Genomic DNA, 102,537 nt, shown 5'->3' on the forward strand with positions numbered 1-102,537 from the left:
AGGGTTTCCCAACTATCAACCTCAAAATTGTCCTCTCAGTCATATATAAATTAAATATTGGCAAACAGGACACTTGGGTCATCTTTGCTGTAAGTAATTTTCCTCTGAGAGGCTGCTTTTTCAGGGTTTTAGACAGAGCTGTCCATAATCTTATCTCTTTTTAATCAATAAAACTGTCCTAATTAGGAAGAGGCACCACTGTACATTCATACATCCCATTCAACTGATTTCTATCTTTTAGCCAAAATCAAATAGTTGTGATGATTACTGCTTTAAAATATAATTTGAATCCTGGAAGCATTATTCTTCTCTTCCCTCTTTCATTCCTATTTTGTTTCCCTATTTCCCTTGAAACTAAATACATTTTGTTAATGGATTATGTTCTCTAGTTCTACAAAGCACTTCTTCATTAGTTTGCATAGCACTAAATCTGAAAATTATTTATGTAGTAGTGTCATTTTCATTACATTGGTAGGGCACAAAAAATACTGCAATCAATATTTGTGTATACAGTGTTACTTTGACCTCTTTGGATTATATGCTGAGCAATGGTAGGTTAAATACATGGACATGTCCTGATTTGAAAAGAATATGATGGCTGGCATAGGTGCTTCTTCAAATGGATGTTCAGAGAAGATCTAAGCAATCAGAAAATGAGGCCATGAAATGGAGACACTGCCAGCATGAGAAGGTCACTGGGTTAGAGGTGGAGAGGCGGTCTGGGGAGTTACAGATTGGCTTAATAAGTCAGATGGCTGGCTAACATATTGCCATTTTCCTAACACTCTACAGTTGTCGTGATCTATATCTTGCCATGGACCTAGATGGCTCCGGAGGAGAGAAAGAGGCTGGTGACTCTGCACAGCCCCGCCTCACTTAAACCCAATTCACTTGCATGTCATGGCATCGCCTTCCTGATGACATAGTCCTCTTCAAGAATGAAGGACAAATAGCAGCAGCAACTGGTTCTTAAAGATACAATAACAGTATCTGCAGTCCCTGTTGGAGAGCCAAATGAAACAGGGACTGTAACCTAGGACTCAAGGCCATTTGCGTGACTCTCCTCATTCATAAACAATTACTCCGTACTTTATACCTGAATTAGGGGCAGAGTTGCAGAAAGCTTACCAGAGATGTCTTTGTTTCTTCTAGCTCCCAGTTTGAACTTGTTTTCCAGAACGATTGGATCATTTTACCCTCCACTAGCAGTGCACTAATATGCACCATTCAATTGTCAATATCCTGGTTTATTTTTTTATTTATTTTAGGGGTGGCTCATCTTTGCTGATCTGAATAGGTATAAGGCACAAAGCCAGTTGCTGTAATTGACATTTCTCTTACTATTAGTGACTCGGAACATTTTTTCCATGGTTATTGATAGCTTGCCTTTATTATTTTGAGAGCCACCTGTTCAAATCCTTTGACCAATCTATTAGGAAATGGAATTTTTAAAAATACATTTGCATTAGTTATATGCCTTACAGATCATATCTTTAACAGAGAAATTTGCTTTAATGATTTTTTCCGAGTTAACTGTTTTCCTTCTAATTCTAACTGCACTTATGTTTGTACAAAAGCGTTTCAATTTTATGTAACTGAAATTGTCCACATGATCTCCTATGATCCTACCATAGTTGTGACAACCATCTCCTTTCCTGCTACTCTAATTTGTGCATAATATCACCTTTTTAAAATCAAGGCCATTTGTTCATTTTGTGATTATGGTATATGGTGTGAGATGCTGGTGTGAACCTAATATCTGTCACACTGCTTTCTAGCTTTCCCAGTAGTTATTTTCAAGTAGTTTTATTACCACAGCATTCAAAGCCTTTGGGTTTACCAAACACTATGTTATTATGTTGGATTGTTTCAGGGTCTTATTATCTGATCTGTTTCATAAAACAATTTCTCTATTCTTTAAACCAGTACCAAATCATTCTAAATTATTACTGATTTGTAGTACAGCTTGAGAGCTGGTAGAGTGATGTTCACTTCCTTTTCACTTCTTTGTATTATTCCCCTTCAAACTCTTGAATTTTTGTTCCTCCAAGTGAATTTTTAAAATTATTTTGTCTAGTTTTATAAAGTAACTCTTTGGTAATTTGGTATGGTGTTGAATCTATACATTAATTAAGGTAGCATTGTCATTATTATTAGATTGTCATGGCTCAACTATGAGCCATTAATATCTGTCCAATTATTTAAGTATATCTTTATTTTTTCTATAAAGAGTGTTTTGTAGGTAGAGTCATACAATATATAGAAAGGTGAAGGGCTTTACATGTGAATGAAGCATTTTATATTTGATCCTGAAGGTAACAGGGAGCCAATTAAATAAGGGTATGACACATTCAGACTTTATTTGTTTCTAGTTAGGAGTATATACTAAGATGACATAGTTAGAACACTTGATACAAAAGATTTCCCCCAAACCAGAAGTATATTCTCCCACAAGTACATGAAGACTCCCAGGAAAAGTGGGCCCAAGCTTAGAAAACAGATATAGCCAAGGGGTAACTCATAGCTCTTGGCTGACAGAAGTCCTTTTCTCTCTTTCATGAAGTTCCCCTTAGGTATGCTGTAGATTTCTGTTGGGTTCCTTATAAGGTCCTGAGCTGCTTTTCTTCAGTGTATCTTGTTTGTAGCCACTGTTGCTCTAGAGACCCTTCTAGGATGCCAAGGGGAAGTGCTACATCTTTCCACCTTTATAAGTTTGTAAGGTCTTTCTTTGGTCTATGGTAAGAGAGGGGAGGAGCCAAAGGTTCTCTCTCCTCTCCTCACAACTATTCCTTCTCAGAGGAAGCAGCCTTGGAATATGTTCACATATCAAAGGGGTTTATCAAAGGAAATTTCCCAAATCCACTTGATGAGCTCATGGGGCAATGAACCTTTGTTTGGAATCTTGGATTGCTTATGCCTGACTCTAAAGATTATGGATATGTCCACCTGTGCCTTGTTAAAAGAGAAAAGATGATTCCTAATTAAGTCTCAGTGACTGTGGTTGCCTCAAGATAAACTGGTCTGGAGCTGTTCCGTGGCATTTCCTAGGACAGCGGTCTCCTAACTCTTTTGTTCTCATACTCCTGTCAGCAAACATTTTTGAGAATTTACTCAGTATATATACATGTACTAACACACAATATATCATGTACATTATAAGATATGCACAACAGAAAATGTTTAAGGATGTGATAAAGATGAAAAGTGACTTTTTATCTTTGTATATCCAGTGCATAGTAAGTACACTACATAGTAAGCACTTCATAAACACTTGTTTTTTACTTGAAATAAACAACATTTAAAAGCATCTTATTTATTAGTAGTACAAAAATGTTTTGCTTTCAGTTTGAAACATTAATAACAACAACAGTGGGTAGAATATTTGTCTATCGATCGACAAGCATTAAGTGCCTACTGTGTGCCAGGTAGTGTACTAAGTGCTGGTGATACAAAGAATAAAATATTTCCTACTCGCAAGGAGCATACATTCTAATTCATTAATAATAACAGGAAGATCTAGGCAGAGATCTTCTATTTCATTGGTATAGGGAACACCATGTGAGGAAACTCTCCAGCAATGCAGGCCTGCACCCACACAACTGAGAGCTTGCATTTATGTAGTGCTTTTAGGTTTGCAAAGTGCTTTACTCATATTACCACATCTTATTCATATAACCCTAACAGGAGGGAGCTATTATTATCCCCATTTTAAAGATGAGAAAACTGAAGCTTACAGAGGGTGACTTACCTGTGATCCTAAAGCCAGAAAGTGTCTGAGGCAGGATTTGAATTCAGGTCTTCCTGATTCCAAATAAAACAGTCTATCCACTAAGCCTCTTAGCTGCCTGCCTTAAACACTTGAATAGGGCAGTAGCCGGGAAAATGACTCGCCCAAAGTCACTCAGCCACTCTGTGTCAGAAGCAGTATGTGAAACAAGTTCTTCCTGACTCTGAGGCCGGCTCTCCGTATCACACTGCCTCTCTGACGACAAATATCAGTGATAAGGTTTTTGTAAGAGGAACACGATTCAATATACTTTGTTATTTTTTGAGAATCTTAGTTTAACACTGTGAAACAGCAATTCAAAAGTCTGGCTCTAAATTATTTATTTTGGTACTTGGTCTGAATGGCTGCCATAGATGAAAGTTACAGAATATGTAGCTCCTAATGGAAGAAACTGACTACACTTAACTCAATCACGGTCCTCTTTTTCAGTGCCAGCCACCGATAACATAAAGGTTTTTGTTGAAGTTGAGGTATTAAATTTCGATTTTCCCTGGAAAATGATGCCCTTGCAAACTAGTTGGAAGATGTTACATTTTTATATACTTTATATGCTTTTTAACAAATCAGCAACAACATCTCTGAAATGCTTCATTTGGAAAATTTTAAAAGAAGTTAGAAAAATTTTCCAAGTTTTTCAAAGTACGTATATACGCATGTTCTTATAGGTGACACACTGTTCTGGTAACAAAAGCAGAGTTTTTCAATGTCTCAATTATGGTTTCCTATTATCATTAGCTAATGTTCAGGGAACAACAGACACTCAGGAACTTGGAGGCTAGGTCTGACTCGGGCCACTTCAATGGTTCAGGACTGATTTCTTAGTTCTTGCCATCAAACAAAAGGAAATCTACTTAGCCCCAGAAAGGGAAGGATATTCAGCAAGGGGGGAGGGAGAAGAGACAGAGATACAGACAGAAGCACAGAGACAGAGAGTCAAAAAACAAGAAAGAGAACATTTACTCTATTAGATTGAGAGCTCCTTGAGGGCAGGGACTGTCTTTTGCCTCTTTTTGTATCCCCAGCACTTAGCCTAGTGCCTGGCACATAGTAGGTGCTTAATAAATGCTTACTGGTTGACCCACTGTGCTAAGTACTTCGACAAATATCTCATTTGATCTTCACAACAACCCTAGGAGGTAAGTGCTATTATTATCCTCATTTTAAAGATGAGGAAACTGAGGCAGAGTTAACTGACTTGCCCAAGGTCACGTGACTATCCACTAATGCTAGAACTTGAACTAAGGTCTTCCTGACTCCAGGCCCAGCCTTCTGGGCCACCTAGCTGGCACTGATTCAGTTGGGTGAACCTCACTCGTCTCTCTACTGGCCATGCTAGTCAAAGCTCTGGAGAAGCTCCCGCTTCCTCGTGCACTGGCTTTTAGGCTACCACAAAGCTATGGCAATGTTTTGAGCCTTGGTCAATGGGCCAACTGAATCTTGAGTACAGCTTCAATACCTTCAAATGAAAAATTAGCCTCTTCTGAGTGGGACAGAGTCCTAGAAGAAGCTAGTCTCACCAATGTGGCAGAACTTTAGGAGGTAATGAAGGCTCCTGTCACATAGGGCAAGGTTCATCATTAGCTAAAGGGGATGTAAATCCATATTTCAAATAATTTGGAAACGTTTTTGCCCAATGTGTCACATCTGATTAGCTCATCATTACTTTTAACTTGTAACATGGCAGAAAGAGATATACTAGGAGTAGGCGGTGTTGGCTCTTCCATTTTCTTTAGTTTATTATTTTCTCACAGTATTAGTGTTATATTCAATCTGAGGATTTTTTGCAGGAATCCTTTGAAGCTGTTTGTTAATTTGTGTATGTTAGTTTAATTAGGACTATATAACTTGATCTAGAAATCCGCTTACCCAGGAACACACAAATCATAACAATAATATGTTGAAAGCAAATGAATGGTTGAAGGTGACACTGTGAAATGTCCCTGGAATCTGGTACTCTCATTCTTCATTCAGAAAACCATAGTAACAGGTAATAATCTGCCATACAGACTGAAAAAGGGCACCAGAGTTCATCCAAAAGTGAAATATTAGTAAAGTTTAACTTCTGTGTTTAAATGAATAGAAACAGAAACTCTCATATTTTCTTCACCTGGGAGATGACTATCCTAGGGGATATTTTAGTGACTGGGTTGTCTCTAAGATAAATGAGTTGCCTCTTAAGTCTTGAGAGGTGGAAGGAAGGACTCTGTGCAGAGGAGATGCCCTTTTGCGAGGGCCTAAAAGGGAACGGACGAACCCGCTTGGCCTCCTTGGCCTTCTGCCTTTTCCTTTCCACTTTTCTCCAACTGAAATGGAAATAACCATGAGCTATTTGATACAGTGCAAGTCTGAAGTGTGTATTTCCTCCTGATGGGAGTCCAAAGCACAATTTGGCACTGCTAGTCTTACAGAGAATGGTGTGGGGTCGAGGAATTCCATAGAATGTTAAGAGTGGCAACCAGAGGTTCAGTTGCCTTCCAGGAGGAATGCAAACAAACCATGCACAGATGCGCTGTGTCACCTGGGTAGAAAAGTAGAGCTGAGCAGTGAGAGAGGAAAGCTGTGGATTGCTTCTCGGCAATTTTGAGTTCCTTTATGCATCTTCTACATTTGCTTATCATCTCTTGTAAGTCTTTTGGGTTTCGGCATTGTCTCTTTTTTGGGGGCTGGGCAATAGGGTTAAGTGACTTGCCCAGGGTCACACAGCTAGTAAGTGTTATGTGTCCGAGGCCAGATTTGAACTCAAGTCCTTCTGAATCCAGGGCTGGTGCTCTATCCACTGCACCACCTAGCTGCCCCTTCTGCATTGTCTCTTGAGTGAAATAACAGCTTTCCCAAATCCTGTGTGAATTGTAAGACTGAGTGCTTGTACAGGAGCTATGGACCCTGTTATGCCCATGTGTGGTATCCCAGACACAAGCTCCATGCAGGCCAGGTCCAGAGATTTGCCATAGTAAATACCAGAGGCCTTTTGGGAGAAACTTCTTAGTACAGGCCCTCTCCAAAGTGATCTAATAAACCTGCGCTGGCCTATTTTGCTTCTTTCCACTGTCTCTTGTACCCTTCTTCCCTTGAAATTCTGAGAATTCTCTGGGGTGGCAGTAACTGGGGAGAAGCTATCCCCCCTGCCCCAGGCTCATTAATGGCCACTTTGTACCAGAAGTATTTGGGGTCAAAGTGGGGAGTTCAGGGAGAATGCTCCTAAACCTCAGCCTCCTGCAGAGAGGTGGGAAGATCTGGGGTGACTCAAACTCTGGATTCTTACAAACTGTTTCTGATCTCAGGAGTCAACATAAAAGATCAGTCTCAGCCTGTAGGTCATTAAACCAAAGCCCAGAGTTCACTCTGGGAAATCTCTGAAAATGGTCTGTATCAAAGTGCCTCAGTTCATATTAAAGCACTCGAGGTAACAGAAAGTACTGAGTACAGGACAGCTTTTGTTGCAACAAACAGACTTGCTGAAAATGCAGAAGATGCAACTGATGAACAGCAGCCCATAAGCAAATGAAGAAAATACCTGAGGGAACTCTTACGTGCCAAAACAGTTTGCACAGGATTACACGCAATAGCAAAAATATGGGAGGAGGAGAGGAGTCCAATAATTGGGAAATGATTGAACAAACAGGGCTATAAGAATGTAATGATCAGTATGAATTCAGAGACACACAGTGATTTGTATTAAGTAACACAGTGAAGTGCGCAGAGCTAAAAGAATAGCACACAGCATAATTTCAATGGTGTGAACGAAACAATACTAAAAGGTGACAAGACTTAGGCGGAGCACAGTGGGCAAGCACGCCAGGAGGCTCAGAAAGCCAGCCAAAGCCCAGGTACCTGGATGGCACAAATAACTGGCCCAAGAACACGTTCACTTAGAATAAGGACACAGTTACTGACTACAGAGGACACATGTGGGTAGTCCTGGTGACGCCTCTGATTCACGCTGACCCAAATCTCATTCAGCCGAAGGCAAAGTTCTCTTTTTGTCTCCCTTTCCCTCCTGGACTTGACGCTCACAAAACGACTACTTCGGATGCCTCACATCTGCTGGTCTGAGGCGACATGACCCATGTGGGAGGTTTAATGTGATGTTGGGGGAGGGGGAGCCTACCAGACATATTACCTGGGCAAAACCTTCAGGTGAGCATGAAACAAAGAAGCCCTTGTGCTCTGGCTACCTGTGTGGAAGAGGAACTACTGCCTAGCATCCTCTACCTACCAGCAGCTTGACAGGGACTTGCCCTGGGAAAGCCTAACCCTACTGCAGCACTGGTACTATCCTCAGGAAATCCCAACTGCTCCCTTAAACCTGCTTCCTTCCTCATCATATATATAGGCCTGGCCACAGTTAGGATAGTTCCAAATCGCTATGATAAAAGGACACAGCCTTCCTTTCCATGAACATGAGACATACATTTACTACTACTACTGTATAGCGGGTTGAGGGCTGGCCCTAGGGACAGAAAGACCTGGGCACAAGTCATGATACATTCTAGCTTTATAAGGGCTGGTCATTTGAGCCCTCCCTAAGACTATACATTACATCACTGCTCGGCGGATAATAGGTTTGTACATGCAGAACTGAAAGTAACCTTAGAGTTAACATAGTCCAGGACCCTAATTTTATTGAAGAAGATACTGAGGTTCAGAAAAGCTAAGTGACCTCACTAGTAAGAATCAGACCCAGGATTTGAACCAGAAGCCATCTAATTCCAAATCCAGTGCTCTTTCAGTTCAATGTATCATGCTGAGAGAGGCTCCCTGCTGCATAATACTCAAACCATGAAATCACAGACTTGTCCCAAAAAAATCCTTAAAACAAAAATTCTGATGCCCTCATTAGCATTTGTCATCATTAGATGCTCTTATTTAACCGCCCCCGTGGGGGCAGGGTGGTGTTTTTAATGTATCAGAACAAAAGAGGTCTTCAGTGGCTCCCAAAGTCCTCTCACTTATGACCCAAACTCTCCTTAGCCTGGCATTTAAAGCCTTCTACACATTGGCTCCCACCTTTGCTTTCCAGTCTTATTTCCTATTACTCCTCCTTATGTACTCTACACTCCAACCTATTAGCTGTTTCCTGAACTTTCAAAACACTGTTTCTTAACTTTTTCTCAATGTTAAGGTACGTTTGGAGTATTGGTCCAACTGGTTGTGCCATGTGATATCACTGCACAGTGGGTACTTTCAGATCCCTACCATAGACAACAAGGAAGAGAGGGCAGGATTATACAACCTCATGGCACAACCCAAAGAATTTCAGGGAGTGGAGGGTCGCCATTTTTCAGCAGCACATTCAAAAAGGGAATAGAGTCATAAACTACTTGTAGGTTTTTCGTTTGTTTTTTTGTTTGTTTGTTTGAAACCTGGATGACCTCATTGTGATTAGAAAAAACCTAAGACAAGATGGCTCATGGTATCAGATTAGTTAGTCATTGGTCTATGCTGTCTAGTTGTGAATGTGAAAATTCCAGTAGTAGGTGGGTTCTACAGAACCTCAGCATTATGAATCCTGAAAGGAGAAAATAACTCACCACCTGGTTATGTGTGGTCTTCTAGTGCAGACCACCATACTCCAGTCACCTCTTATGTACAACCTATGATCTGGCCAAATCAGACTCTTGACTAGCCCTGTCCACACTACCTTTGTTCAAAGTGCTTACTAAATTTGTAAGGACCTTCCCATTGCTATTTCTATCTGTTGAAATTCTCCCTATCCTTTATCTCAGCACATGTAGTCTCTGTGAATCTTTCTCTGATTCCCTCACTATGTAAGGGACAGCTAGGTGGTCAAATGGCTAGAGCCCTGGATTTTGAGTTAGGAAGAGCTGAGTTCAAATGTGACCTCATTTACTTGCTGTGTGACCCTAGGCAAGTCACTAATCCTTTGTCTGCCTCAATGTCTTCATTTTTAAAATAGGGATAATAATTGCACCTACCTCCTGGGGGTGGTTGTGAAGATAAAATGAAATAATATTATAAAGTGCTTAGCACAGTGCCTGGCACATATTAGGCGCTTAATAAATGCTTGTTAAAAGACAAAAACAAAAACAAACCCATCAATTAAGTAATGATTCTTCCCTACTTGGGACAACACAAACTCCACATTGTATTATGTGTCATGTTCTTCACCCTTACCCTTAGACGCTGACTGCAAGCTTCATGCAATCAGGGGCCATGTTTTACTTACTTTCCCATAGCACCTAGAATGGTGTCAGCTGGGTATCACCAGAAAGAGGGATATAATGCTTGTCCATTTTTCTCCCTAAAAGCAACATATAATTATAGCTGATGGGAAAAATCTGACACCCTGAATCTCCAGTGTTGAATTATGATTCAATTTTATGTTAGCAGTTCAATATTAGCATAGAAGGAGATCTCCAATGGAACATCCCAGGGATCAGTGCTGGGACCTGTGCCATTTAACATTACTATTAATAGCTTGGATCAAGTCATAGAGGGAATACCTATCAAATTTTCAGATGACACAAACCTGGGAGGGAGAGCTCACACAATGGAACAAAGAATTAGAATTCAAAATCTCTTAGCTGTGAGATCACTGGGACAAAATAAATAAGATAAAATGTAAGGGGATAAATGTGAGGTCTCATACTTGGGTTCAAAACATTAACTGAACAAGTACAAAGTAGAGGCAGCGAAGTTATACAGCCATCCATCTGGGAGAAAAAAAAGATCCTAAGACTAGCTCACAAGGAGTCAACAGTGCTAAAGAGCAGCCCCAAATGCCCGTTTGACCCTGGGCTGCATTAGGAGAGGCATAGGACCCAGAGTGACAGAGGCCAGAGTCTTGCTGCATTTATTACTTCCAGGCACTCCATTTTAGGAATGACATGGAGGGCAACCAGCATGGTAAAAGGCAGCTAGCTCATGTCATGTGAAGATGAGCTGAAGGAAATGGGTATATAACCATGGAAGAGAAGACCTAGTGAGGACATACAAGTTTACGTCAAGCATTTTAGGCTTTCAAAGGAAATGAGATTATGGTTGTTCAGCTTGGCTATAGTTGGTAAAACTATGAGAAATGGGGTGGAAATTAATGAGGCAAATAAATATAGGATTGACAAGGAAGGACAAATTTCCTAATGATTAACATCACCCAAAACAGAGCTGCCTGCCTCAGAAGACAGTAGCTTCTCCTTCAATAGAGGTCTTCAAACAAAGGCTGGATAGTGACTTATTTGACTGTATACATAGGATTCTTTTACAGATTAAGGTTGGACTAGATAATCTCGGTGGCTTCTTCCAACTCTGGAATTCTGTGACTGCAAAATTTTCTGAAACTTTTCCCACATAATTACATCTGCACAGGTAATATGAAATCTCTCATGAGCTTTTAACTCCATTCATGGAGATTCTCATGAGCACTAATTATCTGAAAGATGTTCCTACTAGCTGAAACTTTCCCACATACATTATATATTTAAAGTTCTATACAGTAATAATTCCCTTATTTGTAGCAAACAATTGACCCAGCCTGAATACTTCCACACATTCATTGCATTAAAAAGATCTCTCCCTCCAGTATTGTTTCTTATGGTCCTCAAGGTCCTACTCTAAAAGTCTTCCCTCATTCATTACCCTGAATGTCTTTGTAATCAGGATGAAAGCTCTAATGTGCAGCAAGAGTGGCTTCCTCATGAAACTTCTCACATTCCTTACATTCAACAGGTTTCTAGCTCCTATTGTCTATGTCTAGGTAGGAGGACTATGTTTCCACACCATTTGAAAGCTTTTTGACACTCATTACACTAAAAAAGGTTTTTCCTTAGTATTAGTATTAGTTTCATATTAGTTTTTTTTAAGGTTTCCTTTCTGATTAAAGGTTTTCCCACATTCATTAGATTCAAAGGGGGGGTGGGGATGGGGAATATCACCTGTATGAATTCTCAAGTGTATTAAAGTTTCCCTTCTGGCTGAAATTCATCCCACATTCATTATTATTATAAGGTTTGTCTCCAATATGACTACTCTTATGTTTCATAAGGCTTGAGCTGAATCTGAAGCCTTCCCCACATTCATTACATTCAAAGGGTCTCTCTCCAGTATGAATTCTTTGATGTCTTGTTAGGTTTTGACTATTATTGAAGGCTTTCCCACATTCACTGCATTTGTAAGGTTTCTCTCCAGTATGAATTCTATGATGCTGCATAAGAGATGAGCTTTGCCTGAAGCTTTTCCCACATTCATTACACTTGTAGGGTCTTTCTCCCGTATGGATTCTTTGATGTCGTGTTAGGCTTTCATTATTGCTAAAGGCTTTCCCACATTCATTACATAAATATGGTTTTTCCCCAGTATGAATTCTCTTATGTGTATTAAGATTTCCTTTCCAGCTGAAAGCTTTCCCACATTCATTACATTCATAGGGTTTCTCTCCAGTATGACTTCTCAGATGTTTCATAAAGGCAGACCTAAACCTAAAGCCTTTCCCACATTCATTACATTCAAAGAGTCTCTCTCCAGGGTGAATTACCTTATGTACATCAAGACGAGAAGTGGTACAGAAGGCTTTCCACATTCATTACATTTATAGGGCTTCTCTCCACTATGTATTCTTTGATGTCGTGATAGGTTTCGATTATTGATGAAGACCTTCCCACATTCATTACATTTATAGGGCTTCTCTCCAGTATGGGTTCTTTGATGTTGTGATAGGTTTTGATTATCAATGAAAGCTTTCCCACATTCATTACATTTATAGGGCTTTTCTTCAGTATGGATTCTTTGATGCTGAATAAGATAGTTATTACTGCTAAAGATTTTTCCACATTGATTACATGTATAGGGTTTCCCTTCAGTGTAAATTGTTTGATGTTGCATAAGGGATGAGCTTTGCATGAAAATTTTCTCACACTCATTATAATTATGATACTTTTCTTCAATATGGATTCTTTGATGGGGAGACAACTTTTGATTGTTGCTGAAGACTTTTCCATACCCATTATATTTATAGGGTTTTTCTCCACTGTGAATTCTCTTATGTGAAAAGAGGTTTCCCTTTGGACTGAAGGCTTTCTCACATTCATTATATTCGAATGGTTTCAATGGAGTATGAATTCTTTGATGAACCAGAAGGCATGAATTGATGCTGAAGGCTTCACCAAATTCATCACATTTAGGGTGCTTTTCTTGATTAAATATTCCATTGTAATGAACGCCATTTGAATGATAAATGAAGGGCTTCTTGCATTTATTATAAGTACAAAGATTTTCCCCTATAGAAATTCTATTATGTTCAATGAGATCTGAAAAATGTTTGAAGCTCTTTCCAAGCGTGTCGTAGTTATGGAGATATTTTCCTATAGGTATTCTCTGCCATGGGATGAGGATCGTTCCCAGACTATATTTTCGTCCAAATATATTATATTCATGAAGAAAATCTGGGGAAAAAAAGGTGTCAATATTCAATGCTGTTATGAAAGAGAATTGCTTTACACTAAGTTCTTGATTGTGGCCTTCATTAAAGAAAATGAAGAACAGTCAGGAATAGGTAGAACAAATATTCCTAAAGAAGGAACTGAAATCCCAGGTAAATGAAGAGAAAGTAAAAGAACACCTAATAACAAAGGATTGAATGAATGGCTGAATTATCAGAAAAAAGTAACAGATTAATTCTGGAAAACCTAGATCACTAAACCTGAAGCCGGTCTCTGGCAAAATTCCATTTTCTATTTTTGAGTGTTTAGAAAAGGAAAATATCGATCCCTAAGACTCATAATCATTAATGAGTTTTGTGAACAAGTGTATGAGGGATTTAGGTAACTGATATCTAATTTCAAGTAATTCACTTGACAAAAAATTTTCATGATATCTTTATGGACATGGCTAAGATATATGCACATCAGCATATAATACAGTCTACTGAGTTTGTAGCCAATTAGAAATATTACTAAAAACAGTCTTGAATAATTTAAAGATGACAAAGAGGATACCTGATAGACTGCATGACTGAATTAAGAATTTTTTCATAATCTAAATGGGCTAGATGAATGAGCTAAGACAAACAATCTGAAATTTAACAAGAATAAATATAAAGTCCTGCACACTGGTTTAAAATATCAACTGACCAAACAGAGTACAGTGGATACTTGGTTAAGCAGCAGATCATGTTCAAAAGTCTTGGGGATTCAAGTTGATCATAAATGGCCACAACAATATCAGTAAGATTGGTCCGGGAATAAAGACCTACATCTTTAAAGATCATAAGATCTTACTCTGATTAAGATAAAAAAAAAAAACACAAGTCTTTCCCCCTTCCAAGTTACCTTCCTCTCAGATGCTTTCTAAAATGGAAATTCCAGGAAAGAACTCCCCAAAGGAGGAGGCTACAGGGCTGGAAATGTTTCAAACATGAAAAAAGAATCTTATTAGTAAAGGACTCAAGAAATCTTCTAGTACAATCCATATTGGTTTGAGAATCTCTAACCTTCCTTCCCTGAAAAAATACCTAACAAATAATGATCAAACCTTGACTCAGAGAACTCTAGTGAGGGAGAAACCATTACCTCCAGAGACAGACCATCACCTTTTTAGATAGCTGATTGGTAGGAAGTTTTTTCTCACACCAACCATACACCTTGTACATAAACAATACTCCCATCTATGGTATTGTTGACAAATGGTCATCGAGCTTCTGCCTGAAGACTTCTACTTAAGGAGAAACTATTCTCTCTTGAAGTAGTCCTTTCCCCTCTGGACAGAACCAACTAACAGAGAGTTTTTGCTTCTATCAAGTTTAAACCTGCCTCTACAATTTCTACTCAGTGTTACTAGTTCTTCCCTGGAGAAACAAGAAGAATGAGTTGAGTCCATCTTCCAAATGTTGGCTCCTAAAATACTAAGAGAAAGCTATCTTGCATAATTGGAGAGAGATTATTTGCTCATGGTTGGGCTGTACCAACAGAATAAAAATGACAGTCCTACCTAAATTAATGTACTGTTTCAGTGTAATACCATCAAAGTATCAATGGGTTACTTTATAAAACTAGACCAAATAATAATAAAATTCATTTGGAGGAAGAGAAGTTCAGTAATCTAAAGGGAAATAATGAAAAAAGTAAGAAGGAAATTTTGCTGTATCAGATATCAAACTATTCTGCAAAGCCATAATCACTAAAATTATGTGGTACTAGTTAAAAAATACAAAAGTTGTTCAATGGAACAGAACATGAACACAAGATCCAGAAGCAATCGATATGACAACATTATGTTTGAAAAACCTAAGGAAAGCAACTATTTGGGTAATACCAGAAAAACTAGAAAGAGCATGGCAGAATTTTTTTAGACCAACATCTCACACTAAAAACCACAATAAACTCCAAATCACATGACCTAGATATAAAAGGTCATATCATAATTTAGATAAGCAGGGAAGGCGATACCTAACACAGTTACGGGGAGAGCAGAAGGAAGTTTAAAGGGGATGCCAGCAAGGCAGTGTTGATACTAAGATGTATGTGACAGGAGTTGCCAAAAAAATGAAATTAGGAGTATTTCATGTACACAAAAATGTAGGAAAATGTTTGTTAATTTGTAATAAAAGCAGAAAATCTATAATATAAACAATACAATAAAAAACTTAGAGATAACTATTACCTCCCTCTTACTCTTCAGGCCAAACACACCCAGCTCCTCCGATCTAGTTCCTCCAACCAATTCTATAATGACATGATCTCCAACCTTCTCACCATTCTGGTCACCTTCCAGATAATGCCCCAACTTGTCTCATTCCTCCCTAAACTATGAAACACAAAACTGCCCACAGCTGACCAGATGTGGTCTAACCAGGGCAGAGTATAGGAGGCTATCATAAGACCTCAGAGCTGGAAAGGAAACCAAAGTACATCTAGTCCAATTTGTACCCAACAAAGAATCGCCTTCACGATATCAACATGAAATCTCATGAATAGTCAGCAAAATTACGAACAGCTGCAAAGAGGTCAAAGTGATAAAGATTTGAAAAATACATTTCAATTTAGGTAAAGGAAAGAGAATCAGTATGGTAGAGGAGGATAAGCAGTCGAGTTAGGGACTGAGAACTTTGAGTTAAGTCTCTGTTACTGCTAGCCAAGTGACCACAGACAAGCCAAGCCTCATGGAGTCTTTCCATGATCCTCTTCAATAAAATGGCGGTAGTATTATTTTCACTTCCCACCTTCCAGGACAGAAAATAACTTTATAAACCATAAAGTGCTATAGGAATGTAAACCCCTGGTAGTATCACAGAAGTCCATCACAAGGTGAAATGTTATTTTCCATCGAGAGATGTGAATAGAAGGCAGAATGGGATCAGAGGATATAAAGACAGAGGAACAAGAGACAAAGTTACAAAGTAACTCATATTTGTGGGGTTTGGCAATAAATGGAGGGAGAAGAATGAGAAAGGAGATAAAACAGGCAACAGGAGCAAGCAAAGGCTGAATTTTCTTAAACTGAGGTCAGACTTAGCTAGACCTGAAGCAAGAGAATCTTTGAAGAAGGAAGGACTGAGGGCACAAGATGATAAGAAAATAATCATGGGAAAGGGCAAGAAAGAATAGGCTCCCACGTACAGGTAGAGGGATCTTAAGACTGCTGTCGTAGCGCTGAAGACACATCTGAGACTATCAAGTGCAAACTTCTTGTTTTACAGATGTGGAAACTGAGGCTCAGAGAGGTTAAGTAACTTGTTAGGGTGAGTATCTAAGGCCGAATTCAGACCCAGGTCTTACCGAATACAACTCTAGTGCTCTATCCACTACACCATGCTGCTTTTCCTTAGCATCAAGAAAAAAGAAAAGAAAAAAAAATCTTTCTCCAATAATGTAGGGGAAAATGAAGAAAAAGAGATCAGGAGACTCATTTGCTAAACTGAAAGATGAAGTTATACGTCATGTCCCTCAAGAGGGACAGTCACAACCCTTCTCAAAAGGTTTAAAGGACCTTAAGGAAAGCTCCTAGCCCAACATGTCAAAGGTAATGTCCCCTCTACTGATCCACAGTCACACACACTGGCCTGCTTTTTATTCACTCACCTAGGTAAGTGCCTCTTGGGACTTCTCCCTCTGGCAGTCTGAATGTTTCCCTTCTCTCCAGGTGACAGGTCACATCTGGTTTAGAAACTGGAAGCCCTGAACACGGGGTAATAATGAGAAAAATGCTATAAACAGATTGATATCTCAGAATTCCATCTTAGTCTCTTTAGCATTAGGGAGCAGGGCATGCTATGAAGGACCTCCACAGTAAGTTCTGTTTTATGTACTGATTAAAGTATGCGGAATAAGTGATAGGGTTTGATTTGGGTTCAGGGAAAATGAGTTCATTTTAACACACTCTGTGCTAAAAGGATAGAAATGTTTTTGTTTTCAGGTATCTACACTGAAACTTTGACCTGCAGGAGCAGATGGTAGAGAAGTTGTAGCCTCAGGAAGACAACACAGTAAAACTGCAGATTTCTAATTGGACAGAACAAAGACCTTCTATCTGGAAAGAAGGAGCAGAAACACTGTGACTGTTTACACCAAAAGATTTAGAAATCTTTCCACGTCATATGCATTTACAATTGTGTCCTCATCCTGTATACCGGTCAAAACTTGGCTAAGCATTTCTGGTTCCCAACAGCCTTTAGGAAGTAAGATTACAAAGTCACCTCTCTGGCCAGATGATTCATGAGAAAGAAGCCATCCTTACCAAGGGAGACAAAATTCTCATAGTTTTCCAGCATCACTTCCCTGAACAGGTCCTTCTGAGCTGGCTCCAACAGCCCCCACTCCTCCTGGGTGAACTCCACAGCAACATCCTGGAATGTCAGTGATTTCTGAAATATCCAAACACATTCATGGTCACTGGAGAGCATTAAGGGGGAAGTGAAGTTGGTACAACACACAAGGAATGGTTTTTACAGCATTCGGAGTTTGGAATACATCATGTTAAGAGTTTCTCATCTATATACATGCTTTGTACTTCACTTTATACCAGACTCTACATAACAAATAATTTTACTTCCAAATCCAAGGTGAACCTTATGAATCATTTCCCATACTGGGTCCCAAGTGTTCAGTGAGTGTGTGCCTTATTCTTCAAAAATTACATTATTTCCTGATTAGATGCAACACATCAATCATTCTCTAGTCTTAGCAACCAGCATTACTCAGAAACCAGGCCACAAATGGACGAGAAAATACAAATGCTTTGTTCTCTACCTAAGATGACCCCGCTATTCTCCCAAAACTATTACTTATTTTACTTCCAGAAATCCACAGATCCCATTATCATACGGTGATCTGGAAGGGTATGGTAATGGTAGGCCAGGGGCAGGTGGTAATGATCATCATAGACTGGGGATAAAATTAGAATCAGGGAATCCTATCATTTCTAACCCAGAAATCAGTTCCTCCCTATCAGATAAAGAACAGAATTTCTTCTTGGCGAAATTTAATACTTTACCTTATAAAGAATTAAGTTGTGATTAAGTCAAGAAATTGACTACTGTTTTTAGCAGAGACAGAGCTTGAATAAATGAACAGATCATTAAAGCACCCCATCTCTGTCATCATGCCTCTATTCCAGGAGAATTTCACGGTTGGTATGGATAGTCTGTAAAATATTTCAGCAGCAACACTGTTTCAGTGTCTACTTCTGTTTACCTTTACCCAGCGTTCTTTGCCATGTTACTACCCTCCATGCTCAGGACTAGAATTGACTCAGGCCAGTACTCTGATAAGTCTTGGTTTGATACTGGAACAAAATCCAAGAGGCAATAATAGGAGAGGAAATGCCATTCCAAACAACTACAAAATGCATAAAATATCTAGAAATCAACCTCTCAAAGCACACAAAAGACTTGCACAAATAAAGTACCACCTAACTAGCCACTTGTAGGTCATTCAGCATTTAACAAAAAAGATATGTTTAGCCAAAGCAGAAGAAGTATATTCAACATGGACAGGCACTGAGCACATCTTGAGTTGATTATGCTAAAGGAAGCTTGAGCTGCCTACTATGACTCACCAACCAAGCATCAGCTCCCTCAAAGGTCTTCCTGGCTGTCTGTAACTCAGGTGACTAGGAAGTATTTTCAAAAGTCTAAGCCTTTAGTCCCCTGAGCTAACCAAGACTCAAGAACGATCTCAACACCTTTCAAGGAAAAATAAGTGTAAGTTGCACGGGAGGCAAGGTTAGGATATTGCTCCTACCAAGCCCCTCTGGTTCCTACATTTCTTCATGTGATGATCTCTTCTTAACACACAAGCTGCCACATCACCCCCCTCCCTTTACCTTTCTTATATCTTTTGAACAGATTACATCTTTCCCTAGTAATAATCGAGTCATGGGTCTCATCACACAAAGGTTTAGTGATACCTTTAAGATGAAATTTGCCTCTTTCTATTAGGATTCTTGTTTTATCTTGCTTATTCCTAAATGACTTGTCATGGATTACATACAGTTAATATATGTCAGAGGTGAGATTCAAAAACCAGGTACTTCTAAAAACATTTTTCTAATTAAATTTTATTTTCAGATCCACATTCTCTCTTTCCTCCCCTGTTACAAACACGTATAATCAAGTAAAAACAAATTCTAGCAGCAGCCCCATCCAAATGTCTCTATCACCTCTCCATCAGGCGGTGGGAAGCATGTTTCATCACGAGTCCTCTGGAATTGTTGTTGGTCATGTGTTGATCAGAGTTTCTAAGTCTTTCAAAGTTGTTTGTCTTCACAATATTGTTATTATTGTATAAATTGTTCTCCTGAAAACCAAGTGCTTCATAAACCCATGTCCAGTATGGTCTATCCCACACTGTTTCCAGAGGTGAAGAAACATAAAGCACAGTGTATTATGGCTGTAAAGCAATTTTTTTGGTGCTTATCATGCTGGGTGAGAAACAAAACAAGCCAAGGGATGCCCTGTGTTACTCCTATTCCAATCCATAAAAAGCCATCAGTGGCCCATTGGATGTACCAATCTTTTATGGAGCACACTCAAGCATATCACCCCTTCCTTAGTATAAATGAATTTTCCTGAAATGTAGAAAGTTACCCATTGACAATTTTTTTTTTTGCCTGAAGCACTGCTACATAAATAGAAATCATTACAAATACAAGTCTGGTTTTATTTTCTATTTCCTCCTATAGCACATTAGGGATTGCTGTGTTAGAATCTACACTTGGTGGCACCACTGCCACTGAAAATGGTATTTTATAGGAATGATGTAAATTGGTTCCCTTTTTCTTAAGTTTGCTGTCCTTCTTCTAGCTTGACTGGTAAATACTCCTGGGATGGTCAGACTTAATTAGGTCTCACGATAAGCTTTCTGGACTCCTGTGGTCCTTCCACCATTTTTAGTTGTTTTGTGATGTAATATTAATTTTATTTGATACTTTCAAATATTATCATCCTTAAAATCTTTGTCTTTCTAAAGCTTGGCAGGAAATAAAAATCAAGAGGTTGCTGACTATGGATGGTGGAATATCATCAGCAATGTCCTCTAATATGAGCAGTATCACCTTATAAATCAAGGACAAGAGGAGTAAAAACATTTCACAGAAAGCATGGTGAGACCTGAAATCCTGAGGGCTTTTTAAGGATAAAACCTGAAGGTCAACAAAAGTATGAAAAATGGAAAAGAGCTATGAAGACTACTACAGTAAACCCCTTTCTCCAATAATGATTCTATTTGGACTATAACATCAGAGCCATCCTTTTACTGTGAAGCTGTGAATTGGTTCAACCATTCTGGAAAGCAATTTCTGGAAAGCAATTCTGGAAAGCAACTATACCAGGGGTGGGGAACCTGCAGCCTCAAGGCCACATGTGGTTCTCCACCTCGGAACTACACCCACCCCCCAAATCATTAAATTGTGCACACTTTTGATTTGGCTATGCCACTGCTAGGCATATAGTCTAGAGAGATCAAAGACAGAGGAAAAGGATATATATGTACAAAAATTTTTATATCAGTACTTTCTAAAGAACTGGACACAAAGTGGGTGTCCACTTACTGGAGAATGGCTCAACAAACTATGTCATATGAACATAAGGGATATGCAACATTATTACAAGAAATGATTTAAAAGATAGATTCAGAGAAACCTGGGAAGACTTGTATGAATGGCTGCAGACTGAAACGAACAGACCCAGGAGAACCACTTATATAATTACTGTAACAATATAAATGAAAACAACTTTGACAGATTCAAGAGCTATGATCAATGAAATAACTAATTATTGAGTGCTTTCTATGCGCCAAGTCCCGTGCAAGGCACTAGGGAGGGAAAAAGTGAGACAATCCCTGCCTTCAAGGTGCTCACACTCTAATGGGGGGACATAACACATTTATGAGGGTCCGGCTGACAGACACATGGAAAGACCCAGTTGTTCTAAGGGTACAATGGTGAGGAGGGTGGCAAGGCCCAAGGACCCTTAGGGAGACAGGGCAGGTCAGTTGAGAGTGACTGGGCATCTGAAGGGCATAACAGTACAGTCCAAAAGACTTTAAGACATAGGAGAATGGCAGATAGTAAGTAACACTAGGCGGTCCTCCAATCACCAGAATTATAGTTGGTGATTCCTAGCTCATTTGACATGTGTTAGCAGCCATGTCCACTCTATAGGTGGGGAGCCTGAAGGGGACTGGTCCAGCACCACTGGGAAACCGAGAAGGAGCTTAAGAGTCCAAGTGGAATGGGAGTTTGGGTTCCTTCCTACACAGATAGTGATGGGGGGCAGAGGTAAGGTGGGCGGGTGGGGGAATAATGTCCAGCTAAAAGCAAGAAAGAGGAAGGTGACACTGGCAGAAAGAATGGGGGAGAAGAGGCCCCATCATTTATTTTCCCCAGATTATTCTATGGGGTCTGGGAAGAAGGGAGCAGAAGGAGGAATTGACTCTTACATCTTTTTAAATTTTGACTCTTACATCTCCTTTTTCAATAAGCATTTATCTCCCTGTTTTATGTATTGCCTAATGGTCAAGATCAGAGGGTTGTTAAACCTAGTTATTTCTGTTTAAGCTGTGAGGAAGTGTTTTGTTCTGTAGAACCAGATACTTTTTCATAATCAATAAGCAACAGGTAGTGTGGAAACGTATATTCTCTTATGTGTTTTTGTCAGTTGTAAAATGGTAAAGATGTGTCCACTTTGCACATATACTCACATGTACACGTATTATCTCCCCCACCGGAACATGAGCTCCCTGAGAGAAGGAAATCTTCCCCTTTTGTCTCTGAATCCCTAGCACTTTGCAGATGGCAAGGACTTAACTAAACATCTGCTGATTGACTGACATGGTCTATTCTTGGATATTACTGGGAAAGCCTGCTTATCCTCAAACACCTGCACTGAGTAGGCCCTTGATTTGGGCATAGATAAATTATTCTGCACACGTGGAACACGAGACATAGAGGTCACTAGTTATAGATGTTTTCTCAGATCCCTTTTCTAGGTATTAATAATGTAAGAGATTTTTCTACACATTACCGGTATCCTCCTCTCCTTCAGGTTGCTGGTCTATTGATTCCTCAATGTCCTCACAATTCTATCACTCCTGCAGGAATCTAATTCCTCTGGATGCATGAGGCCAAATCCAATCTGGCTGCTTTTCCCATCTTTGTTTTCTGTACTAGTATTTCTGGCTTCCCTCAGAGCACATCCAAGACTCTGTCAATAGTGATCAAGTATGGGAGTTTTGATGTCCTTGATGGAGTAAACTCTGATGAGGATGTTTGTAAGTCTTTCCCATTATTCTTCTATTTGTTTTCATATTCAAATGCCTCTGGGATGACTTTGCTGTCTTGCCACTCCCCCCCCACCTCCAGCCTCTCTGTTTTATGAGATATTACTGCTCAGAAATGTCCATTGTCCTTGTTTAATTTTTTTTTATTTTACAAATGAGTTTACGATCTAAACCTGGACGTTTCCTGACCATCTCTGTCCTTCTAACAAGTCCGATATTTGAAAACTAAGGTGCTCTCTGGGATCTCTTGTCTTCTCATTGTGACGTTGTCCATTTCTGTTGTCCATTTATCTTGTTCACTGTTTAAATAGTTTGGAAATAAGCTGTTTCAGTTGTAAGTCATGTCTTATCTTTTTTACTCTCCTCTCCTCTTGCTTTTTACTCATTCTGACCTTAACTGTGACAAGTCCATGTTCTGACTGAACATTCACACAGTGGAATCAGAGATAGTAACTCTCATATCAAACACAAATCTTTTCATAGGATCCTGCATTGAGAGCTGGAAGGGATTTCAGGGGCCACTTAATCCAACCTCCTCATTTTTTAGCTGAGGAAAATGAGGCCAAGGAGAAGTGACTTGCCCAAGATGCTGCAGGTCATCCTCGAGGTGGGATTTGAACCTGGTGCTCTGGCTCTGGAGCCACTGCCTCTTCCATTGCACCGATGCTGCCTGTCTTATAAAGAATAATCTATTTTTTTTTTTGGTTTTTCAAAGTTATTTGGTGCTTGCTATGTCCAGGGCCCACTGATCTTTTTTCACAAAGGAAGGTTTCATGACAAAGATGTGTTTTTTCTTAAATCTGTAAGTCCTTGGCTTCTCTCATCCCTTCCTAACAAGCTTTCCCACATAGTTCTCCCCATCCTCACCTTGGCACAGAGTCACCATGGAGCTGGGCAGACACTGCTTTAATTTAAAGCATCTGATCAAGTTCTTTGTTGAATTCCACTCATCACTCCCTGGCTGTCTTCTCAAGAGCTGCCTTGCCACCCTGACCAGAAGCCAAGCCCTGAAGGACTTCACCACTGCAGCCCTGGAACTGTCATGCTGGATTCCTGGGGTCCTGATTGGTGGACCTCAGCAATGCTTCACTGCATTCCCTGGCCACCTCATCAGCCACCTGCCACCACCCATGTGCCCTTCCCCCTTTCCTAGATCTGGATGCATAATTAAATCAACTCTATCATTACTCCTAGAAAGCCTGTCCTCCACTCAACATTCAAGTAACTCTGTAAATTAAAATACTCTCTCCTGCCAGCATTCCCTTACTTAGGATGTATCCTCCCATTACACTGCAAACTCCTGGAGGGCAGCAACTGTCTTTTCTTTCTTTTTTCTATCCTTCCATTCACTTTTTTCCCCTTCTCGTTTCATTTATAGCAAGAATGTCAATTCTACAGCAAGATGTGCCCCCAGTCACTGCACAGACCTCACATTTAGAGTAGCAATATTCAAATTAAAGTTTATGGATGGTTTAAAAACAGTGATTCTTAGCCTCTTCTGCCCCTTTTTTGCTTCCATGCCCCATCACCACACAAGGAGAAGGAATGGAAGGTGAAGAGAATCAAGGGCCATTTTGTACTTCTCTTTGTTTCAGGGCCCAAGCCCCACCCCTCATCCTCAGGCCGCTGGCCTCCTGGGAGTGTACCTCTCTGTGCTTAGCTATGACGAACCCCAGAAAACGGCTTCAGTCTGCTGCTGGGTTTATACATGAAGACTTCTAGCATGGCAGAAGCTGAAAGAGCTTGCTGCATAGCCTTGGAGAACTCAAGGTCACTTAAATGCCTTGATAGGGTACTGGACTAGAACATTTTAAAACTGTATATATTTCCCATTTACACTTACATACATACACATTGACTCTCCCAACAGAATGTCGGCTCCTTGAGGAGAGGAACTATTTGTCTGCTGACACTCACGGCCTGTGGGTGACTGCATTATATGAATACCAGAAATCCTACATCGTCCATAAGGACGGACAGAGACATCTGGGAAAGAACAACAGATGTTTAGGAGCCTGGATTCATCCTGGAAGAGGAGAGAAGCTGGAGAAAAGGGGAAGAAAGGTGCCCCTACTTTTAGGAGTAAGACAGCACTTCAGGCAAGAGAGGAACAATGACTCACCTGAGACCAGGCTGCCAGGAACCCAGACATCATCTTCTCCTTCACTTCAGTTCTTCCTTCGTGGGAAAGGCTAGAATCCTGAGGAGCCAGAACAGACAAGTAGGAAAAAAGTTATGAAGAATCCCAGTCCTCCCTTCCTTGCCACCTTCTACAGTCACCAGGATGGAAAAACCCACCAGGCCCCATGACCCCCAATCTAAGTGTAAGTTTACAAAGGACTCTTCTAGAGGGAGAAGTCAACCCCACCCAGAATCCATCTTTTCCTAGAACCAGGAGGAAGAGCTGTGGATATCAGTGCTAGACACTCTAAGGTGGATATTAGTGCTAGACACTCTAAGGTGATAGAGAAGACAGGGGATGAATTCATAGGACTTGCCCCTAAGAACTGCATGATACTGAGTATGTAAAGCAAGTTCTCTATGGTTCAGTAATTTCTTCACTGAATTAAGAAAAATATTTCCAGCCTCCTCCATGCCCAGCAGGATCTGTGCAGAATCAATTTGATAAAACTTTTAGGAAAGACTGGACAGGGGGAAAAAGTGGCTAACAGGGAGTTCAAAGCCCACAGAAATATGAAAATAATTCCTAGTTACCTTTGATCAGTTCAAATCACAAAGCCCAGAGGAACTACCTCCCAGAGTTCAGAAGAATTTGCAGTTGTGATAGTTGAGCTTCTGCCCATGATCTTTAAAAGACTGTGGAATATCACAATAAATGTCTTATTTCTAAAATATACAGAGACCTGAAACAAATACATAATATCTACAGTCATTCCTCAAAAGATGAAAAGTCAAAGGAGATCAAAGAACTGCAAACTACTAATGGTCAAAACACTAATAATGAAAGAAAAACAAACAAATCAAAACAATCTGAGATTTCAGATCATATCATACAACAAACTGGTGTGAGGACAAAAGATGAGAACAGTCCGTGTTGGAGAGGCTGTGGGAAATGGTCTAACTATTTTGGATTTCAATCTGAAATTCTGCAAGTAAGTAAATTGATCTTATCCTCTGACTCAGCTACCCTACTACCAGGCATATACCCCAGTACACGACCCAGGAGATCAAAGACAGAAAGGTCCGATATGTGGGAAAATATTCCCAGCAATACTCCGGCAACAAAGAACTAGAAATTAAGGGGGCACTGGGAAATGTTGTTTTTGTTGGGTTTTTTTAATGGTGAATGAAAGTATCAGAATATTATTTTGTAGTACAGAATGACAACTATGAGGAATTCAAAGAAACATGAAGATTTATATGAACCGACGGAGGAGAAAAACAGAACCAGGAAAATAGATATAATAACTTCAACAATGTGAATGAAAATAACAGTAAAAGACATTATTTAAGTGCAGATTAAATGTGATGACCATTCTTGGCTCCATAGGGATGGAGAGATGAAGAAATGTTCTTCTGTCTTCTAACGAAAGGAGAGTCTGTAGGTCAGAAGTTTCATATACCTCAGCTGTCCAATTAATTTCATCCGTTTTTCTTTTTTACATAGGAGGGTTTGATACTGGTGGGGGAGGGAAAGTGTAGTTCCTCTCATCCAGAAATAACTGACATAAAAAGAAAAGGCTTTGAGTTTTCAAGGTCTTACGAGACTAACCTCATTTCCTTTTCGGTAGGAATGGTAGGTCAAAGAAATGCAGCAGATATAGCTTGCCTTATGCCATTCTTGCGGACAAAATGAAGAGGGTTTGGCTATATAGGAATACATACAGTTAGGTGGACTGGAAATTGCCTGAACGGCTGAGCTCCACAAGAAGTCATTATTGACCAAGTGGAAGGCTGACACTGGAGAGTTTCCAGGAGTCTGTCCCTGGCCATGCTCATCCCCACTGACAACATGTGTACCGGGTGATACCAAGCTGGGAAGGACCACTAACATACTGGAAAACAGTCAAGACTAGACTGAATCTAAATGATGAAATCTAACAACAGGATAAATGTTAAGTTCAACACCTGGGTTCAGAGTATGAGCTGCACAAGTACAAGGACGGGAAGCGTAGCCAGCCTGCGGGCCATGTAAGAAAGTGTAAGGAGCTACTACTCTAGTGACTCACCAGCTCAACACGAGCATGCAATGCGGCAGCCCAAACACCTAGTTCAATCTCAGGCTGCGCAGAACGAGGGAGGTGAGGCCGTGGTGGCCTCGGTCAAAGGACGCCTGGATGCTGCTACGCTCGGTTCTGGACTCCACGTTCTAGTAAGAACTTCGATAAAACGCAGACTACCCACAGGAGCTAGGGGTCCTGTTCATGTGCAGGCTGCACAAAATGGTCTCTTACACAACTTCACTTTTACATAGCGAAGCTTCAGTTCAAAAACTGGGGTGTTTATTCTAATAAAAGAAGACTCAAGGCTGCCGCGATAGCTGCAATGTGAAGACTGTGATGTGGAACAGAGATTAGACAGGCTCTTTTTGTCTCCAAGGGCGGAAGTGGCAATGTAGATCTAAATTGTGCACAGTAGATGAGATCAGCATTAAAAAACAAACACCAGCCTTAGCAGCCTAAAATTAGATGAAATTAAAGAGATAAATGAAAGACACTACATCTGGGTTCAAACAACTGCAGAAGTTGGGAAGAGAACAAGACTTAATGAAAAAAAGATCTGCTAGTCTCAGCAGACCGCTAGCTAAACACTTGTAAGACCATTAGGAAAAAAGTTGCCCCATCCATTTCTGTGTTTAGGAGTATGAAGGTTTTGATTCTGGTGTCCCTCTAAATTTCTCTGCAATTTTTTTCTGACAAAAACATTATTTTGGACTGACTGAAGGACTATTTCCCTCCCTCAGGCGATGACCCTACACTCTAGTGCAGTGGCACCCAGGAGACTGTGCCAGCTCAGAACCTGGGAAGTACAGGTGGAGATGGGCCAGATAAATGTGTGTATGGGGGGTGAGGATGGGTTTGGGGGAGGGAAGAGTCAGGATCAGCTCCAATGTTGATCACTTCACTCTGGACCATTCCCTCCCAAACTCTTCTACACTGGCCAGGTTCCTCTCCAACCTCACCCCTCTAGAATTCTGTACTCCTTACTTCCTCCTTCAAATATTAAGACCAAGGCCTCTGGAATCATCCCTGTCTTTTCCCAAGTCTTGTCTCCCCAGCCCACATTGGCAAATTATAATGCCAGCACCAACTTCTCACCAATGTTTACACAGACAATGCTGAAAAGTGTCAGGGCAGTTATGATTCTCTCTGGGATAAATTCTTCCTCTGCGGATTTGCCTTCCAACACTGTCACCTTCTGGGAGAATTAGGGACCCAGACTGGACCCCTGCAGACCCTATCAGGATTCTGGGGCCACAGACAAGATGGTGTCACCAGGAGGATTCTAGTACTCTTGGTCACTTTTCAGTGAGAAACTAGTGATGACCTCTATCCCCTAAACTACAAAAAAAAGTATCACGTAGCCCACAGGTACCAGGAAAGAAGGTCCCTCCAGTAAAGTGAGAAGCAGTGTGATCAAAGATAGAACGTGTACAGTCTACAAAGCTCTGTATCTGAAGGCAATAAGCATAAAGAGCTTCCCCCAGGAAGGCCATGGGTGTCAGAAGGCCCCAAGCAGAGATCACTCCTGTGCTGATGAGAGTGGGCACTGCAGTGAACTGGGAGAGCCCAGGCCCAGGGACTCGAAGGCTCCTCAGACCCTGTCCCACGATGCCAGAGAGGGCTCTGAAGATCCATTGGCTAGATCTCTTTTTCTCATCCCCACTACGACCAGGGAAGGATTTTGCCAGCTTTGAAAAGACTAAAAGGTGTCAGACTCCCCATCTTCCCACAGTTGTCCCCAGATCATTTCACAGCAGTGTCCACATCCTCAGGGTCCAAAGACAGATTGGACTCATGACTCTACAAAGAGCCTACATGATGCTTAAGGGGACTGTTTCTTGTCCCTCTTCCCTGGGCTTCCTTTTCAGGGGGCTCAGCTAGAACTCCATACTTGCTCTTCAAATTTCTGGAATTCTCTCCTTCTCAACTTGAATAATAATTGATAGATGATCCTCTCTCTGAACATGATTCTTGCATGACTCCATTCCAGTTTGAACATCTTTTTAAAGTCTAAGGACTGGCTGACTGAGATGTTCTCGCCTTGTTAAGGTATCAGAGCTAAAGGGGTGGTTTCAACTCCACACACATATATGTATACATATGTTATATACATGTGTACATTATACACATGTCACATAGAGAAGAGATCCTCCCACAAATGAGGACACTGAAGCTAAAGAGGTTGAATCATTTACTGGGGGTCACACAGTCCACATCAGAGGCTGAATTCATGTGAACCCCACTCTTCTGGATGTCAGCACTCCATCTGGTACATGGGAAAGAGAGCCAAAGAGAAAGAGACCACGAGGATAGAGCTGGAAAGAAGGCTAGAAATCATCTCATCCAATCTTTCCTTTAGACATGAGGAAATATGGGTCAGAAAGGTGGTGAGGCCTGGGTGGGGCTACAGGATTATTCAAACATTAAGAGCATCAGACCCAAGGCTTTTGATTCCAAACATGATCCTCTTGGCATGGGACCATGCTAAGGACGGGCATCTGTAAAATGGGTGTCGAAGGCAGAAGGGTGTGAAGCAGAGAAGGTCAGAAGCACAGCTGACTCACATAAGGTGTTTTAAAGTTTCCATAGCACTTAGTACACATTACCTCCTGTGACTCTCACAGCCCAAGGAGGTAGGTGGTGCTGGTGTCATTATTCTTTTCATTTTGATTCTCAATTTGATAATGAGGAAAATGAAATCCAGAGAGGAGAGACTTTATAATGGTCACAAAGCTAGTTAAGGGTCAGTTTAGGTCTGCCTGACTCAAAGGACCTCAGTGTTTTCAGTTCATGAAGCTGGGTGAGTAGATCCCAAGAAGCAAAATGGGGGTTGGGAATTCAGTAGCTGAACTGTGACCTGACTTGGATAAGTGGAGCTGTACTTCAGCACTTGCATGGTGCAAAGTGCAAAAACTGCAGAGACTCAACAGAAAAGTGGTTTTTCCATTAGGACTACAAGAATAGCTAGAAGAAGAAAAGCAAGAGATTTTTAAAATGTGATGAAAATTCTGAAGGAAAGAATGAGAATATACAGCTTAGAAGAGAAACTGGTAAATCTTACACAAGTAACAGACTCTCTGAAAACTAGAATGTAACAAAGAGAAATCAATGACCCTGTGAGATAGCAAGAAATACTAGAACAAAATCAAAAGATTGAAAAAATGGAAGAATATTTAAGACATCTGATACCAAAAAGCTGACCTGGAAAACAGGTGAAGGAGAGATACTTTAAAAATCATTAGAGTCCTTGAAAACCATTACTTAAAAAAAAAAAGCTTAGATTTCAAGAAATCATAAATGTAAACTGCTCAGATCTATCAGAATCAGAGAGCAAAGGGAAGACAGAAGAATACACCAAGTATCTCCTAAAAGAAACCACAAAAGTAAAAGTCCCAGCAATGTCAACCAATATGCTGAGCGCCCACATTAAATGAAAAAATACTGAAAAGATCCAGAAGCAGTTCAAGGTCTAGTAAATCACAGTCAGGATCATACAAGACCTAACAGCTTCTATTAAAAACCATAATATTCCAAAAAGCAAAAGAGCCTATAGACTTACAACCAAGAATATCTTACTCTGCAAAACTGACTAGAATCCTGAAAAAGGGGGGGGGGAAGTATCTCTAATGAAATAGAGGACTTTCAAATATTTTTGGTGACAGGACCAGACTTGACGAGGCACTTTGAAATACAAACCCATAAGATGAGAGAAACCTAGAAAGGTAAATTTATTTGAGGAACTGAGAGTGGCTATATGATGGTATAATGCTAACCTTCTAACAGCGGAGGAGAAACCAACCTCAGAACTCTAACGTCTTCAAAGGGCACTGAGGTAGTCAAATAAGAGAAGCAGAGATCCTGCGGGGTGGCCTGGTTCTGTTCTGAGGGTTTTAAGAAAAAAGAGAGAACAGGCTAACAGAAATACGCTGCTATAGAAAGGCAGAACAAGGGCGCGGGATTTACTATTTCTTATAACTGAAGTGCAAGAGGAAAAAAAGCACGGGGGAAGTATGTAGAAGACAAGGTAAGGAGAGGGAGTATCAGATGAACCTTAATCTTCTCTGAAATGGATAAAGAGAGTTGAAAACACACACACAGAATTTGGTGTAGAAATACATCAAACTCAACAGGGAAACAAATGGGGAGGAATGGGTAAATGGGAAATAATAACATGGGGAAAGAATATTCAAAAGCAATACAAAGTTAAATGTTTACAAAGGGAAGATGGGAAACACAGGGCAGGGGAGGGGAGAAGAAAAAAGGAAGAAGTGAAGGAGGGGAGGGAAACACTAGAAACCAAGGGGTACATCAGTTAAGCAACAAGTGAAAACCAGTGTATATTAACGTAATGGCATATGACTGCAGCTTAAGAGATGACAAAAGGGACAGTTTTAGAGAATTTTGTAAAGTAGGAAATGTTGAAGAATGAAGTAAACAGAATTGGGGGCACAATTTATACAATGAAAATAATATTATAGAAAAAGTAACTTTGAAAGACTTAAAAATTCTTATGTAACAACCAACTACATTTTCAAAGGACTTATGATGAAGCATGTTATCCATCTCCAAACAGATAGGCAATGTACCTAGGACGTAGAAGATGACACATCTTTGGACAGTCATTGCACACATTTGTTTTGATTGATTATGCTTATTTGTTACAAGGGTTTGGTTTTGTTTTCCAGTGGGGTTAAGGTATCGATAATGATGCTTAAAAAAAAGAAAAGAGAGGAGGGCCACTGAAATAGGGCTAACAAGATCAAAATCAAATTTTAGGAAAATCAATGTGCAGTTGTGTGAAGAATGGATTGGAAAGGGGCAAGATGCAGAGGTACCAAAAGGGGGGCTACTGCTGTACTCCAAGAGAGAGGTGTTGAGGGCGGGAGCGTAGCAGCTGACTGCACATGTGGGGTAAAGGAGAATGAGGGGCTAAGAACGGCACCGAGGTCGCAAACCTGGGTGCCTAGAAGGCCTAGGGTGTTCTTGACAGTAATAGGGAGGTTTGGAAGAGGGGTGAGTTCTGATTTGGCTATGCTGAGTTTCAGATGTACTCAGACATTCAGCCTGACATGGGATACAGTCAATTGGTGATGCGCTGATAGGGCTCAGAAGAGAGATTAGGGTTGCCTATATCTACCTGTCAGTCATCTGCATGGGGAGGCCACCAAGTCAGACGGTATACAGAGAGAAGAGGGCGCAGTTAGTGTCCATGGTGTGGATGCTGCATCAGCAAAGATGCCCAAGAAGCTAGGGTGCAGGTAGGAAGGGAACCAGGAGAGAGGAAAGGGGACAAAGGCAGCAGAAGTCCAAGAGGGACAGGACCGCGAAGGAGTCAATGTTTTCCTCCCCCCCCCTACTCTTGAGCTTCCCATCTCTAACCTTGAGCACCATCCCCATCCCCAGACCCTGCCTTCCTCCACCTCTCTGGAGAACCTGGGGTCCCAGGACCCTTCCTCTCTCGGTGCCCTCCCTAGAACCCTTGAGCTTCCCCCATCACCAGACCCTGTCCCGAGGGGGGTGAATTCCTGCTCTTCCTCCCTTTTGCCCCCATCCCCAGATCCTGCCCCGCGGGGGAGGGGGAGGTTCCTGCTCTTGCACCCCTCCAGGGCCCCTTCTCCCTCCACCTCGATCGGCTCCTCTCGGACCCCGCTCCGCCCCTGCAGGCCCCGCCCCCACCCGGAGCCCTCCCCTGGGGGGGGCGCCGAGGCTTTGGAGGTCCTCTGGGCCTTGTCTGACACAGGAGGAAACCGAGGCCTAGAGGGGCCAAGGCCGGGCTCCTCCTCCGCCCGGGGGCTCGGCCGGACACGTGGGCAATGGGTCTTTGTCCTCTGGGATGCAAGGCCTGAGGGGGTGGGGGGGAGGTCAGATCCGAAGGCGGGGAGGGGGAGGGGCGGAGGCACGCCCCCTCTGCTCACACTCAAGTTCACACTCGCGCTCACGCTCACACTCGTTCGCACTCACCTTCTGTCCGGCAGTCACAGCACAAAAAAAGAAAAGAAACAAGAAAAAGATGGGCTGAACGCCCCAAGCCCCTGGTACTGCGCCGGCGCAGGGGGAGCCCCGAACTACGACTCCCAGAATCCAGCGGAAAACGGGCGGCCCGAAGGACTCTGGGAAGTGGCGTCCAGAGGCCCCCTGCGCCGGCTCTTCCTCGTACGCCCCGCCCCCGCCCCCGCCCCGCCCCAGCTCTGGGCCCGACTCCCCGAGGTCCGGCTCCCCGCAGGCCTGCCCCTCCCCCGCCGACGTGCAGCGCGACTGGGGAGGTGGGGGCGGGGCGCAGGGGGGTGGAGCGAGCTGTCCAGGTCTGGGCGGGACCTCCGGTCCTCCCCGGCAGTGTCCGTGGCGCTGAGATGCCCAGAGTGGCGGGCTCCCGCCGAGGTGGCCCCTCCCTGGCCGGAGGCGACACCGCCGCTGGGCCCCGGGCTCATTCCCTCCACTTCCCGAGCCAGAGGTTCCCCACGGTGTCCTCTGCCCCTAATGGCGACTCTCTTCGCCCGTGGCACCTTGCTCCGTGGGAAACCTGCCCAACTCTCCTCTGCGCTTTTGAGCCCTTTGACCTCTGACCCCATGGCGTTCTTGCCCGGCCGGTTCTCAGCCTCTCCTGCAGCCCGGGGGTCCCTAACTTACTGCTGGAAAAAATCACCCACCGCTGACTGGACCCCACTCCCACTCACCACGGCGCCTTCCTAACCTGCGCTTCCCCCAGCCTGCCCTTCCCCTAGCCATTCACAGAGAGCTCCCTCTTCTCCCCTCCCGTCTTCCAGGGGGGATCCCGATCCGTTCCAGATTACCCCTCTATCTCCCGTCCTCTCACTTTTCTTCTACGTCCCCACTTCTAGCAGCTGCTTTCCCGTTGCCGACACAAACTCCCCCATCCTCAAAAAATCCTCGCTTGATGTGCCATCTCCACTGGTCATACTGTATCTGTCCCCCCTTCTGTGGATAAACCCCATATAGATACTTCACTGCTTTTCTTGTCACTCTCATAACTCTCTCCAACTGACAAGTCCTCATTCAACTAAAACTGCTCTCAGAAGTTATCAGTGGTCTTTCTAAGGCTCAGATCTAACCATATCTCTTCTCTCTCTCTCTCTCTCTCTCTCTCTCTCTCTCTCTCTCTCTCTCTCTCTCTCTCTCTCTCTCTCCCTCCCTCCCTCCCTCCCTCCCTCCCTCTCTCCCTAGTAAACTCCCTATCACCTTCTGGATCAAATATAAGATTTGAAATAGCCAAATATAAAATTGCAATTCAAAACCTTTCATAACCCGCTCCCTTTTCTACTCTAGTTATACTTTGCACTCTGCCCCTAAATGTACTCTGATCCAACGACACTGGCCTTCTTGCTGTTCTTCAAATAAGACACTCTGTCCAAACTCCAGGCATTTTAGCTGGCTATCCCTCTTGCTGGGAATGCCCTCTCCTCATCTCTGCGGCCCAGTGTCCTTGGGAGAGAGAGGGAAAGCAGAAACAAGCGTTTATATAGCACTTACTATGGGCTAAGCAAATATTATCTCATGGGACGTGTGGTTCATCTTTCATTTTTCCAAGAGGACCAATGACATCATGGGGTGATGTCTTGACTTTTGAGTGAATTGGATTTAAGGAAGGCAGAATTGCACAAAGTTGTCAGCCTCTCTCTTCCTGAGTCATCCAGTAGCAGGAGAAAAATCAGGATGACTGGTGATAGCCCAGGATGCATTGGATGACCTTGGCATCTTTGATGCCTGACCAAGCTCCAAGTGCTCCACAGTGCTTACTTTAGCTGCCTTCGTGGCCATTGGAACAAGTAGCCCTCATTTGCTCATTCCACCAGATAAAGTCTTCAGATGCTTGGGGTAGACGTTCTCCTAACTCACCAACAGGCTTGAGGCTTGTTGGGTACCCTCAAGCTGGCTTACCTGGGTGTGGCTGCTGTCTCTGTTACCACTTCTTGGAGCCACAGGTAAGAGCTGGGTGAAGGTGGACAACAGAGGTGGATGTGCAGCCCTGAAAAGGGCTCAGCAGTCCTCATACCATAGGTGCTGGTCCTTCTTGAACATCACATATTGAACACTCACCTGGGTTCTTTGAAAGAGTATTTTAAGATGCTCTAGTACTTTTATCACAGTATTCTCCTAATACCCGTTTTATTTTGTTGCTGCTTAGGCCTTTATGTTATACTTGAGACATATAGGAATAATCATTTATTAGCCAGAACAAAAAACCCACTTATATATATGCAGGTATGTATATGTATATGTATATGTATATGTATATGTATATGTATATGTATATGTATATATATGTATATATTATACACACATATATATATAAAATCAAAGGATGGAAATACTAAATAATGTAAAAGACATATATGACTAGAAAAGGAGGTGGTCAGAATAGAGGAGGAAGGAGAGAGAAGAGATAGGTGAAGAATTATACTGGTGCCCATGAGATAGAGAATACACTGACAGTGCTATCTGGAAGCCAAAAATAAAAAGGAATGCGATCTACAGGCTACGTGCACCATGGACGTAGCAGTAACAGAAGACAGGGCCCTAGTTCTGTCTCTGCCACTACCTATCTCATGAATTTGAGCAAGTGACTTTATAGTCTTGGCCTCAGTTTCCCCATAAATGAGGTTCTCCAAAGTCTCTTCCAGTTCCAAAATCCTATAATTCTATGATTTTGTATAATTGCTCCTAGCGCATACCTTGGATTTAAGGTGACTCATGGTTTCAGAGGGGGCCACTTCTTAGTATAAGTAGATCAAGTTAAAACCGTTGCTTTGCTGCTTCTGCCGTTAGCACCTGTACCCTCCCTCTAGCCCTGTGCAGAAGCAATCAAACTCCTCTTCTGCATGGTGTATCCATGTAGAAGACATGTATATGTCAAATACATTCAGACAGCTGTGATAAGCCATATGTCTTCTTCAGGCCCAATGTCCCCATTTCCTTCAAGTGATTTTGACAGGGTGCAATCTTTAGACCAGAGCATAGCAGGACTGTCACCTTCCCAGTCTTGGACACTGTGGCTCTCAGTGTAGTCTGCTAATCCTACGGGGCAGGTGTCTGAGGCCAGATCTGAACTCAGGACTTCCTTGACTCCGCATTCACTGCTCTATCTACAATGCCACCAGCTATCTCCTTGAAGTCCCGCCTAAAGTCTCACTTTCTACATGAAGTCCTTCTTGATCTCCCTTAATGCTATGCCTGCCCTCTGAGATTATCTCCAACTTATCCTGTATATATCTTGTTTGTACCTAGTTCTTTGCATGTTGTCTCTGAAATTAGACCGTGCTCCTTCGCGGTCACTGGGTGGCACAGTGGATAGAGAACTGGGCCTACAGTCAGGAAAACACCCTAATTCAAATCCAGTCTCAGACACTAAGCTGTGGGATCCTGGACAAGTCACTTAACCTCTGTCTACCTCAGTTTCCTCAACTGTAGGAAATAATAATAGCACCTGCTGTCTAGGGTTCTTGTGAGGATTAAATGAGATATCTGTAGAAGTGCTTAGCACAGCACCTGAAGCATAGCAGGCACTTAATAAATGCTTGTTTCCTTCCTTTATTCCTCCTTGATGAGAGCAGGAATTGCCTTTAGACTGTCTTTGTATCCCCTTTGCATAGTGTTGGGCATGTAGTAGGTGCTTAGTAAATGCCTGCTGAGAGACTGTCTGGGCAAGACGAGCTCTTCTCTGAGGTGCGTTTCCCAGGCAGAATCACCAAATGTGGGAGCTGGAGGGGACTACCATTGCCATCTAGTGCAGCCTTTTTACAGAAGGATCCCTACTGTAATATACCTGAAAAATGGCTATCCAACTTCTTTAACAACTCCATGGAATGGGAAGACTTCTGAATTTAAGCACCGAATGAAATTGGCATTTCTTTATAAATAATGTAAGGGAAAGGATGGCATATGAAACTGAAGGTCTCAATTATGTACCGTTTGCTGTCTTGTTTGAGATTCTGACCTTTCTTTGGAGGGTGTGTGTGTGTGTGTGTGTGCGCGTGTGTGTAAAGTACTTCAGTTACCTTCTCTTTTTTTTGTGACATCTTGTCTTTCCCTTTTTCCCTCCTACTGGAAAAAAGGCAAAGCATTTTCTTATATTGGCCGTGTCTGAAAAATGTTATCTCATGCTGTATCTTGGTTGCATCCTTTTTTTTTTTTTGTCAGGATGGGTGGTGTGCTTGATCAGGTTCTCTGGAATTGTGATTCATTATGCGTTGCTCAGAATCCTTGTCTTTCAAAGCTGTTTTTTTTTAAATGTTATTGTAAAAATTGTCTTGTTCTGCTCACTTCACTTTGCATCACTTCATATGAGTTTTCTTAGGTTCCTCTGACACTATCCATTTAGTCACTCTTTATGTGCAGGAATAATCCATTCCATTCATATACAATAATTTATTAAATCATTCCCCAACTAAGGGCATCCCTTTATAAACTCTTTGTTAAGGTAGGGGTCTGCTTCCAGTGTGATGAATGTACTGTCCCCAGCTTTGGGGGTTTTGAGCAGCTGTCTTCAGAGATACTTCTAGGGACCTCTAAATTATCTTCCAAGGTAGTATGATCAATGGCGAAGTGTTTACTCCTTTCCTGGACTTTGAGTATGGGCATCCCTTTAGTTTCCAGTCTGCTGATACAACAAAGAGTGTTGCCATATTTGAGTACACATGAGTCTTTTTCCTTTTTAAATCTCTTTGAGCTGTAGGCCTATTAGTAATGTTGCTGGGTCAAAGTATATACACTTTTGGGGCATAGTTCCCAAACTGGTTTCCAGAATGGCTAGACTAATTCACAGCTTCACCAACAGTGCATTGCTGTACTTGTTTTCCCATAGCCCCTTCAACATTTTCCATTTTTATCTTCTTTGCCAATCTAAAGGGGAGATGAAACCTCAGTTACTTTAATTAACATTTCTCTAATTATTAGTGATTTGGAACATTTTTTTCACCTGGATGCTGATAGCTTAGATTTCTTCCTTTGAAAACTGTTCATATCTTTTGACTGTTTATCTTTTGGGAAATAAATCTTGTTATAAATTTGAATTGTACATTATACATGTTGGATTTGAGACCTTTATTAGAGAAACTTGTTGCAAAGTTCCCCCACACACACACACTTATCTGTTTCTCTTCTAATTTTTTCCAGTTTGGCTATTTGTACAAAACTTTTAAATTTTATTTCATCAAAATTGTTCTTTTTATGACAAACATCAGAGTGGATATGGGAAAAGTGGGACACTAATGCACTGTTGATGGAGTTGTGAACTGATCCAGCCATTCTGGAGAGCAATTTGGAACTGTGTGTGAAGAGCTGTAAAACAGTGTGTATCCTTTGACCCAGTAATACCATTATTTTTTGTGTCCCAAAGAGATTTTTCAAAAAAGGAATAGGATGCACAGAAATATTTATAGTAGCTCTTTTTGTGGTAGCAAAGAATTGAAGATTTAGGAGATGCCTATCAATTGGGAAATGGCTGAACAAGTTGTAGAATATGATTGTGATGGAATACAAGTGTGCTATAAAAAATGACAAGCAGGATGCTCTCAGAAAAACCTGGAAAGATTTACATGAACTGATGCAAAATGAAATGAGCAGAACCAGAATATTGTATACAGTAACAGGAATATTGTACAATGATCAACTGTGAATGACTTATTTTCAGCTTTAATAAAAAGATCTAAGACAATTCTGGAGACCTGATGATGAAAAATGCTATCCACCTGAAGAGAAAGATCTGATGGAGTCTGAATGTAGATTAAAGCATCCTAATTTTTGCTTTATTTTTTTCATCTTTTTTTGGGGATATCTATGTTTTCTTCCCACTATATGGAAATGTTTTGCATGAATGTATATGTATAACCTATATCAAACTGCCTTCTCATTAAAGGGAGAGGGGAGGGAGGGAGAGAATTTAGAACTCAAAATTTTAAAAATTGAATGTTAAAAATTGTTTCTACATGTAATTGAAAGAAACAGAATATTAATTGAATTGGGGGAAAATTGTCCATTTTACCTTCTATGACCTTTTCTAAACATAATTTGGTTATGAAATTTTTATCCATAGTTGGGTTAAGCTAATTTCTTCCTTACTCTTCTAATCCATTTGTGATGTCGCCTTTCCTAAGTAGATACTCATTTCTAGTTCTTCTTGGTGTAAGATGTTAGACTATACCTAATTTCTGCCAGCCTGCTTTCCCTGTTGGAATTCTTACCCTGATAGTTGGGATCTTGAAGCTACCACTCCCTGAGGCAGGGCATTCCACTTCAAGACAGGTAAAATTGTTAAAAAAAATTTTTCTGACATCAGATTTAAATTGCCTTCTTTGTGGAATCCCTATGTATCTTAGAAACGAGATATTTATCAGAGAAACTTGCTGCAAAGATCCCTCCCACTCCAGTTTCCTGTTTTTCTTTTCATTTTAGCTGTATTGGTTTTGTTTGTGCAAAAACTTTAAAAACTTTCCTTAATCAAAATTTTTCATTTTACCTCCTGCACATCTCTATACATACTCATTTTGAGCCTATCTTGACATGTAGTGTTAGATATTGGTCTTTATGTAGTTTCTGCCACACCGCTTACAAATTTTCCCAAGTTTTTATTGAATAATGAGTTCTTGCCCTAGTAGTTGGGATCTTTGGGTTTATCAAAAACTAGGTTACTGTTCCCATTTGCTTCGGTATATTGGATAACTAATCTGTTCCACTGATTAACCTGTTTCTCATTCTGTACCAAATTGTTGTGATGATTACAACTTTGTAGTATAGTTTGAAATCTGGTTGTGCTAGGCCCCTTCCTTACCATTCTTTTTTCAATGATTCCCTTGATATTCTTGATCTTTGGTTCCTCCAGATTAATTTCATAATCATTTTTTCTAGTTCTATAAAATAGCCCTTTGGTAGTTTAATTGGTATATCACTGAATAAGTCAATTAATTTAGATAGTATAATTTTTTATTAAATTAGCTAAGCTTACCCATGAGCAATTAATATTTCTTCAGTTGTTTAGATGTCTGTATTTGTATGAAGTGTTTTGTAATTGTGTTCATATAGTTCCTATGTATATATTCACAGATAGACTTTCAAGTATTTTATACCATCTGTAGTGATTTTAAATGCAACTTCTCTTTCTGTCTCTTCCTGTTGGGTTTTGTTGGTAATGTACAGAGATATTGATGATTTGTGTGGATTTAGTTCATATTCTCTAGGGATCTCTAAGTAAATCATTACATCATATGTAAAAACTGAGTTTTGTTTCCTTTTTACCTGTATTTATTCCTTAAATTTCTTTTTCTTGTCTCATTGCTATAGCTACCATTTTTAGTACAATATTTCTAGCACAATAATCATGATGATAGACATTATTGCTTTATCCCTGATCTTACTGGAAAGGCTTTTATGTTACCCATACACATGCTGGGTCTTGGTTTTGGATAGCTACTGCTTATCATTTGAGGTAAACTTCCCTTTATTTCTATGCTTTCTGGTGTTTAAAAAGGAATGAGTGTTGTATTTTGTCAAAAGCCTTTTCTGCAAATAGTAAAATAATTATGTTATATTTGTTGATTTTATTATTAATATAGTCAATTGGGTTTATAATTTTCCTAATATTGAACTATTCTTGCATTCCTATTATAAATCTAGCCTGGTCACAGTGTATGATCCTTGTGATATAGTGTGTATAGTGTCCTTGCTAATGTTTTATTTATATTTTTGCATCAACTTTAATAAGGAAATTGGTCTATAGTTTTCATTATTTTAACTCTCCCTGTTTAGGTGTCAAGACTATATTGGTATCAAAGAAGGAAATTTGTAAGATTTCTTCTTTACCTATTTTTAAAATTTGGTAGAATTTACTTGTAAATCTGGCCCTGGGGTTTTTCCTTTGGGAGTTCATCTATGGCTTATTCAACTTACTTTTCTAATATAAGATTATTTGAGTATTCTATTTCCTGTCTTGTTAATCTGAATATTTTTGAAAATATTGTCAGTTTTATTGGCACATAGTTGGGTTTAAATAAATCCTAATAATTGCTTTTATTTTTCACTGATGATGTATTCATCTTTCATTTTTGATACTAGCAATGTAGCTTTTTAAAAAAACCAAATTGGCTAATGGTTTAACTGTTTTATTGTTGTTATTGTTTTAGAGAAATGGGCCCTAGTTTTAATGATTAATTCAATGGTTATTTTACTTTCAATTTTGTTCATCTCTTCTTTGATTTTGAGAATTTCCATTTTGGTGGGTTTAATTGGGGTGTTTTAATTTGTTGGTTTTCTAATTTATTTAGGTTTTTTTTTTTTAGTTGGATGCTCAATTCACTCATCTGCTCTTTCTCTCTTTTATTGATGAAAGTTTAGAGACATAAATTTTTCTTTAGGTACTGCTTTGGCTGCATTCCCACAAATTTGGGTATGTGGTCTCATTATCTTTAATGAATTGCTTGTTGCTACAATTTGTTCTTTGACATAAGATTATTTAGTTTTCCATTAAAGCTTACTGTTCACTTCAAAGGCCCTTTATTGAATGTAATTTTTATTGCATTATAGTTAGTAAAAGATGCATTTCATCTTCCTGTATTTGTGAAGTTTTTATGACTTAATACATGGTCAATTTCTGTGCCATTCACAGATGAGAATAAATATACTGCTTTCTATTCTTATTTAATAGTCTGTAGAGTTCTAGCATATCTAACTTCTCTAAAATTCTATTTATCTCCTTAAGCTCTTTCTAGTTTATTTTATGGTTATATTTATCTATATCTGAGAAGGATAAATTGAGGTTCCCCTACCATAATAGTTTCATTGTCTATTTCCTCCTATAATTCATGTAACTATTACTTTAAGAATTTAGATACTATACCATTTAGTGCATATGTTTAGTATTGATGTTACTTCATTGTACCTTTTAGCAAAATTTAATTTCCCATTTATACCTCTTAATTAGTTCTGTTTTTGCTTCTTTGTTGTCCGATATCATAATTTCAACCTCTGCCTTTTTTACTTCAGCTGAAGCATAAAAAGTCCTGCTGTAGTCCCTTATTTTAACTTCTATATGCATCTTTCTGTATCAAGTGTATTTCTTGTAAGCAACATATTGTTGGATTCTGGTTTCTAATCCATTCTGTCATCCTGTTCTATGGGTAAGTTCATCCTATTTACATTCACCATTATGATAGCTATGTTTTCCCCTCCATCCTGTTCCTTAATATTTATCCTTCTATTTTCTTCCCTGCCCCCTCTTTATGTCTGTTTTGCTTCCAACTAATACTTCCCTTCATCTACCCTCCCTCACGTTTCCCCTCCCCCTTTTCCTTTCTATTTCTTTGTTGGGTAAGATATATTTTGTTACCCAGCTGTGTGTGTGTATGTGCGTGCACACATGCATATCCTTCCTTTCTTAAACCAGGTTAGATGAGAGTGAGGTCCAAATTTGGTTTGCTCTTGGGGGCAGCTAGGTAGCGCAGTGGATAGAGCACTGGCCTTGAAGTCAGGAGGACCTGAGTTCAAATCCAGGCTCAGACCAAACACTTGACACTCACTAGCTGTGTGATCCTGGGTAAGTCACTTAACCCCAATTGCCTAAAAAAAAAAGAAAAAAGAAAAAAAATTTGGTTTGCTCTCCAACTCCCCATCTCTTTTTTGTTGTATAAGCTTCTTTTTGTGCACCCCAATTATGTCAGGTAATTTTCCCCATTCTTCCTCTCCCTTCCTCCATCTCCTTTCCATTCCCCTTCCTCATTCATACCATTTTCCTTTTGAGATCATCCAAACAAAACAACATCACCCCAAGGCCCTCCAATTAGTCTCCCTCTATGACTTTTGGTGATGATAAAGTTCTGGGGGGCTACATGTATCATCTCCCCATATAAGAATGTAAACAGTTTAACCTTGTTTAGTACCTTCTGATTTTCACTCATTTACCTTTCTATGCTTCCTTGACTCCTATTTTTGTATGTCATATTTTAATCTGGGATGTTTAAAAATATTCTACTTCATTAAAGATCCATTTTTTTCTGTTGTAGGATTATATTCAGTTTTGTTGGGTAGGTTATTCTTGGTTGTGATCCTTTGCCTTCTGGAATATCATATCCCAAGGTCTCTGCTTTTTCATAGTGTTGGCTGCTAAATATTGTGTGCTCCTGACTATGGCTTGTTGGTACATGAATTCTTTCCAGCCACTTGCAATATTTTTCCCTTGACTCTGGATTTTGGCTAAAATATTCCTGGGAGATTTTGTTTTGAGGTTTATTTCAGGTGACTGGTAGATTCTTTCAATTTCTACTTTGCCCTCTGATCTAAGATATCTGGGTAGTTTTATGATTTCCTGAAAGATGACTTGTAGGGTTTTTTGTTCATAGCTTTCAGGTAGTTCAATGATTCTTAAATTATGTCTCCTCTGTTCTCCAGGTCAATTGTTTTTCCTGTGTGATAATTAATATTTTCTTATGTTTTTTACCAGTCTTTTGACTTAATTATTTCTGATATCTAATGGGAGCCATTCACTTTGTCAAGATATTTGGAGACACCCTGTTTCCTAGAGCGAAGGCCCAGAAAGCAGGCTGAGCTTGGCATAACAACAATCCTTTGTACTCTGGATGATCTCACTCCCTGACAAAGTATAGCATCAGATGTTCACTGAGGGATTTATGTTCACTATTTCCCAGGGACCTGAGAGCCAATGTGCTTCAGCCTAAAGCCATCCATTACATCTCTTGATATGCTCACAGTCCCTGTTTCTTATAACAGCCAAGTGAACCAAACCAGGTACTGCACTCCTGTTCCTGCCACACTAACTCTGGTTCTATACTCTACTGAGTAATCACAAGGCTCAAAGACCTTTAAGACTTAAGACAATCAACTTAAAAACTGTTCCCACAGGACCCAGGAATGTCTGCATTGTTGGCCCATGAACCTGCCGTGGGAACTGCTAAGAATGATTGTGTTATGGTCCAGCCCACTTGTGATTTTTTTATGTATATATGACCTGCTTTTTTACCCCAGAAGCCCTCCTTCTCAGGGTCGGGGGTAGGAGTGGCTTCCACTTGCATTTTCCTCACTCTGAAATTAAACTTTTGTTTAATCCCTGATACATCTGCCTCTGACCTGCTCTGTTCAGCTCTGGCCATTCCTGGATTAGAGGCCAGTTCCAGTCTGGTTGACAACTTCTATTTGGCCAATTCTAATTTTCAAGGAGTTATTTTCTTCTGTAAGATTTTTGTACTTCTTTTTTTCCAAGTTGTTAATTATTTTTTCCTGTCTTTCTTCTCTAGATCTTGCCTTTTTTTCTATTCTTTACTGCTCTCATTTGGTTAAAATTTTAGCCTCCTTCATTAACTCTTCAAGGAGTTTCTGTTGGACTAGTGTTCAAACTACATTTTTTCCTTTGAGGCTTTGCTTGCAAATATATACATATACATATATACACATGTGTATATATGTATGTATGTATACATATATACACATGTGTATATGTGTATGTATGTATACATATATATTTATACATTTTAGTCATTTTCTTCTTTTCATCTTGGGTTTCCTTCACAATAGGTCTTTATGGTAAGATTTTTTTGTTTGTTTGCTCATTCTTCTGGCCTACTTAACTCTGGACTTTGTTAGTACTGGGCTCTACTGACTTTTGGGGGGGGATATCTGGCCTTAGCTTATGCCCTTATATCCTTTTATTGCTTTCACAGCTCAGCCTGGGGGTTCCACAAGTGTGGGGTAATCTGGGGGGAGCACTCTTCACTCCCTTGCTGGCCTGAGTTCTACAAGTTCCTGACCCAAGTTTGGGTCTATTGGCTTGGTTTTGGTTGAGTTTTAGTAGACTGTTGCTTTATTAAGCCACTTAGTGGCCCCACAGACTCAGAGCAAGTGGACTGCCAGCTCCCTATGGTCTGAGATGCTGCACTCTACACCTGGGGTCAGAGTTACACAGCTACCTTTTGCTTCCTTGACCTGGTTCCTTGCTCAGTACACAGCTAAAGCCCATGACTCAATACTGCTTCTTTCTCCCATGGATCTATAACCTGAAACTGGATGACATGCATTTATGTACCCAGTACTTGCTCAGGGATCTTCTGGGATCACTTTCTGCCCTGGTGCCTCCTATCCTGGTGCACTTTTTCATTCCTCTCAGTCCTTGGGTGCTGGAATGCTTCCCACTGGTACATGTGCTCTTGGCCAGAATCTTTCCCCAGTAACTACAGATCTCTCTCCTAATCTCCCTAAACTACCCTGCCCTGGAAAAAATGACAAACTCGATTCTTGATTAGAATTCAGTCAGGTACACTTCCTAGATCTTTGTCAAAAGACAGCGGGGTAAGCTAGGGTCTAATGTTTTCTCTCACTCTACCATCTTGGCTCTGCCTTTCCCATGTGGAATTTTAGTCCATTGTGTCCTATCATTTCTCATCCATTTGAAATCAGTTTTCCCAAAATTTAAGAGTATATATCAGATTCCCTGGATTTCCTCTCCTCTACCACAAAATCTAAGATAAAGTGGTTGTTTCTGCTTTGAGTTCCCATCATTTCCACCCTGAACAACTAGTTCCTCCTTGTTAGTCAGAATCAGATTAAAAAAAGAAAAACAACCCACTACGTTTCCCCCCCCCCTTTATCAGTTCTTTCACATTTAGATAACTAAATGATCAAGCTAGTAAGGCAAAATTTATTAGGTACTCTGTTTTTGGCAGAGCTACTCAGATGTCTGGATTAATGAAATCATTACTACCCCAGTATCTAAATCATGTTTTTTCTTCCGTTTATCTTCACCCAAACACTGTCATCCTTTGTCCTTTTTATTCTTGGATTTCCTCACAAGAATATCTTAATATATAATGTTATGCCACCCCATCACTTTTATCCATGCATTTTGAATAAGGTATACCATGAATAGTCTACTCATGGATTTCATCCCACTGAGTCTTGGTGATACACAGGTCAAACTTGCCCCCAGTTACTTTTGTTTGTTGTTTAAATCCTGGGCATTACTGCATAGATATTTAATTCAATGGGTTTTACTATGGGACTTTTTTTCTCCTAGTCTCCAGCTTTTTGTGTAAGAAGTCATAATCACTAGCAATATTTTTAATGTTCCTTCTGGCACTATCATTCATCCCTACATGAATCACCAGGAGCATGTAGGTGTCATCTGTTTCAAAAAGTCTTGGGAGGTTCCCTTATGTCTTAGATACATGCTCTGGAAAGAAAACTGTCCTACATTGTTAATAAGTGAACAAATAGCTGTCAGTACCCCCTGAACACAAAGTCAATTACTACTCTTCTCTTCTGATTTTTACCAAATGATCTCTCGCCTGCTATCTCCTGTGGCTCCATATATCATTCCTAGAGGGGCAGCTAGATGGTGCAGTGGTTAGAGCACCAGCCCTGGAGTCAGAAGGACCTGAGTTCAAATCTCACCTCAGACATTTACTAGCTGTATGACTCTGGGCAAGCCACTGAACCCCAATTGCCTTTAAAAAAAACCACCTCATATATCATTCCTAGGAGGACCAGCTTCTGCCTCTTCAGATGATCAAGCTCCCTACACTTTAGTAAGTCTTAAATAGTTTTTTAAGCTCTAATTTTATAGCTGTCCATTCCCTTCTCTTTCTCTTCAACTCGAATATCCTGAAAAGAGTTGCCTCTCTTCCTTCCCAGTTCATTTGTTCCCCCTACTCGCTATACTGGTTAAGGTTACCTGCTATTGTTTTGGGTTTTTCAAAATTGCTTGTTTAAATTTCAATCCTAAGCACCTGGTTAAAAGCAGGTGGTTATCACCTCTTACCTTGACAACCTCATTCATCTTCCTTTCCTTAGTCTTATGAATTCTGGGGCCACACCAACCTTCTACCTTCTACCAACCTGTTTCAACAATTTGTCCCACCCACCAATGTACTCTATATTTGTACCTTCCATTTGTTCAGTTTACCTTTTTAAAGTTTACCTTGCCTTACCTATCTTGCCAAGTACTTTTCCCCTCATGTTTTCCTCGTTTGATTCTACTTGTTAACTTCTTTAATCCTTTCATAGCCTCTTTAATTGTCCTTGACCCTGTTCCTTTTTAAATTTAGAAGTAGAACTTGGGCTAGAATCTGCACCTGGTGATTTTTCTTTAAATTTTCAATTTCATCAAACTTGTCCTAAAATTTGACCCCTAACTTCCTTCATAATCCTCCAAACCACTTGCTTGATTTCTACTTTCTTGTTTGACCCCAAATCCTTTTTCCCTAGCCTTCCACAGAAGGCAGAATTTGAGATATCTTTATCATAGAATCACAGAGAGAGCTGCAAGGAAAGCACCACAGTGGTCCATCATCCAATTCATACTTGCCAGATGGGATGGTCAAAGTACTCTGTGTATAGCACAGGAGGGACTCGCTATTAAGTGAAAGGGAAATAAATAGTTGAAAGCAAATTTGTTCACTAAAAAGCCATAAGAAGAAAGGTAGCAACAAATAATCTTACCCCCAAAACTAAGGTGTATCCTCCCACAGACATATCCAGTAACAGGGAGGGTGGACATACTTAAGAGGTCAGAAATAGAAAGACAGACAGATAAGGAACATATGTAGCCAGGGCACACGCACAGAGGTAGGGCCGAGGCATACATGAGGAAAAGCAAATCATGCCTTGAATGTTTCAGGGCCACTAATACCTTCACTGGTTATTTCTGGAAACTAATTGGCTCCTCTAGCTGCTGGTTCAGTTGAAATCATCAGTGGTTATATATCTTAATTACAGTGCAACAAAGGAAGCACTTTGATTATTTTTATTCCCTTTCCCAAGGGCAGGAAGCATCAATAAATCTTTCTGTAGAAGACACAGTGCTTGTAACCAAAACTCAAGAACACTTAAAATTGGAGTTGCCCATAGGGCAACACTCAAATTTGGTGTCGCCCCAGAAATCTCCCTTCACTGCTAGAAGGCTAGATTATAGAATTATGCTCTCTAGGGAATTAAAAGAAAAGACAACAAAACAACCTACCATTTCTACACAAAAGGTTCTTAATCTGGGGTCTATGAATTAAAATTTTTTAAAATAACTATTTCAATGTAATTGGTTTCCTACGAAATCCTATATACTTTATTTTATGAGTTTAAGATCATTTTGAGAAGGAGTCCATAATCTTCACCAGAATGCCAATGGGATTCATGACACAGAAAACATTAGGAACTTCTATTCTACCTGGAAGGTTAGAGGTTCGGGAAGCAGTTATATGAATTCCCATATTAGACTACATATAAGCTATGCTAGTTTATATTATAGTTATTTCAAAATGTGTCATACCCTTCAAGATACATTGTCAGGGACCATGTTTTACATAATCTCTCCAGAACCTGGAATAATATCACTAAACAGCAACTTTATATGATCAAAAAGAGAGACATGAGAACTTTAGTCACATTTCCCTCTCAAAACAACCACTTGTAGCTGGTGAAAATCTAATACTTTGATTCTGTAGTGTTGAATAAATCATAATTTCAGTTCATGTCAATGGCTCAATATGAACTTAGAAGGAAAAAAAAAGTCCTAGGGATCTATGCTGATTCCACTGCTGTTTAGCACACCAAGTACCTCTGAAAAATATCTGGAGATTTTGATGGTTGATAGGCTTAAAAGGAGTCAAATAGTGTAAAAGGTCAGTAAAAAGGTTACTTCAATCTTAAGCTATATTAGAAGAGACATACTACCCAGTGTGATGGAGATGATAGTATAGGTCTACTATTACCCAGAACACAATTAGAATACTGTCAGTTGGAGAATGAACATTGCTAAACTGAAGAATGTGGAAAGGAGGGTGAACAGAAAGCTAAAGGGCTTCTATTCATGTCACACATGAGGATGAGTTAATAGAACTGAGGACATTTCACCTGAAGAAAAAAAAAGCTGTATTGGGTATGTGAGGTGACCAAATATTTGAAGGGCTATGAAAATAAGGAGGGATTAGGCATTTCTGTTTGGACGGACTATAACTAAGAGAATGGGTATAAGTTGCAAAAAGGCTAATTTAGGCTTGAAGTAAGAAAAAACTTCTTAATAATTAAAATTACCCAAAAGAGAAGCCAAATGTTTAAGAGGAAGTGTGCTCATTAGAAGTCTTACAACAAAAGTTGCTTGACAACTTGTTCTATTTTGCAGAAAGGACTGTTTTTTCGGTCAGATAAAGGTGGGTCTAGAAGATCTCCGAGTCTTCTAACTCTGAAATTCCATGATTCTGTGAAATTTTCTGGACCTCTCCCTCCATTACTACATCTCAACAGTTTATTTCCAATATGAAATCTCTCATGAACTTTGAACTACATTCATTAGTTTCATTTTGTGCATCAAGGAAAGAATTGGTGTAGAAGGGTGCCTCAAATTCAAAGAGTTTTTCTCCAGTATGGATTCTTTGATGTCATAATAGATTTCGATTACTGATGAAGGTTTTCCTACATTCATTACATTTATAGGGCTTCTCTCCAGTATGGATTCTTTGATGCTGAATTAGGCACAATTTTGTGCTAAGGCCTTTTCCACATTCTTGACATATAAAGGGCTTCTCTTTAGTATGGATTCTGTGATGTTGTAATAGCTTTCGATTAGTGATGAAAGCTTTCCCACATTCACTACATTTATAGGGCTTCTCTCCAGTATGGATTCTTTGATGTTCAATTATATAGCTATTACTAATGAAGGCTTTCCCACATTCATTGCATTTGTAGGGCTTCTCTCCAGTATGGATTTTTTTATGTTGAAGTAGATAGCTATTACTGCTGAAGGATTTCCCACATTCATAACATTTATTGGGCCCCTGTAAATTATGGATCTTTTGATGTTGAATAAGGTAGCTATTACTCCTGAAAGCTTTCCCACATTCATTACATTTATAGGGCTTCTCTCTAGTATGGATTATTAGATGTCGTGATAGGTCTTGATTACTAATAAAGGCTTTCCCACATTCATTACATTTTTTAGGCTTCTCATCAGCATGAATTCTCTGATGTTGAATTAGGTAGCTCTTACTGATGAAAGCTTTCCCACATTCATTACATTTATAGGTCTTCTCTCCAGAATGTATAATTTGATGTCGTGATAGATTTCGATTACTGATGAAGGTTTTTCCACATTCATTACATTCATAGGAATTCTCCCCACTGTGAATTCTGTTATGTTCATAGAGTCGCCCCTTTCGGCTGAAGGCTTTCCCACATTCCTTACATTCAAAGGGCTTCTCTCCAGTGTGAATTCTTTGATGTTCAATTAGGTAGTTATTACTGCTGAAAGCTTTCCCACAGTCAGAACATTTGCAAGGTTTCTCTCCAGAATGAATTTTTTGATGTTTTTCTAAGTAAGGTTTTTTACTAAAGACTTTCCCACATACATTACATTCACAGGGCTTTTTTCCAGAATGAATGATCTTATCTATTTTGAGATGTCGCCTGTACTTGAAGGTTTTGCCACATTCATTACACACATACGGCTTCCCACTACTGTGAATCTTCTTATGTTTACAAAGAGTCCCCTTTTGGCCAAAGGCTTTGCCACATTCATTACATATATAGGGCTTCTCTCCACTTTGAATAATCTGATGTTTATAGAGGTTCCCCTTTCTGCTGAAAGCTTTCTTATATTCTTTACATTCAAACAACTTCTCTCTACTATGAATCTTTTGATGTTGAGATAGGCTTTGAATTTTGTTGAAGGTCTGTCCAAAATCATTACATTTAAATAGATTTTCTTCAGAATCATCTGAATGATGATTTTGTTTACTGCTAAAGGTTTTTCCATATATCTCATGTTTAGGGTGTTTTCTTTGAGTATCTGTTCCATGTTGAGAAATATGGTTTGAACAGTAAATGAAGAGCTTGTTGCATTTATTACATTCATAAAGTTTTTCACTGACTGAGATTCTACCATGGTCAGTTACATCCAAATATTGTTTTACATTCACTTCAGGAACTCTCTGTTGGGTATCAGGAATTGACTCCTGACTGCACTTTTGTCCAACTGTATTACATTCATGAAGAAAATCTGGGGAGAAAAAAAAAAGGTGTCAATATTCAATGCCTTCTGTGAGGAAAGGAAATTGCTTTATGTTAAGTTCTAGATTTTATCTCCTTCATTAAGAATGATTACTCTAGAATAGATAGAACAGATTTTTATAAGCAAGAACTAAAGCTTAAAGTAAATGACAACCTAATGAAAAGGATGGAGTATCATTATGGGTAAACAAGTAATTCTGGAAAATATAGACTGCTAAACCTGAAGTCAATTTATGTAACAAAACTTGTTTACCTATTACAGATAGATGGTTGTGAACATTTAAAAGAGAATGTGTAAACTCCTAAGATCTAGCATTGATTTAATAGGAGCAAATCATATAAAACAAAGCTCATTTCCCTTATTAAGACTTATAAAAAATAGGTGGGTAAGGCATGTAAATAGCAGATACCTAACTTTCAGCAGTGCATTTGACAGAATTTTTCAAGATATCTTTCTGGATACAATAAAGAAATGTGAATTGGATTATAACATAGCCCACTGCATCGGTATGAAATTTAAAAACCTTACTGAAAAAGATAACTCAGTAAAGAGTTTTGTCCATCTCGATTGTTTTTTAGTTGTGTACAAGTATATATATATATATATATATATATATATATACACACATATGTATATATGTATATATGTATATATATATATATATATATACACACATATGTATATATGTATATATGTATATATATATATGTGGAGAAAAATTCTACTTTCTATTCAACAATTTTAATAATACCCTAGATGACATCATAGCAGATACTCATCTGTCTTGATAACGCAAATTTATAAAAGATACCTGAGAGAATACAAGACTAAATAAAGGGTTTTTAACATATCACAACAGGTTAGAATAATGGACCAAGACAAACAATATTAAATTTAACAAGGATGCATGTGAAGGTCTGTGCTTGGGATTAAAATATCAATTTTCAAAGTTTAGAAGGTCTGATTTAGCAGCAGATCACATAAAAAAAATCTAGGGGATTGAAGCAGACCACAATTTCAATATTAGCTAGTGGTATCCTGTAGCCACTAAAAAAGTTAATTAAATTTTAAGGTGTGTTAAAAAATGTATAATGTCTACATCAGAGAAAATAATAATCTTATTACACTCTGTCGTAGTCAGACCACATTTAGTAGACTTTCTGTCCAGTTCTGCATACAGTTTAAAGGAGATGCTAACAGATAAGAACACTAGGCAGTGGTAAATGGCAGGAAGCTGTTAATTGGCTTTCAAAGGTAAAAGATTATTTAGCTTCATTTCATGTGGCAAGTCAAAATATGAATATATAATATATGATATATTAAATATAAACATATGATATAAATAAAGTTTCATTCACCAAGGCAAGAAGACTAGCATAGACAAATGCAATGAGTAGAGAAATAGCCAACAGGTAATCTGCCACAGTATTTTGATACAGAAGTTAGCCAGGAGAATCTCAATAAGATTGACAGGGAAGATCAAACTTAGGCTCTTACTCCAGTAAAGAAGGAAAGCAATACAAATTTTGCAGTGATCTGCAGATATATGTTTATCTTTCTGCCATAGTCAGTTAACTGCCATTTATGCTCAAAGTGAAGGAATACCTTCCTACTAGAAAAGAGGTAAAAAAGACTCAAGAAAGACCTTTCCATTTGACATGTTAACAGAGGGAATGAAATATTCCTTTTGAAAAAGGAGGAAGGTCTTTTAAGGTAAAAACAAAAAAGAAAAAGGAGCAAAAAAGGAAGAGTCAAATTCTGTCCAATGTCAAGAGACATCGAAGGGAAAATATCAGCATAAAGGAGAAAGGGAAGAAGGAGTCCTAAGCATTTGGAAATTAATAACATAGATAAGGTCATTTCAACATCATGAGGAGTTGTAACTTATGAAGAAAGAGCTCTTTATATTCCAAGAAACCATGATTTGGATTCAAATGTATTAAAGCTTTTGGGTAAAGATCAGCAGGAGAAACAAAAGTGATACTGTTCTGGGAAGATACTATAGAACACCTGGACAGAAAAAAGAAATAGATGATAGTTTCAGGAAAGATATCACAGACCTTGTACAGAGGAATGATATAATAAGGATAAGGGATTTCAGTTACCTCATTCAGGTTCCTCGTCTCTAAGATGGGAATAATGATAATATTTTTATGAATCACCTGATAGGTTAGAAAAGCACTTTGTAAATCAAGTGCTATAGATCTGTAAACTACAGTAATGTACTGTAATGCAAGAAGACTAAGAAAATAATAATCATAGGAAAGGCAGAAGAATTAAAATCAGAAAAAACCATACACCTCTTCCTCTAAGGCTAGAGGGAAATGTAAGGTCAGGAGGTTTAAGACAGTGACCTTTCACAGGAAAGGTGAAGAACTAACCTCTGAGGGACAGCAATCAGAAACGTCTTCCCATGGCTTGTGGCCTTTAAGAACTGCCATTCTAATTCCATTTCAGGGTAATGCACCCTTACTGATCAGCCGAGTTGCTGCTTGCAGTCCTACCTGTCTGCCTAGCTTCTGTTACTCACCGAGGTAAAGGCTTCTGGGAGCTTCTTCAGCTGGCAACCCTGGTACTTCTCTTTTTTCCACCTGGGAGATGACGTCTGGCTTGAAAACTGGAAACCCTGCACATGGGGAAAGAATAGGAAATTGCTGAGAATGGAAAGACATCTCAGAATTCAATCTTAGCTATTCAGTCAGTAAACATTTATTAGGTGCCTACTATGTGCCAGGCACTATACTAAATCCTGGGGATACAAAAAGAGGCAAAAGATAGTCCCTGCCCTCAAGGAGCTCACTTTTTCTTTAAGGAACACTAGAAAGGACTTCTGAAGGATGCTCTGTATTGAGTTTGTGTTACCATCAAGTAGCAGAACTGGAAACAGGATCTGAACTAGGCTGAGAGAAAATTACTCCATTTAAACACAGTCCCCTGAGAAGATGGAAATTTTCATGTCTGCCAGTAGCTACACTGGGACTTTAGTGGAGAAGCATACAATAGGAAAACTATTCTCCTCAGGAGAATCATAATAATGCTTCTGAATACCAGTTATACAAAGCAAAGACTTTTCATCTAGATTCTGAGAAAGCAGAAACACTGTGCTTCTTTACACCAAAAGATTTAGGAATGTTTCCATATTATATATAATCCCAAGAATAGCTTCATACAAAAAGTTCAACCTCAGTGAAGCGCTTCTTTAGACATTCCATAACCTATAGGAAGAAAGAATGCCAAGAAATCCCAATGGCCAGATGATTCATGGGAAAGAAGCCATCCTTACCAAGGGAGACAAACTTCTTATAGTTCTCCAGCATCACATCCCTGAACAAGTCCTTCTGAGCTGATTCCAACAGCCCCCATTCCTCCCAGGTGAAATTGACAGCCACATCTTGGAATGTTAGTAATTTCTGCAATATCAAAAAACATTACTTTTTCACATGGAGTGTCCCTTACATGGAACAAAAATGAATGAAGAAGCATTTATTAAGGCTTACTATATGCCAGGAACTATGTGAAGTGCTGGAGGAAAAACAAAGCAAAGACAGTCTCTCCCCTTAAGAAGCTCACATTCTAAAAGAGGAAGACAACATGTGCAGGGGAATGGTTGTCATGGAGGATTATTTTGTTTGGAGAGTTACAGGAACAGTGATTGGAACAATAGGGGAGTATATTGATATATCCTTTCCAAGAACAATGACAATGGATTTGAATATGGTTCAAGAACTGGAAAGCAGGAGAGGATAGAGTGGTGGGCCCATATGGGTAGACAAGGCTACTAATGAGAAGATGGCCAGAGTGAAAGTAGGCAGCAGTTGAACTAAGATGTAGTGGGACATTGAAGCAACCACTGACCAAGACGTCTGGGTCCTGGGGTTTAGCATAAGCAATGAGGCGAAAGGGCTGAATCCCAGGGCATGGTTTCTGGTTTAGGCACAAGGTTGCTCACAAGATGGTCAGGAAATGAGACATGAAGTTGGCTCCACAAAGACAGAATGATTCTCCAGGGTTTAGAGCACTCCATGTTAAGGGTTCTTGAGGCTCTACTTACATTTCCCCTCTTTTATGACAGACTTTCTATATTGTAGATAATTTTACCATATTACTCAAGGTCAGTCTTACACATCCCCTGCCTCAAGTCTTTTCCTCTTCTACTCCATCCTCATCAACAGTGGTGTCAAACTCATATAGTAATAGATCCCTATGGGTGAATATAACTTAGAAAACTGCAAATTAATGTCTGCTTGCAACAGTGGGCTATAAGTTTGACACATCTGCTCTACATAACCACTAAAGTAATTTTCCTAAAGCACAGATCTGACTATGTTTCACTCCCCTACTCAAACTCCCATGGCATCTTATTAATTCTGGAATCAAACTTAAGCTCCTCTGTTTGATGTTTAAAATCCATCACAACTTGATCAACCTACACTTCTAGGTTTATATATTACCCTTTATAATTTACATTCTATCAGTGGAGACAGTATGTATACCTATGTTATACAATATAACTTTGGAGGGAAGCATTAGCAGCTGGAGGGATCAAGGATGTCATCATTATCACTACCATTTCTAGAGTGCTTTGAGATTTGCAAAGTGCAGTTTTCAGATGAAGAAATTAAAGCTATTTATAGTCATATGAAAAAATGCTCTAAATAATTTTTAATTAGAGAAATGGAAATCAAAACGACTCTGAGGTACCACATCACACTTATCAGATTGGCCAACATGACAAAACAAGATAAATGTTGGAGATGTGGCAAAACTGGAACACTAATGCCTTGTTGGTGGAGTTGTGAATTGATCCAACCATTTTGGAGAGCAAATGGAACTATGCCCAAAGGGCGATAAAAATATGCATATCCTTTGACCCAGAAATACCACTTCTAGGGCTGTATCCCAAAGAGATCATAAAAATGGGAAAAGGACCCATATGTACAAAAATATTTATAGCAGCTCTTTCTGTGGTGGCAAAGAATTGGAAATTGAGGAGATGCCTATCTATTGGGGAATGGCTAAACAAGTTGTGGTATGTGAATGTAATGGAACACTATTGTGCTATAAGAAATGATGAGCAAGTGGACTTCAGAAAAACCTGGAAAGACTTGTATGGTCTGATGCTGAGTAAGGTGAGCAGACCAGGAGAACATTGTACCTGGTAACAGCCACGTTGCACGATGACTAACTTTGACAGATTTAGCTCTTCTCAGCAATGCAAGGATCTAAGACATCTCCAAAGGTCTCATGATGGAAAATGCTATCCACATCCAGAGAAAGAACTATGGAGTCTGAATGCAGATTATGGCACGCTATTTGCTCTTTTTTTCTTCTGTTTTGTTTTGTTTCTTCTTTCTTGTGGTTGCTTCTATCGGTTCTAATTCTTCTTTAGAACATGACTAATTTGAAAATATGTTTAATAGGAATGTATATGTACAGCCTATATCAGATTGCGTGCTGTCTTGGGAAGGGAGAAGGAGAAAATTTAAAACTCAAAAGCTCATGGAAGTAAATGTTGAAAACTAAAAATTAATTAAAAAAAAGATTTGCCAAAGTGCTGTACAAGTATTTTCTCATTTGATCCTTATAACAACCCTGGGAGGTAGGTGCTATTATCCTCATTTTGTGGATAAGCACACAGAGTTAAGTAACTTGCTTGGGGTCATACTGTCATTGAGTATCTGAGGCTTGATTTGAGCTTAGGTCTCCCTAACTCCAAGTCAGCACTCTATCTGCCACGTGACCTAGCTATGACTTATGTAGGAAGTAGCACTTAATCAGGGCTCCACAGGACACTAAGGATTCCAAGAAGTATAGGTGATGAGACTGTACATTCCAGGCATGGGAGACAGGCTTGTGCAAAAGTACCAAGTTGAAAGATGGACTCATTAAAAGTGGCATGCAATTTTCAATATGTAATCAGTTACTCTTTTATTCCTATTCAGTTCTAGGCTCAGCTCACTGTCCATTTAAAATGCCCGTCAGGGGCAGCTGGGTCACACAGTAGATAGAGAACCGGCCCCGGAGTCAGGAGGACCTGAGTTGAAATCTGGCTTCAGCCACATGATACTCACTAGCTGTGTGATCCTGGGCAAGTCACTTAACCCCGACTGTTGCCTTGCAAAAATAAAATAAAATAAAATAAAGTACTCGTCTTAGGTATTTGTACAGATGGACTGAAAACCCAATGACAGACATTTCTTAATAGATAAGTGGTCAAAGGATATAAACAAGCAGCTTTCAAAAGAATTACCAAGTATTCCCAACCACATTTTAGAAAATGCTCCAAAACACGAATAACAAGAGAAATGCCGATCAAAACAACCCTGAGGTTTCACTTCATATCCTGAACATTGGCAAAGGGGAGAAAGCGCAGCAAGGCTCGGTGCTGAAGGGCTTGAAGGATGATTGGGACAGGAAATCCATCGTCGGTGGAGCTGTGAAATGGTACAACCATCTTGGAAAGCAATTTGGAATCGCGCAAATAAAGCAACTAAGACGTCCACACCCTCTGAACCACAGACTCCATCACTGGGCTCACCCTCCAAGGAAGCCACTGAGAAGTGGCTTCCAAAAAGTTTATAACGGCACTTTCTGTCATAGCAAAGAACTGGAAACAAAGCAGATGCCTATCAATTGGGGAATGGCTAAACAAACTGTGGCACATGGATGTAACGGAGTATCAGTTTGCTATGAAGAATGATGTATGTGACAAATAATGAGAAGAAGAACGGAAAGGTTTATATGAACTGAGGAAGAGTGAAATAAGCAGAGCCAAAGAAACAATATACTTGACTCCAGGAATATAAATGGAAAGAATAACCACATACACAAACCAAAATTGAATGCTGAAAACTTACAAAGATCAAGCAAGACTTGAGCAAAGAGATATGAAAGGATGTTCTCAGTCCACCTCCTTCATGGAGAGAAGAGGTGCATAGGTATTACATATTGCTTATATTTACAGACTTATTCAATGTACTAATCAGTTGTGCTCACTTTTCCTCTTTTTTTTTTCCTATGAAAACCCAATAATAGGTAGTCGTCCTCCATTTGATTTTCCATATGTGGTTCACTGGGCCATCTCTTCTGAATGGCTGTGTAGTTCATCAAAAATAATATATGGTATTATGGGCCCTGATGCATTCGACCTGGTATCAGCTGTACACAAATGGAGGACCTTACCATTCGTACAGAATTCTCCTTCCATTTGGACCCTCATCTCTCAGGAACACGATGAATAATGTTGGCAAACATGTGGCTCTCTTTACTTGCAGCTTGACATTGATACTCAGAGGACTAATAAAATTTTCTTTTTCATTGTGTCTATTTTAAATCACCATATGTTTCTTGTTTTCTAGGCCCAAGTCTGTTACACTGACCTTTTCTTTTTAGAGCTCACTCTTACATTAGTATAAATTAAGGACAAGCTACTCACAATTTCTTTTTTGCCCGGATCACTCCTACTTCCATAGAAGTACCCTTGAGTACACAACTGGTTTGACTATCTCCTTGCCTTCATCATCAATGCCATCTTCATTTCTTCCTACAGTATAGCAGGAATTGATTTGCTGTTGTTCATGTGTGGTGGTTCCACTATCATCAAGAACTGAAGTTTTTCTATAGGAAAACTGACAGTTTTGGGGTTCACTGGCCTCCTTTCAGTTTGTTTAATACTTTGGGGATGACCAGGCTTTGTTGGGTTTTACAACTTTCTTCAGACTCATATCCCTTCCATCATTCGGACCTGTCAATTATGGAATTTTGGTTTTACAATCTAAAACAGAAGCTCTGTGTGGTCGGAGGATCCCTGGAGGGCCCCACAACCCTTTCAAGGGATCCTGGAAATTACTATTTTCATAGTAATACTAAGATATTATCTGCCTATTAACATATTCCTTTCCTTTCCTACACATCTGTGCGAAGTTAGATTTTTTTTCATATATTACAATCAAAACACACCACAATGGACTGAATACAGAAGCAGATAGAGAGAATTTGGCATCTTCTATTAAGACAGACATTAGAGATTTGCAAAAACATGTACAAAAATGCCACTCTTCTCACTAAGTTTTGTTTTGGAAACTAGTTATTTTTCATAAAGATATATTAATGTTAACATGTAATAGGTTTAATATTTTTTAAAATTATTGTTAGTTTTCTACATTCATTTCCATAAGCTTTTGAGTTTAAAATGTTCTCCCCCTACCTCCCTTCCTCACTCCCTCAGATGGTATGCAATCTGATACAGGCTCTACATATTTTAATATTATTTTAAATAAATATTTCAGTGTATCCTTTTCAATTTCTAAAATAGGAGAGATGGTGTGTTGGTTATGTTTCACAACCAGCTTGGGTGGGGGGAGATATGGAGGGATGTATCAAGAGACACTTCTAAGTGTAATCTACATTAAGATTTTCTCCATCACTTTAAGCATAGACAATTTAAAAAATAATAAATTAAGGTCTGATTTGTAAACCCTTTGCTTATTTCCATGGTTTAAATGCTTACACTGAAAATTTAACAATTGGCTGAGTCAGTACAAGCCTTAGTAGCCTCCAGCACACCTCTGGATATAACCCACATAAACAAAAAACTCTTTTGAGCCTTCAACAATTTTTAAGTGTGAAAAGGAGTCCTGAAAAAAAGAAGCCTGAGAACTTCTAGTCAAAAATGTTACTGCTTCTGGCAGCTTTGCCAATCTGTTTGACAAGTAAACTTAAATGACTGCTAGCTAAGGCGGTTCCGAGCTATTTTTACCTTTTCTTTGCAGCAATGACTGACTGATGCTATTTACAGAAATTGGTTAGGGTTCATGTTGATGTCTTTCCCTTTACTCACTGCCCATTTTTTAGCATCAACATCTTCATAAATGTCAGAATTATAATTGCATACAATATCTTTCTAACATTACTAGATAATTTCATAGATGACATATATGATGTACGTATTTATAATGACAGTACACCCAGAGAATCAAACTTTCTCAACCAAAAGTTGAAAAAAATATATGTTAGCAAGGTAGGAAGAAACTAGATAAACCCACAAAAATCATTTGCATTCCTATACACTCAAATTCAATTTACAAGCTTTTACCAAGCACCAGGCATTGTGCTTGGGATACAAAGAATAAAACAATCCCTCCACATCCTTAAACAAGAAATTTAACTAACCAAAAAAAATTAAGCATATTAAAAGGTGTGTGCACTTCTAGACTTTCAAAATTATTACAAAGAAATTTTAAGCAAAAGTAACTGGTACTGTGCAAAACAAAAAACAAATAAAGAGAAACATGACATGAAACTAAATATATATATAAAAGATGAGTTAGTAAAACACCTAAGAAAAATAAAAAAAGGGATAAAGTATTTTTTATTTAAAATTTAGATCCAAACCTCACAATATATACCATATTAAATTCAGGATGAAATATAGACAGAAAAAGCCATAGTTGTACACAGAGAATGACAGAATAATATATTTCTCTAAAATATACAGAGGAGATACACATTTAGTTATTAAACAAATAGAAGTAATTATAGGTAGATGTACTAGTTTGCTTAAAAATGAAAAAACTACACAGAAAAACAATAAAATAGAAATAAAAATCAATTGAGGAAAACATGGCAAATATACAGGTAAAAGTAGAACATCTAAGAATTTTTAAAAATTTTATTTATCCTTTTTGTTTTTACATAACAGTCATTTCTGGATATTTCTCTGCTCTGCTTCCTTCAACCTGAGAATTAAACTTTCTTCTTGAAATAAACATAGGAAGTTAAGAAACATATGACAACACAGTTACAGCGTCTAGAAACGTCTACAAACTTCTAAATCCACAGTCAGCTCCCTCTCTGATGCTTCATTGTCTTTTCTGAGACCAAGATTTGTTTTAATAACTACTTAGAATTTAGTTGTCTCTTAGTGTTCTATTTACGTTGTTGGGTTCAATCTGTTCTCTTGGTAATATTGTTGTGATCAATCTGTATGTTGTTCTCTTGGCACTTTTCCTTCTGCAGGAGTTCATACAGATCTTTCTATGATTCTCTGGATACATTTGTCATTTCTTATTGCACAGTAACATTCCATTATGTTAATAAACCAGAGTTCAGCCAGTCCCCAACTGATGGGTACCAACTTTGTTCCCAGTTCTTTGCTATCACTAAAAGTGCTGTTATCAATGGGGTTTTTTTGTACATATGAAGCCTTTCTTCTGTCTTTGACCTCCACTGGTATATGTTCAGCAGAAAGATTGCTGTAATAAAGGGAATAAACAGTTTAGTCACTTTTTCCCCGAACAATTTCAACATTTTTTTTTCTGAAACAGTGATACCAATTTACAGCTTCCCCAAGAGAATACTGTTGTGACTATCTTCTAGAAGCCCCTCAATGAATGACTATTTTGCCAGTTTGAGGAGTTTGAAGAGAAATCTCAATTCTTTTAATTTACATATTTCCTTTTTTTAGTGATTTGGAATATAATTTCAATGGTAATTAGTAGTTTGCAATTTTTCCTTTGAAAAATTTTCGACTGTATTCTTGAACACTTGTCAACTGAGAAATGGCTCTTGATTTTATGTATTTTTGTTAATTCACTAAAAATAGCTATGAGCTAGCATTTATATAATATTTAATATATTACCTCATTTAGCCAAATGAAACAACATACATAAAACACTTTGCAAATCTTAAAGCACTATAAAATGGTATTTGATAATAACATTATTATTTAGTCCCCACAACAAATCTGATATAGGTGCTATTTTTATTCCTTTTTATATATGAGGAAACTGAAGCTTGGAAAGGTTAGCTGACTTGCCCAGGGTCACATAGCTAGTAAATGTCAGAAGCAAGAGTCAAACTTAGATCTTCTTAATGCCAGGTTCAATGCTCTATTCACTGCACTTCCTAGCTACTTAAATGGCCTATAAATCTTGGATATCAGACTATTATCAGTGATATTAATTAGAAATAGTTTTCCTACTAGCTTCTCTTTTTACTTTGTCTGCATTCATTTCATTTCTACAAAAATTTTATGTAACTGATATTTTGTCCTTTCTCATGATGAAAAATGCTATCCACCTCCAGAGAAAGAAATGATCAAGTCTGAATACAGATTGGAGCATACTATTTTTCACATTCTGTATTTATGAGGTTTTTTGTTTTACTTGTATCAAATTTTTAACCTGTATCAAATTGCTTACCTTCTCAGAGAGGGGGGAGGTGAGGGAGGAAGAAAATTTGGAACTCAAAATTTTTTAAAAATTAATGTTAAAAACGATCTTTACATGTAATTGGGGGAAAATATTTTTTAAAAATTCTTCCTTTCATAGTTCCACGGTTAATTCATTCCATTTTCTTCTAGTTCTTTCATGATTTTTTCTGATTAGGCTGATCATGCATTTGGAACTTACTGTGAAATATAGTGTAAGATACTATCTAAACCTAATTCTATCAAATTGCCTTTCAGATTTCCCAACAGTTCTTGTCAAAAGGGGGGTCATATTCCCCACTAATTTATGTTTTTGGCCTTATCAAAACTGGACTTTTTCATTTGCTACTTATTCTTTTTTTAAAATCTAGTCTATTCCACTGATTTACTTTTCCTTCTTATAGTGGGTACCAGATTGTTTTATTATGTCTTCCCTTATAGGTGACAGACAGCTTTAAGTCTGGTCATGTTATGATGCCTTCATTCCTTCTTTTATGTCCCCTTTTTAATATTTTGCTTCTCCAAATACTTTTAAGTGATTTTGTCTAGTTCTATTTAGAATCACCTTAGTAGCTTTATTAGTATAGCATTAAATCTAAAAATTAATTTATGCAGTATCACTTTTATGTTTGCGTGGTGCAAACATGAGCACCAAACATTTCTTATTAGTCTTCCTCTAGTTCAGTAAAGGCTGTTTTGTATTAGTATTTAAATAATTTCTCCATGTGTCTTTGAAGGTTAATCTCCAGTAGTTTGTGCATTTCATAGTTAATCTGAATGGAATTTCTACTATCATCATTTCCTCTTGATTCTCTTGTACAGTATAGAAACGTTAAGGATTCTTGTGGATACCTTTTGTATCCTATTATTTTACTGAAGCTATAAGTCATCTCTGTTCATTGATTCTTTGGATTTTTCTAAGTAAAGCATTATGTCACTTGCAAATATGGATCATTTTATCTCCTCTGCCAATTTGTAAACCTTTCATTTCTTTCTTGTCTAATGGCTAAATCTAGCTTTCCTAAATCCTTATCAATACTAGTAGGAAGAACAAACATTCTTGCTTTAATCCTGTCTGTACAAGGAAAGCCTCCAGTTTTTCTCCATTGTATGTTATACTAGCTCTTGGATTTGCACATATACTTTTAAAAATTAATTTTATTGATATCTTTTGCTTTTACATCACACAAATTTTTCCCATACCTTTCTACCTTTCTGTCCCAGAGAGCCATCTATTATAACAAAGAATTAAAAAAAAAACAAAAAGAAAAAGAGGACAAGAAACCTCCCCCAGAAAAACTGATTAATGCATCATAAAATCAGACAATATACACTATGTTTCATACCCCATCTAGTTCTGCAAAGTAAGGAGAGGTATCTCTTCTGGAGGACTAAAATTTAAAAGTATAAAAATATTAAAGGGCAAAACCCAACTCCTAATAGATAGGTGGTCAGTGGATGTCAATGAAATTCACAAAAGAGGAAACACTATAAATCATCACCTCACCAAAAATGCTCAAAGAGAAACTTTCAGGTACTATTTAACACCAATAAAAAATGGCAAGAATAGCTTAAAATGATAAAAACTCAATGGTGGCAGGGATATGGAAGAACAAATATACAAACTGCAGGATGAATTTTGAAGTGGTAGAATCTTTTAAAAAGATCAATCTGCAAGACGTACAAAAGCAATCATACTCTTATTCCACTAGTCCCATCATTAAAAATATACCCAGATATATTACAGGTGAGAAAAAACTGTGTATTCAATGAGCTGTTACTGGAGGAAAAAAAAAAGGGCACTTGAAATGCCCAGCTCTTGGAGAATGACAGGATAATCAGTAGCAATGTTACGGAATTTTGATTTGCTTATGTTATGTTATGGAATATGGGTTGTTGTTTGTCCTTCATTCTGGAAGAGGACCATGACATCAGGAAAGTGATGCCATGATTTGCACTTGAATTGGTTTTAAGTGAGGGAGGGCTGTGCAAAGTCAGCAGCCTCACTTTCTCCTCTGGTGCCATCTGGGTCCAGTGGCAAGATATAGATCAAGATGACTAGAGATGGCCTCCTCGAATCACTGGGGATATAAAGAAACGCAAAACCAAAAGTCAACTAGGTGACACAGTGGATAGAACGCTGGGCCTGGAGTCAGGAAGACCTGAGTTCAAATCCAGCCTCAGACACTTACTAGCTGTGTGACCCTGAGCAAGTCACTTTCCTGCTCAGTCAACTGAGCTAGAGAAGGAAATGGCAAACCACTGCAGTATCTTTGCCAAGAAAACCCCAAATGGGGTCGCAAAGAGTCAGACACAACTGAAAGGACTGAGCAACAACAAAAACAACAAAGAAGCAAACATATTAATGTGGGAGACAACAAATAATTACGTTCGTGTAAGATACATGTGTATGTCTATATATGTACACACATACATACATATACATACTTAGATACACACACACACACACACACACACACACACATATGGAGAGAGAGTAGATGGAAGGTAGTTGTTGGTGCTCTTGTTCCTTTGTTACTGAAGAGGACCATGACATCAGGAAGGTGACGTCGTGACTTGCAGTGGATTGGATTTAAGTGAGGGAGGACTGTGCAAGGTCACCCGCCTCACTTTCTCCTCTGGAGCCATCTGGGTCCAGTGGCAAGATGGCCCCACTATGGAATTCCCAGTTAAAATTAAAAAAAAAAATTAGGACTAGAAAGAAACTTGAAAAGACCTGAAACATATGAAGCAAAGAATGCAAAGTCAGAAAGATAACTGACCATGAACACAATTACACAAATTCCAAAGTGTAAATATATAAGAATGAATGGGGGAAATGTCAAAGGTGATATGGAAAAAATAAAGGATTTGTTATAACACTTTTACATAACAAAATTCTTGTATTCAAATACCAATAATTGTAAGTTGTATTTTTTAAAGTTACAGTTATGTTTGCAAGGAATTAAAAATTAATTAAAAATAAGATATATTAGAAACTTGATGAAATATTTTGTTACAGTTATGTTCACAAATAAGATTAAGATTATAAACTTGATGAAACATTTCATTAAGGTTTACATAACTAGTTATTTAAAAATAAGACTATAACATAAGCCTGAAGAAAATGAAACATTTTATGTTTAGTAATAGTCGTGAGAAATTGTCTAAAAGTTCGATGAAATTGAAATGATCAGTGCCTAATCAATGTTGCTGGAAGAAGAGCTTATATACTTCATCTCATATAACACAGCAAATGCAAGACCAAGTAATTTTATATGCATACGTACACACACACATCCATGTAACAAAACGATAAGTGCAGCTTCTAGACCAGTATCTGTCTCTACAGAACTGAGAAATTTCATATTAAATCATACATACTTAAATACACAGTAACCAGTACAAAAGTGGCCATTAGAAAGTATAACAATAGCTAATATTTATATAACACTTAACTATGTACCAGGTGCTGTGTACTTTATAAATTGATCTCATTTGATCCTCATAACAGCCCTGGGAGGTAGGTGCTATTATTATCCCCATTTTACAGATGAAGAAACTGAGGCAGATAGAGGTTAAGTGACTTGCCCAGGGTCACAAAGGCAGTCTACATAGTAAGTATCTGCAGCCAAATTTTAATTGGGTCTTCCTGACTCCAAACCCAGCACTCTGTGCACTAAACCGCCTGGGATGGTAAAAAATGTTGGAAAATATAGTTCAGGAGCAGTAATAAACAACAACAATAACAACAACAATAACAGTAATATAGAGCAACGGAGAGCCTTTCAGAGGCTAGAGGGGAGGATCTGTCAAAGCCCCCTTTGTGTGTCAGACAGGCAACGCCTGGAGGGGGGTTGGGGAGGAGGATGGAGATGATCACGCCTTCTGGGGAGGGGAGAGGGGGACAAAGCATCGCTCACGTGGGGCCCCCCAAGTCTCGGGACTCAGTGGGGGTGGGTGGTGAGGGGGTACCACCCTCTGGAGAGGGGACAAAGCGTCACTCTCGTGCCCCCCCTCAGGTCTCGAGGCCCAGTGGGGGGTGGCCCCGCCCCTGGGGAGGGACAAGGCATCACTCACGTGACCCCCGGTCTCAGGGCCCAGTGGAGGGTGGCCCCGCCCCTAGGGAGCAGGGGGAGTGGACCATGCATCACTCACGTGCCCCCTCTTAGGTCTCGAGGCCCAGCGGGGGGAGGGGGGTGGCCCTGCCCTGGGGAGCAGGGGGAATGGACCATGCGTCACTCATGCGCCCCCTCTTAAGTCTCGGGGCCCAGTGGGGGGTGGTCCCGCCCCTGGGGAGCAGACCATGCGTCACTCACGTGCCCCCCCTCAGGTCTCGGGGCCCAGTGGGGGTGGCCCCGCCCCTGGGGGAAGGGACAATGTGTCACTCACGTGCCCCCCCTCCAGTCTCAGGGCCCAGTGGGGGTGGCCCCGCCCTGGGGAGCAGGGGAGCGGACCATGCGTCACTCACGTGGGGAGGGCCCTGGGTCCAGCCGCCGCCGCTCACGCCCTCCTGCCCCTCGGCTCTCCCCGCTGTGGCGAGGCCGGAGTCCCCACCAGCCAGACCTGGGGAGGAGATGCGGGTTACGCGGGAGGCCGGTGCTGTCCTTGGGTCAGGGGACCAGCCCAACCCCCCCGGCCCCTTCCCACCTTGTCCCCCAGACGGAGGAGGGTCCCTCTGGAGACACTGACTCTGCACCAGCTGCAGCTCCAGCTCCAGACCCGCCCCGGGCCCGGCTCCCTCCATCGGGGGGTCATCGAGGCGGGCCGGGAAGGGGCTGCGGAGGCCATCGGGCGCCCCTTCTCATCGTGCAGAGGAGGCAGCTGAGGCCCAGAGAGGGTATTGGCCGACTCGGGGTCACACAGCATCAGGGCCGGGGTCAACCCGCCGCCTCCGCCCCTCGGCGGCCTGGCCCCTCCCCAGCGCGTGACGCCGCCCTTCAGTCCTCGGGGAGCTGATGCCTCCGTCGCCGGCCGAACAGGGGGGGCTGCGGTCACATCCACAGGCTTGGAGGGCCCGCCCCCACGCGCGGCCGCACTGCGCATGCTCCCTTCCCCCGCCCAAAGGGAGGCCCAGGACTCATCCCTGCGGGGCCGGGGGGCGGGGCTAAAGCTCCTGAGGGATTCTGGGAAATGAAGTCCCTGGTGTACGTTTACCGTTAAGCTCATCTAGGTTTATTAAGCTCTTACTATATTCGCTGTTAAGCACCGGGAATACAAGGAAGGGGAAGAACACGGTCCTTGGACTCAAGGACCTCCCTAGTGGGAGACAGTGTTCAAATTACTGGGTCGGTTTCCTCATCAGTAAAATGAGGAACATAATAATAGCGCCTACTTCCCAGGGTTGTTCTGAGGATCTAATGAGAAATGTAAAGTACTTCGCAAAACTTGAAGCGCTATGTAAATATATGCCACTACTACTTCTCAACTACTGTGTGACTTCCAGAACCCATTTGAGGTCTTCTTGGCAAAGATACTGGAGTGGTTTGCCATTTCTTTCTCCAGCTCCTTTTACAGATGAGGAAGCTGAGGCAAGCAGAGTTAAGTGACTTGCTATACAGCTAGTAAGTATCTGAGGCAGGATTTGAACTGGGAAAGATGAGTGTTCCTGACCAGAGCTCTATGCACTAAGGCGCCTCCTAGCAGCCCTAAATTTTAGTGGCTTCGGCTAGCCTGCAGGATCAAATATAATCCCGTTTGGTGTTCCAAGCCCTTCCTAAGCTGCTCCCCCCCCCCTTTCCAGTCTGCTCACATGTTACCACGTTCTCCGTGATCCAGTGACGGTGGCCTCCTGGCTATTCCTGTATTTTATCTCGTAACTGGAGATTTTTGCTGGCTCTCCCCCATGGACCGAATGCTCACCCTCCTTATCTTGGCTCCTGGCTTTCCTAGTGTCCTTCAAGTCCCTACTAAAATCCGGCCTTCTACACGAGGCCATTCCCGATTCTTCTTAATGCTAGTGCCTTCTCTGTTGATTATTTCCGGTTTATCAAGGACATGGTTTGTTTGTGCATAGTTATGTGTGTTTTGTCTTTTTCATCAAGATGTGAGCTCTTCCAGGACGAGGATGATCTTTTACCCATCTTCATATCCCCAGCACTTAGCACAGAGGGGGTGCTTAATTATTTAGTATTAATTATTAACTATTTTAACTTGTTCACTGTTTGATTTATTTACTCACTGATATAGCAGTTTTCTTTGTTTTCTCTAGGAGAACACTTGAGAGGAGTGGTCTAGGAAGGAGCTGAGTATTGACTGCTGTTTTGGAACATTCACCACCAACCATGTTTTAACATAGTAGGATCTATTTCTTATTCAAGATTCCTACAAATGTCACCTCCGTTGTCTTTGGGTAGAGGTACATGTTGGAGGGCATAGGGGAACTATGCCAAATTTGGACATGTCTCTCTTAAGGCAAGAAATGCTTAAATATTAGAATAATGTTAAATAAAATAGTTTCTGGCAGACTTGTGCCTAAAATGCAGAGTACAGCATTGCTCTTTCTTTCCCTGAAGGCATGAAAATTCAGATGTAGCTTAGAATGTTTACCCATAAAGGTGATTATCTAAACCAGGGGTGGGGGACCTTCGGCCTTGAGGACACATGTGGCCCTCTAGGTCCTCAAGAATCCAAATTCAGTCAAAGGGCTGCACTTGAGGACCTAGAGGGCCACAGGTTCCCCACCCCTGATCTAAACCTTGTGGGAGGTGATTAAGGGTCTAAAACATTACAATAGTCTAGCTGCATAGATTCAGAATTAGTTGAGCGACCTAACTCCAAGAGTGATAACTAGTTGACGTCAACTTTGAGTGAGGGGCATCTGGTGGAATCCCAGGTGCTGTCTCTGGTCATCTTCTATTCAACAATTTCATCCATGTCTTAGATGTATGTAAGAATGGTGTGATGTAATAGGCCAGACCCGGCTAGGCACCCCAGGTTGAAAATTCAGAGAGGAAGTGCTGACAAAGCATCTTAATTTAGAACAGAGCCTTGATTCACTCAGACTAATGTGGTCCTCCTGTGCTACTGTTCATCACGTGGTATGTGGTCAGAAACCTCAGGGAGGTTCTCCAACTTCTCATATCCTGTCATGTCTTTGTACTCAGACAACCAGGAAGCAAGGTCAAGGTCCAAGATTTAAATCTCCAATTAAATCAGCCAATTAAATCTCAAGGGCAGTTTCAACACCTCTGAGAAAAAAACTAGCCTAATCTTGGAGGGCTAGAGTGATCTGAAATTGAGGAGAGGTCAGTTGATTACTCTTATTAGGGGGAAGGGAATGTGCATTTATTAAGCACCTACTATGTGCTTAGCTCGTTACAAATGTCCCATTTGATCTCATTAAGCTCTTCCCCCCATATACTTACTGTCCATAGCAAAATAATTGTAGTCTATTTGGCATATTTGTCCTGTCCTCCTGTTCTAAAGAGTTCATTGGGGTTCTGGGAAACTAAAGCACTGTTCTTTCCATTGTCTCCTCCTGTTCCTTGGGGTACAGATTTTCAGTAAAGTCCACATGGTACAGTTCTTAACAATTTTCTGAAAGCCACATAGAGTCCCAAGCACTTCACTCAAAACAGTTCTTGGATCATATAATTAAATCCCTAAATAAAAGGTTATATCATTTCAACCAATAATATTTTACAATATTTAGCAGAGGTCATCACCTGTTTAGTATTTATAATGGCCTGATTCAACCCAAACAACTGAAAATAAAAATTGACTGTGTCCATAAGTTAACCCTTTGCATTAAGGATATGGTTCTTAAAGACCCAGAAAACATTTAGTTGGTAAATAAAGGCAGATAGTTAGATTTTCTTTGTGTTGGTGATTCAACTTTGCTAAGGTAATGAGAAAGAATCACAGGGTACTAATCCTTGAAGTATCTTTATTCTCCATGTTGACACTCTTAAACATCTACTGAGCTAATCCCCCTAAGATGGTGGAAGCCCTAACTCCATTCTATTAAAAGGCCTTGTGGTATGCAGCCAGAAGTACAACAACATTGTTGGGATGAGGGGTGTGGAGCTGCTATATAAGGGTAGCAGGGTCCCTTCCTCTTCTTCATTGCCCTTCTCCAACTTCAGATATGAGGTTATTCCAAGTCAGTTCTCATTATGTTATATGTTCTGAGCCAGGCCTTACTCAGGCAGGTCCAGTGGCTTAAGCTTGGGATCGGAATGAAAGATGCACTGAAGAACCATCATGTTTTACAAAAGGGAATTTAATGAATAATATCATGGAACAGCATTTAAGGAAGGTTCAGCATTGTTCAGTTTCCTTCCTCTCCAGGAGGAGATCTGCCTGACCACTACAGACTCCTTCAAGCCTGGAGAAACCAACTCCTTTGTGCACAGGGCTTTTTTTGCCTTACATCAGAGGTGTCAAATAAAAATGGAGACTACTAACCCATACATGAGGATCCCAAAGGTTGCATACTGACCTAGAAAATGACAGATTAATAGGATCTATGTTTAACTGTATTTTGATGTATTTTGTTAAATATTTCCCAATTGCATTTTAATCTGGTTCACTTGGGAGTGTCCCAGATGGACAGCATGATTGACACCTCTGCCTTAGGTGACCAGTAAACTGTCATAACAGTTTGAGAGGTTGTCCCCTGGAGCAATCAAGTCTCTGAGAACAGTTTCTTTGCTTTTTTAGAAGAAAAGATAGTTACTCCTGTCTTGGGCTCCTTATGCCCCCACCCAAAGTTGACCCACATCTTGGAAATGGTGTACGTCTATGTTTCTCCAAGCTTGGATACATTCACAGAAATTCTTACTAGTACCTTATGTGCTTCAAAGAGAGAATTGGTGCAGAAGGTTTTCCCACATTCATCACATTTATATGGCTTCTCTGTGGCAAGAATTTTTTGATGTCTAGATAGCTGTTTATTACTTATGAAAGCTTTCCCACATTCATTACATTTAAAAGGCTTCTCTCCAGTATGAATTCTTTGATGTTGAATTAGGTACATTTTAGTGCTGAGGCCTTTCCCACATTCATTACATTTATAGGGCTTCTCTCCTGTATGGATTCTTTGATGTCGTGATAACTTTTGATTACTGATGAAAGCTTTCCCACATTCATTACATTTAAAAGGCTTCTCTCCAGTATGTATTCTTTGATGTTCAAGTATGTAACTATTACTACTGAAGGCTTTCCCACATTCATTACATTTATAAAGCTCCTCTCCAGTATGAATTCTTTGATGTTGAATTAAGTACCTATTACTACGGAAGACTTTCCCACATTCATTGCATTTATATGGCTTCTCTCCAGCATGGATTCTTTGATGTTGAATTAAGTACCTATTACTGCTGAAGGCTTTACCACATTCATTACATTTATATGGCTCTTGTGCAGTATGGATTCTTTGATGCTCAATTATGTAGCTATTACTGCTGAAAGCTTTCCCACATTCATTACATTTGTAGGGTTTCTCTCCTGTATGGGTTTTTTGATGTTGAAGTAGATACCTATTACTGCTGAAGGCTTTTCCACATTTACTACATTCAAAGGGCTTCTCACCTGTATGAATCATCATATGTTTTTCAAGGCTGCCTTTCTCCCTGAAGACCCTTCCACATTCATTACATTTACAAGGTTTTTCTCCAGTATGAATTTTTTTATGTTTTCCTAAGTAGTGTTTATTGCGGAAGGCTTTGCCACATACATTGCATTCACAGGGCTTCTTTCCAGAATGAATTATCTTATGTACTTCAAGATGTTGCTTAGAGTTGAAGCCTTTCCCACAGTCATTACAAACATATGACTTTTTTCTATTGTGAATTTTTTTACATTTCTCACCACTGTGAATTCTCTGATGTTTAAAGAGGTTTCCCTTTTGGCTGAATGATTTTCCACATTCATTACATTCAAATGGTTTCTCTCCTGCATGAGTTCTCTTATGTTTGTAGAAGTTCCCCTTTTGGCTGAAGGATTTTTCACATTCATTACATTCAGATGGTTTCTCTCTAGTATGAATTCTTTGATGTTGAGATAAGATTTGATTACTGTTAAAAGTTTTTCCACATTTATTACATGGAAATGGCTTCTTCCCAGTATGACTTAATTGATGTGCAGTTAGGTTTTGTTTACTGCTCAAGTGTTTTCCACATTCATTACATTCAAATAGTTTCTCTTCAGTATGAATTCTTTGATGTACAGGATGGCATGAATTGATACTGAAGGTTCTGCCAAATTCATTATGTTTAGGGTGTTTTCCTTGAGTATATATTCCATGGTAAAGAATAAAGTTTGAGTCGTCAGTAAAGGGTTTCTTGCCTTTCTTATAAAGTTTCTCACCTATATCAATTCCGTTATATTCACTTAAGTCTGAAAAGTGTTTGAAGTTGGCTTTGGAAGCTCCATGTTGTGCAGCAAGGACTGACTTCTGACTGCCTTTTTGTCCAACTGCATTACATTTCTGCAGAAACTCTGGAGAGGGAAAAAAATTGATATTTAATACTAACATCTAGATTCTATCTCCTTTATCAAGGAGAATGACCATCAATCTGAAACAGGTAGAAAAAATCCCGACATTTTAAAAGTAGAAACTGAAGCCCAAGTTAAATGGGGAGAGAGGAACAGGACACTTAACAGCCCAGGACTTCACAAACAGCTGAATTATCAGAATGAACCAACATATTAATTCTGAAAAATAGATACTGTTAAATCTGAACTCAAGTCTTGGCAAAAACTTAGTTGCTTGCTATCAAACAGATGGCTAGAGCATTAGAAAAGAAAGTGATTATCCCTAAGATCTAGTAGTGATTTAAAAGAAACATATCATACAAAACAAAGCTTATTATTTATAAGATTTATGAACAGGAATACAAAGGATGGGAAGAGTCGAGATTAGCTTCCAAAAATGCATATGACAAAACTGCCTTTGCCGACAAGATGAAGAAATGTACGCTGAGTTCATGGCCAGTTAAAAAACCTTATGAAAAATACTCTGGAATAAAGAATTTTGTCCATCTGGATTATATTCTCTAATTTCATGCCTTAGGGATTCTCCTCAACCTTATTCCATTCAACAATTTTGGTAATATCCTGGATGAAATCACAGAAGGCACTCTTTCATCTTTTGATGACACAAAGGTACATAAGGATACCTGTTAGGTACAAACTGAATAAAGACATTTTTTAAATATCTCAGTAGGCTGGAGGAGTGGGCCAAGACAAACTTTGAAATTTAACATAGATAAATGTGAAGTCCTGCAGACAGGGTTAAAATACTAATTACTCAGGTACAGAAGATTTGGTTCGGCAACAGATCATGTGAGACAGCTGGGTGGTTTGTTATGAAAATCAAATGAGATAAAGCGCTTTTCAAGTCTTAAAGCACCACATAAATATGACGTGTTATTATTTCACAGAGGCATAATACAGTAGGGATAAGAATTCCAACTATCTGACCTTCTGCTGGTGTTCTCACTGTGCCAAAAGCAGAGCAACTAGGCTGTTTTTGGCAGAGCAACTAGGCTGGTGGTTAGCGGATAGGGGTGGAGAGTGCTAGACTGGTGTGCAAAGTCACTTGACTTGTGCAGAGTCAGTCTGAGTGACCCCAAGTTTAAAAACCTTGTGTAGACTTTGGGTAATGCACAACCAGCCTGCAGGGGAAGGTGGTCCAGAAAGTACCCTTGGGCATGCACACTAATCCCATCTTCCTATGGTACAGTAAGGGGGAGGAGCTGAAGCAGCTTTAATCCCTTCTCCTCACAGAAAAAGTGCTTAATCCTGTCTATAAAAAGCAGTATGCAGGCAGTTGGAATCCAGCAGCTGCACTCAACTGCAAGCTGTCTTGGTGTGCCAATAAACTCCTTTGTCTTATTTTCTGAGTTCGCCTTACTGACCAGGGCAAGGCCCGAACTGAGATTTGGTTTAACACTGAGATGCAGAAAGCCTAGCTTAGAGTCCCTGATATTACTGGCCACGGGATCGTAGATAAGTCAAAATCTCACCGAGTCTCACTCAGGCTCTTCACCTATAAAGTAGGGATGATATTATTTTCACTATATAGTGAATATAGGTATACAGTGTTATAGGTATATAAGCTACTGGTAGTAATATATATGTATATATATATATATATATATAAATATGGGGTATATGCATATGTATATATAAATCTATAAATATGGGAAGCCATCAACTATAGAACAACAGGAATAGAAGGTAGACTGTAGAATTTCAAGAAAAGAAAGGAGAAAATGGAGAAAGAGGATGTAGATCGCATGTTTATGAGGTTTAGAAGTGAATGAAGATGAGATGGAAGGCAGATAAAACAAGCAAGAGGGACAAGGAAAAGTTTGTTCTTTGAGATATGAGTCAGACTATCTGAAATCAGAAGGAAAAAAGCCTTAGAAAAGGGAGAGACTACAGCTGCAAGAAGACTGAAAAATAAGAAAGGATATAGTATAGGTAGAAGAATTAGCATCAGAAAAAAAACCAAACACCTATTTCTCTGAAGCTGGAGGGAAATGTGAGGTCAGGACATTGAGGACAGTGATTTTTCAGGGGAAAGATGAGAAAGTAGCTTTGGAGGGGTCAACAGTGTCTCCCTGTGGCTCAGGATCCTTTAAGAAGGAGGACTACCCCAACAATTCAAGGTGAGGCTTCTTACTGGCTTGATGGGCTGGGGTGATACTTTCAATCATCTAACAGAATGCTGCCTCAAGGTGCACTCACCTAGGTAAGGGCTTCTTGGAATTTCTCTCTCGGGAAGTCTCAGTGCTTCTCTTTTCTCCAACTGGGAGAGGACATCTGTCTTGGAAACTGGAAGCCCTGCTCATGAGAAAAATAACTGAAAAATTGCTGAGAATGGAGACACCTCAGAGCTCAATCTTGGCTATTTTCTCTTTGGGGCATAGAAGGCTGCTAGAAAGGACCTCTGAAGGGAGACTCTGTATTGTGTTCTGTGGACAAGTGTCAGGTTTTGAATTAGAAAGAAAATTGTTTCATTTTAACACACTTTCTACTATGAAAATGGAAACTTCATGTCTTCAAGCAGTTATACTAGGACTTTAGCACAGAACTGAATATGCAGTAGGAAAGAGGAAGCAGAAATAACACCAAAGGATTTAGGAATCTTTCTGCATTACAGGCATTGATGGGAATATGCCTTCACATGAAGTTAAAACTCTTGTGAAACATTTCAGCTATGCCATAACCTGCAAAAAGTGAGAATGCCAAGAAATCCCCATGGCCAGATGGTTCAGGAGAGAAAAGCCGTCCTTACCCAGGGAGACAAAATTCTCATAGTTCTCCAGCATCACATCCCTGAACAAGTCCTTCTGAGCTGGTTCCAACAAACCCCATTCCTCCTGGGTAAAATCCACAGCCACATCTTGAAATGTCAGTATTGTCTGAAATATCAAAAAACATTCCTTCTCACACAGGAACATTCCTCTTATGGTACATTAACTCTTATGAGTTAATGAAAAAGCATTTGTTAAGAGCTTATTATGTGCCAAGCATTATGCTAAAAGCAAAGACAGTCCCTCCCCTCAAGAAGCTGACATTCTAATAGCAGAAGACAACACATGCAGAGGAGAGATGGTCACAGAGGGTTGGAGAATTACAGGAACGGTGAGTGGAGACACAGGGGAATAGGTGGCTGCATCCATTCCATGAGCAGTGATGGAAAGGATCTGATTATAGTCCAAGAAGCTGCAAGCAGGCAGGGAGGGAAGCAGGCAGGGAGGGAAGCAGGCCTGTGCGCAGCAGCAAAGCCATTAGCAAGAAGATGACCAGGGAATGAAGGGAGATACTGGCTGAGATGCAGGAGGCTGAAGCATACCCTAAGGTGAGAGCAGAAGTCTCTCCTCCAGGGCAGTTTCTGGTCAAGTTCGCTCTCAAGTTGTCCAGGAAGTTAGGAGACATGAAATTGGTATTACGAAGAGAGAATGATTTTCAAGGGGTTTGGAGCACCCCATGTCAAGGATTTCTTGAGGAGCTACTTACCATCTTCCTCCCTTTATGCTCGCTATATTGTAAACAACTTTATGACTCAAGGTCAGTTGTACAAATCAATTCCAGCACTTAGACTCAAGTTAAATGTGCCCTCCACATTTCAAAATCACACTTCTTTCTAGAGACATCAATTACTCTTCATTACTGAGCACCCACTCTGGGGCAGAAGTGGGCCACAAGTGGAAGATTAAAATACAAATCTTCCCTGATGCCATCTCTGCTTAATATGAAACTACTCTCTTGAAGCTGCTGCTTCCTTTATTCCAAATACATCCCGTTCTGGAGGAAGACAGTTTGGACATGCTCCCCTTTCTCCAAGTGATCTCATCAGTTCACAGTTTCATTATCATCACAAAGCCGAAGATTCCCATAATCTGTAGACCCAGGCCAGGTTCTCTTCTCCTCAGCTCCAGTCTTGCAACATCAGCTGCTTACTGGACATTTCAAACAGGATGCCCTATGTGCATCTCAAATTCACCACATCCAAAACAGAATTCATTCTTATTTTCCCCAAACTCAACCCTCTTCTATACTTGCCAGTTTCTATTTAATGTGCCACTTAAAGGCAGCTAGGAGTCTCAGGCAATAGAGCACTGGGTCTAGAGTCAGGAAGACCTGAATTCAAATATGGCCTCAAACACTTACTATCTGTGGACAAGTCACTTCATCTCTGCCTGCCTCAGTTTCCTTAACTGAAAAATGGGACTAATAGAACCTACTTCCCAGGGTTGTTGTGTGATAATATTTGTAAGGTGTTTAGCACCATGCCTGGTGAGTAGTAGGCACTTAATAAATCCTTGTTTCCTCCCCATTCCCCCAGTCATTCTGGCCTGTAACTTCAGTGTTATCCTAGACTCCTAGACTCACTCTCACTCACTCTACGTAGCCAAATAATTGCCAAATCTTGTTACTTCGACCTCTGTAGCATCTCTCCCTTGTACTAACACACAACTACCCTGAGGCCTTCATTGCCTCTAGCCTGCACAATTACTATATCCTCTTAACTGTTCTTCTGTTTGACATCTGAAGTGCTTCTCAACTTTTTTAAGCTCATATATCCCCTCTTCCCCCCCGTACCCCACAGTCTGACTGTTCCTCAAATGTGACACTCTATCTTCTGTTTCTTTGTCTTTGCACTGGCTATCCCTCATACCTGGGAGGCCTTTCCTGATCTCCCCAGCTGCAAATGCCTTCCTCTGATGTTATTACTTGTATCCACTTTGTCCATACCATACATATACCATGCATATTGTCTTTACCTTGAAGGTACAGAATGGTTTCCTTCTGTGCTTGCATTCCCAGTACATAGCATAGTCTCTGGCACACAGAAAGGCTTCGTAACTTACATAACCACAGAATTTGACAGTTGGAAGAGTCTCCAACCTACACATGAATGACATCTCCACTACAACCTTTTATGACAAATGATGATCCATACCCACTCCTGTTGACTGAGTGATGCCTAGCCGCCTTCTTTTCTAGTCACTCTTTCTTAAAAAATGACATCTTTTTTGCCATTTCTTGCAAATGAGCACAAGTCAAGATATCACTTGTAATGTCATTTATCCTGTTTGAAAATGAAGGATGATGCAATGGAGAGAGCTCTGGCCTTGGAGTCAGGAGGACCTGAGTTCAAATCCAGTCTCAGACACATGATACTTACTAGCTGTGTGACCCTGGCCAAGTCACTGAACCCCAAGTGCCTCACCAAAAAAAAAAAGAAAAGAAAAAAAGGAAAAAAAGAAGATGAAGGATGAACAACTCAATAACTCAAATAAGGCTTCTTTGACTTTATGTTTCAGATCACCATATGCCTGACCACTATCTTTTGGGCACCTACAGTTTGATTCTTTGGGGAGCCTAGTATCAGCAATAATAAAAATATGTGTTATTCCATCAGAAACAGCTTAGGCTCCATTATTAAGCATTTATAAGCTCCTACTTATTCTGTGCTGGATACTGTACCAGGTGCTAGGGATACAAAAACAAAAACATAATAGCGTCTGTCCTCAATGGGTTTATATTCTATCAGAAGAAATAGTACATATATCTATAGGAACATACAACATATATACAAGGTAATTTCAAGGGGGGAAACCCTAGTAGTTAAAGGATAAAGAACGTCCGTATGTAGAAGATGGCATTTAAGTTGGGCTCTGAAGAAAAATAGATTCAAATAAGCAGGACAATGCATTCCAGACAGAGAGGACAGCCAGCCTGTGCTAAAGTATCAAGATAAAAGATGGATTCACAGCAAGGGTTCTGTAGTTTCTAAAAGGCAATCATGCACACCCTCTTCTTCCTATTCAATTCTGGGTCTGGCTCATTGGCTATTTACAGAATAGAATCCGTCTTAGATGTGTGTACTGGTAGACCACCTAACCAAATATATGTCATACTCTCAACAGTGGCATCCATCATGCATTTGATTTTCCGCAGCGGATCACTGAGAAGGATGGTGCAGTGTTATCAACTATACCAACATGAACCATCTGGAGAAAGCCCCTCTTCCATTCAACCCTACAGAGGCCATCTCCCATGACCATAGGGAATACCCCTGGATCTCTGTTTTATGGCTACATTGATCCAGTGATCAGGTAGAGGGATAGAGACTAGATGTATGATTTCAGTGTAATAGGGAAATGCCCTCTGCCAATATAGGGCAGTGTTTTTCTCTACACTTATATTTTAGAGCTGCCTAGAGCACTGAGGAATTGAATGACATGCCAGGGTCACACAGCCAGGATCTGTCAGATATGGGACTTGAATCTAGATCTGTCTAGTTGCAGGGCTGGCTCTCTATGCATGAGGACTGGTGAAATTTGTTTTCTCTTTTCTTATGCCTATCCAGGATTTGTATATGATCATGGCATGTGTGTGATCACATGCTTGTGGAGAGACAGCCTGCTGGAAGAAAACTTTTAAAGATGCATTTAGTTCTACCAAAATTGTACTGTCATTATTGCTACTGTTTCAAAGTCAACAAAACATAAGCAAAGCACTTTTGCAGTCTCTACTTTCAATAACTGTACAACTGTAGAGACATAGACTGAGGTCATAAATCAATCCCTTGGGCTTTCAGATCAGCATTGTCTCCACTAAGGAGTTATTTGTGTTTTGTTTGTACTTTGTATGCAGTCTGATATCATGCTATTATTTTGATTACATCTCAGGGCTGTAATGGAAGATGTAAAAGATACAACTCTACATCTGACATCTGGAGATTTGATTTTATGTGAATATTAGCGTCTGCTATAGGCACACCGAAGGACATATGGGAGTTGGGTATCTACATGCCCCAATGATTTCAGTGGGTGAGAAACCAAATAAGCCTAAAGAGTTTCATGCGTTGCTCCTGGTCCACTCCATAAATATGTGTGTGTATGTTGTGTGAATGCGTGAGTGTGAATTTGTGAAAGTATGAGTATGAATATGTGTGTGTCTCTTTTTTGACTTATAGGCCTTTAGAGGCCTATTACATGCACCTAGATTTGTAGGGCTCACAGGGAAGGTGCTGATTAAATGTCAATGGACTGATTTTATACCTTCTCCCTTCCATTAATATAGATTAATTTCCTGTTAGGTAAAACCAAACCACAGATCTTTTTGGCCTGGATCACTATTCCTCAAATACGTGTCTATTCTAAGTACTCCTCTTGTTTCCATTTATAGCACCATTTTAATCTCTTCTGTAGCATACTGGGGATGGATGTACAGCCACCAAAAGTGAAGTTTTTTTATGGAAACAATGACACATCTGTTCCACTGTTCTCCCATTTGTTGTTCTCCTTCCAACTTAACTTATGACTTGTGGTGTTCTCATTAAGATGGCAGTGTGAATAGGTGAAGGGAAATCCAGCTGTCCCATGTAAATGCCAACAATGACCTAAAAAGGACATGAAACTAAAAATATATCAAGAAATCCACACAGAGAAACATCAGTCAGGTCCTTCATCTAGCCAAGCACAGCATAGCACAGCACAGTGCAGCACAAAGAGGCATCTAAAAAGCTATAGGTCTGGAAGAAAGGTCCTGCCAGAGGAAAGCAAGCATGGGCTCAGTTGAAGAGGCCAGAAGGTAATGGCAGATCATTACTAAAAGAGTCCCAAGATGGCAATACCTTAATTAAATGAGGGCAGCTAGGTGGCATAGTGGATGGCGCACTGGCCCTGGATTCAGGAGGACCTGAGTTCAAATCCAGCCTCAGACATATAACACTTACTAGCTGTGTGACCCTGGGCAAGTCACTTAACCCCACTGCCTAGCCAAAAAAAAAAAAAGATGGCAGTGCCTTAACTGATGATACCAAACCCAGCTTTCTTATTGAAGAAGTGAAGCCTTCTAGCACTCCGAACACTAGGAGAGGTGAAAGCTGGCAGCAAGTACTTAAGTAATTGAGGTACCAAAGACCAAACAAGGCTTGACTACTTCATACACAAATGTGGGAAAAAACACATCCTGACCCTGGCACAGAGTACTAAATCAAAAACTAAAGCTAGAGACATAAGAAAACAGAAAAAGGCACTGAAAACTATGAAGAAGTATTACGGATCAAGAGATGACCAAAAGAAAAATCCAGAAAAGGAAAGTAACTCTAGGACAAGGTCAAGCAAAGCCTGGGGGTGGGGGGTGGGGGAGAAGGACTTGGTCACAAGGAATGAAAAAAAGGGATCAATCTCATTTTTTAAAAATTGGAAGGAAAATAAACAGCTTAGAATGGAAGGAGCAAAACTTTATCCATGTAGCAGACTCCTCAAAAACAGAATAGAACAAACAGAACTCAGTGATTTCATGAGTCAGTAAGAAATGTGAAAACACAATCATAGTATTAAAATAATGAAAAAAAAATAAAGGACTGGCAGTAACTATTGTAAAAGAGGGAAAATCTTAGAATATAATATACTAAAAGGCAAAAGTTTTAATTTTTGCCTTATAAACTTTTGCTTACAACCAAGAATAACTTGCCCTATAAGACTTAATCTGATATTATAGAGGAAAATGAATGTTTATTGAATAGAAGGATTTCACATACTGAAACATGAAAAGGTCAAAGCTGAGTGAAAACTCTGAATTACCAACACAGGAGTCAGGAGACACATAGAAAGGTAACAACATTTCACCACTAGAAGGAGTTCAATGACGATAAGTACTTACATTCTATTTTAACATGAGGAGAAGAAAGAAGTAACTTAGAGACTGGCTAAGGGTCACAGGGAGTTCAGTAAGACAAAAGAGGATCGGGATGGTTTGTTCTGTGTTGATGGTCTGAGAAGAGGGGAGAAATTAAGAGAGTGAAAAAATACACCAGGGAAGAAATGAGAGACAAAATGTGATCCCTCCTGCACGTCTCATCATGAGGGTGTATGAGGAGAAGAGGGAGGAGGAACAGGTGTTACCTGGACTTCACTGTTTCACAGAGTTTGGATTAGTAATAAATTAAATTCAAAAGCAAAATAGGAAACCAAGGGGTTATTGGTTTGAGTATTTTCTGACTCTCTTTCCCTCCTTATTTTGGCAAGCGCTTTACATCTGTTAAACTTCTATAGGAAATGGTGATGGTCCGTGTTGCCATCCTTTCCTTTATGCATGAGCCATTTTTAGCATTTATAGGGTAAAACATATTCAATGATTCAAAAACTTAGTGAATGAATAATTTAATAAACGAACTGTCTCCAAGATATCATTGAAACTTCTCACGCTAATGTTAATATCAGCTTCAGTAACTTCTTCTACTGTGACTAAGAAATGCTACTGTCTCTTTAAGAGGATTTTGAGGTTTCTGGTTAAGGTGAGAGGTCATAGAGAAGCCCAGCTCTTTCACAAAATGTTCAAAGTGCAAAAAAAAAAATGCACCAGACAGAACAATGACAAAGAAAACCAGACAAGTAAATGTCAATAGGTTCCTGGATCTTGTCCAGGCCTGCACAAAAGACTGCCAGAAGCCTGACATTCTAAGCAGAGAAAAACAAAGGGAAACAGAAGCCACAGTGTCATCCAGGCAGCAGGAGCAGAGCCCAGGCAGAGAGTCTTCTGGGAGGGAAGACATGACAGAAAGGCCTCTGGATACAACTTGGCAGAGTGGAGTAGGTGAAGACAAGAGAAAGGAAACTGTTGACACTTCTAGGAAGGAGGTGGCATTTCAGCAGAAAGAGGAGGTTAGGGTTAGGGTTACTCACCTGGTAATTAGCTAGCAGGTGCCCAGCAGCCATGTTCTCCCCCACCTTGATTCTCCCTTCTTGGCCAAGTCCAAAGTCTTCACAAGCTAGAACTGGAGGAGAAGACAGAAGGTAAATGGAAGGCTGGTCATTCCTCAGAGAACCTTAATTCACCAGGCTGGCATTACTGGTGCACAATCGAGTTCGTTGTTTCATTACAGAAGACATCAAACCACATAAGAAGTCTCATCTTCTTGAAGAAACATAGTGAAGGGCTGTGAATTTTTGTTCCTGAGAGACTGACTCTTTCCTGCTTCTAAGGGGATTTAGGAAACACGGGCTGAAATAAAATAATGTTTCCCTATATTCTTCATAATACTAAATAATCAACTCAAATTGTTGATGACTTGATCATATTTCCATTTCTTCTCTCTCCTTACCTGACAGGACATAGGATGAATCAATTTACTTAAGTCTTTGGAGAAAGCTTTTTTAAAAATTAATATATTTTGTTTTAACATTATCCATATTTCCCAATGTAATTCTCCCTTCTCCCTTTCTGAGTTATCCTTTATAACAAAAAAAGGGGGGTGAGGGAGAATTGAATAAAACTAACTACTCAAAAAGTCTGACATGATAATGAGGCATTCTCTGAGGACAGATTGAGCGCAGACACTCACCAGCATATATCTCACTGTCACGTGGGAAGCTGATCACCTTCCTACACCCTCAGCTTAAGGTGACCTCATTACTCTGTACAGAGAAGTAACAGCACCTTGATAGAAATAAAAAAGGGTAAGATGCCCAAGCTCATTGGAAAGAACTAGAACCAACAGAGTTTTGCTAAGAAATCTTGGTGCTCACAGGACACACAAGTCAGCCGATTGATGGAAATTGACTCCTCATGAGCTGTAATGACTGGGCTACTTGTCCATTTGCAGAATATTGCCAGACTCTGGGAAGTTCCCTGTGAAGGCCACTTAATGCCTCCAGTGATGAGCAGGAGGAGAATGACGGGCACCTACCTCAGTGGGAGACTGCCTACCAGTTTTTCAGACTGTCTGAACCACAAAAATGGTCCAGGAACAGTGAGAAGACTCAGAGAACTCTAATCCAGTAATCAATCCACATAGAGGGAGCAGATTGAACCCAGAGTCAGTATCTTCCCTGTCTAGGACGTCAGCTATAGAGGCTGTATCTATCTAAGGTAAGGTACACAGATACCCTCACAGAGCACAGTAACACTGCTAGCCAGACTGGACCCTCCATAAGTTCTGGTTTAGGAATGTAAGATGATGGCTCTGATGAGGACTGTCATCAGCTCACACCATCAGCTGATTTAGGTATAGGAGAGCAAATAAGTCATCAGGTCAAAGAAAGGAAGGAAAGAGAGAGGGAAGGAAGTAAACAAATAAGCATTTATTAAGAACTTACTACATGCACTTTGCTAAGTGCTTTACAAAGATCTTCATCTGATCCTCACCATAACCCTGGAAGATAATTATTATTATCATCCCCATTTTACAACTGAGGAAACTGAGGCAGAGGTTAAGTGACTTGCCCAGAGTCACACAGCTAGTATGGGTATGACGTCAGATTTGAACCAGGTCTCCCTGAGCTCAAGCCCCACCTTTAACACGAAGCTAGCGCCCTCCCGCCCAAACTAGCTTACTAAATACGTATTGATTGAAGATACTTTGTACACACATGCACACTTGCCTCCCTCTTTAGCAGGTAGACTCCTTCTAAGAGTAGGGGTTATTTTATTCTTTGTGTTTGTATACCCGGTGCCCAGGACAATGCCTGGCACACGTAGGCACTTAATTAAATGCTTTCATGACTATCCTCCAAAGCCAAAGTCATATGCCTGCCATAACGAAGCATTAGAGTAGGATTACCCTGGGAAAGGCAGAAGAGGAAAACGAGGCTCAGAAAGAGATTTAACAAGCTACTGCAGGTGTCTAGGTGGGATTCGAACCCAAATCTCTCCTGACTCCTGTTATCTAAGGAGGTTGAGTGATTAGGACACAATAGAAAGGGCGTGGTCCGACGTTCGGCCAATTATCTCAAAGGGGTAAGGTGCAGCCACCTTCCCCCCGTCCCCAGCTCCAGCTCCTCGGCCCCGCCCCCTGGATATTCCCTGGCCCCGCCCCTCCAAGACCCCGCCCCACTCTACACCCTCCCCCAGGCAGGGCTCCTGTTCTCTCACCCGGTGCCCTTAAACTGTCAGCTCCTCCTAGCCCCGCCCCCTCAAACCCCGCCCCTCCGGGTGGGGGGGAGTGGCATCGAGGCCTCCAAGGACCTTCCCCTGCCCCTGCTGGGGCCGCATCTGACGGAGGAGGAAACTGAGGCCCGGAGAGGCCAAAGCCCAGTTCAGGGTCCCGCGGCCAGAAAGAGGTCAGACTGTCCGAACACCCGCGCTCCCGCCTTGCTCACTCACCTGTTTCCTGCAAATTAAAAAAAAAAAAAGTCTGGCTCAAACCCTAATCCAGGACCGTAACAGGGTCTGCTCACAGTGAGCACCGAACTACGACTCCCAGAATTCATCGGGAACGTGAATGGGGCGGAGCCGGAAGAGTTGGGGGTGGGGCCAAGGCCCTGAGAACGTTCCTCTGGGGAGGTGGATTCTGGGAAATGGAGTCTAGCCCGGTTTAAAATCAAAACAATAACAACAACTCTCATTCCGAAGGATTCTGGGAAATGGAGTCCAGCAGCAACCAGGTCATTTTAAGTGTTCCAGAATTGAAAGTGTGGATCGGAGAAAAAGTCATGGAAAATGCAGAGCAAATCATAAGGGGAATCAAAAGTTATCATGGAAAAAGCGACATTTGATTTGGACACAAATTGTGTAGATAGTTAACAGGAAGCTAGCGATGTCATAGTGCACAGAGCCCCGGGGGCCTGGCAGCAGGAATATGAGTTCAAATCCTGCCTCAGACACTTCCTTAGCTGGGTGACCCTAGGCAAGTCACTTCACCTCAGCCTGCCTCAGTTTCCTCATCTGTAAAATGGATCCCCATCATAGCATCTCCCCCCTCCCATGGTTCAAATGAAATAATGATTATAAAGGACTTAGCACACATACTAGGTGCTTAATAAATGCTTATTCCCTTCCCTTCCTTCTCTCACCCAATTAGGAATGGAATAGCTGAACGAATCATGGCATACAGATGCCATGTGATATTTATTGTACAGTGAGAAATTAGTCAAGGGATGGATCCCAAGAAACCAAAGATGGACACAGTGAATCAAGCAGAACCAAGGGAAGATTTCATAGGAAAACAGCTAATGAAATACTTAGGAGGTGTGGTGGGTGTGCTGACCCATCATGCCTCGGGGAGATTCATGATTACTCAGGCGTTCCTCTTCTGGGGAGAGAGGTGATGGACCAGACAGAGGCTCAGAACAAGACCCTCTTTTTCAGTCACAGCCAAGGCGCTGGTGTATTTCGGACCGTATTTGATACGGGGAAGAGTTTTGATTTTTTTATGACACTACATAGCCAGGACTGGAAGGCCTTCAAAAGGACTTGAGTCAGCTTTGGCCACCTCTTTGCCACCGTTTGCTCCACTGTCTTCAGCTGGGCTCCAGTGGGGATGATACCCTGTCTAAGAGACGATGCTTTTTGATGGGTGCTAGGGGAGTAACTAGGGAGTGATAATGATACTAAAAAAAGATAGAAAAGCACGTCAGTGAGTCATTAAAGAAAGAGATGGAGAACTTCATCAAGAGACACAAATGAGTTGAATGGTGTTGGATTTGCCCTTGGTAAATTTCAAATATACAAAGGACCCAACAAGTTGTACATAGTGGAGATTCAGAGTTCCATACATAGTACTCCTTGTGGAGCAGGAGCCTGGCTCATGCACACACCCCATCAGCTTGCTCAGATATCTTTATGTGGAAGATGCTAGGGAGCACATAGTACGAGAGAGAGGACACTGGGCTTCTTGGAGAATCATGATGACAATGCCTTGGAGGCTCTGGATATATGGACATTCTATAACTCGTTCCAGTTGGGAGGAACCTTTTTCTATTGGCTGCACAGCCAAATTGTCAGCATCTTCAAAATGGCTTGAATTGACTTTGGCCACCTCTTCACCATTCTTTACTCCATTTTCAGCTATATTCCTTTGTTATGATGGTGCCCAGTGAAAGGCCATGCTTTAAAGGGGAAGAGCTACTCACATCTAACATCGACTTACCAGATGCTTGTTGAGATACACTGAATATTATTAAAGAAAAAAAAAACTTTTTTCTGGAGGTTGTGTCTCTACTATTGCACATTCCCTCATCCAGCTTCAGGATTCTAAGTGTTATAACTGTATAATGGATCCTATCAGTTTTCCACTGAAGAGAAAGATCAGAAAAAGTAACCTTTATCAGTCGAGGAGGATTTTGTCGTTTTGATTGCATTCTCCAAGAAATTCCTGGGACCTTTGTGTCCTAGGTTGAGGGGGATAATTTAAAGATTTGAAGAGGTAATCATGTACTCCTACCCATTCCCCAACATTTAATAGCAAATGCTTCTGAATAAAGATATGCAGTATTACCTCTGTGCTAATAAAAGGTAAAAAGAAAAATCAACACACAACTTGTGTGTTGGGATTTATTGAAGTATCTGAAATACAGCAAGTCAGATCTTGGATGAAAAATGACGTCAAGGAGTACAAAAACAACTGAGATCCCCTTCCTCTGTAATTTCAGTTAAGGAGTGCAATCCTCCCAGACAGTAGAATTCTTTTTTGTTTGTTTTTATTAGGACTATCAATCATCTACAGAAACAAACATTTCAATATACAAAGAACAAAAAAGAAAGTTGTACATGAAACTGAATTTTATGTAAATGTGCTTTGAAAAAATGCATATGAAATACATGTATAACAAACTAATAAAATTGCTCTGTTTTGTGTCTTCTGTTTATTTTTTAATGTTTTATTGATGATTTTTTGGGAGGTGAGCATTTTTATCACTCTCCACTAACTCAGTCCCGTTCCACCAAAATTATATGAAAGCAAAACGAATCAACACATCGGCCCTCTCTAAAAATGTGCGTCTCATTCTGCAACTCTAGTCCGTTGTTACTGTTGTTGTCTAGTCATTTTTCAGTCATGTCTGACTCTTCGTGACCCCATTTGGGTTTTCTTGGTAGATATTGGAGTGGTTTTGCCATTTCCTTCTCCAGCTCCTTTTACAGATGAGGAAACTGAGGCTAACAGGGTTAAGTGACTTGCCCAGGGCCACACAGTAAGTATCTGAAGCCAGATTTGAAGATACATCTTCCTGACTCTAGCCCCTGCACTCTAGCCGCTTCACCACCTAGCTGCCACTTTACAGAAATAAAGGAGAACAAATAATGGGAGGAAGATCAATTGTTCCTGGTTGGGCCTGTAAAGTTTCTGCTCCTCTGTCAGCCTTCTCCATGCTAATACAAGTGCCAGGATATGTGTGAGGGCCACAGGATAAGTCTTCAGCAGCAGTACAATTAGGGCACTTCTGACATCCCTCCTTATCAATGATTCCCTCCTCCAAGATGTTAACTGAAAATTTAAGAGCATTAATTGTCCAGGGGAAGCAAGCCTGATCTCATTGGCACTCTTTTTTGAGTGGTACCTCGCAGGTGAACATGGGTCAAGACAGTCTTTTCTGCATCCGTGATCAGTCTTGGAGGCACCTTGATCTTAGTATACATGCAAGACCCTCAGTGGTCTCAGGTATGAGGGCCTATTGCATGTGGGGAGACCTCTGATGGGAGTGTGGCAATATAGAGAACTGGTTCTTATAATTAACATAAAGATGATATGCTATTAGTGACATTGGGAAGTAGAAGTTCTCAGGATGGGGCAACTTCTAAACTTAGCTGACATCCTAATTTCAGTAATGTTAATGTTAAGAGTGGGAGACAAAGGAAGCATTTTGCAAAAGTTATAAAGAAAAAAAATCATGCACAATTATGCAGTTTCACTGGTATGATTTATCTTCTGTCCTATAAGAGGTTCCTTCTAGCTGAAGGCTTTTTGAAAAACATTTTTTAAAAAATTCTCCACAGTGACAATTGTTTTGTGCAGAGAAGGTTAGGCAGCCTGAAGGCTCTTTTTACATGCATTATATTCAAAGGATTTTTCTTTCCAATATTAAATCTCTTACAGTTCTCAAGGTTTTTATTGTGTTTCAAAGTGTGCCCACACATTTTACTCATAAAAGCCATTTAGTTTTTGCTTTCCTTATGAAAGCTGAGGTACAGTATGTCTTGAGTTCTCATGAGGCTTTGATATATTCATAGGATTCTCTCCAGCACCATCAAAAATTCCTTAAGGTTTCCATACTACATGAAAGCTTTCCATATGAATTACACTTTAGTAAACTTGGTTCTCTCAAGTAAGAAAGTTCTTGTGTGTTTTAAAGTTTTCTTTTTTGAACTATTTTGAGCCTCCCATCACCTGAGAAAGGTCTAAAACCTGGATTGGCCAATCAAGAGAAAGACATTTTGGCCCACTCTGAGCTTAACCTACCATAGTGCCTTGCATGCTCTGGCATAACAGAAATGCTTTGCTTTGCTCTCTTAGTGAACTCAAAATGGCCCTTCCTGTATCAGCAACTACAAAACTGGTTGAAGCCGATCAGAGCACTCTTCTGATTATGATTACCAAGGATAAGGTACCTTGAACTGGACACTATCTTAAATAATGGGACTTTTAAAATGTTTTCTTATGTTTTATTATGTCAAGTTAATGGTAGAAGAAACATAGACATCCTGGAACTATAATTTCAATTGACCTGTGAGAAATGCTAACAGTTTGGTTCTCACAGAATTGATAAGAAATCAGGATAGGGGGAGATTGGTTTATTGGTTTATTGGTTTACTGGTTTATGTAAATATGTAACCAAGATGAGGGGGAGATTTGTTTTCACAGACTCTATAGAAACAATAGATATTGCACTGCAAACCCAGATGTTAAATGGGACGTGCAGGAACGTTGGGACAAGTTGGGGGTTACAGCCAAATAATCCTATATAACCACTTGCTCTGCTCCTGTATAGGTGTGTGATTCCAATGAGGGAACACATCCAGTTCTCACGAGAACGATAATAAAGGTATCTCTTCTCTCACTCCACAACTGTGATTTCATTATGACCCAGCTAACTCTTTTTTTTTTTTGAGGGCAACAGTTCTGTCTGTATTTATTATTATTGTTATATTACTGTTCTCATCTTTTTGGAAGGAGTTAGATAGAAATGGTCTGGGGCTAGTCATCCTCCTCCTATGAACTACTGCAGAGGTAGATAAAATAATTGCTTTTTGTAGTTAAATAAAAAGTATTAGAATGAAGGCTCATTCTCCATAACCACGCTGAACACATCCTTTGTATAGCTTCAAGAGCAGACAGGACAGTCAAGATAATGTGTATCTCATCCTAGTCTCATATGATTTTGATCTCCTCAGTTTGCCCTCTTTACTTTGAAAGCTTTTCATTCACGGAGCTTGGAGATTATGAGAGTTTTGGATGGTGACAGCTATAAAAAATGTTGTTTTAAATTTTTATGAATTAACATTATCGCTGGGTCATCGTGGGCAAAAATTTGGTCCGTGATAATGGTCTGGTTCCAGTAGACTTTGTGGGCTGAGTTCTCTAGGATATTTCAAAGTCCATTATTTGTAGTACAGGCATGTTATCTGTTAGTCCAGAAGATAGTTTCTGATGTAAAATTCTAGCCGCTAGGTCATGTCTTGCTGGGTACTTGTTAGATGCTAAAGGTCTTGGTATTTCTCATCTCTTAATCGGCATTTGCATCACAAAGCCAATGACATTAATATTATAAATTTGTAGAAGGAGAGATAAGAGAGTAGAACAAAATGCAGTCCACTTTAGATTGTACAGTTTTGCCGATGGAGTTCTTGATCTTGCGTAGCAGCGCGCGGGCCTCCATCCCCGGCAGCCCGGGCACCAGGGCTGGCAGAGCCAGGGAATGCTGGGGGGGAGCTGCTGATGGGCATCGGGCCACGGTGGTGGTGGTTGTTGTTGTTCTTCTGCCCTCGCTGCTGGAGGGGTGGGAGGGAGGATGGGGGGCGGGGGAGGGGATGAAAGAGGAGGGGGAGGAGGAAGAGGAAGGAAGGAAGCTGGATAAGCTAGGCCTTTACCCCAGGGCTAGAATGAGTCGCTTTCTCCTGCTGCCTGGGGAACATCACTGGGGAGACCGAAAGGCTCCTCGCAGTGGGGGAGCCTCAGCAGGGCAGGGGCATCCCGGCTGCCTCAGCCTGCCCCAGCTAACTCTTGTTTGGAGAATTCACTGAGTCCAGTCTGGGGCTGAGTTCTGAATTGAGTCTGGGGCTTTTATAACAGCACTTTGACGCTTCTCTTACTTTATTGTATTTATGCATCTATCCTGTTAAGAAATTCCTTTCTCATATTATGGTTTGTAGATTCCTCTCCAAACCATTTTTGAACCCCAACACCTGAGAAAGGCCTAAAACCTGGACTGGCCAATCAGGAGAGACATTTCAGCTCACTCTGGGCTTAATCTACCATAATGCTTTGTGTACTGGACAAGCATTGCTCTGCTCTCCGAGTGAACTAAGAACGCCCCTTCCTGTGTTAACAGCTGAAGCTGACCAAGAGCATTCTTCTGTTTATGACCACTAAGGCACCTTGACCCAGACACTACCTTAAATAGTGGTTCTTTTCTTATCTTAGAATTTTCTGGACACATACTATGTTATGTCATGTTAATGGTAAAAGAAACACAGATATCCTGGATCTATAATTTCAATTGACACTTTGACATTCTTTTATCTCATGCATTTACAATCTATTCACTTAAGAAATTCCTTTTTCATATCATGGTTAAACATTTGGAGACCATAATTTTGGCTGCCATAGGTATCCTGAGCCAGGAAGGGAGGGAGGGGTGAGAGGGAATTGCTCAGAACATATAAAAATCCTCTTTGTCTGTCCATCTTTGGGTTCATTGTCTCACGATGAGCTCCCGTGAGTATCTTTATATGCATGTTTTGCAAGCTTTGAGAGAAATAAACACTCATATTCAGACTAATTTTGCATGTCTTTCTAAGACTGAACTTAGTAATGGCTGACAGGTTAACACATATGGAGACTATAATTTTGGTTGATGCAGGCATCCTGAGTTGGGATTGCTCTAAGTGTATAAAGGGTCTCTCAGCTCGTTTACCTCTGAGTTCAGAATTATCTTCTGACTCCATGCATGCATGATTCTCTGGCTTAAGGAGAATAAATAACCACATTATAGCACATATACAGTCTGATACTATTTGTTTCTTGAACAAACCTTTGGTAAGGGGGAACCCCATTCTATTTGTTCTTTGGACAAACCTTTGGTTAAGGGGGAAACTAATTCTGTTTGTTTCTTTGGACCAAACCTTTGGTAAATGGTTGACACTTTCTAGGAGAAGGCTTTACCACATTCATTACTCATAAGGTTCCTGCCCTATTTGAATTCTATCTTTCAAATGATAAACTATGCAAAAATTTCTCAAATTCCTTACATTCTGAAGGTCTTTCGATGTTCTCCAAATTTTATTATTGTGTATTAGAGTTCGGTTTCTGAATATAGATTCCTCCTTCTTTAGTTCATTTCAAGGATTTCTCCTGAATACAGATTTTCTCATATGTATTGAGTTTGCTTACATTTGAAAGCTTGCCCACATTCATTACATGAATATGGTTTTACCTCAGTATTCTCTTATGTGAATCAAGACTGCCCTTCCAGCTGAAGATTTTCCCACATTCACTACATTTGTAGTGTTTCTTTCCAGAATGAATTCTCTGATGGCAAATAAGTCCTGAGCTCTTCGAGAAACCTTTTCCAAATTCATTACATGAATATAGCTTCTCCCCAGTAAGTGAATCAAGATTTCCCTTCCAGCTAAAGCTTTTCCCAATTTCAAAACATGCAATTCATCCTTTGGGATGAATTTCCCTCTATACTTTAAGGGCAGAATTGGTATGCAAAGGTTTCCCACATTCGTTAGATTCAAAAAGTTTCTCTCCTGTATTAGTCAGTCAGTCAATAAACATTAAGAACCAGAAAGGAGCAGAGACAATATATCTCTTTACACCGAAGTATTTAGGAGTTTTTCTACCTTGTATTCATTAATTAGAAGTCATGCCAAGTCAAGATTCAGCAAAGCACTTCAGACATCTCCCAGCCTTTAGGAAATGAGAATGTAAAGACATCACAATGGCAGATTATTCATGAGAGAAAAGCTTTCCTTACCAAGTCATAGTTTTTCAGCCTCAGCTTTCTGAACAGGACCTTCTGAATAGATTCCCACAGCCTCCATTCCTCCTGGACAAAGTCCACAGCTGTATATTAGAACGGCAGCAATTACTGAAAATACTAATAAAAAATTCTTGTTTACCCAGTGACTGTCCCTTGAAGGGAATACTAGGGAGGTACGAAGTTGGTACAACATGCAGGGTTTGGTTCTCACAGCATTAAGTGTTGGAGTTTTTAATGTCAAATATTTTTTGAGATGTATTTACCACCTCCCTTATTTTACACTAGACTCTATGACAGAAATAATTTTATTTTACGGCTTGAGGTCAACTTAATAAATCATTTCCTATGCTGAACTCCAAGCAAAACACGCATTTCTTCTTATTAGATATATTACATCAATCACTTTTAATTAATGATAGCCACATTTCGGGCAGTATTACTTAAAAGGTTTACAAATCCTCTCCTTTCTCGCTCCAACCACTAATTAATGTGAACCTGACTCTTTTCCATACTGCTATTTCCTTTCTCTCCAGATATCCAGTGTGTGAAATGCATTTACCTCCCTGGTACAAAAGAATCAGGAGGTAGAGGGATTATCATTATTAGTTCAGATAATGGGAGAAGAATTAAGGGATCCTCATTTCTAGTCTAGCAAGACCTCCTTTTTGCTGATGAGAACTAGATCTTGAATAGGATTTTCCCTTGTTGATTATTCTACCTTATATAAGAAAAGAGTTACGTGTTATGTTATCTTAGAGTGTTGTTATCATTCAGGATTATGATCAATTTTTCTAACTCCTCAATGACTTCTTTTTTCTCTCCAGGTCTTCTGCCATATGCCTTTGCCAAACAATGGCCAGGGTCTAGCATGGTTCTCCTGGCTAGCAGAGGACACTGGGTAGGGCCTGGGTCTGGGTCATCCTAGGCTGCTTCTACTTTAGCAACAGCCCTCCTGTGAGACTCTGAGCATTATCATTCATTGGCCATTCACCATTCCCATTATGCCTAACAATCTTCCACCACCTGTTTTTCTTCCTGTCCCTGTGTAGGGATCCTATATCATCACATCCTCCCATATTAATTACATAGGAGCAAACTATGCTCAATCCCCACCTCCCATTCTCCATCATCTTCTCCCCTACCCCACTCATGTACCACTCCAACCCCTGCACACCCTTTCTACTGTGCTCTCTGGAATTACCATTCCATGGTGAACAAAATTCCCTTCATTCTGGACTTTTCTCTTAGGCTCTTTCTATCTATTTGCCTTCATTGTGATCTGGGTCCCCCCAACAAGTGTGCATGCCTGGTCATCCTCTCCAGCACTGTGTGAAGCTTTATTCACACTCCCAACACAGTGGTCCTACAGGGACCTCTCCTCCCCCTACTTCTACCACACTCAATAACTTCTCCTTCCTCTGAAGTTCACTCTGTTAAATCCAGGAATGGGGAACCCATGGCCTCGAGGCCACATGTAGCCATCTAGGTCCTGAAGTGCAGTCCTTTGAATGAATCCAAATTTCACAGAACAAATCCTCTTAATAAAAGGATTTGTTCTGTAAAACTTGGACTTCTGTGAAAAGGCCACACCCAAGGACTTAGAAAGCTTGGAGGCCCATGTTCCCCACCCCTGATGTAGATCAATTAGCCACCTTAGATTTAATTGCCTTCCAAGGGGAATCAAAACCATAGCATGGCACTGAGTTAGGACTGCAAGTCCCTAGAAGAAAAGTAGGGTTCGTCAGAGACAGAAAACTGTGCATCATTTATGGCCTATTTTGAGTTTTCTTCATTTGTTATTGGGCTCCTATAAATCTTTTGGGTTCTGATTTTTCTCTGGGGTGAAAACATTGGCCATCCTGTACTTGGCACCATTAAAAAAACCAGAAACCCTGAATGATTTTATGGGAACTGGGCAGGTTTACTACACACATTTGTTGAAAACTAGAGACAGACTATATGCATGGACCATAGTCACAGATTTCTCAGCATGCTCTGGGAGACTGTTGGGAAGAGCCAAGCAATGTTCAGGGCTATGAAACGGACCTAGCAATCTTCTTCGGGGGAATGGATTGTGAGTTATAGTCTTGCGTGGATGCTGACTCACATCCACAATGTGCCTCAAACCTGGAGTCATATGTGAGAAGATCCATATTTTGGGATGCAAGTACTAAATTTGACTACAAGTTAATGTAAGTCAATAGTTTGAATGGGCAGCGTAGAAAAAAAATCTTAAATTTTATCTATAGATTAGGAGAAACGACCTCATGTCTGGACTGAGTCAAACATACCACAAGAAAATTGATCCCGGGGGGATTAGATTTGGCTCTGCCTTCTTTGGCTGAGCTTGAGGAGGAGCACAAACTTGGGGGTAGGGTGACAATGGCTACCACATTATAAAGCATACAACAGCAATGACAACTTGGAAAGGCTTAAGACTTCAAGTTGAGAGCTTTTCCCTTGAGACCAGCTGGAGCTTCTAAAGGAGAAAGGGGAAGCAAATAAGCTGTCCTGGGGAACTTTTTGTTCAGAGTTGAAACACTGTGGCCACTAAAACCCTGCTGGCAATAATAATCTGCCACATCTTCAGCTTCCACTATATTGTGAGAGTGAAATTGTCACCCAAGATATCATCACAGTAGCCTTTGAATCTGGATAAGAGGCCAGGGACTGGATTAAATACCCCATACATGATCAGCCTAGGAGCCTGTCCTGGCTTCTGCGGGTACCAGTGGAGGGAGTGAAAACCTCCCTCTTCAGTCATACTCTTACTGGTTTTACAGGCAATGTTAATAGTCTCTCCCAGAAATGCAGAGACCAAAGCTGGAGACTGAGTCACCACAATCTGTCCCCTGGAGCCTGAAATCAGAAACCACATTCAAACAGTGAAGATTCGGAATGAAATCAGCCTCACAGAGCCTTTTCACTCCCTTACCAATGGCCCACCAAGCCAGAGCACTTACTGTCAATATAACCTCATTTTCTTTCCTTCCTTCCTTCCTTCCTTCCTTCCTTCCTTCCTTCCTTCCTTCCTTCCTTCCTTCCTTCCTTCCTTCCTTCCTTCCTTCCTTCCTTCCTTCCTTCCTTCCTTCCTTCCTTCCTTCCTTCCTTCCTTCCTTCCTTCCTTCCTTCTTTCTTTCCTTCCTTCCTTCCTCCCTCTCTCCCTCCCTGCTTTCCTTCCTTTTTCGCTCCCTTCCTCCCTCCTTCTCTTACACCCTTCTTTCTTTCCCTTTTCCATTCCCCTGTGGGGCCAGACAGAGGCCAAGGAATTTGGCTCTGCTTTCCTCCAATGTCCTCTCCCTCCATCCCTCTGTCCCTTACCAGGGATCCAGAACACTAATAAGACCAGGAGCTGGGTAGGGGACACCATCTTCAAAGGCAGCATGGCTAGAGTTAATTAGAAACCCCAGACACTGAGATGGCTTTTATCCAGACTCTGAGCAGAATGGACTATTGGGAGGAGCATGTAAAGCAGCTCAGGTATGTGCTCTGAGGAGCCAAGCTCCCGAGACTCACACAGTCTGAGCTATTTATTCCTTTGACCGCAAGTCCTGCTGCTAGGAGCTTTAGCAAATGCGGAAAGAGAGCGCCCTCTGGCGTCTACAGGGCTAAGTTTCCGGCACTCTCGGGGTAGAGAGACTCACCAAACTTTGGGACTTGAGTAGGAGAGGTAGATAGGAGGAAGAAGATCAGCGACAGCTCCCCTTCTCCTAATCCCCCCCGCCCACAGCTCTACCCCGTTGGAAGCCTCCCTTCCACCACATTCCCTTTCCTTCTGCTCAAGACTCCCCAGATGCTGGATTCTGAATTCTGGATTTGAGGGCTAGAGAGAGAGAGAGTGTTGTGTATCTTTTCTCTTGGCTCTCAAATAAACTCATCGCATCCTAAAATATTATTTCTTTAAGCCTGATGCTTTTTGAATTTATGGAGTATATCTCTCCTTTACTTCACCGGTAAATTTCTAGAAAGCATAGTCTATTCTCACTGCCTCCACTAATCCTTTGAATCCTGTAAATTTGGATTTCATCCATACCACTTTACTGAAACATCTCCTTGCAAGGTCGCTAATGACCTTATCACTAAACTCAGTGGGCTCTTTTCTGATCCTTCTTGACCTCTCCATTGGACTTAACATGCTTCTATCTCCAAAAATTTCTACTTTCTTCTTTCCCGGACCATTATCCTTCTTCTACTCCTGAGGTATGGTGTCTCCTTGGTCTCATTTCCTGTATTTTCTTTCTCATGATCCATTCCAATAATGTCAAACTCAAATAGAAATGGATCCCTGCAGGATGCATATTGATTTAGAGAATCACAAATTAACATCTATGTTCTATTGTATTTTTATTTATTTTGTTAAATATTGCCCAATTAGATTTTATTCTGGTTCTGACCTCACATGGAAGTTTGCTGGCTTCTTACAGCCTTTGGGTTGTGTGATACCTCTGATAATCTTTCATAGTTTTCAGTATTGCTGTAATCAAGACTTCCACATCTATCCCTTCACCCCTAATCTTGACCAAAATGTCCAGTATAATGTTTTCAACTGTCTGCTGAATTGCTTCGCCTATACTCAGCACATCAAAGTTAGCACATCCATAACTAAAGTCATGGTCTTCCCTCCAGACACCAACCGCTTACTTCTCTATGAAATATGTGAGGGTATCCTCACTTGAATACAGGCCCCCCCGAAAAGCTGTTTCAAGTTCAAGGTACTCTATGGGTTCACATTCACACAGTGATAGTTCATAAGTGTCCACTGATGTTTACTTTAACTAATCAGCTTGGAGACACAATTAGTTCAGAGAAAAGGTATTTAGTGAAACAGCCATGTAAGAAAAGTCACAATAGAACATTTCCCATCAACCTGCAGCGAACTCAGGCGAGATGAACATGTGAATCACATGTGGAAGAGCATGTCATACCTTCGATGCTGCCAGGCCACCAACATCTTCTGGGCTTGCTCCCCACTCTACCTAGCTGGGCCCCTGCTTGGCGTTGCATCCCCCTCACTCTCCAATGGGAAAGTTGTTTCTACTACTCCCCAATACATGGAGTGTTGCTTTTCTACAGCTCCTCACCTCTCTCCACTGCCATTTGCTGGGTCATAGCAAAGTCTTCATAAAAGAGGTGGGCTCTTTTTAGCATACAGCCCAGAACTCAAAAGGATGATCTCACACACACAGATATTGCTGTGTACTCTTAGGGAGGGGAATCTGTCAGCTGCCAGCATTCTAGCCTCAAAGGGCCAAACATTTTTGGAACATAGATCATCCATTTAGCTGATTAGAACTCATAAGCTTTTGGTCTTTTGAAGTCACCACATCATTGCCTCAAATCTCTATCTGACTTAAGCTTAGAAAAATCCTTGTAAATTCTGTTTAACTCATTGAGGGAATCCTACAGCCAACAACTTATTCCAGGGCTCTCTGCCACAGAAATCCCATAGAACTGGTGTGTCCTGAGACATCAAGTTTCTCCTTAGCACCTCAAAATCCCATCTCCCAAGCAAATGAATGGGAGGGAGCTGAGGAGAAGAACATGAAGTTGTGGTGCAGTTGTGAGGTTAGTTGTCTACTACCTCAATTCCTTTGTTCTGAATTCTTGTCTCTGGCCTACAGCCACCCTACCTCTGTTTCTGTTCATGGTACCACCATCCTTTGATCCTGTGACACTGTCCTCAAGGTGCTCCATCTCTTGGCTCTAGGCGTTTTCTCTGGCTGACCTCCATAACTGGAACGCTCTCCCTTCTCTGCTCTGACTACTGACCTCCTTGGCTTCCTTCCAGTCTAAACTAAAGTCTTTCTGCAAGAAGCCTTTCCCAAAAGGGGGGATGAGGGGAGAAGCAGAATGATACTCAATGTACAACATAAATCAGGCACAGGACAGCTATTTAGTTCCTTCAAACAAAAGAAACATTTAACATGACACTCATAGACATACACTGACAGACTTAAACAGCAAAAACTACACACTTTCCTAGGAAATGGAGACTTAAAAACTAAAACATAAAGCAATTCGTAGGATTGCTGAGTTGGCATTGCACCTTTGCTTTGGCTTTTCCCCATCCAAATAATGCCCTCTGCATCAGTCAGTCAGTGAAAAGGCATTTATTAAGTGCCTACTATATGCCAGGCACTGTGCTAAGCACTGGAGATCTAAAAAAAGGTAAAAGATAGTCCACAATCTCAAGGAGCTCACAGTCTAATAGGGGAAATGATATGCAACTCTGTATAGATAAGGTACAGACAGGATAAATTGGAGATAATCAATAGAGGGAAGATACTAAAAGTAAAGGCAGTCAGGAAAGGCTTCTTATAGAAGATGAGATTTTAGCTGAGACTTGAAGAAAGCCAGAAGGTGGAGACAAGGAATAAGAGAGTTCCAGGCATAGGGTACAGTCAGTGAAAATGCCTGGAATCAGGGAATGGAGTGTTTTGTTCAAGGAACAGCAAGGAGGTCAATGTTACTGGATCGCAGAGTTACATGGGGAAGGAGAAGTAAGGCAGAAGAAGACTGGAAAAGTAGGCAGGGTCCAGGTTATAAAGGGCTTTGAATGTCAAATGGAGGGTTTTATATTTGATCCTGGAGGAGACAGGGAGCCACTGCAGTAAGGAAGTGACATGGTCAGACCTGCACTTTAGTAAGATCATTTTGACAGCCGAATGGAGGATAGACTGGAATGGAGGGAGACTTGTGGCAGAGACACCAACCAGCAGGTTATTGCAATGGCCTGAGAGGTGACAAGACTTGTACCAGAGTGGTGGCACTGTCAAAGTAGATGGGGATATTCAAAAGATAATTGCAAAGGTAAAATTGACAGACCTTGACAACAGATTGGATATGGGAGGGTGAGGGACAGAGAGTAAGAACCTGCAACTGGCAATGGGGAGCAATCAGTATTCTTACTCTTCCACCTTGACCAGTGAAATCAGGGGGGAATGAGTGAAAGTGTAGTCAATTCTGGGATGAGTAGCCAGGGAGGCTGTGTCATCAGGAAGGAACCAAGTCTCAGTGAGGGCCAGAAGAAGGAAAAAAGGAAGGAAAAGATGTAAGATGAAAGCCATTCTCCCCCCTCTACGGAGCAAGTATTCCAGCAAGCGTAGTAGGGGTGGGGAGCTTTGGAGTGAGACTGGGGTAGGGGCCGAGGGGCAAGGAAATGAGGGATCAGAGAAGAGAGCTTGAATGACGACAAGCAGGGGTTCAGAATCACTGGGATGGAGAGAGTATGACCAGGGAGGAGTAATCGTGGGAGAATGAGTTTAGATGTTCATTATCCATATGGGTCTGGCCTCAAAGTGAAGCCTCTCTAGGCCTCAGGCAGTTCAGAGGAGGAAAGACAGGCTTGGAGCTGAAGGAATGGTGTCATTCCTCTTTCCCCAGGCTGGACACGTCTTCTGGTAAGTTAGTCTAGCCAGGTTACTCCCATCCTTCTGTCAATGGCTCTCTTCAGTAGTTGGCAGGTTCCCCTCCCCCAATGAGAGAGAAAAAGAGTTAGACTGAGACAGACACAGAGAAACAAACAGAGACAGAAATTTGTGGCCGATTTTCTCTGATCTAGCTTAAATTTAAAAAATTTTGTTTGGTTACATTTTAAGTTCTGAACTGTTTCTCTTCCTCCCTCCTTCCCCACATCTCAACCATCTTTTAAAAATTCAATTTTATTTTTAGTTCCAAATTCTCTCCCCTTCCCCACCCAGTGAGAAAGCAAGAAAAGTAAAACCTATTACAAATACGTCATCAAGTAAAACAAATTCTTGCTCTGATGCATCTTTGATGTCGCTTCCTCTAGCATTTCAGCCATCATCACAGCATAGGGGAACAAGGACCACCGAAGGATTGCTGTCATCCTAAAGCAATGAACCCTTTCAATGTTGATCCACAAGTCTCCCCAGAAGTAGTCAAAGGAGCTCATGGGATGCCTCCCGCAGGTCCGTCCTTACCCATGCTCCATGTGCTCTACTGCAGTCTAGTCCCTGCTACATATATTGAAAAGTTCCCCTTGGTTTCTGGTCTTAGATTTTTGTTTTAAATCTTTAACAATTGAATTTATCCAGGGCTGGTGATCTGGACAAGATGAGGCAAGTGGTAAAGGATAGAAGGGTCTATGAATGCAGGTCTTGATCCAAAACCATCTAGTACAGAAAGGGGATGTCTACAAGAAGGTTAAATGAGAAATCGGTCAATAAACATTTATATATTGCCTACTGTGTGCCAAACACTGTGCTAAGCACTGAACATACACATATATAAACAAAAGACAGACCCTGCCCTTGAGAAACTCACAATCTAATGGAGGAAACCAGAAGCAAACAATATCTACAAACAAGCTATATACAAGATAAACAGGAAATAATTAAAAGAGGGAAGGCCCTAGAACTGAGAAGCTGGGAAAGGCTACCTGTAGAAGATGAGACGTTAGTTGGGACTTCAAGGAAGCCAGGGAAGTCAGCAGGTGGAGATAAGGAAGGAGAACATTCTAAGTATGGGAGAAAGCAATAAAAATGCCCAGAGCAGGGAGACGGAATGAATACCTTGCTCATGGAATAGTAAGGAAACCAGTTTCACTGGATTAATGGGGGCAGGGGGCAGACTATAAGGTATAAGAAAACTGGAAAGGTGTAGAGGGGTGAAGATAGGTTATGAAGGGCTTCAAATACCAAAGGATTTTGTATTTGATCCCGGAGGCAACAGGAAGCCACTGGAGTTTACTGAGTAGGAGAGTGACATGGTTGAACCTGTAAGAAAATTACTTTGGTGGCTGAATGGAGGATAGACTGAAGTGGGGAGAAACTTGTGGCAAGTAGACTCATCGTTGGGGTATTGCAATAATCCAAGTGTGAGGGTGATGAAGGCTTGCACTAAAATGGTGAGTGTCAGAGGAGAGGAAGGGGCATATTTGAAAGATGCTGCAAAGGTGAAATTGCCAGCCTTTGTCAACAGATTGTATTTGGGAGTGTGTGAAAGATGGTAAGGAGTTGAGGATGACACCTAGGTTGTGAGGCTGAGGGACCAGAAAGGTGCTGGCATCCTCAAAAGTAATATGGAAAAGTTTGGAAGGGGGAAGTGTTTAGGAGGAAATATGATTCAAGATGTCCACTGGATACCCAGTTGAAGATGTCTGAGAGGCAACTACAGATGCAAGATGGAGGTCAGCAGAGAGGTTAGGACTGGATAGGTAGATTTAAGAATCATCAGCATAGAGATGATAAATGAATGGGAGGTAATGAGATCATCAAATGAAGCCATATAAAAGGAGAGAAAAAGAGAATCCAGGACAGAGCCCTGTGAGATACCCAAAGTAAATGGGCATGACCTGGATGAAGATCCAACAAGAGAGACCAAGAAGTGGTCAGATAGGTAGAGGAAGTAAGAGAGAGTGGTGTCCCAAAAATGTAGAGAGAACAGAATATTCAAAGAGGAGAGGGTGATCAACAGTGTCATAGGCTACAGAGAGGTCAAGAAGAATGAAGACTGAAAAAAAGCCATTGGGTTGGGTAAATAGGAGATTACTGGTAACTGGAGGGAACAGTTTCAGTAGAATTATGACATCAGAAGCTGTATTGTAGTGGGGTTAAGAATCAATTGAGAGGAAAGGAAATGGAGGCATCTATGGTAGATAGTCTTCTCAAGGAGTTTTGCCACGAAGAGATATGAGATGATAGCAGGGATGGTAGGATCATGTGAGGAATTTTTGAGCATGGGAGAGACATGAGCATGCTTTTAAGTAGTATACATTAAGCCATTTGGAGAGGGAGAGACTGAAAATAAGTGATAGAGTGGGGATGACAGACGGGGCAATCTGTTGGGGAAGATGGGATGAAACAGGATCCTTGTGCATCTTGAAAGGTTAATCTTGGTAAGGAGTAAGGCCTCCTCTTCATGTAAAGGATGATGGAAGATATAGTGGCAGAAGACATCTGAGTGATATAAAATGAGGAAGAAGGGAGAAGATGGCTCTCTTGGCAAATGACCTCAATTTTATCTGCAAAATAGTAAATAAAGTTCTCAGCTGAGAGAGTTGGGATAGGTGGAAGGAGGGAAACCATGGGAGGTTAGAGGAAGGATAAGATTTGAAAAGCTGCTGTGGAGAGTGGGATAGTGAGTTAATAAGAAAGGTGAGGTTGTGTAATACAGATTGGTGGTGGACCCAGTCAGAATGGTTACACAGTATTCTCTATCTTTGTTCACAACACGACTAGGAGTGACAAGTAACAAGCAAT

General features: G+C 40.5%; 3 protein-coding genes across 6 annotated transcripts; all 3 read right to left on the reverse strand.

The window, feature by feature from the left end:
* Window positions 1-2,335: 2,335 nt before the first annotated feature.
* LOC110202933 (uncharacterized) lies at window positions 2,336-32,831 on the reverse strand. The gene is given in 7 exon segments (XM_078149323.1): window positions 2,336-11,699; window positions 11,701-12,313; window positions 12,316-13,185; window positions 16,819-16,914; window positions 17,474-17,600; window positions 24,638-24,715; window positions 32,661-32,831. Coding segments are annotated over 6 exon segments (1,845 nt in total). The 5' UTR covers window positions 24,671-24,715; window positions 32,661-32,831; the 3' UTR covers window positions 2,336-11,593.
* A 14,608-nt stretch (window positions 32,832-47,439) lies between these two features.
* Window positions 47,440-67,025, reverse strand: LOC110202924 (uncharacterized). 2 transcript variants are annotated; one of them, XM_078149324.1, is made up of 5 exons: window positions 66,570-67,025; window positions 66,391-66,485; window positions 53,993-54,119; window positions 53,240-53,335; window positions 47,440-50,697 (listed from the first exon to the last, which is right to left on the reverse strand). In XM_078149324.1, exons 1-5 carry the CDS (start codon window positions 66,664-66,666, stop codon window positions 49,082-49,084), a joined length of 2,031 nt encoding a protein of 676 aa, XP_078005450.1. In that variant the 5' UTR covers window positions 66,667-67,025; the 3' UTR covers window positions 47,440-49,081. The 2 variants fall into 2 exon arrangements, 1 of the variants encoding a protein (XP_078005450.1); XR_002322817.2 differs by lacking the exons at window positions 47,440-50,697; window positions 53,240-53,335; window positions 53,993-54,119; window positions 66,570-67,025 and adding an exon at window positions 60,362-60,962 and having other exon boundaries at window positions 66,391-66,480.
* Window positions 67,026-70,122: 3,097 nt separating this feature from the next.
* LOC110202923 (uncharacterized) lies at window positions 70,123-84,601 on the reverse strand. Of its 3 annotated transcripts, none has more exons than XM_078149325.1 (5): window positions 84,498-84,601; window positions 82,079-82,170; window positions 75,169-75,295; window positions 74,619-74,714; window positions 70,123-72,362 (listed from the first exon to the last, which is right to left on the reverse strand). In XM_078149325.1, exons 2-5 carry the CDS (start codon window positions 82,109-82,111, stop codon window positions 70,663-70,665), a joined length of 1,956 nt encoding a protein of 651 aa, XP_078005451.1. In that variant the 5' UTR covers window positions 82,112-82,170; window positions 84,498-84,601; the 3' UTR covers window positions 70,123-70,662. The 3 variants fall into 3 exon arrangements, with proteins under 3 accessions (XP_078005451.1, XP_078005452.1, XP_078005453.1); XM_078149326.1 differs by lacking the exon at window positions 84,498-84,601 and adding an exon at window positions 82,738-82,827; XM_078149327.1 differs by lacking the exons at window positions 82,079-82,170; window positions 84,498-84,601 and adding an exon at window positions 75,730-80,023.
* Window positions 84,602-102,537: the final 17,936 nt, after the last annotated feature.

This window comes from Phascolarctos cinereus, unplaced genomic scaffold (assembly GCF_003287225.1).
Source record: "Phascolarctos cinereus isolate Bilbo 61053 unplaced genomic scaffold, phaCin_HiC Scaffold_2;HRSCAF=192, whole genome shotgun sequence".
Taxonomy (NCBI): Eukaryota; Metazoa; Chordata; class Mammalia; order Diprotodontia; family Phascolarctidae; genus Phascolarctos; species Phascolarctos cinereus.

Bases quoted from the DNA above. Each gene is read 5' to 3' on its own strand.
- LOC110202923 (XM_078149325.1), bottom strand. From the start codon at position 82,111: ATGGCTGCTGGGCACCTGCTAGCTAATTACCAG. The intron at 75,296-82,078 runs GTGAGTAACCCT...TTGATATTTCAG, and splicing joins ACCTGCTAGCTAATTACCAG to ACAATACTGACATTTCAAGA. The intron at 74,715-75,168 runs GTAAGGACGGCT...TCTCATGAGCAG, and splicing joins TGAGAATTTTGTCTCCCTGG to GGCTTCCAGTTTCCAAGACA.
- LOC110202924 (XM_078149324.1), bottom strand. From the start codon at position 66,666: ATGGAGGGAGCCGGGCCCGGGGCGGGTCTGGAGCTGGAGCTGCAGCTG. The intron at 66,486-66,569 runs GTGGGAAGGGGC...TCTCCTCCCCAG, and splicing joins TCCTCCGTCTGGGGGACAAG to GTCTGGCTGGTGGGGACTCC. The intron at 53,336-53,992 runs GTAAGGATGGCT...CCCCATGTGCAG, and splicing joins TAAGAAGTTTGTCTCCCTTG to GGTTTCCAGTTTTCAAGCCA.